Source organism: Chlorocebus sabaeus, chromosome 1 (assembly GCF_047675955.1).
Source record: "Chlorocebus sabaeus isolate Y175 chromosome 1, mChlSab1.0.hap1, whole genome shotgun sequence".
Classification (NCBI taxonomy): Eukaryota; Metazoa; Chordata; class Mammalia; order Primates; family Cercopithecidae; genus Chlorocebus; species Chlorocebus sabaeus.
The window spans coordinates 18,792,168-18,930,512 of NC_132904.1; the positions used below are offsets into that span (position 1 = coordinate 18,792,168).

The window sequence follows — 138,345 nt, forward strand, 5'->3', positions numbered from 1 at the left end:
AGCTCTGGGGACCCGACCTCCACTTCCGGGTTCAGCGCGAAGAACCCCATACCAAAAGCCCCTCAGCGCTGGCTTCTACTCGAGTTCCCTCCCCTTCTCTGCCAAGAGGCTCCTGCCTCTCTTCCACCGCCGCCCCGGCAATCGCCCTCACCACCTCCGGCCCTCGGGGGAGGGTCTTGAGTTGTTTCCCCGAGAGAAGAAACCAGACGTCTTAAGGTTAATCGAATGTTTGCGATCAGAATTTGGGGTTACAGGCCTCGGTCCTGGGCGCAGTGGGGAGCGTCCGACCCCAGCGGCCCCCTGGAAGGGCGCTCTCGGAGGAAGAAGCGCTGGAGCGGGATCAGGCGGCAGAGGCCGCTGGGCCCGGGCGCGGGGAGCTCTCCGAGGTGCTGAAGCCGCCCCAATGTCGGCCCAGCCTGGGCGAGACCCCGTGTCCTGAGGCTACCGCCCTTGCGGTTCCTAGCGACCTCTGAGATTGGCTGCCCGCTCTCCGGGGTCTTGTCCCGGGCTCCGGCCCCGGCGACCTTGGGCAACCGACTGTCCCTCACAGGCGGCGGTGAACTCACGGTCCAGGCTGCGGCTGGACTGGAAGCGCGTCCCATCCCGGGACTGGGAGAGCGGGAGCGCGCCCCTTTCCCGGCCCGGAACGCTAAGCAGGGAGCCGAGCGGGTGCCGGCGAGTGGTCCGCGGTGGGCTCTTCTATCCCTGGACGACCCCCTCCAGTCCACCCGCTCCTGCGCTTCCCCAGGCCCCGACGGCCCCCCTCCTCGCGGGCGGCCCGGCCGGCACGCAGCGGCGCGGCTGGAGCTCCCGGACCTCGGCCCCGACGGATCCCTGGCGGCGCAGCCCGCCCCACCCACCCGTAGCCTCCCGCTGGGGTCAGACTCCTGTGCCTCGCGGCCAAACCGCGAGTGGGGCCACGCAGGGCGCTGAGGTCCCGGAGAGGCGCGAAAATAGCTCAGGGTCCCGGGAGTATGGTCAGGGCGGAGGCGGGAGAGCGGCCGGACCCGGCTGCCAGCTCCCTCCCCAGCCCGCGAGGGGGCGCCGCGTCCCCATGACAACGCGGACACCCCCACCCCCCGGAGGGCAGCGCCCCCTGCTCCCCTGCGCCGCTGGCCGTGGGCGGCGCCCTCTGTGCCCGGGCGGGGAGCTGCAGGCCGGCCCCGAGAGGGTCGCGGACCGCCGGGGTCTCCGACGCCTCGGGTGGTGACCCCCGCGCGTCGCCGCCGGGTGACCGGCCCGGGGCGGGCGGCGCGGCCCCGCCACGATTGGCTGCTTCCTCGTGACATCACGCGGCTCGGGGAAAAGTGCGAGCGTGAGCGCGAGTCGGAGCCACAGCGCCGGGAGCTGCGGGCGGAGCAGGGGCCGCCCCTCGACACCCCGTCCCCGCCCCCGGCCCTCGGCCGGGCCGCCTGCCCCGCTGGCCCGCGGGGCCGCGCGTCCGTCCCGCCGTCTGTCTGGCGTGAGGGGAGCTGGGCAGAGGCGGCGGGTAAGTGGCTCCGCGGCGGCGCGGGGGCGGGGGGCTCGCCGGGAAGAGCAGGAAGCAGGTCCCCGGGACGCTCTGAGGCTCCCCAGAGGTGGGTTCGACTGGAACAGGGCGCCAGACACCCCCCGGGGGGAGCGCGGTGCCGGGAGCGGCAGTGAGCCGGGGCTGGGGGACCCAGCTAGAAGCAAGGCCGGGGGCTCTCAGAGGCTTCTCCAGGTGCGCCCGGGTGCGCCCGTGGGAAGGGGTGGGCATCCAGGATGTCGGGGGCGGAGGAGTGCCCGCCCACAGCCCCCACGGAGCCAGGGACAGCCGTCGGGGGTGGGACCCGGTACTCCAGCCCTCCCACTGGCGGCTCTGCAGGGCACCAGGCGCTGGAGCCCCAAAGAGCCCTTTTCCCGCCGTCTCCCCGCCCTCCCTCTCCCTCCACCCCTTTGCCCCCGCGCTGCCAGCCCACTCCGGCCCCTGAAGTCCTCCATCTACGACCTTGAGCCCCGACGGAAAACACCCCTGCCCTCCCCGACACCCCTCCCCCACTCCAGTACTACCCCCTGCTGCTGCCCAGCCTTCAAGCTGGGGTCCTCCAGCTACAGGCCCCCTCCTCCGGCCCCGCAACGAAAGTGTTGGGCACAATGTCGGTGCCAAATCTTCGCCTCTCCCTCCCTTGAACTCTGGAGTCTCCTCTCCCGCCCCAGGGACAGATCCAGGGACCACAGCCTTCCCAGAGCCATGGAGTGAATGCCCAAGAACTGAAGACCTACACCCCAAACCACCCCACGGGCGCCCGGAGCACCCCCTCCGGTCTCACCCGGGAAAGAGGGGTGTCGAGGACTCGGAAAAGCACAGTGCCCACGCCCAGAGGCTGCAGGAACTGCGTGCTAGGGGGTTGGAGGGAGGGCGGGGCACCCGAGAGCCAGGGCTCCTTCGACCACGGCGGAGACATGGAGGAGCCTCCAGATGGCCCAGGAAAACCCGGCCCTCGAGGCCCGCCCGACCCTAGCGTGAGAAACTGGGTGCCCACTTTGGTCAGGGGGGCTAGAAAGTGCCTCTGGGGTAGGGTGCAGGGTGAGGAGCGAAGACAAGAGTCTTGCACTCGCCTGACCCGAGCTCCGTCCAGGCCTCCGCCTTGTGGATGCACTGCCGGTGCCCTCTCGCCGCGAGACTGGGCTGCTTTTGGCAATAACTCGTCTTAGGGGCACGCAGAGCTGAGCCTGCCTGGTGTCCCTCAAGGCTGGGTTGAGCGACTCTCGCAGAGGCCCCACGACAGATGTCAGTCAGAGGTTGCGACTCTGCCACATCTTTAAGGACTTGGACACCTCTGGGCACCGGGCTAAGACGGCGTCCCAAAGTTAGGTGGCCCGTTGCACGCAGCCCCTAGTAGTCTGGCCTCCTCATCCGCACGACCCTTCACCCACAGGCCAGGTGCAATACCGACGCGGGTTCCTGGCCCGACCCTCTCCGCGCTCAGGCGGACAGCTGAGTCTCCTGGCAGGGGCGTTTGGAATGTAACCGGTCACCCATTCTCTGCCCTGCATTTGCTTGTGCATGCAAGTCCACAGGTGTAGAGGCACCCGAACCGTGTGCATCCTCCCGGCCACAGCACCCTAGGCACGCACACGCATGCACATGCACGTGTCCACACGGCGAGGCATGCTCACGCGCTCTCACGGGCGCACTGGTATCCAGGCGTGGCCGTGCGCACACACACGCACATGCAGACAGCTACTAGCGTCTACTCGCGCTCCCCCGTAGGCACACACAAACAGAACTCGCACTCGCGCTCCCACCCACACGTTCCTCGCAGGGTGCCGGGTGGAATCCGGGCTCCCTCAACTTTCCCACCCGAGAACCCCGCGCGGAGCCGAGGGCAGCTCTGGGGCGGCGTCCCACGGGGCCTGGCGAGGGGAACCCACGTCCCTTCCCCGGGAGGCTCTGCTTGAGGGCTCCTCTGGGTTCGCAGTCGTATTGGAGTTGGGGGCGGTGGCCAACGGCGGCCGCACGGTCTAGGTCCGGAGCGGGCACCAGGGACCGACATTGCCATCTAGCGGTGCGCACAGCCCTGGCGGCGGCGGCTCGCTCCCCAGATCCAGGCGCATCTGGATTCCAGGGAAAGGCGCCAGAGAGGGCTGCTGTCGGAATGTCTGCGGGTGACCCCGAGGTGTCCAAAAAGATGACAGCTGGGGCGGGGCGGAGTCGGGAGTCGGGGAGACCCTGAGCCTCGCCCTGGCAGCTCCCTCACGCGGGCCAAGAGCAGGACTTAACCACAGGCCATCCAGTGGTCCCGGCTCAGCCTGGCCACCAGGATCTGGGAGAAGACAAGACCATCGCTTGTCTTCTGGGAAAGCTAAGTCGAGAAGCCAGCAGGAATGTGAGGGGACCCTACCCAAGCCTCACCTGGACAGTCCCTCAGTTGTGTGGTTTTCGGGTAGAGGGGAGCGGAGGCAGGAGGTCAACTCTGAGCAGTAGTACCTTGGACTTAAGAAGGAGGTTTCCTGGTTCTTCTCCTGCCCACTCCCCTACTTCCTAACCTGGTGACTTTGGGCCAGTTGATTAACATTATTCTCATCTATAAGAGGATATTTACATCTGTAAAATGAGGATACTGATAATACCTGCTTTTTCAGGTTGTTGTAAGGATTAAACCAGATAATCTATATTAAAAGCTCAGAGGGGTTCCTGACGCACAGTTAACACTCAATAAACAAGAGCTATTATGTTTTCACATTCTGCACTTCTAGCCCCGTTTGTTATCATCCTGCTGGCCTGTATCCTGCCCTGGGAGGCTAAAGTGAGCTTCCTTGGGGCTGGCTGACTGATTGCTCCTGCCTGCCCTGTCCCCTCCTGCACGTGAGTGATTGCGGGAGGGCAGCCTCCTGGTGCTGGAGGGGACAGGGCAGAGAGTGACACCTGAGTTTCTATTTCAGAGGCTCTCAGAGCCAAATGGGGTTGTCAGGGACCCCGAGAGAGGGCAGTATCTTTGCCCTTGACTCATTGTGTGACCTTGGGGGTGACAATACCTGCCCTCAGCCTCTCCTCCTACGAACCAAGGATTTAGAAGAGGAGAACTTGAACTATCAGGCTAGGAGGCTGGGTCTGTATCTGCGATGGTGGAATAGAAGGGCTGGGGTCAGACTTGGGGCCGTTACCCTGACCCTTGGCCCCAGCCTGCAGTGCATTTTTGTGTTTATGTATAGAGATCAAGTTTAGGTGCTAATCCCTATAGCTGCTGGGAAGGATCTCCCAGGACCTCCAGGATCTCCCTATTCTGCGAATGAGAAAGAGGTGCAGGAAGGCGCAGTGGCTTGTCTGTGGCCACAGAGCCGGAGCCCAGGCTGCAGGCTAGTCCTCCTTCCTCCACAGCCGGCTGCCGCGCCCTCTCTTCCTCTCACACACAGACGCACAGCACTGCGTATCCGACCATGCCTGCTGGGCTGGCGTGGCTGTGATGGGCCCGCGTGCGTCTGTGGAGCGGTGTGTGTGTTGGCGGGTGTGAAGGAGGCTGGGCTGAGCGGCTGCCCTGGCACTCGGAGCTGGCGTGGGCCTCCCTCACATGGAGGGAAGAGGAAGAGGGGGAGGAGAGCTAAGAGGAGACTGGTGGGAGGGAGGGCAGGCTCAGGGAAGGGCCTGTGGTGGGGACTCCAGCTAGGGCGCCGCCAGTGTGGGGAGTGGACTGCGGAGGGAAGGGGCGGCCCTGGCAGCCCTTCTCTTCCCTCTGGGACAATCTTTTTACCTCATGGGTCCCCAATTGGGCCTCAGGGGTCTCTGATAACCCCTAGTGACCCCTGCACTGCCTCCCTCCCAGCTGCATGCCCTGTGGCTGGAGCTGAGGGCTCCTTGAAGGGGATGCGACAGTGGCAGGTACCTCCCGAGGCCCCTTCTGCAGGGACTCTCCTCCTCTCTGGGGTGCCCAGCTCCAGGCGCCATCTCTGGTCCCCTGCAAAGCCTTCTGGCTCCTCGAGCTCTTTGGCCTCCCTCAGCCAGAGCTCTTAGTTCCGGGACTGCCTTCCTCTCACCATCTAACCCCGCACTCATCCCCACCAGCAGAATAAAGCAAGAAGCTGTGAAACCTTCGTCAGGCTTTTAACAGCTCTGTGCCTCAGTTTCCCCATCTGTAAGTAGTAAAGGAAAACAATGGTATCTACCTCATAGGTTTGTGGTGAGGATGAAATGAGTTAACACTATAAAAAGTGTTACCAGGCATGGTGGCACCTGGAGTCCCAGCTACTCAGGAGGTGGGAGGATGACTTGAGCTCAAGGATTCTAGACCAGTCTGGACAACATACCAAGACCCTGTCTCTACAAATAAATAGATAAATAAATAAATAGACACTTTTTTTCAAGTGTCAGAAGTGCTTGGCACTTAGTAGACCATCAGTGTTAGGTGCCAATAGATACCCCTATTATTGCCTTTGTCCCAGTGCCTTCTACAGAGGTTGGAGAGCAGGTGTTAAGAAATGACTGAGTGGGTAAGGGGATGAACAGAACACCTCTCTCCAGAGCCCACATGCTGGTGGGCCCCTGGGACCACTCTCCTCCTCCTCTTGCTTCCCTGAGCTCCCCCGACACTGGCCTCTGTCCAGGCCTTGTGCTGCTTCCGGGCCTTTGCTGTGGCCACTGCCCCTGGCAGGGCCACTCTCCGCAGGTCCTCCTGTGGCTGGCTCCCCATCACCCTGATGACCTGATGGGTGAGGCCTTCCCTGATCACCCAGCAAGGAGTCATGCCTGTCCTGCCTTCTGACTCACTCTCCTGTCGCCCTGTCTTTTTTTCTTTTGTGGCTCACGTGTTTGCGTGTCTCTCCCCAGGAGGCAGGGAGCCATGTGTGTCTTATTCACTTCTGTAGCCACAGCACCCTGAGCAAGGCTTGGCACGTAGTAGGTGCTCAATTAATGTTGAATGAATGGGCAAATGCGGGATGGCGGGACAGAGTTCTCTCAAGACATTCTGACAGGGAGTGTCCCTGTCACCTTGATGCCAGTGTGCCTCCAGATGACTCCCCCCATCCCCTTCTGCAGTTCATGCTTTTCTCTCCCCTTCCTCCCCAGACACGGCCTACCCACCCCTGACAACCAACATGGCCAACTTCACACCTGTCAATGGCAGCTCGGGCAATCAGTCCGTGCGCCTGGTCACGTCATCAACCCACAATCGCTACGAGACGGTGGAAATGGTCTTCATTGCCACAGTGACAGGCTCCCTGAGCCTGGTGACTGTCGTGGGCAACATCCTGGTGATGCTGTCCATCAAGGTCAACAGGCAGCTGCAGACAGTCAACAACTACTTCCTCTTCAGCCTGGCATGTGCTGATCTCATCATAGGCGCCTTCTCCATGAACCTCTACACCGTGTACATCATCAAGGGCTACTGGCCCCTGGGCGCTGTGGTCTGTGACCTGTGGCTGGCCCTGGACTACGTGGTGAGCAATGCCTCCGTCATGAACCTTCTCATCATCAGCTTTGACCGCTACTTCTGCGTCACCAAGCCCCTCACCTACCCTGCGCGGCGTACCACCAAGATGGCAGGCCTCATGATTGCCGCTGCCTGGGTTCTGTCCTTCGTGCTCTGGGCGCCTGCCATTTTGTTCTGGCAGTTTGTGGTGGGCAAGAGGACAGTGCCCGACAACCAGTGCTTCATCCAGTTCCTGTCCAACCCAGCAGTGACCTTCGGCACAGCCATCGCTGCCTTCTACCTGCCTGTGGTCATCATGACGGTGCTGTACATCCACATCTCCCTGGCCAGTCGCAGCCGAGTCCACAAGCACCGGCCCGAAGGCCCGAAGGAGAAGAAAGCCAAGACGTTGGCCTTCCTCAAGAGCCCACTAATGAAGCAGAGCGTCAAGAAGCCCCCACCCGGGGAGGCCGCCCGGGAGGAGCTGCGCAACGGCAAGCTGGAGGAGGCCCCCCCGCCGGCACTGCCACCACCACCACGCCCCATGACTGACAAGGACACTTCCAATGAGTCCAGCTCAGGCAGTGCCACCCAGAACACCAAGGAACGCCCAGCCACAGAGCTGTCCACCACAGAGGCCACCACACCCGCCATGCCCGCCCCTTCCCTGCAGCCGCGGGCCCTCAACCCAGCTTCCAAATGGTCCAAGATCCAGATCGTGACAAAGCAGACAGGCAATGAGTGTGTGACAGCCATTGAGATTGTGCCTGCCACGCCTGCTGGCATGCGCCCTGCGGCCAACGTGGCCCGCAAGTTCGCCAGCATCGCTCGCAATCAGGTGCGCAAGAAGCGGCAGATGGCGGCCCGGGAGCGCAAAGTGACACGAACGATCTTTGCCATTCTGCTAGCCTTCATCCTCACCTGGACACCCTACAACGTCATGGTCCTGGTGAACACCTTCTGCCAGAGCTGCATCCCTGACACAGTGTGGTCCATTGGCTACTGGCTCTGCTACGTCAACAGCACCATCAACCCTGCCTGCTATGCTCTGTGCAACGCCACCTTTAAAAAGACCTTCCGGCACCTGCTGCTGTGCCAGTATCGGAACATTGGCACTGCCAGGTAGGCAGGCAGGAGTGCCCTAGGAGGTGCTGGTGTTGCGTGCGTCTGCTGGGGGACCACACGGCTCACCTGCTGTGGGGAAGAGTTGCAGGCACCATTCCGTGTTCATGTTTGCTGAGGAGGAAGCTCAGAAGAGGCTCTGGCTGCATTCAGAGACCAGCTCTCTGCTCAGGCTGAGGAGGCTCACCCCAGGGAATGTCTGAATTGGGGCTGCCTGGCCCACCTCTGTGGCCCTGCTTCCACGAGCTGCGGGGCACTGGCCTGGGTGGGCACCTGCCCCACTGTGGCCATCAGCAGTGCTGAGAGAATGGACATCTGGATGGGGGCCGAAGCCCAGGGCCCCTCAGGAGGAACAGAGGGACCAGTGCTTGGAAAAGGAGGCTTGGGATGGGAGTAGAAGGGTTGGAGTCCCCCATTCTGCTGTAATCGGTGCTTTCTGCCCCCCTGCACCCTGCATGTAGGCTCAGCCCCCTCTCCCCAAATCCCACTCCAGGGGCAGAACTCTCTGGCTGCAGCTACTTAGCCAGGTTCTGGGTGGGTATGGTGGAGGCCAGGTCCCCCCAACCCCAGCAGCACTGCCCTTGTCACATTACAACAGGGCAGCTGGGAGGTCAGGGGTTCTCTCTCAGGAACTGAGGTCTGGCCTCCTCCGATCCCAGGCTGAGCTGAGAGTGGTCCGCTTATTCAGAAGACAGCCCCCTGCGGCCCCAGCCTTAGAAGGCTGTCCCAGGTCGCACATCGAGTCAGGGTGAGGCTGTGGTGGGCGGCATTCCCATCCGCCCTCTTCAAACCTCTCGCCCTCTGGCTTCTGCAGGGTGGAGGCCTGGGTCACACAGGCAAGAGGAAAGGGGTCGACCTGGTGGCTCACTCGGGTTTCCATGACAGTGGGAAGGGGGAGGTGGGCAGTGAGGTAGGCACGCAACCCCCGCATCTGCTCTCCCCCAATGGGTAGAACCTTCCTGATTGGCTGTGGGTTGGATCAAAAGACCTTTGGGCGAGGCTGAGATGGGTGCGGCGGTTCCAGTGAGTCAGCCAGGTTCCCTTCCCCAGCCCTGGTCCCTGGGGGAGATGAGGACCGAGAGGCTTAGGCGACTTGATGGCAGGCACCCTTTCGGGGGCCCTAGAAGAAATTTTCGTAATTGTTCTGCTTTTTCCATGAGCTCTGGAGAGCACCCACCACCAAGCCCCCAACCCCTGAAACCCACCAGTCCCTACAGCCTGGTCCTTCTCCCCACCTTCCCACTCCCAAACACATTTCCACAGCAAACTCCTTGGGAAGGGGCTTTTATATATTAAAAAAGAAAAGCTTTTATTGGGGGGGAAAAAGTCAGTTTATTTGATGTGTTTCTTAGTAATGGAATTGTGGGGAAGAACAAAAGCGGGCTCTGGGACTCACATTGCTTTGGGGGAGGCTAAAGCTTCCCAGAATCCCTTGTCCCTCCCCACTTTGGGCACTTAGGGGTGGGGCTGGGGAGTGAGAGGGACAAGGCAGGGAATGATTGATTAAAGCTAACGAGCAGACAGAAGGCACTGGTGGGTCATATCTCGGGCCTGGAAGAGGGAGGGCGTGGGCCAGGCCCCATGTAACACCAGGGGCTCCTTGGCATCCAGGCTTGGCCTCTAGTCCTTTCCCTTCCCTTTCTTGGCTGTAAAACAAGAAAGAAATATTAATACCATATCAACAGGCCGACCCATTGCAGACCGCCGGCTCCACAAACACCCAGGCATCAGGGAAGGAGGAGAAGATTCTGCCCCCTAGTGGTTTCCAATCAGCTGACCCGGAAGCAAGGGATGGGGCCGCCATTGTGATGTGGACATCGGACACCCCCAGCTTCCTATTTCCACTTGGGATCAGAAAACCTTCAAGTTTCCAGTTCCGGTCCTGGTCACAGCAGCCCTGGACAGCGTCAGCCTCACCTGAGAAGCGGGCAGGTTCACTCGTGCCCTGTTGGCCTCGCTGAGCTGAGTCAGGAGTGAGCTGAGAGGCCCAGGGTGGGCTGTGACCTCCTCCCAACACTAGAAAGGGCAGAGCTGACCAAATGCTGCCCGTGGCTGGAGAGCTGACAAAGGCAAGCCGTTCCAGGACAACTTTCCCTGGGTCCTAAGCCAGATGCTCCAATGGAGTAGCTTGAGTTGGTCCCTATTTGGGCCAGGGAAGATTTATGTCCCCAGCATCACCTGCCGCCCCTCTTGTAGTGACCATCTCTAGACTTTTCCAGGCAGGGAAGCCAAGTGAGGCGATGTCAGGAAGCTATTGGCCAGGACTCAAAACTTAAGGTTTAACCTGGAATGGTCCCCTCACAGGCGGCGGGGGCGGGAGAGGGGGGGAGCAGACCCCTTGGGACAGCCCCACCCCCTTCTCACGCTGACCTTTGGCCTTGGCTTTGGTCTTGGGGGTGCAGGGCTTGGTGACGCGGATGGTCTCCTGGCACTGGGCATTGTAGCGCGCCTTCTTCAGCGTGCCTTGGCGGACTTTGGTGCCTGTGCCCCCATCACACGCACCCCAGTTCTCAAACTTGTACTTGCAGTCGGCTGGTGGGAGAGCGGCCCGGGTCAGCGCTGCACACCCCGCGGCCGTCCCTCCAGGGGTCTGCCCAGGCTTCGGTGAGGCTGTGCCCCCATCTCCTGCCCTCCGCCTGCGCCCCGCCTCACCTCCAAACTCCTTCTTCCAGTTGCAGGGCACCCTGCACCGGATGCGCTGGGTCTGGGCCCCGCAGGTGCCCTCGCGGAAACCCACGCCGCAATCCTTGCTGCTGGGGGTGCAGGGCCCCCAGGCCCACTCCGCACACTCGCTCCCCGGGCCGCCCTTCTTCACCTTGTCTACAACGCGCGGGGAACAGAGTTCAGGACGGGGACATGGGGAGACTCCCTCAGGGGCCGCCTTCCTGGGGTTCCAGGCTGGGAACCCAGGCGGCCCAGCCCAGAGGTGGCGGGGCCTCGCCTGCCCGTCCCCAGCCCTCCTTCGATCATCCCCCATCACCTTTCTTTTTGGCCACTGCGGAGGTCAGCGCCAGCAGGGCGAGGAGAGTGAGAAGGAGGAAGCCTCGGTGCTGCATCCTGGGGGGAGAGCGCGAGTCTGAGTCCCTGGCCCGTCCCCTTTCCCACCGGGGGCCGCGTGCAGGGCCCTCCCACCCCCGCGTGCCCCACTTTCTAGGCCCCAAGTCGGGCTGCTAGGGTGGCGGCGGTGGGAAGACTTGGGGCGGCCCCTCGCCGCTAGCCCGGACGCACCGCCGAGAGGCGACTCCCCGGGGGACGCCTCGAGCCCAGGACGCAGCTCAGACCCCCACCCCCGCCTCCAGCCCCCAGATCGGCCGCGGCCGGGAGGACCGGGGGCCGCCGCGCGCTCACTCGCTCGCTGCCCGCGCTGCTTCGCTCCCTCCCGCGCCGGGCCCGTCCCGCTCCGGCCGCCGCGGCCCCTTTTGTCTCCAGAACCGGTCTGAGCCGGTCACATGGGCCCCCGCCCCCTCTCCCCACCCCCCAGGGAAGGACCCGCCCCGCCCCCTCCCCTCAAACCCGCACCGCCCCCGACCCCGGCGTCCCCGCCCCCGCTCCCGCCCGCGCCCCTTGAGCTTCTACTCCGGCGTCCGTGCGCGCGGCCCCGCGCCCTCGCCTCTCCCCGCCGGTGTCCTCCGCGCTGCGACGGCGGCCTCTCCCGGCCCCATCTTCCGAGCAGTGGTCTCCCGGCCCCAGGCCCCTTCCCGCCCGCCCACACCGGCCCCCGGCCCACTCCCTGAGCCGCCGCCCGCTGCCCCCATCCCGGGTCATTCCCTGCCGTACGCCAGGGCCCGGGCCGCCCTCAGGCCCCGGCTTCCCTTGCCTGCCGCGGAGCCCCCGCGACTGTATAACGAGCCGGGCCCGCTCCCCTCCACGGCCGGCTCAGCCCTGGCGCCCTGCTGGCTACTGGGGAGGGGGCGCCACCTGGGGCCGTTTCCGCGGGTGGGCAGGGAGGCGCTCTCCTGTGCTGAGGGGAGTCTGGGACTCGGACCCCCAGAGAAAGTCACGGGTGCGGTCACCCAGTGCCTTTCCGGGAGCACAGGCAGGAGGGACGGCGAGTGGGGGTCCTGGGGGAGGAGCCCGCAGACCTGGATTTAGTGAAACTTGGCGCTGACACCAGCCGTCTGAGAAGTTCCAGACCTGGCCACAGCGGCGGTTCCAAGTGCCCACCCCCTCTGACCCCGGGCCTGCGGCATTGCCTCACCCGGTTCCCCCAAACCGGGAGAGCCCCCGAGGCCTGGGGGAGGGGCTTGCTCAAGGCCACAGGGCAAATAGGCCACAGAGCCCGGACTCGCCCCCGCCCCACCCCTTTCACTTTCATTGTTGTTCCCCGCGGGAAGCGGGAAGCCGGAGGGATCGGCCCCGCCCCTGGCCCCGACGTACGCGGCCGTCGGGCAGAGGTCAGGAACCGGGCAGGCCCTGGGACCCACCCCCAAACGGGAGCCGGGGACCCGAGAAGGTGCTGTCGACAGCATCCAGTTCCCCACCCCGAGGACAACCCCGCAGCCCCCGCTTTTTGTTAGACCTCCTCCGCAAAAGAAGAAAAGCAGAAAAGAAAAAAATCCACTTTACTGAGTCACACCCAGCTGTAAACATGTCACCGTGAGAGTCCCGCCCCCCACCCCCAGGCCGCACAGTCCGCGATGAAATGACGGGGGAGCGGGGAGGGTCGCCGGAGCGGGTGCCAAGCAGGGCAGGGCGGGCAAGTGCAGCAGGCGCTGAGTGTCCAGGAGGAAGCCCGGGGGAGGTGGGGTGGGGCAAGAGCGGGGGCTGAGGGCCCGGCCGAAGACCAGGGGGCCCAGGAAGCCTCTTTCCGAAGGCCTCCCTCTCTCTCCAGCCCCTCCACTCCTCGGAGGGCATCTGCTGCGGCCAGGGAGCGCCCTGACCCAGAATCCCCCCGCAAAGGCATGTCCAACCCAGCCGTGTCCTGTTCCCCTGTGAGCCTCCGGGTCCGTTGGGGGCCTCAGGGGGACAGGTGAGGCCCCCAGCTCCTGAATCCAGCCCTAGGTTTGGGCGGCTCCTTAGGGCGCGGCACGGGGTTCTTTCCCTGGGGTCTGGGTCCCCCCGTGGCCGTCCCACTGGAATGTGGCAGTGAGGTGGGCAAGGAGGGCGCTCGTCCCCTGGCCGCATTGTCCCTCCTGCTGCCCGTGGGCAGCCCGCTACACAGCCGTCTCCTGGTCCTCCCGCTGGATCATCTGGTAGTGCTGCCGGTTCTCCAGGTAGGCGGCCAGCTCGGTGTCCTGAGCCTTCTCAGCCCGCTGCCGGGGAGTGTCTCCCTGGAGGAGGGGGGAGCTGCGATCAGCAGGGGCCAGAGGCAGTCCTACCCCCTAGCAGGCTGAGAGGCAGGGGCTCTACCTCCCTGTGGCCTGGTCGGGAGGGAGGCCTCTCTGCCCACCAGCTCCTCCCCTGCTGGCTCAGGTTTCTCAGGGTCTGGACTGTGTCTTCCCAGGGACAGCCCCCAGCCCCAGCTCTCCTCTAGGACCTTGGGAAGGGTTTGGTTGGTGCCTGCATGGTCTCCCTGCCCGCCGTCTGCTCACCTGCTGGTCTGTCTTCATGAGCGAGGCCCCGGCCTCCACGATGTAGTGGCAGATGGTGCGCTGGCCCAGGGCCGCTGCCTGGTGCAAACAGGTCTCCCCGCTGGGGGAGCAGGGGCTGGCTGTGTACCCCATCCCGGCCCCTGATCCACCCATCTGTCTCCCAAGGGCCATCAGAAAAGGCACAAAGTTCGGGGCTTTGGGGCAACAGGGGTGGCCCAGGGGATGACAGATGTGGCCAGGAAGTTTACGGGCTCTGACCTGACAAAATGGGAGGGGTGGGGAAAAGGGCAGTTTCTGGGGTGACCAGGGTCCTGCACTGCCCAGATACTCACTTTTCCTCCACAGCATCGAGGATCTCTGGGGGGGCTGGAGAAGGGGAGAGGGTGGTCAGAGAGGCCTGACAGCCCCTCCTCCTCCCACCTTGGCCCCAGGCCCTGGGCTCCATCGCCCGGCTCACCGTGGTCCAGCAGGTAGCGGACCACATCCTTGCTGCCAGTGCTGACTGCATGGTGCAGGAGCGTGCGGCTCCGCTCGTCTCGGTGCATGAGGTCGCCCCCAGCTCGGTGCAGCTCCTGGAGCTGAGGGCAGGAGGCATGGCAGGGCAGGGCCTCCTGGGGCCACCCCTCCTTCCCCCAGCTCACACGCTGGCCCACAGCCGGGTACACCAGCACAGGCCTGAAATGAGTGCGCTCATACATCTTACTCCTGAGTTGCCTCTGTGGGTCTCTCTGGAGCACCAGAGGGGCCTCTCACCCCACAGCCCGTGGGCTCCCTGGCAGCATTGGTGACCAGGCCCTGGAGCAGTGCTTCCTCTGACCTGCTCCTTTCTAAGCACCAGGGACTGGTGGACTGAGCTAGGAAGCCCCTACTAGGAGCCATCTATTGTGGCCTAGACAGAGATAGGGTAAGGTGGAATGGGACGATCACTGGAGATCCCACAGAGGGCCAGAGGATGACAGGTGACAGCACCTGAGCAGGTCAGCTCTTGGCTCAACCCAGAGGCCTTGCTCCCCAGGACCTGAGGGAGCTGCTGGGGGAAGGAACTGGAGCCTGGAGCTAGTACCTTACAGAAGTCGTTCCTCTTGGCAGCCTCAATCAGCTCTTCACCTGCACGGAACACCTGCCCGTTACTCTGCAGTCGGGGACCTGGGCTTGGGTTGGTGTTTCAGTGGACAGGACTGTGCCTGCCGGGCATGTGCGCCCAGGGCTGGGTTGGTGCGTGAAGCTCGAAGGCTGTTTGTGTAAGGCTGTGTCTGGGCCCTATCCCCACCCCACTGAGTCTCCTGCCCCCAACCAGGCAGAAAGGAGGGGCCCCAGAGGGAGAGGCCTCACCTTCAGGGGGTGCGGCATCCCCTTGCAATGACCTGCAACAGAGCACGATGTGCTGTGACCAGCTACGGCACAGGCCAGCTGGTCGCCCTCCCCAGCCCCAACTGGGGGCGTCTTCATCCTTTCCACAGTTTATTGAGTGCCTGCTACACACCAAGCACTATTCCAGGTACTGGGGATACAGCAGGGAAACGAGGCAGAGGAAGCCCTTGCCCTCATGGAGCTTACATTCTAGTTCACGGATGCAAACAAGTCAAATAAATAAGGAGTTCTGAGAGCAAGGGTGCTCTGCAGAATTCAGAACAGGTGGTGTGGCATCCCTGCAGAAGGGGTCCTAGGAGTGACCTCTCCAAGGAGGAAACTGCCAAGCTGAGATTTGAGTGGGATGGGGGTGGGGGAGCTCTGGAAAGATGGGGAAAGAGTTGGAGGCAGTGATGACAGAAGTCTAGTGGTGGCAAAAACCTGAGGCCTCAAAGAACCAGGAGAAGAGAGTGGGGCAGGACCGTGGAGGTGAACGCAGGGAGGGGGCTGGGAGCCCAGTGCAATGACCGGGGGCCTGGGGAGAACCTGAGTTCAAAGGGATGCTGAGAAAGAAGCTTCTAGGTAGGGGAATGGCCTGGTATGCTCTGCATTTTTAGTTGGCCGTGGTGTGGAGACGGGGGTGGGAGGGCACGAATGGCTGCAGGGATGTAAGAACTGGGGGCCAGGGTGTGGCATGGCAGCCCTGGTGCCAGACAGGCTGGCGGCAGTGGGGATGGGGGGAGTGCTCGGGTGGTGGGGCAGGGGCCGCCAGGACTGGCTGAAGGATGAGGTCCAGGGGAGGTAGAAGTCAGGGAGCGAGCCCAGGTGGATGTGAGGCTGCTTCCCCAGGGAACTGCAGGGCTGAAGGCGTCAGGGCGGGGGTGGGGGGGGGTGGGGTGGGGGGGGCCTTTGGCCAGGTGCAGGTTGACACCATTTAGTCAACTGGTGGAGGGGCTGAAAGCAGGGATTCCGGAGTCATCGGCTTACATGTGGGACTGAAAGCCGGGGGCTGGAGGAACAGGACACCAGGACTCACCGGGGCGTGGGTGAGCAGGGTGAGGTGGGGAGAGGGGAAGTGGGGGTCGGGAGGTCAGGCCGGGCCGATGCCCCCAGCAGCTCAGGGTCCAGGATATAAATCTCATCCTGTGCGATCTCAGTCACATAGTTGAGGTGCTCCTGTGGGGGGGAGGTCAGGGCAGGAGGTCAGGGCACCTGACGGAGGGGGCCGAGGGGCAGCAAGGCTGGCAGACCTGGAGAAGCCTCTGCTGTGAGCACAAACACCGAAAAGAGGTGGCCAGGCAAGGGGCCCTGCCTGTCCCTCTCCCACTCCTTCCCATTCCTGATGCCTCCTCCGACTGCCCAGCCTTTACCAGATGAGCTGGCACCTGGCCAGAGTGCCTTTGCTTCTATGTCTCCCTAGATGGCTCTGGGCTTCTAGGCCCTCCTGCCCACTCAGCAAGCCTTTGCTAGGTACCGGCTGCCTTTCCGGCTGGCACCACGCTGTACTCTCCAGTGTGGAGGGCAGGGCCGCAACCCAGTCTGTGCACACACAAGTGTGAAAGCCCTCAGAGGCATGAGGACAGAGGTGAGCCCATCAGGGGAGCTAACAGGGAAGGCACCCCAGGAGAGGCGACCCTGGGGCCCGGAACCAGCTGTGGCTGGAGCAGGCCTGCAATCGCTCACCTGGGCTCGGTCGATCCTGTAGAAGCGGCTGGCAGTGGTGGCTGTGGGAGAGAGGGCAGCCGAAGATCAGGGAGTGCCATGTCCAGGCCCAGGTCCTCTGCTGCCCCCACCTGGGTTCCCCTAGGGAGGGGACAGGAAACAGCCTGGCACTCTGGGAGTAAACTCACCGTCCAGGAAGCACCACTTGGGGGACAGTTTCTGGCATGTCGGGGACTTGGCTCCAGCACCATCGGGCTCCTGTTGAGAGAAGCAAAGGCCAGGCTGGGACCGAGTGGGGGCCAGGGAGGGAAGGGAACTTGGAGTAGGGTCACCAGCACAGAGGAGGCTCTGCAGGGCGAGCTCGCTGCGGGAGGAAGGGGCATGTCCTCACTTCTCACCAGCCTCTTGGTGGGCACCTGGGGAAGCCCCCACCCCTTACCTGTTGCAGTCTCTCGATATGGGCGCGGCAGAGCTCTAGGTCACTGTCTCCTGGGACCACCACAGTGCCCAGCGGCACGGCTGGAGGACAGAGCACCTGTCAGCAGCTGGCTGCATCCCACGGCCCTGCCCAAGGGGGCCCCGGCTGCCTCAGCCCCTCCTGGCCACCCTGCCAGACCACCCCACTGCACTCACAGGCCTCCTTGAGCTGCTCCTTGTCGTAGTGCAAGGCCTCGTAGTCGTGCATGCTGACGCGACTCACCTGGATGCGCAGCTGCTCGGGCACCGGCTGCTGGCTGTCGGGCAGGGCCGGTAAGCGGGGGCTCAGCAAGGGCCCTGCCTGGGTGCCACCCTCGGCCCGGCACCAAACCACGTGCCGAGAGAAGGTCCAACCCCACTCCAACACCCCTGGGGCAAAGGGACAGTCAGCCCCTTTTACAGATGGCGAAACCAAGGCCCAGAGAGGGCAGGCTCTGGCCTCGGCGCCCAGGGCACGTGGCGGGGTGGGACGTACTCGCTGTGCAGGGGGGCGGCGCTCCGCCGCTTGGCTTTCTGCACCATGGTGGCCTGGTTGCGCAGGGCGATGCGGATGCGTGAGGCTGCAAGCTTGCAGGGCTCGCCGTCCACCTGCACCGGGATGGCCTTGGACGTGGTGAGCACCACCTCACGGCACTGCGTCAGCCGCTCGCCATGCCCGCCCACCTGCAGCGCGGCCTGTGGACACAGGAAGCTCGGGTCAGATGGCACCAGGGCTGGGGGTGGCGGGCCCCAGGCTCTGCTCCTTCCGAAGCAGAAGCTCTAGCCAGAGAACAAAGACCCCTGGTCAGAGGGCAGAGGGGAGGGCGAGACCCTAGGTGGGGAGGGGAGGGGGCAGAGGCAATGAGGGTGACTCCTCAGTCAGAGTGGGGAGTGAAGGTATCCCGAGGCATAGCGAGGAGAGGGGGTGGGTGCCGCTCTCGAGCCAGAGGAACGAGACAAAGAAGGAAGGTGAGGATGAACTAGGCTGCCGTGGCCCATGGAGGCGAGTGTGGATGACCCCTTCCACCTTTGGGCTGTGCTCCCAGGCACTGTGGGGCCAGCACCCACTCACCAAGGACGTCATGGTGAAGCCAATGACCTCGAGGTAGCCGTCGTCATGCCGCTGGGGCTCAAAGTCGTGGTGCTCCCCAGGGTGGCCCCAGGGCATGGTGCCTGCACAGTACCTGCATGGGCGGGCGATGACATGGGCCTCAAAACACAGTCTCTACAGGAGAGGACAGCAGGGCCCCATCCCCCCACCCCAGGAGGCCCCTCCTCACCTGGGGATGTTCAGGAAAACAACACACTGGGGTTTCAGGTCCTGGATCTTAGGAGTCAGGTCTGTTCCATCACACTAGAGGCGGGCGGGGAGGGTGTTGAGGTGCATGTGCCAGGTGGCCTCCCTCCCTTCCGGCCCGCCTACCCGCGGCAGCCTGGCCCCACTCACCACCACTCGGATGTGCTTGGCCAGGTCCTTGGAGCTGCCCATCAGGAAGTCGGAGAAGGCTGTCTGTGAGAGACAGAGAGCGTCACCATCTGCTGACGAGATCTTTCCTTACCAGCACCCGGCAAGGCTCCTGGGGCCTGGTGGACACAGGTGGGCAGGGGCACGGATGGTAGAAGAGGTGGGCACAGGCGGGGGTGCAGACCCACTCACCCCAGCGTAGAACATCTTATTCCGAAAGCGGCTGTTGAATTTCTCTGGGTTGGCCTCTGGGTGGAGATAAGCAGGGGGGCCAGTGAGTCACCCCAGCCTGCCCAGGTGGGGTTGGGGGAGGGCTGGGATGGATGCCTTCACTGGCAGGAGCAGGGTCTGACCCTCCTGGGGACACTCCTGTGCCCACCCTGCCCTGGCCTCAGTGGGAGGCTGCCAACCTCGAGACTCGTGGAACTCCAGGGTGACATGGGCGTCAAAGCCCAGGCTGAAGTAGTTGTTGAAGACATCCAGGGGCAACTGGAAAAAGGTCAAGGGACCAAAATGAGGGCTGGGCCTCACAGATGTCCCTGCTCCAGGGGCCCTGTGTGGCCGAGCCAGCTCAGCCCATCTGTTCACAGGCCTTCCCTGGTCAGCAGTGTCCGCCAGGGCTCAGCCCAGCTCACCTGCTGTCAGGCGCAGCCCTACTCTGCCTGGTGGCTCCTGGGGGATTTCCCTGCATGCCTGGCAGCATCTCTTCCCTGTCAGCTCCCCTAACACTTCTTCCTGACATGCCATGTGGAACACGACAGTGGAGCTTGGTTTTGCTCACTGCTGAGAGTAGTGCCTGGCAGGTAGCACGCGCTCAGTGCATGTTTGTGGAATAAAGCAGCATCTTCTGGCCAGGCGTGGTGGCTCATGCCTGTAATCCCAGCACTTTGGGAGGCCGAGGCAGATGGATCACCTGAGGTCAGGAGTTCAAAACCAGCCTGACCAACATGGTGAGACCCCATCTCTACTAAAAATACAAAAATTAGCCAGGTGTGGTGGCAGGTGCCTGTAGTCCCAGCTACTCAGGAGGCTGACGCAGGAGAATAGCTTGAGCCTGGGAGGTGGAGGTTGCAGTGAGCCAAGACTGCACCACTGCACTCCAGCCTGAGTGACAGTGAGACTCTGTCTCAAAAAAAAAAAGAAAAAGAAAGAAAGAAAAAAAAAATTAGCCAGGTGTGTTGGCACATGCCTGTATATCCCAGCTACTCAGGAGGCTGAGACAGGAGAACTGCTTGAACCTGGGAGGCAGAGGTTGCAGTGAGCTGAGATTGCACCACTGCACTCTAGCCTGGGAGACAGAGCAAGACTCAGCCTCAAAAAAAAAAAACAAAAAAAAAACAGCATTTTGTGAGGCAAGTACTATTATTCCCATCGTACAAGGAAGAAGTGGAAACTGGAGAAATGAAGAGACGTGCCCAAGATCCCAGAACCAGCAAGTGGGAAAGTGGGACCCAGTCCCCAGTGGCCCTCCCTGCCCCACCCCACCCTGGTCAACTTACCCGGTCGGTGGCGCCTTCATCTCGGTCCTCAGGCCCTGCCTCCGGGTTGGGCTCAGCGTGGAGGTCCCAGCGGTCCAGCTGTACCACATTCCCCTCCTCCACATGGGAGAGGATCTTGGACACAGGCTCATCTGTGTAGCCCTGGGGGAGGAGGCAGGGACTGAGCCCTCTGTGGCTGGAAAGGCCCCAGCTGCACCCCCCTCCTATGGGTGCTTACCCCACCCCAGTTGAGGGTTCGGGCCAAGTCGTTGCCAGTACCCAGGGGCAGGATGGCAACAGGGGGCGGCGGCTTCAGGCGTAGCTGGTCCAGGGTGGAGAGGATCCAGCCCACCTGGGGGAGGGAGAGCAGAGGCAGGTCAGGCCCACAGGGATCCCGGCTTCAGGCCCAGCCCTGGTGCTCGGCTGGCCCATGCAGGGAGCTCACCGTGCCGTCGCCCCCGCACGCCAGGATCCGCAGGTTGTGCACTTTGCGGTACATCTCCAGCCTGGGCTCATGGGAAGATGGCAGTGGGGTCAGGGGATGTGTGCTGTACCCCAGGAGTGAGGCCAGTTTCCCCCCACGTCCCCCACAAAACCTTGGCAAGTACTTACGCCTCCCTGGGCCCTCCCTGGCTCAGGTCGAAGACTTGTCGGGGATTGAGATACCAGAGGAAGGACTGGATGATCTTTGCACCCTGGATGGGACGGGAGCCGAGAGACAGGCAGGCAGTGGCGGGACGAAGTGGGAGAAGCACAGGGAGAGGGGCGTGACTGTGGGAACCAGGGCCAATAAGGGGTGAGGGGTGAAGAAAGGACAGGATTTTCTCAGGATCCCTGGGAAAGAGGGATTGGGGCAGAAGCCAGAACGGGCTCTGGGAATAGCTGCTGGCAGACAGGCTGGACCCCAATCCCCGCCCGAGCCCTCAGCTGAGAGGCAAGGCCACGTTTACCTGGTTGCCCCCACTCTTGGGGTTCACAAACACCAGCAGAGGCTTCATGAGGGGGGAGGGGGTGGGTCTGATGATGAAGGGTCTCCAGCGGCCCTCCTGGGAGACAAGGCGAGAGCCTGTAAGCTCCTTCCTGTCCAGGACACCCTACCATCATCCTTAGCAGGCCCCTTGGGTGACTCTGTCCCCCCTTGTGTACCCTCATGTACCACCTCTGGGCCAGATCTTACCAGGCCACAGGGCAGAAACTGGCATCTAATCCTGCCCTCCTCAGAGGCCCCAGAGCCCACGCGGACCCCTGCCAGCTGGCAGCATTAGCCGGGGGTGGAAGGTCTGTACCCTGAGCAACAGACCCCTCTCTCCGGCTCCCCTGCAGCCTCTGCCCAGCCTGGGACTGACCTCAGGCCCTTTCTTGCTGGACTTCCTCTTGAAGGATGCCCTCTTCTTCTTCTTGCTTGCTTTCAGGGTATTCTGCAAGGGAAGCAGGGGCATTGGTGACAAGGTGGGCAGGCTGGGGTGGCTGGCAGACCCCAAGTACGTGGGGGGCATCAAAGGTGCAGGAAGTACTCACCTGGGGCCTCCGTGCACGGAGGATCCAGGTGGGCGGGATGACCACGGCCGCGTGGACCCCCAGGGAGCACGGCTCCTCAATCTGCTGCAGCATGAAGCAGGAGACCTTGCTGTGGTACTGAGGAGAGTGAGGGGTAGGGCTCAGTGGGACCGTGTTCGGACTCGGGGACCCAAACCCAGCAGTGCAGGGCATGGCCCTGGGGGCGGGGGCACCACTCACTGCCTGCTTGCACCATGAGCAGCTGATGGCCACAATCTCCTTGCTGTGGAAGGTGAACTTCTGCTGGAATCCCTGAGGGTAGACAGGACAGATGGGCACCAGGGCAGGCCTGGAGCGGCAGACCCAGTCCCTCCTGCTGCCAACCTCTATCCACCCAGAGACAGGGCCTCGCTATGTTTCCGGGCTGGTCTCAAACTCCTGGGCTTAAGCAATCTGCCTCAGCCTCCCAAGTAACTGGGAACAACAGGCATGTGCCACCATGCCCAGCTCTGAACACATTTTTTGTTTTTGTTTTAAGATGGAGTTTCACTTGTTGCCCAGGCTGGAGTGCAGTGGCGTGATCTCAGCTCACTGCGACCTCCACCTTCCAGGTTCAAGCGATTCGCTTGTCCCAGCCTCCTGGGTGGCTGGGATTACAGGCGCCCACCACTATGCCCAGCTAATTTTTTGTATTTTTAGTAGAGATGGGGTTTCACCATGTTGGCGAGGCTGGTCTTGAATCTCCATCACCTCAGGTGATCCTCCTGCCTCAGCCTCCCAAAGTGCTGGGATTACAGGCATGAGCCACCATGCCCAGTCTGAACACATTAAAAAAAAAAAAAAAAAATATATATATATATATATATATATAAAATAAGCCTGAAGAGCAGGGCTGCTTAGCCAGGACCCCCTGACTCCCTGAAGTTACCTGCACAGCACCGTGTGCATACTGCAGGCTAACTCCTGCCTCACTCGGATTTTCCCTCCTTCCTACCCCCGAGGCCTGACCAGGCCCCCATGTGCTCTTAAAGAAATGTACTGCTGCTTCCGAGTACCTATCACATTCATTCCCTGTTCATCCCACAGGCTGTTATGAAAGGCCTGTAGTGGGCCAGGCGCTGAGAATCAGTGAAGTGAGCCTCTCCATCTTTGAGAGCCTGCACTTACTGAGGGAGGCGGGCAAGAAGCAAACAAGTAAGTGAACAAAACAACTGTGGACTGTGTTAGGCGGTCGCCTGGAAAGCCTGGCTTCAAGCCACACTGTCCTCAGGAGGGTGGGAAACCGCTGCCCAGCTTGGTGCTTGGCACACAAGTATCCACGGAGTCACCGAATGAGTAAGTCTATACAATTCTCCAAAGGGCCACTTGCAGCTTCAAAGCAGGCCAGGCATGCCACATCGGAAGAAAACTTTCCTCCCTGCTCTCCTGCTAAGCCCAGAGACCAAGAGCAGGCCAGGGTGTTTGGGGACTGAAGGCACTGCAGCCAGGCTGAGAGTCAGCCCTGGACTCTGCACGCCAGGGTGCGGTCAGTGATGGGCAGGCCACATTGGCCACACAGCCTGGGCTCAGGCCCACGGGTGCAGGTGGCGATTTCCTCGGGCAGGGCCTCTCACCTTCCCACAGTGCCGACACTTGCCGTCCTGGCGTCGTCTGTGTACCCAGTGGTGCCGTACAAAGGTTGGCTGGGGGAGAAGTGGAGAAATTTCACCAGGTGAGGGGTGGGCAGGGGCACAGCCCTGAGGACGGCCCACATGGCTCAATACATCGAAGGTGGGGGCTGCAGGAAGCTCTCTGCAGTCCTGCACATGAGTGGAGGAGGGGCTGAAGACTCTCTTCATGGCCCAGGGGAGGCTCAGAGTCAGAGGAGAGCCGGAGAAGGCTGGGAAGCACCAAGAGGCACAAGCTGTCCCACCCCCTCCGCAGGCAGCGCTAGTTAGGCCTCCGCATGGCAGAACTCAGACCTCAGAGAGCAGCAGCCTAGAGGGAGCCGAGCCCTCTGGTGGCACTCCGGAGGCACTGCACAGAGGCCCATACCAGAATCTTAGGGTGGCCCTGTCCCTGAGCACCCTACCCTGGACACTTACCTCGCGCACGTTCCTCGAGCCTGATTCACGGAAGGACGGCTTACAGCGGAAATTTATCTGTGAAACACAGCAGTGACCACCAAAATGTCAGAACCTCCCTTCGGGGTCAGGTATATGGTGACTTCCTTTAGGACAACCCAGAGTCATCCTCAAAAGGCGGGGATACCCCCATATCATCCCGAGAGTCCTTGAAACACGAGACACCTCCTGTGAGAAGCCCTCCTGCCTCTCTGCCTCCTCCTCACTAGCCAGAGGGATCTTTCCTTCTTCCACCCAGCACCCAGGATGAGGGGGAGGTTGGGAGCTTCGGGTTTGTCCCCCCAACTAACATGGAACCGTGGTTTGCTCATCGTTCTCTTCTTTTTTTTTTTGAGACAGTCTCACTCTGTCGCCCAGGCTGGAGTGCAGTGGTGCAATCTTGGCTCACTGCAACCAACACCTCTCGAGTAGCTGGGATTACAGGTGTACGCCACCAAGCCTGGCTACTTTTTCTAATTTTTAGTAGAGATGGGGTTTCACCATGTTGGCCAGGCTGGTCTCAAACTCCTGACCTCAGGGTGATCCACCTACCTCGGCCTCCCAAAGTGCTGGCATTACAGGCGTGAGCCACCGCGCTCGGCCGCATCCTTTTCTTCCTTGCCCTCTGGCACTCACGACCTGGGCACATGCAGCCAGCCTGGTTCTCGCATGCAGACTTGCACTGCCTGGCCCCTGGAGACCTTTAGCTAATCTGTGGAACCCTAGCTCGGTTTCCACCTTAGATGATCAGTGTACAGTGCTTGGGGCTGCATTTCTATTTCCTTTCTCATAACTGTCCCTACTTCAGCCTTATTAGAGGTATAAGGAAGTCTCACTTTACAATTCAGGGGCTGGGGAAAGCAGCCCGTGTGAGCCTGCCTGAGCCATTCCTAGTCTTACAGTCTCTCTCATATGCTGGCCTGGGTTTCTGCAGGCTGGGGAGCCCTGCCCCTCCACGCGAACCCTTCTGCGCCTGGCCTTGACCCACCTGCCCAGTGCTGCCTCCACTTCCCTCTAGAAGCACAGTGCCCAGACATGCCCCCAGATGCAAATGCACAGTGGACAATGGCCCTTGGGGAAAGGTCTCCACAGAGGCGGGGTGTAGGGGATCCCCCCAGCCACAGCTGAGTTATGAAGCTTCAATGAAGCAAATCAATGGCCTCTTCTAAGCGCTAGTTTGGACATGGGAAATGGTAAAAGGGCCACCATTCGTCAATTCATTCCATTGAGTGATATTCAACGAACCCACTAGGTGCCAGGTTTGTTCCAGGCAGTGGGGATACAGCAGCTAATCAGTGAGAAGCCAGGATTCGAACGCAGTTATTTGGCTCCAGGGTCCTTGACTCTTCACCCCCGAGGGCTGGGTCGCTCCTGGCAGGCCATGTTTGTATAATGTGTGGGTGTGTGTGCTGAAAGGGCCTCAGCACCCAAAGGGCAGGGGGGGAAAGCTGAGCTACCCACCCACCTTCTCCAGCTGCTCGATGCAGGGCGTGTGCACCACAATCTTGCAGGCTGCGCACTTTCTTCGAGACACTGACTTCTGCTGCAGGACAGGAAAGAGAGGGCCCCTGAGGCACCAGGTAAGTCTATCTCGGAGGCTGCCTGCCTCAGCACAGCTGCCCTCTGTGTGCACTGGGAAGCCCCAGTCCTGGCGTCCAGACAAAGCCCCTGCACCCCTCACCATTCTGGGGCGACCCACAGCAGGGGTGCTAGGGAGCGGGCTTGATCCCACCTTCCCGGAAAAAGGCAGTGGCTGTTGGCTCCACCAGCAGGGGGCAGCATGCCCCAGCAAGCACTCACCAGCATCCTGGCTACACAATACTGCTCCCCAACGTAGCAGAAGTCCCCGGACACGTTGGTCTCGAACCAGATGTGCTCCCCATATGTCGCTGACTCCTGGCCATGGGATGGGCTTGCTCAGCGCATGCTGGCTGCCCAGCCCTCCCTCCCATCAGCCCCTGCCCACCCGCCCTCTCCCAAGACAAACCCGCTCCAGCGCCCTGATCAACCCTGCTCTGTTCCGTCTGCCCCACTGTCCCAACCCTTCCAGGCTTGGCTCTCCCAGCTGCCTGGAGTGCCTCCACCCTCCAACTGCACCTTGGCCAAGAGCCCAGTGGGGCTGGGACCCAGGGGTGTTCAGACACTCACGCTCCAGTCCACTGTGCTCCGGATCTGCCGCTCTGACTCGCTGCACGGGGCCCCAGGGGTGGGCGGAGGCGGGGCCAGGTGCTGGAGGCCCGACTTAGTGATGGCTTTCCTACAGAGGAGAAGACAGCTGAGGAGGGGGCTGAGCACTTGCTGACCCTACTTCTTCCCACCTCCTGGGGCCTCTGCCCTCTCCATGACCTTGGCAACAGGGAGGGCGGAGGAGCCTCCCAGCAGCCCCAGAGACTAAGGCTCCCTGCAGGAGACATGGCCTTTTGGGGTATGCTGGCTTCAGAGCACTGCCCAGAGTGTTCCCAAGTGGGAACACTTGGGAAGAGCTTCAAGGCCCTTGCCCAGGCCAGACCCACAGGAGATCACACCACTCGCCCTGCTGGCCACAGCTATACCTACGCGAGCAGGGCACTCCAGGCCTGGGGTCCCGCTGCCTTGCGCCGTAGGGCTACCTGGCGCCTGCGGGACAGTGGGCGCACACGGGTGGGCAGCACGGTGCTGGCGGTGGTGCCTGAGGCTCTTCGGCCCCCAGGGCCAGGGTGCTGGCCTGAGGGCCGCCGCTGGCTGAGGCGCCGATAGTAGCCGTGTAGGCCCCAGAGAGCGTTGTCATACACGGCTTCCGCAGGGAGCAGGTGGGAGGAGGCTCGGCGCAGGTAGCGGGGCAGGGGCGACAGCAGCCTGGCGCCCTGGGGTGGGGATGGCCCTGGTGTCTTGGTGCCTGTCTGGACGGCGCTCCACGCCCCAGCTGCCACATCCTCCTGGACACCCTTCTCCTCCTCATTCATGCCCACAAGCCCGGTCAACAGCAGGGGTGCGCCAAGAAGCTGGGCCCCCACAGTGGTAGGCTGTGGAGTGGGCACCTTATCCACGATGAAGCGGGGGTTGCAGGAAGGGGGCACAGTGCTGGAGCGCCGGCGGCTGGAACCCCGGGCCCTCACCCCACAGCTCAGGAGGCAGCCCTGGAGCTGGGCGCTGGAGCGCCGCCGCTGTGCCAGTGAGGAAGAGGCCTGCCCAGCGGGGGAGCGACGCCGGGCCTTGCCCGTGGGCAGCCCCACAACGCTGGGCCGCCGCTGCCCCTCTCCAGGGCCTGGCACCTTCCACTGGAAATGTCTCCTAAAGAAAGTCTCCATGGCAGGCGGGTGGCTGTTGGGCACAGAGACCGGGGACATCAGGAGCTGGACCAGGCCATGGTCTGCCCTGCGTCTGGGAGCCCATTCACAGCCTCTGCCCCATGAGGAGGGAAGCAAGCCCCGAGGGAGGGAGGGGTCACTGCAGCCTCTGACCTCCATGTGAGGGTCCCAAGGGTGCTCAGGGGAGCCCAAGTTTAGAGCTGTTGGGGCACTGATGCTCTCCCCCGCTGCACCCTAGGGAGCCCTGGAGTCGTAGGTAGGTGGGTGCTTCAGGCTATCCCTTCTTCCCCCATCCAGGCACCAGAATCCACAGAGCCCTGGCCCTAAAGGCCTCTACCTGCCCCACCGGAAGCTGATGGAAAAGAAAACAAAAAGAAAATGGGGAGTCGGTCTGTCTGGATGGACGGTGGGGCCCAGGGCAGGGTTTCCTACTCGCTGGGTCTTTGTTTTGCCACCAACATGGGGGAGCAGGTTAGGTGTCTCCCCCGGGACATGGCACAAACCAAGCTATAACAAAACGAGGCTTTCTGCAAAAGAACTCAGTCTTGACAGGACCCCCAGAGTCTCTTGGCCCCCAGCCTTGGGGTCAGGCTGAAGGTGACTCCTGGAAATGGAGAGGGTCTAATGTGTAGCTCAGGGGAGACTAGGTCTCAGGGAACTGCAGAGTCGCTGTCTGGCTCACCCTGGGGAGGGGCTGCTCAGTCTTCCTTTACCCAGGGGACCGTGACAATAGGCTTGGGCCAAAAGCAAAGCCTTCTGGATTCTGGGTGTGTGCGTGCCTGTACGTCTGAGGCACTGATGGTAAGAACTTTCTGGTGCTCACCTGCTCTGTCTCACCTTTCTGAAGGGACAAGAATGGATACCCCAGGGTGAAGCTGGGTGATGCTGGGAAATCATTCTGACTCTGCTGCTGAGGGAGCCTGTGACTGGACATTCTTCTGCAGCCCTGATGCTGGATGCTCGGATACTCACAATTTCAAATGCTGCAGGGAGGCAGGAGCTGTGGGCATCATCCTAGCTCCCACCTGGACCTGGTCTCCCCGGATCCATCCTGAACTCATGCTCTGCTCCCTCTGCTAGCTCACCTCCGCCCTGCCTACCCTTCTTCACAGCCAGCATCGAGCTCCTGTGCCCTCACCTCTCCTAACATTAGGGGAAGGGCAGCCTGCCTGGCATGGATCAGGGTGGCAATGCCGCCAGGTACCTGAGGCTACGTGTGCCCCACAGCAGGTGATCTCCTGGGCCCTGGTCCTTGTCCTGCTCCTCGGGAGAGACTGGTGGGGGATGCATCCTAGCCCCGGGCAGCCACAGAGGTCAAGGTCACAGCCCTGGGACAGTGCTGCCTGGGGCTGACAGAAGCCTTGTGGTCCCCTGAAGGCTGGCATTAGTTAGGCATGGTGGGTGATGCCCTGGATGCACCATGGACAGGAGGGAGGATGAAGGCAGTGATGATGGGCTGGAGGAGTCAGGCCCAGGTCACACGTCTAGCACCTTCTCCTTCCATACACTGCACTCTGATTTGCTACTGCCCTGCAGGTCTTGAGCAGCTTCAGGCCAGGTGCAGGGGTGTTGAGGGAAGAGACGGACACGGTGGAGGTGCCTAGGGAAGCAGAGTTCTGCACGGCTCAGCTCTTGGTCTCTGCCTATTGGAGTCTGCAGCTGCCTCAGATGACGGGAGGTCAGGGCAGTGCTCTACGACCCCAAATGTGCCCCATTCAGAGCAGACCGCCTGGGCAGGAGGGAGCTGCAGGGGCAGGACGGCAGGCATGGGCGGACAGTGCTGGGCCTCCCCCAAAATCACCAGTGTCACGGCTGACATTTACTGAGCCCCTATGTGTCAGGCACTGTGCTAAGCCCCTGGCAAACACAGATCATTTCATCAACCGTAACCCCAATGAACAGGCACTGCATCACACTGTTGCTGATGAGGAAGTTGACGCAGAGGTGGCCTGTCTAGGGTCCCCGGCCAGTCAGTGTGGAGCCAGTGCTGCAGCCCAAGTCTACCTAATGGCAAAGCCTGCGCCCCAGAAATGGGGTGGGTTGCAGGGTCCTTCCTCTGGAACATGAGGCTGGGATGGGGTAGGACAGGGAACCAGGTAGGGAATAATAACGAACGCCTGCTATGTGACAGGCCCTGGGCTAAGTACTTTATCATCTCATGTGATCCTCACCACAGCCCTGTGAGGTAGGCAGGACCCACAGCTCCATTCTAGACACGGAGAAACTGAGGCTTCAAGAGGGCCAATAACATGCCACGGTCCCATGGCCAGTCAGCGGCAGAGTCGGGACCTGAACCCAGGTCTTCCCGACCTGGGACCTACTTTGTGTCGGGGAAGAGGAGCCTGAAGGCCCAACTGCCCCCTGCCGTCAGGGCACTGACCTACCAGCCCTCCCCAGGGTGTCAGCTTTCCCCGCCTGCCTGGTCAGGCCGCCCTGTGACAGCTGCCCAGCCTGGAGGAGATTAGTCACCCGGACACACCGCCTGATGCTAGTGTCACCCAGAAAACAAAAGGCCACAGTCAGTGGGGGGAGGTGCCGCTGCAACCGTGGGCGGCGGTGAGGGCTGGGCCCAGCTTGCGGCCCCAGACCTGCGCTGACAACAGGGACCAGGACCCCCTCGAGAGACAAGGGCAGCTGACATATGGTCCTGTGGTGCCCGGCTCCACACACTGCCAGGCAACCCAGGTCCACATCTGTCCAGGAGTCTCCTCAGTGGCCGATGGTGCCGTTCCTCCCAGCAGAGTAGGGTGGGCAGGGCCAGCAGTGCTATGTGACTGTGTGCAAGTTGGCCCCTCACGGGCCTCAGTTTCCCTGTCTGACTGGGGAGACTGTCAGAGTGGCTGAGCTATTTTGCCACAGGCTCTCCTGCTGGGCACCCATGCCTCCGTGCTCCCATGCCCCTCCCTGCAGGCCTGTGCTTCCTGTTCCTCTGGTCTCCATAGAAACCTCTGTCCCTGGTCAGCAAGAGCCTGACTCCTCACTTCCTATCTCGGCTGGGGTTTCTCCTGGGCCTTGCTGGAACCCGCCCTGGGACTGAGCCTCTCCGATAGCACAGCTCTGCGTGACAGTGTCTTCTCACCTCGTGCTCTTGGTCACCCCCAACTCACCACACAGTACGTGCAAAGGTCACCCTGAGGGCTTCAACACCAAGAGCACAGCAAAATGGCTGTCCCTTGGTCTCCGGGTGGGGAGCCTGTCACACCAACGGGGACAGGATGGGAAAGGACTCAGGGGACCCCATCAACCTCCGGCTCTGGGGCCTGACAAGGACAGGGCCTGGGAAAGGACAGAGGAAGTCATGAGGCAAGACCAGTGGTGTCTGGCCGTGCACCCTTGCTGGACAGTGGCTGCAGCTGTGGGCAGCCGAGCTGCAGTGGCTGCCATGGGGGCGGGCAGGCTGGAGAGCTTCATCGGCTACTGCTACAGCAGACAGGACACCCACCCTCCAGAGACCAGGCCATCTCACGCCTTATGCTAGTTTCAAGGGCGCTGGCATCCTGAATCTGCCATTGCCACCCTAAGGCTGATTTACTAACCTTTCTGAGCCTCAATTTTCTTATCTGCAAAATGGAGCTCACACCATCTGGTTCAGAAGATTGGCATAAAGGAGGTCTGGATGCGATGACTGAGGGAGAGTGCCTGGCGATACCTGGCAGACAGCAGGGGCCTGGCAGGGCCTACACCCACCACAGACACCAGAGCATGTGATTGTGCTACCTCCTGGCGTTTGTTTGCCCACAGTGAGGCCGGGAACCCAGAAAGGGAAGCAGGAGTGCCCAGGGTGGCCACCACCCACCGCATGAGGAACAGAGCTGGCCGCAGGTACCACCTGGGTATCTGCTCATGTCGTGAGGAACGCACTCTCTGCACCTGGTACCAGGCCTGGCCTCCTGAGTTGCTCTCACAGGATACCCCATGGGACTGACTCAGAGCGCCCACTCCACACCCTGGGCAGGGCCTCGTCCGCCTTCCGCTCCGTGAAGGCTGGGCATGGTGCATGGCGACCCCACCTCCAGCAGCCCCAGAGCAAGGGCCTGCAGCTGCCTCCCCAGAACCGCCTCGGCTCTGCTCCCACAGTCCCTGGGTCGGAGGGAAGGAGGTGGGGAAGCGGGAAGGGAGGCCGGCCCCTCCCCAGTCAGCCTAGAGGCTTGGGGTCGTCCCTTCCCACGCTGCGACTCACCACAGGGATCCTGTCAAAAACAACAAACAGAATGTACCTCGGGGAGCAGGTGGGCCAGGCTGGATGGTAAGAAGGCGACCAGGCCAGTGAGTGTTTACTCGGCAGGCTCTGCCCTGGCTCAGCAAGAGCTTGGCGGGACCCTTTTCCATCAGCTCAGGAACCGGGCAGGGCAGGCCCCTCGCCTAGGGATGGTGGGGCCTGGGGCCACCCGGATCCAACCCTGCCCACACCCACCCAGCCAGATACAGAGGGAGGAAGCAGAAGGCAAGGAGGGGCTGGGGGCCCCTTTTGACCTGATCTGGAAGGCAGGGCGCAGGCGGGAGCGGGGCAAGCAGGAGGGAGCTGGGGTCCCCAGTGCCGGGCTCTGGCTCCAGCTCCGGGCTGGCGGCCTCTGCTGAGCAAGTCCTAGTTTGGAGAGCGAGCGGCTGTGGCTGCTCCTCTGCCCCCTCCCCCTTGTCACCCTCCTCCCCACTGCCTGAGACAGCCGTTATGAAAATAACCCGATTGGTAACCGAACGCACTTCCTCTCCCAGCGGCAGCTCCAGGCCCTGCAGCAGGCGGCGGGTGGGCGGGCGGGCGCACTGCGCACGAGCATGCCTCCCAGCTCCTTTTCCCAAGGTCCCCAGAGTCAGGCTGGGTGACAGCCCAGTGGCCTGCCTTCCACCTGGCGCCCAGTACAGCCCAGCCCACGCCTCAGCTTGGGAACGAGGTCTAAGGAGGGAGAAGTGGAAGCCAGGCCCTTTTAGGGAGGGGGCCCCCCACTAATGCCCCCTATTTAGCCACCTAATGCCTTCTCACGCCCACTGGACAGGTTTTCTGAGGTCTGGGGAAGCTTATCACGCTGGCTCCAGACAAAACCACCACAAAAGTAAGTATCTGTGGCGTGTTTCACAACTTACAAAGTACTTTTTCACCAGCATTACAGACGGGAGGCTGGGTTTTTTCCCTGTGTGGACCGCATTACTGTCCCACTGAACAGACAGGGCACTCGAGGCTTGTGGAAGCCTGTGACTGCCCACGACTCAGAATTGGTTGAGCTGGGACTCCAGCTTCTCGTCTTCTGGCTCTGCCAAGCTAAAGAATGCCCAGAAGAGACCAGTCCGTGTTACATGTATCCTGACCAGAATGCCACCCTCCCAGCTCCCAGTCCTGCCATGGTGCCCTAGGGTCTGGGGAGTGGCAGCTGTCCAACTGCCTGATCCGAAGACCTCTTTAAACTCTTTTTTTTTCTCCTTTGAGATGGAGACTTGCCCTCTCACCCAGGCTGCAGTGCAATGGCGTGATCTCGGCTCACTGCAACCTCTGCCTCCCAGGTTCAGACGATTCTCCTGCCCCAGCTTCCTGAGTAGCTGGGATTACAGGCACCTGCCACCATGCCCAGCTAATTTTTGTATTTTTAGTAGAGATGGGGTTTCACCATGTTGGCCAGACAGGTCTCGAATTCCTGACTTCGTGATCTGCCCGCCTTGGCCTCCCAAAGTGCTGGAATTACAGGCGTGAGCCACCGCGCTCAGCCCTTTTTTTTTTTTTTTTAAATGAGGGAAGGGGCAAGGCGCTTCCACACCATCCACCAGGAACCTCCATGTGTTCAGCTACTTGAAAGCTCCCAGACCCCTTTACACTCTCAAAATTGGTGAAGATCCCAAAAGAGTTTTGTTTTAGGGGGTGACAGCTATTAATATGTATCATATCAGATATTAAAACCGAGAAATGCTTAAGATATTTATTAGCTTAAAAACAATAAGCCCATTACATGTTAATATAAACAACACTTTTATAAATAATTTTCTAAAAAAAAGTTAGCAAAAAGAGTGGCATCATTTTACATTTTTTGCAAATCTCTTTAATGTCTGGCCTAATAGAAGGCAGCTGGATTCTCGTGTCTATCCCTGCATTCAATCTGTTGTGACATGTTGTTTTGGTTGAAGTATGTGAAGAAAATTCTGCCTCACACAGACATGCAGTTACAAAAAGAAGGAATATCTTTAACAGCCTTTCCAGGTAATTATAGATTTTCTTTGCTACTACACCAAAATATGACAAATGATAGTTTCTCAAAGGTTAGTAGCAATGTGGACTCTAAAACCGAATCAGGCCAGGCACAGTGGTTCACGCCTGTAATCCCAGCACTTTGGGAGGCCAAGGCAGGCAGATCGACTGAGGTCAGGAGTTTGAGACCAGTCTGGCCAACATGGCTAAACCCCGTCTCTACTAAAGATACAAAAAAAGAAAAAAAAAAAAAATTAGCTGGGCATGGTGGCAGGTGCCTGTAATCCCAGCAACTTGGGAGGCTGAGGCAGGAGAATCGCTTGAACCTGGGAGGCAGAGGCTGCAGTGAGCCGAGATCACGCCATTGCACTCCAGTCTGGGCCACAGAATGAGACTCTGTCTCAAAATAAATAAATAAATAAATAAATAAACCATGTCAATGAACTTTTCACTGGACTACCTTGCATTTTGAATTTTGTGACATCAAGCACTGGTCACTGGTGCTTGACGTTACAAAATTTGATGTTACCGATTTACTGAGTTATGCAGATCTTCCAAATGGTGACACATTTTATTTTATTTTATTTTTTATTTTTATTTTTTGAGATGGAGTCTGGCTCTTGTTACCCAGGCTGGAGTGCAATGGCGCAATCTCAGCTCACTGCAACCTCAGTCTCCCAGGCTCAACTGATTCTCCTGTCTCAGCCTCCCGAGTAGCTGGGATTACAGGCATGGGCCACCACACTCGGCTAATTTTTTTATTTTTATTTTTAGTATAAACGGGGTTTCACCATATTGTCCGGGCTGACCTCGAACTCCTGACCTCGTGATCCGCCCGCCTTGGCCTCCTAAAGTGCTGGGATTACAGGCGTGAACCACCGCACCTGGCCTTATTTTATTTTATTATTATTTTTTTGAGACAGAGTCTTGCTCTGTCGCCCAGGCTGGAGTGCAGTGTTGCGATCTCAGCTCACTGCAACCTCCTCCCAGGTTCAAGCAATTCTCCTGCCTCAGTCTCCCGAATTGCTGGGATTACAGGTGTGTGCCATCACATCCAGCTAATTTTTGTATTTTTAGTAGAGATGGGGTTTCACCATGTTGGCCAGGCTGCTCTCAAATTCCTGACCTCAGGTGATCTGCCTGCCTCAGCCTCCCAAAGTGCTGGGATTACAGGTGTGAGCCTCCACCCCTGGCCCAAATGTTATTATATAATACCAAAAATCACACCAACTTTACTACTGATCTCATCAGAAAAATTTTAAGTCCAAGGAAGCTGTCAGGCTCTAGGAAGTGAATAAAAAGGTTTCTAAAATTCTCATTTTTGTTCAAAAGCTCAAATTCTATCATTGGCAACAAATATTTTATTAATTTATTTATTTTAAAAAAATAAATATAGAGATGAGGTCTCTTGTGTTGCCCAAGCTGGTCTTGAACCCCTGGGCTCAAGTGATCCTCCTGCCTCGGCCTCCCAAAGTGATAGGATTACAGATATGAGCCATGGTGGCCCATGCCTGGCAACAAATAGTGATACCGTTTTGGAAGTGACAAACTCATGTCATTCACTTTTGAGAAAATGTCTGCCAAATACCTATATCTGACTAGTTTGTCTATCAGGTGTCCAAGTACAAATGGTGTTTTTTTTTTTTTGGCGGAGTCTTGCTCTGTTGCCCAGGCTGGAGTGCAGTGGCACTATCTCGGCTCACTGCAAGTTCCGCCTCCTGGGTTCACTCCATTCTCCTGCCTCAGCCTCCCGAGTAGCTGGGACTACAGGCGCCCGCCACCACGCCCGGCTAATTTTTTGTATTTTTTTTAAGTAAAGACAGGGTTTCACCGTGTTAGCCAGGATGGTCTCGATCTCCTGACCTCGTGATCCGCCTGCCTTGGCCTCCCAAAGTGCTGTGATTACAGGCGTGAGCCACCGCGCCCAGCCCCAAATGGTGTTCTTTTTTTTTTTTTTTTTTTTGAGACAGAGTCTCGCTCTGTTGCCCAGGCTAGAGTGCAGTGGCCGGATCTCAGCTCACTGCAAGCTCCGCCTCCCCAGTTTACGCCATTCTCCTGCCTCAGCCTCCCGATTAGCTGGGACTACAGCCGCCCGCCACCTTGAGGGCCCGGCTAGTTTTTTGTTTTTTTGTTTTTTTGTTTTTTTTTTGAGACGGAGTCTTGCTCTGTTGCCCAGGCTGGAGTGCAGTGGCTGGATCTCAGCTCACTGCAAGCTCCGCCTCCCTGGTTTACGCCATTCTCCTGCCTCAGCCTCCCCAGCAGCTGGGACTACAGGCGCCCGCCACCTCGCCCGGCTAGTTTTTGTATTTTTTAGTAGAGACGGGGTTTCACCATGTTAGCCAGGATGGTCTCGATCTCCTGACCTCGTGATCTGCCCGTCTCGGCCTCCCAAAGTGCTGGGATTACAGGCTTGAGCCACCGCGCCCGGCCCAAATGGTGTTCTTAAAAGAAGCACCTAGTACAGCTTACAACTCCACCAAGTAAGAGCTTTTCCTCATCACAGTTTGGTTTGCAGCAAAGGTGCCTTATGTATATTTCATATTCCTTCATGCAAAATATCAGAAGGTATAGGTACGCAAGGATCTAGACTTTATAACATTAATGATCTTCACTACTTTTAAAGAAATGTACGTATGCAGTAAGGACTCTGATGTTGGGGCCCCTGCCTAGATATGCGCTGAGGGGCCAGCACTTTCACCCACCACTGCTTTTGTGTCATCAGCACAGCAAAGAAAAGGCAGGAACCAGAGTAGCTCTGAAAATAGTTTTGACTTTATCAAATCCCTGAAATGGGTCAGGGCACCCCCTGGACCATACTTTGAGACCACTGAATCAGAGACAATCTGCCTCCTCCACCCCAGCAGACGTGGCTCCTGTGGTGTGGCACTAACAACCTCCTGTGCTGTGACACAAAGCCTTGGTTCTAACCAAGCCAACCTATTCTCTGTGCCCCAATCTGGCTGTGCCCGGCTTACTGCTGTGCTGCCGCACCTGGCACACCTTCTGCCCCGAATTCTGGCCTCCCTCTACCTGATAAGCAGCTGCCTGCTCACAGCCGATGACACACCCCTCCTACTCACAGCTCCGCACTGCCCATTCGGCTCCCCTGCCACTAGAGCCCTGGGAGGCCTGCTTCTTTCAGCCCACAAGCCTGCTCCTCCACCAGACCGCGAGCTCCTGGGGGGCCGGGGCCAGGTCTAGCACATCTGGGCACGCCCGGCATGGTGCCTGGCAGTGAGTCCAGCGTTTACTGCTGATAAGCGCAGGAGGAAAGAGCAGGGAATTCCACGGGGGACGGGCCGGCGCCTTAAGGGAACAGAAGGGCTTCTTCTACCTTGCGTAACCACATGCAAGGGCTGACCACAGGCTCCAGCTGGCTCAGGCCACTTCTCTTTGTTGGGTACAAGGGGATGGCAACAGCCTTGGTTTGGGTGGCGACCTTCCTCTCCTCTCTAGAGGACCCCAAGAGTGACACCTAGAGGCCGCTTTCTGGGCTGGGTGCTATCACCGGCTCTGTGTCCCCCATGGCTTTCTCATGAAAACTAGATAGTAGGTTTGGTGACATGAAGTCACAAGGGGAGGGTGGTGGGCAAGGAAGGGGGAGGAGGGGCTGTCTCAGAGGCTTGGGGGCTGGGCCGGGACCCTGGGCTGGCCTGAGCTCCTTGGTGAAATACCCCCAGTCTCTTCTTTCACATCCTGAGTCCCTGACTCAGCCCCTGCTAGGCCTCAAAGAGATGCTTGTGCAAACCTGCTCATTCCTTTAGAGCCTCCCTCCAAGCCAGACCCCCGCTGCCACCAGAATTCATCCTAACGCACCCAATCACCTTTTACTGATTCTCCCGTCAGCTGAGCAAAACGCAGACCTGGGGCTGGCAGGCAACAGGCCTCTCAGCCTCCTCTCTGCTCTTTCATATTTTTAATGCTGTATTTGACACTTACATAACTCACTCCATCAGACACTACTCTAAGTGTTTTACAAATAGTAAGCTATGAATCCTCCTTAGTCGGTATTATCCCCATGAACCATATCCTCATATTACAGATGAGGAAACTGAGAGACAAGGCGGTTAAGTCACTTGCCTGAGGTTGTGCAGCTAACACGTGGCAGTGCTGGGGTTTGAACTCAGTAGTGTTTTCCACAGCACACACCCTCAACCCCTCAGGCTCCACCCTCGATGCTTCTGGCAAACAAAACACCGCAGGTCCCTTTTCCACGTGGCACCGTGTGGCATCCGGTGGTCTCCCTACCTGGAATACCACTCCCCTCTCTGCTCAGTGAATTCTCCCTCATGGTTCTCCTCTCAAACCCTGGGCCAACAGCACTAATGTGCAAGTCTGCGTCCCCAGCCAGGCTGTGAGCCCCAGGGCCTCACTTGCTTCTAATGGCATCCCCAGAGTGTAGAAGTGCCGGGTGTGGTCTGAAGAGTGAGTGGAGGGAACGGCACATGGTCCGGACTCAGCCTCATGGATCCTGCTGACAGCACAGGCTTCAGGCTGGCATAGCACCCCAGCAGCGGGCCAGCTCCTGAGAACTTCCTGCTGCACTGGGTGGACAAATCTGGTCTGGGCTGAGCTCTGGTGTCTCAGAGGCAACACTGAAACCGATCCCTGATGGGAATGCCGATATGTCTCCCTTAGTCTCCCAAAGGGGCCCCTTTGTTACAAACCCTCGCGGGCCCCCACTCTTCTATGGTGACCGTCCCCTGTCCTTGCCTTCTCCTGTGTCTGCAGAGGGCTCCCATTCTCCATCTGTTAGGAGAAGCATTTCCCCCTCCTTCCCTCATTCAATATTAACACCCTGGCCGGGCGCCGTGACTCACGCCTGTAATCCCAGCATTTTGGGAGGCTGAGGCAGGCGGATCACCTGAGGTCGGGAGCTCAAGACCAGCCTGACTAACATGGAGAAACCCTATCTCTACTAAAAATACAAAATTAGCTAGGCATGGTGGCGCATGCCTGTAATCCCAGCTACTTGGGAGGCTGAGGCAGGAGAATCGCTTGAACCTGGGAGGCGGAGGTTGTGGTGAGCCGAGATCGTGCCATTGCACTCCAGTCTGGACAACAAGAGCGAAACTCCGTCTCAAAAAAAGAAAAAAAAAAAAAAAATTAACACCTCCCCCACCCAACTTTCTGACCATGTTGCTCCCTTCCCCATTGGCCCCCAGGGCCCCAGCCCACTCTCCAGGCTTCCACACTACTCATCCAGGGGACAAAGGTCTTCACAGTGGGTTTAGCTTCAAAGGCCCAGAGGATCTGCCTCTGACCAGCTACGTGACCTCAAGCTAGGCCTTTTAACCTGCCTGAGCCTCAATGTCCTGATCTGATAAATAAGGCTAACGCCCACCCTCCTCTCTCTCAAGGGATCGTTGCAGGTTTGAAGGAGAAAGTGTTTGTTCCTGGGAAACAATTCCCTAGTTTACCAAACGTTTAAAGAAAGAAAATAACCCCAGAGGCCTAAAAATTAGGACAACTACTTTGGAGCACAACTTGGCAACATCTGTCTATCTGAAAACACACACGCCCTGTGTGCAGGCACTGGCGAAGAGAACACAGAGGGATCGTGATCGCTCGCAACAGCGAGAAACTGCAAACCACCAAGTGTCCGTCAACCATCCTGGGCAAATAGGCCGCTGTTACACAACGGAATTGGATGTGGAGGTTAAAATGGATCCATGAGAATTCATGTTTCGGATGGTTAAATCTCCAAATAATATCGAGGGGAAAAACTAAATGCAGAATATGCTTGGTATACCGTTTAAACCAGAGTAAAATCATACAAAACAGCACTGTATATTGCTAGCCATGCATACCTATGTAGGACAATTTTAAAAACAGGCACAAGAACATCACACACACCAAAATCAGAATTGTGGTTTCCTCCAGGGAGGACGACATGGGGGCCTCCATCTCTGTCTAAAGCAAATATGGCCTAATGCTAAGCTCCAACCAAGCTAGGCAGTAGGTGTCCCTTATTCTGGAAACTTTTATAATGGCAAGATATTTAATGTGTTAGGAAAAATTTCAAAATAATTTCTTAAAAAGACTCCAGAGGCTGGGCACAGTGGCTCAGGCCTGTAATCTCAGCAACTCAGGAGGCCAAGGTGGGAGGATCACTTAAGGCCAGGAGTTCAAGACCAACCTGGGCAACATAGCAGGACCTCGTCTCTACAAAAGAAAGAAAGAAAGAAAAAATGAGCCCAGTATGGTGGCCCCCACCTATAGTTCCTAGCTACTCGGGAGGCTGAGGTGGAAGGATTGCTTGAGCCTAGGGATTTGAAATTACAATGAGCTATGATTGTGCCACTGCACTCCAGCCTGGGTGACAGAGGGGGATCCTGTGTCCTACAAAAGACCCCTTGAGGGAGACCAGCCCCCTAGAGCTCCCTGGGCCTACCAGGGATGGTTTTGGCAGCCTGTCCCTCACCCCTTCAGGGCCCTCAGGGTGGAAGGAAGGTCTCCCCCAAGGGGATGCCTTCCGGAGGTAGGTGGGTGGTGACAGGCTGTGTCAATGGGGTGTCCGTGTGGGTTGGGGAGCAAGAACCAGCTTGCCCCCTTTCACAACCGCCCCCGCCTCTCTCTGTAAAATGTCAGCAAGCTGGGGAAGGGGGCGGAGAGACAGGCAAGCTGTTAACCCGCGAGATGCTGGGGCGTGGGCGGTGCGGGCCCAGGCTCCCAGACAGCTATTTTGGCATGTGCTGAGATGGGCTCATCCCTGGCAGGGGAGAGGCCTCTACGTGGGAGCTCTGAACTGGTGCTCTGCCAGGAGCAAGGGGAGGAGGTCTCAGTGTAGATGAGGAGGGTGCTGGGGCCCTGCCTCTCCTCTCTCAGACCTCTCACCATGAGGCACTGGGTGCGAGTGAAGCGATCCTCCCTCCCCGAGGCCAGCCACTGACCCCTGGGTGGTATGGGGGCTCCTCTGAGCATGTCCATTGGGCTTTAGACTCCCTACGCCCTTGAAGTAAGGAAAAAGATCAGACTTGTCCTCCACTCCAGACACAGCCAGGAAGCCAGATGACGACGGGCTCACAGCCCCAGTCTCTTTACCAAGGGTCTCTCCCAGTCCACCCTGCTCCCCCTGACTCGAGGGATCTCGGTGGCCATTCTCCCTTGGGGTCCAGGTCAGATTATCTCATGTGTCTCACACCATTGGCACAGGAAGCAAAGACCTTTCACTAAACCCCAAGGAGCACTCAAGCCTCTTCTTAGGTCTTCCCAGTTTAGGGATGGCAAATAATAGAAGAAAAGAGTACTCCTAAGCAGAGCGGCCCAGCATCATGAGAAGATCCTTGGGCTCAGCTCCAGTGCGAGCTGGGGGATCCTGGCTAGGCCCCTGACCTTTCTGAGCCTTGGTTTTCTTATCTGCAAAATGGGAATCAAACCAACTACAAAGATGTTATGAAGATCACATGAAACTGATGAGTTTACAAGCTTCTGGCAGCTGTTAATCACCAAAGACAGAGGAGCTGGAACGCCACTCCTGTCTCTTCAGCCTCTCCCTTCCCTCCCCTGCCACAGAGCCCTTGGTCTCACTCAAACCTACTCTCCCAACCTAACCACGTCTCTGGTGTTTCAGTGAGGAAAGGGGTGAAGAGGAAAGATGGCAGAATGATAGCTCTTCCAGGGCATTTGGTTACTGTTTTGGCTTACCCTCCACATCTGTGACGCAAGGGCCAGCCAAGTCCTGTGCTGAGACCCACACTGCAGGCCGGATGTGGGCTGACCCCAACACGGAACAGAGGAGAGCCAAGGAGAGCAAGGAATGAGTGCCTGGCACTGCCCAGGGGTGGCCCAGGAACTCGGGGAGCGGGAGAACCTAGTCGCAGGTGCAGCAGATCCCGCTTCCTGCACACACTGCCCCCGCAGCTGACCTAGAGGGCTGTTCAAGGAGGAGGCAGAGGGGGCAGGGAGGAGAGGTGGTCAGGCTGCTCCAGGGTCCTGTGATGAGTCCTGTGGAAACCCAGCGTGGGAGTCCCAGATGACCCAGGCTAGCTGCGAGACCTTGGCTAAGTCAAGGCCACCTGGCTGTGCCTGGGCCTCAGGGGACGGGAGAGGTGGGGCCAGGTGGCTGGAGGCACCCACCCAGCCTGCCCTGGGCCGTGCTGACTGGCTCCGCCCGGCAGCTAGAGCGGCAGGTAACCACCAGCCAGTGCCTGTGAGTCCCCATGGGCATGTGGACTGGCAGAAGGAGAAGCTCATCGCCCACCGGCCTCCCACAATGGCAGCTGTCGCCCCCTTGTGTCGCTCCAGTGGCACTGCAGGGCAGTCTCCAGGGGCTGCTTCCACACCTCCCAACTCTCTCCTGCCTTAATGTGGGTGGAAGGGCTCCGAATCCCTGCTTCTCCGAGGGGCCTGCACGGCCTGAGACTCAGGGCTAACCTACGCCCCCACTTCCTCCTCTGCCCAGGGGGCCACTGGCGAATTCTGGAGAGGCCTTCAGAGAGCCAAGGAGGGCAGGCCCGTTTCTCTCACTCTCCCCCAACCCAGATGCCTGGAGCCTCAGCTTTCTCTCACCAGGGGTCACTTAGTCCTTCCTCTATCCTTGCCTTAAGGGACACCAACTCTCGTGCTCCTGTGCCAACCGAGAATCCTGGGCAGCTCCACATCCCAGGATCTGACCTTTTTGGAGTATGGCATGGAGACAAAATGACAAGAATTGCCATTCCCTCCCCTGACAGCATTTGGCACAGAGGGAGACTGTGAGGATTCTACCCTGGGTCCCCAGCTGGGGCCAGCTCTATACTCTGGCACCTGACCTTGTGTGGGGAGCAAACATGGTGAGATGAACGCAGCTTGGCCACTGAGGCCCATTTTTCTTTCCCAAACTGGCTGGAACCCAAGGATTCTAGGTTGTCCCCGCCTCCCACAGCAACCTGGGCTGCTCCCAGCATTAGCCGGGGGGAGACAAACCACTCAGAGGTTTTCTTTCGCTCCCAGACACCCTGGCGCCATAGACAGGGTTCTCACCTCTGTGCAAGAGGCCTCCCTCAACACATCCCTCCCCATTCATTGCAGAACCAACCCAAACGGGGGCTGCTTCTGCTCAGGCACCCGCTGGGCACCCTCTGCAGCCCTGACTTCAGGGCTGTGCTCGCTGGGGCTGTGTGGCAGTGCCTCTAAATGGGACCCATTGTCTCACACTGGTTCTGCAGGTGTGCCTCCTGCCCGCTGGGAGCTTGTGACTTTGAGCACTGTGAAGGGCAGGGGATGGCAGCACAGAGGCTCAGGCTCCCAGGGCTCTGAGGCCAAGACTCCTTATGTCTACATGTGTGAGGTGCCAGGTAATTTCTGATGCCCCTGGGGTGCAAAACCAGCTAATCCACAAGCCCTGTGACCTGCCAGGATCAGGCTGCTGGGACCAGGCCAGAGGATAGGCAGGTCCTCCTTCCTGGTGGGTCCTGGAGGAGAAGACAGAGTCCACTTCTCTCCCACTCCTGGCTGCCCGATCCTTAGGGTCAACAGAAGCTTCAGTGGAAAGGTCCTGCCTGCCCTCTGCTCAGGAGAGAGGAGAAACAAATACCCTGGGATCAGAGTAGGGCCTGTACCTCCTCTCCTCCTCCTCCTCAGGGAGGAGACTCATGGTTCCGGCAAGAAGTAAGGTGGGATGGAGTTGGGGTGGGAGGAATCCACAAGCTGGGGAGAATCATGGCTCACTGAGCTAAAAAAAAAAAAAAAAAAAAAAAGAGATGGCAAGCTGCCCCCCAGATTCTGAGAGGATGATGCCAGTTGTGTGGGGCAGAGATGGACTTTAAGGAAAAGCCTCTTTCAGCCCCACAGGGGCTGCCATTCAGAGACTGTCCTACCCAGAGGGGCCAGGATGGCAAACATGTGGCCCATGTGCCATCAAGACTCCCTGCCAAGCCCACAGCAGACACTGCTAATTGTTCATGGAACTCTCCCCATGAACCAGGGTCTGCATGCAGAATTCTCCACCTGGCTTCAGCAGCCACTGCCGACCTAGTTGTTACCCTTGATCTTCCCGTCGGGTCCCTCAGCCCCAAGGGTGGATGTGTGTATGTGGGTTGGGTGGGGTGGGGAGGCGGCGGGATGGGGGACATGCAGAGGGTGGACGTCAGGGGAGAGGCAAGAGCTAGGTTAAGAGCCAGGTTAAGAGCCAGCATGGAGCTGGGATAAGATGAAGGGCTGATTTCACATGGGGCTTTGAGGACTTTTACCTGAGGCTGCAACAAACAAACAAAGGTAGCAGGACCAGCTAAGCAGCATTGGAGGGGGCAGAACCCAGAGCAGGTGTACTATTCCACACTTCCACATGTCTGCCCCCAGCCCCCACCCCTTGGCCCCATCAAGTCAAGGGGAAGGAGGCCAGCCTCAGTGAACTCCCAGGCCTGCCAGGAGAAAGCGTTTTCCCTTGCTGCTGTCTGCCTGACACTACTGGGTTCTCTGAATGTGTACATTTCTGACGGCCCTACTATCCCCAGCACAGTGCTCCCAAACAAGGGACACTCCTTACATGCTTCCAGAGGTGCTGCTGAATTTTCTTTCCTCACATCAGGCATCCTGTAGGAGCACTTACACTCCCCAGGGTGACGGACGACTGTGCTTCTCAAACTTGGTGGGACATCAGAACCACCTGGGAAGCTTTAAACAATGGCCAGGCCCCACCTCCAGACCTGATGGGTCAGACACGCCAAGGGTAAGATCTAGGAATCTGTATTTCTTAAAGCTCCCTTGGCCACTGTGATGTTCCATTTGGGATCCTGGTATAGAGAAAGGGGTGTGGATTTTGGAATCACACCAACTTGACTTCAAATCCTATCTCTACCTCTTCCTTGCTATGTGACTCTGGGCAAATCCCCTCTGACTGTGTTTCTTTCATCTATAAAAACGGACAAACAGGCCAGGTGCGGTGGCTCACACCTGTAATCCTAGCACTTTGGGAGTCCGAGGTAGGAGGACTGCTTGAGGCCAGGAATTCAAGACCAGCCTGGGCAATGCTGTGTGAGATCTCATCTCTACAAAAAATTGTTTTTTTTTTTTTTTACAAAAGGAAGAATACCACCTACCCTGCTTATTTTAAAGAATTACATAAAGGTATCTGTTGGTTCTCTGGTTTCTTGTTCTTCCTCCCGCATGTGCTCATCCCTATGCCCACAAACCTGTGCCCTTCAGAAGGGGCACAGCCACAGGTCATAAGAACCCAACACTTGATACCCTGTGGGCAGCAACAGGAAGCCTCTGGTGGCGCCCCTCCCTCCCCCTGCAGAGCCTGTGAACACTGGAGGCTACATCCTGCAGAGCTGGGTGTAAACTGCTCCATCTTGCAGGGCTGTGGGTGACAAAACAGAGCTACTGGAAGTTTCACTCCCTGCCCTGTTTTATATGACGTTGAAGCCTGCGTGGTAACACAGGAGCCCACGGAGCTCCATCTGCCAGTGTAAGAATCCAGATCTGTGCTCAGAGACAGACTGCAGGTGCAAAGAGCGGGCCCTGGCCCAGGTAAGGCAGGTGGAGGGCACAGGTCAGCATCACGAGTATGCCAGCCCACACGACAGGAGAAAACCGCCCATGTTATTGGTGGGTAAAGTCTACCCGGAGAAGGGGCAGGGCAAAGCTAGGGGCGGGGTGGAGGTGAATGCCACCAAGTCTGGGCAGCTGCAGAAAACTGAGAGGGAGGCCTTGGGCAGACTCCAAGTGGTCAGAGTTCAGTCTGAGGTGGTTCTGGGGTCCTTGGCTGATTGGCTGCAAGTTCCTTGGCCACCAGGGAAGGGCAGGGATAGGTCAGGAAGCAGCACAGGGAGCCAGGTCAGGTACTCCTGGGGCCTCACGTCCCTTACCTTACACCAGCGCTGCGAGGGCAGGAGGTGGCTCACCACCAAGAGCAGTACACTTGCCATGCACTCAGTCTTTCCACACCCTCCCCCCAGTTCCCAGCTAGAGTCCTGGTCAAAGCTCTGTCACAGGCACAAGATGGTGACATTTGGAGTGCTGCGGAAGGGGTCAAGATGAAGCTTGAACAGCCAGCACAGATTCCAGAGTCCAGCCCACCTCATCCCTTTCCTAGCATGGGCTGGAAGAAGGTGGAGGGAGACATGCTGCCTGCCTAGCAGAGGGATGGGCTGGGGTCTCTCTGCTAAATAAGAGCAAGGTAGGGCAGATGATCAGGCACCCCCAACCCCAAGGAGAGGCTTAACATGTTGAACAATTAAACCAGTGACCAGAGCTTGGGGACAAGCCATGTGTAGTGACGGTATCAACGGGGCTACATTCTGTAGATGCTACACAGTGGTGGTAGGCAACCGGGTCCCATGAAAGTCCAAAGGACGGTGTGATCTCCATCTCAGTGGTGCCAGGAGGCGCAGAGAGGCCCTGTTCTATCCGTGCCAAGAAGGTGTGGGTGACCAGTCCTGGGGGCCCTACCTCCTTGTGCCGCGAAGGCTGGGGTGATTCCATCTGCCTGCTGGAGGGCTGGGAGCCTACCCTGCCACGGTACTACACATGAGGCGCACTAGACTGCCAGCGCCAGGGAATTACCCCCCACCCGGTGGCAGTGCCAAGCCGACCGATCCCGCCCGTATCCCGGCCCTGGGGGATGACCCCCAGTGGGTGCCCACGCCAAGACGGCTCGTGCCGCCGGTGCCAGCGTCTCCCCGACTCGGTGTCAGTACCGAAGTGGCCCAGACCGCCAGTGGCCGAGTGATGTCCCCCGCTGCGGGCGCGGTAACCTGCCGGTGCCTCGGTGCCTACCCCGCCGCCGCCCCGCTCACCTGTGCCCGAAGAGCCGCAGCCCCGGGAAGCGCCGCTTGTTGAGTCGCCGCGGCGCCTTGTCCGGCTCGGGACCGGCGTCGCGCTCGGAGCCGCTGGACGAGGCGGAAGCCGACTCGGAGTCGCTGCTCCGGGCCTCGGGGCTGCCGTCCCGCGGCTCCATCCGGCCCTAGCCCCGGCCGGCGGCGGGCCCGCGGGAGACGCCCATGCCGGGCCGGCGGCCGGGGCTCAGCACGCCCGCTCCGCGCCGCCCGCCACCGCCATGGCGCGCGCTCGCTCCGCCCGCCCCGCGCCGCGCGCACCCGCGCCCCACGCCCAGGTGCCCGGGAAGCGGCTGCCGCCGCCGCTCCAGGAAGTGCCGCCAGCCGCGGCCGCAGGACCCCGCATAGCTGGCCGGGCCGCTGCCTGCCCGCCGCCGAGCACGCCCCCTCCGCCGCGCGGTGGCACCGGGCCCGCAGCGCCCTCTGCCGGACGCCCGCTGCGCCGCAGCCCGCTGGGGCGGCCCGAGGGGCGGGGCGGCGAATGGGCGGGGCAGCAGAAAGCCCTGCCCCCAGCCCGGCCCGGCCCGCCTGGATAGGACTGAATCTCCCGGCCTAGCACACTCGCGTTGCGCGCACTCAGATGCTCAGTCTTTACTCCCCCGATCTCCCCGCTACCAAAGAACTGCACGCTCACAAGTGTACACCCGCGAGGGCTGCTGCCACCACCTCCCCTCCGCTCTCGCACACCCTGTGCCTACTCATAACCACTCACAATCTCCACCCATACCCACTTGGCTCCCCCAAATCGCACTCAGGGAAACAAAAGTCACACAGGGCTCCCCACGCACGCAGAGCAAACACATCCCTTAAACAATTATGCCCACTCATTACTCAAACGAACACTTCTCACCCCAGCCTCTCACATTCAGTGACCAGTCACTTAATGACTTGCACACACACCAACAAAGAACTCACAAGTTTCTCCTACAAAGTCATCCTTCCACAGCTGTTCACAATGGTTTCCAACCTTCTCACCCATGCCCAACACATCGCATTTTCCTGCTATAGATCTCCTATGCTACGGGAACAACCTGCACAGCCCTTACACACTCACAAATACTCACACAGAAGGACAACAGGTACCACACTCCCATTCACAAGCACACAGGCCCACACAGAACACACACCTTTCTCCTACATACAGATGCCCCCAGGACAATGGTTACCGGTTGCCACATCCCTCACACATATGCGTGTGTGTATGCACACACACTCCCATCCAGAAATATACCTCACATGCACACACAAAGACACTCCCCAATGCAGCCAAGGTCGTCCCCCTCCAGAAATGACAGCAATTGGAACCCAAGCAGTCACCTGTGGGGGCACAGCCATCACACACACCTGGGCTGTTTCTGATGGCCCCCGCAGGGCTGACGAAGGGAGGCCAGGAGCTGGGAAGCATGGTCTTCCACCTCCCCAAACCCTACCACCCTGCTGCCCGCACCAGCTGCCCACTATTTCTGTGTGCACGCCTCTCTGCCAAGCCACATCCTGTGTCACCTTCACTTTCATCCTCCCCCTTGGGTTCTGGCAGCCCATTTTCCAGCCTTAGTCAGCCACAAATAGCCAATGCTTGGGGCTGTGACCTGCGGGCAAGCCTGTGATTTTGAGGAAGAACCAGCACCCTGAGGCCCAGAACCCTCTCCCAGTTTCCTGCGAGTTGGGAGAAGGTCTGATCAGGGAGGTGGGGCTCCAGCCCTCCAGCCAGCAACTGGTGACAGGGTGGCCAGGAGGAGGGCAGATCAATCCCCAAGTGTGCCTGACAACTGGCCTCTGGGGTGCATGGGTCCCTTTGGGGAAGTTTCCCAATGGCTCTTACTCCAAGCTCTGAGAGAAGAGATCAGAGGCAACTGAAGACCCCACGGAGTCTCCACAAGGCCTTGCAACTGGGTCAGAAATCTCCAGCATCCAGTGCCACACTCCTGGGGGGGCTCCTCTTCCCAGATCCCCCCACTGATAGCTTGCTCAAATCCTGGCCTCTCTTGAGCTCAGTTCCCCCCCAGTCCAAACATCAGAGCTCCCTGCACCCTGCCAACAGCTCCTTTGCCCTGCTCTGTGCCTCTGCAGAGTGCCAGATGACAGATGAGTGACCCTACTTCTGTCACCCCCCATCTCAGATAAAAGGCTCATAGAGGGACAGAGGCCCCATGCCCACCCCCAGGCTACCCCTTGTACCTACTGTGTCTGGGGTGCCTCTGGTGGGATCTGTGGCACGTCCCAGGAGCGGTAGCGCCACATCTGCCTCAGTGCCCCCGACCGCTCCCCTTCTTCCGTCCCCAGCGCCTCCACTGGGCCCAGAGCTGAGGCCTCATTGCAGCTTCCCCCGGCACTGTGGCCAGCCCCCAGTGCGCTCATCCTGCCCGGCGACTCTCTTCCTCTTTCGGCACTTCCTGACGGGGGTGGGGTCGGGGGGGCCTGCTAGAGGCCGCTGGCTGCCCAAGCTGAGGACCACAGGCTCAGGGCTCATAGGCGCCTTCCGCTGGCTGGGGCCAGCTGCCGCGAAGAGCTGCACAGGAAAGCAAGGGGCAGGTGGGGACAAGCCCAGCCCAGCAGCCAGGAGGCAGCCACGGGGCTTGCTTGGGCTGGAATCTGCACCTGGGTTCCTGTGTGGTTTTCTTCTCCTTTTAACCTGTCTGATTTTCAACTCTTGGTCCTGCTGAGGTCTCCCACTTTATGAAAACTACCAGGTACAATGGCTGGGTGTGCCCAGCCCTCAAAGAGCGCTCTCTTCCTAGCACTTCTGTGTGCAGCATACCATCTTACATGGGACTGGGCATACAGGATGGTGGTGTAGAGAAATGAGCAATGAGGATGGAGCCTGGAGACATAGGCATGTGTCCTGTTCTGCCTCTTACCAGCTCTGTGTGGCCTGAATCAGGTCATAAACCTCTCAGAGTCCTCCACACAGCTTTTGGGACAAGGTAGGCTATAAACAAATAAACTAATGAATACCTGTGTCAGGGAGCTTTTCTGAGCCTCAGTTTTTCTCATCTGTAAAGTGGAGTAATAGGCCGGGCATGATGGCTCACACCTGTAATCCCAACACTTTGGGAGGCCGAGGTGGGCATATCACCTGAGCTCAGGAGTTCGAGACCAGTCTGGCTAACATGGTGAAACCCCATCTCTACTAAGAATACAAAAATTAGCTCATGGTGGTGGCAGGCATGTGTAATCACAGCTACTTGGGAGGCTGAGGCAGGAGAATCGTTTGAACCCAGAAGGTGGAGGTTGTGATAAGCCGAGATCATGCCATTGCCCTCTAGCCTGGGCAACAAGAGTGAGACACCGTCTCAAGAAAAAAAAAAAAAAAAAAGGAGTAATAATTGAGCTCATGGTGTTATCTGAGGAATAAAGAAGAGATAGGAAGGTTTACAAATTAATTCATTCAATAAATACTTATTGAATGCCTTCTGTGCATCAGGCACCATATCAGAGAGCATAGCTCTAAAAACAAGGAAGCAGGGCTCTATCCTCACAGAGCTTAGATTCTAGTGGGGAAAACATTCAGGAAACAAACAATCTGCATACGATATAACTTCAGCTAACAAGATGTGCCATAAAGATTGGGAGGCTGAGGCGGGTGCTTTACTTGAGGTCAGGAGTTTGAGACTAGCCTGGCCAATATGGTGAAACCCCCGTCTATTAAAAGTACAAAAATTAGCTGGGCATAGTGGTGGGCACCTGTAATCCCAGCTACTCTGGAGGCTGAGACAGGAGAATCATTTGAATTTGGGAGGCCGAGTTTGCAGTGAGCTGAAATCACACCACTGCACTCTAGCCTGGGCAACAGAGTGAGACTCTGTCTCAAAAAAAAAAAAAAAAAAGAAAGAAAGATGTGCTAATGTGCTATAAAGAAAAATGAAGCCAAAAGGAACAGAGAAGAGTGATGAGAGTGACTTAGGCAGGGGGATCAGGGGATCAGGGAGGGCCTCTCTGGGGAGCTGATATTTGAGAGCAGACCGAATGAATGGGGAGTGTGAGCTATGTGACTTACCTGGGAGAAATTCTAGGTGGAAGTGGAGTCAGAGCAAAGGCATGGAACAAGGAATGTACTTGTGTCTGGAGAACCGAAAAAAGGTCAGTGTGGCCAGCGAACAGGGAGCCAGGGGGACTGCTTTAGGAGCTGGAAAGATCTCCAGAGGCCAAACTGTGCTGGAGTTCGAGGCCATTGTGAGGATTTGGTAAATACACAGTAGGGCATATATTCACTCTTTATTCTTAGGACTGGTTCTAGGAAAGAAACTGTACCTTCCTCAAGCATTCTTTAATCACCCTGCTCTATAACTAGTTCTTTAGTTGTATATGTGTTTGTTACTGTGAATTTCTCGAGGACAGAAACAGCGTCAGTTCAGTTCAATAAACATTTATGCTACAGAACCCTTCAAGATGCCATCCGACCCTTGTAAACCTCCATCTGGTGGTGTAGTCACCTTTGTGTCCCTCATGACAGGGACATAATATTTTTCAATAAATATTTGTTTAATAAATGCATGCTATGCAATTACTAATTAATACTCAGTAATCATAAAACAATGGCTAATATTTCCTGAACATTTCTGTGCCAAAAATCTTACTGAATATGTAACGTAGCTCTTTGAATCCTCTTAATGACTCTAGGAGGTAGATCTTGTTATTTTCCTCCTGTTTTTGCTTTTGTTTTGTTTTGTTTTGTTTTGAGACTGAGCCTCACTCTGTCACCCGGGCTGGAGTGTAGTGGCGTGATCTCGGCTTACTACATCCTCTGCCTCCCAGGTTCCAGCGATTCCTGTGCCTCAGCCTCCCGAGTAGCTGGGATTACAGGCGTGCACTACCACACCCAGCTAATTTTTGTAATTTTAGTAGAGATGGGGTTTCACCATGTTGACCAGGCTGATTTTGAATTCCTGACCTCAAGTGATCTGCCCACCTTGGCCTCCCAAAGTGCTGGGATTACAGGTGTCAGCCACCGAACCTGGCCTTATTTTCCTCCTTTTACAGATGGTGAAATCAAGGCACAGAGCTGCTAAGCTTACCTGTCTAAGGTCACCTAGCTGGTAAGTGGTAGAGGTGAGAATCTAGCCCCAGAATCTGTGCTCTTAAATAAAACATCCTATTGCTGCTCTAATGTAGGGGATATGGCCCTGTAATGCCCCCAAGGCTCAGTCCCCACTTTTCCACAGTTTCACCTCCAACCCATTATCTATCTCTGAATTCCTCAAGATGGGTCCTATATGCTGTGGCCTCATTGGAGACTCTGTCCACCAGGCCAAGGTCTATTCTGGAAGGAGTCTGTGCAGGGCCCTGCCTTCCTCTTGCAGGCATTTTGCAAGTAGCTCGAGCAGTTAAACAGAGGAAATGGGGCTGGGCTTGTTTTCCATCTGAGGCGTCTGGCAGCCCTGGAGAAGCAGAGAGCAGGAAATGGGGCTCCTGGAGGGGAAGCAGGCAGGCTGGAGGCTTCGAGAAGCAGGGCAGTCCTGACTGTGAGACTAGGGCCACCTTGAGCTAGCACTCCTTGGTGCTGTCAATGTCATCTCTGCTTTCCAGGTTGGGTGGGGAGGACAAGGCTGGAAGGGACAGGTGCACGGGACTAGGGGGGATGCCCTTGGCAGTTCCTAGGACAACATGTGCCAGGCCTGGGAAGCTGGGGACCCCTCAGAACCCACCCAGGTATACACAGGAAGAAGAATCTGGGTAAGAAAATTATTCTGGGCTTTGTTGAGGCCCCAGAGGATGGTGTTCTACTTTCTGTGGCCTGGATGAGCAAGTGGGAGCTGGGGAAAAGAAATGTACCAGGACACCGAACACTCAACCCACGACCTGGACACCCTCTGCTGTCAAAACCCGCCCAGCCAGCCTCCTTGGCCTCACCTTCACAGCTCCTTATGCTCTCTGGCTGCTCTTGCTTTTCTGCCTCTTTGTCCAGGCTTTCCCTGCAGAGATTTTCTCTCAGCTCATGCCATGCTGGTGCCTGACTCATAGTAGATGCTAAATGAACCTTCCCTCCTCCCCATTTTCGCATTCCCTTCACATGTGGCCCTGACCCCTGCCTTTCCCTTTGCCTACGTTGCCCTCCTAGTTTGTCTTCCCTGGGTATTTGGCCAATCACATTCTCTGTCCTTCAGACCCAGCCCAAGCAGCAAAAGTAGGAAGGTAGAAAGAGCCCCAGACACGGAGTCCATTGGTTCACACTCCAGCCCTTGCTGTGCGACTATGGGCCAGTCATTACCCTCTCTGGGTTGGACCAGATTATTTCTAAGATCTGCTCTAGATCTGACAGTTTCATTTGAATCTTCTTTCCTGATTTCACAGTTTTTGCTCATTCATTCCTTCATTCATTTGTATGACAAATATTTCATAAATATCTACCAAGTGTCAAACACTTCTCCTGAACTGGCATTCCACCCCACCCGCTGATCCCTTACCTGTGATGCACACTTTTGTTCCTAATGATATTCCTGTATCATTCAACTTTTTGTGCACTTAGTCTTGCTTCCTTACAAGATTCTTGAACCCTATGTTGCTCCTAGCTCAGTACTGGGTACAAGAGTCTGTGCTCAGTGACTTCCTATGGAAGTTGCCATGGGTTGAATACAAGTGTTCAGAGGCTGGGCAGAGGGAGGGAGACTGGTTTCTTGTTTGCATAAGTGGCCATGGTGAGACATGGAGGGTTTGGAGACAGAGCCTTGGTCTGTTGCTCTGGCTGGAGTGCAGTGGTGCGATCTCAGCTCACTGCAACCTCCGCCTCTCAGGTTCAAGCGATTCTCCTGCCTCAGCCTCCTATGTAGCTGGGATTACAAGCATGTCCCACCACACCTGGCTGATTTTTGTATTTTTAGTAGAGACAGGGTTTCGCCATGTTGCCCAGGCTGATCTCATACTCCTGGCCTCAAGTGCTCAGCCCACCTTGGCCTTCCAACGTGCTGGGATTACAGGCATGAGCCACCATGCCTGTCCTACAAGGATTTTGAAGTCTAAGTGCCTGCCTCCCCAGCAGCTATGCCTGTGATCCGGGCACCTGCTGAAGCCCTTGGGAACAGCCCAGAGCCTGGGATCACCTGCTGATCACTGGCCCCTGCCGAAGTGCTGGGCCTCTGCCCCCACAGAGGAGACAGATATATCTGAGCCGGGTTGCAGGTGCTGCTGGCTAGTGACAGATGGACATTTGATTAGGTTCCTTCTGGGCAGCTTCATGAAAGTCATGAGCAGGAGGAAACCTGGAGGAGGGGTTGGAGACCCTCTCCGGCTGAGGCAAGAGAGCTACAGACACAGCACTGGCAGCCCAGCAGCCAAAGGTGGTCCTTCAAACCACCATCTCTCTTCAAAGCTGTCCTTTGACACCTCCCAAGTTCCTGGATTGGAGGTGAGAGAAGAGCCTGCACAGCTCTCCCCTTACTCTGGGTCAGCTGCATCTGCTCAAAAGAGTTTCCATCTGTACCCAGCCCGGACTATACCAAGCCCCCAGGACACAGTCAGTGTGTCTCCTCCCTTCCAAGCCTCCCACCCCCATCTGTAGGGTCATAAGCCCTGACTGCATAGCTACCTTTCAGCCCCCTTTCTGCCTATCCTATTACTGCACCCAGGGATATGTACACTTTGTACAGAGCCACAAGCAAGATCCTTAAGGATGAAAGTCTAGGCCCTTGCAAGCCTGACAGAGTAAAACGGGCTTTGGAGAGAAACAGATCTCAGTCCGGATCCTGGCTCCACCAGTTACTGGCTCTGTGATCTTAACACATTGCTTAACTTCTGCTAACCTTAGCTCCTCATTTGTAAGCTGCGGCCCAGTGGCCCCCAAAGTACTGCAGTCTTTGATTAGCCTTCTTTTCTAGGCATCTGTAGGCCAAGAGCCTTGGTCAGTCACGCTGGAGCCCTGCAGAAGCCTAAAGTCCAGTCCCAGTTCCTTCCCCACCCTCTTTGTATGTCACTGAAGAGAGGTTTTCCCCAGTTGGTACTAACCCTTGTCTCTGGCACCCTGGCCCCTGGAGGGGCCTTTCTGAAAACTCTGAAAGGCACCAACTGAAGCAAAAATGAGACTCCACGCTAGGCTTCCCCATGCTCGGCCCACAGGCTACCATCTCAGCGGGCCACCAAATAACTTCTTCAAATGCCGTTGATCAAACTGGCCTTCCCAGGTTCCCTCCAAAATGCCCAAGTGGCTGTGCCCCTTGGTGTGGGGACTGGGGGACATGGACTGCTGGGGGCACATCCCAAGCTCCTTGTGCCAAATGGGGTCGGATAAGACCCTCTCCTGGGATCCCGATCCCTGCACGTTGGCCTTTGGAACAACGTGGCACTGCCCTCTCTGGCCTTGGACTCACGGATCAGCAAGAACTGCAGGTCCTGGAGGGGAGGGAAGGAGTTCCGGGCTGGGCCTGGGCCCCGCCCTTTTCAAAGGAAAGAAAATTGATGGACCCCAGGCTTCCTCTGGCTGTGGTCCCCTCCCGCTGCTCGGCTCAGCTCTCTGCCCCTGGTTTTGCATTGTTAATTCAGGACAGAATGTGATCTCTGGCAGCTCCTTGCTTTATCCTGTTGCTATTTAAATTACAAATCGGCCCCATCTCCCTGTCACTCTTGGGTTATTTTTAGCTTCTGGTAAATAGCCGCAGGGAGAGTTGGATCAGGTGCCCCTCCCTCGAGGAGTCGTGGACCCGCAGCAGCGTGCCCACAGCAGGGGGCATCCTCCTCTGCCAGTTGGTGCCCAGTCCCTGCCCCCAGCCCCTCTGCGGGGGTGGAGAAGGGGGAGGACCACAGGCCGGGACATGTGCGCATGCTCAGCCTTTGCTTTTAGTCTCTGTTAAACTTTATCACCCCCGGGTCCCACCACCATCTGTGGCTCGGGGCCAGGCTCCGTGTCCACACCTTACAGGGCCTCCAGAACCCACGAAGAGGTCCAGCTGCACAGGACAAAAACTCTAACTTGTTTTACCCGTGCTCTGAGTCAGGAACTTGACATCTGGTATCTTCTTGAATCTTCCCAGCCACATTCTTGACAAGGTATCATTGCTCCCATTTTCCGTGTGAGGAAACAGGGTCAGAAGTGAAAGCCTCTTACCCAACTAGGAAAGGGCAGGGCTGGAATTTGAACCCAGGTCTCTCTGACCCAGAAGCCTGTATGCACGGGCATCTTGGTGGGATGCGTGTGCCATGGAGTCCCCCCTCCCCGTTGCCATGCTCAGGTTCATTCCGATGCCTCAGTTCTGGTTTCCCATGAGTTTGTCCTGTCCCATCTACTGGATCGAGGCCACATCCAACCTGCTGCTTGTTTTTGGAGGGCCCAGGAGCCGAGAATGCTTTTTTTTTTTGAGATGGAGTCTCGCTCTATTGCCCGGGCTGGAGTGCGGTGGCGTGATCTAGGATCACTGCCACCTCCGCCTACCGGGTTCAAGCAATTCTCCTGCCTCAGCCTCCCAAGTATCTGGGATAATAGGCGCCCACCATCATGCCCGGCTAATTTTTGTATTTTTAGAAGAAGCGGGATTTAAGCCAGGCTGGTCTCGAACTCTTGAGCTAGGTGATCCATCTGCCTCGGCCTCCCAAACTGCTGAGATTACAGGCGGGAGCCACCACGCCCGGCAATAATGCTTTTTACATTTTTAAATGAGTGGGAAAAAGCAAAAGAATGGTATTGTGTTGCTGAAATTCTATGAAATGTGAAGTTCAGTGTCTATGAATAAAGTGTTAGCAGAACCCTGGCCGCTTACTCACTCACACGTCGTCTATGACTGCTTTTGCACCACAATGGCAGAGTCAAGTGCCCTGCAAAGCCTGAAGTGTCAATACTCACCCTGCATGGGGGATCATACTTTTATTATGGGAAGGGACTGTTTCCCATATTTCCATCTCAGGCAGAGCTTGGCCCACACCCAGGACACCAAGTACAGGCACTGGTTCTTCTTGGAGGCCCTTCTGTGGCCAAAACAGAGCTCAGCACAGGGAAGCCCTCCGCCAGCCACATCCCAGTGAGTCATCTCACATTGGACACCCCCTCCCTCCTTTTTTTTTTTTTTTTGTTTGTTTGTTTGTTTCCTGCCCTGGCCCTTTCTCTTTTTCCTTCGGCTTCTTCACAGGCAAAACCAGTGGTTTCCAAACCTGCTCCACTATCAAAATTACCTGGGAGAGGTTTTTAGCGTGGAGACATCCAGGCCCAACCCTATACACCTGTAGCAAGGCCTCTAGGGGGAGGGCTTAAGTATCCGTTTTAGGCCGGGCGCGGTGGCTCAAGCCTGTATTCCCAGCACTTTGGGAGGCCGAGACGGGCGGATCACGAGGTCAAGAGATCGAGACCATCCTGGCTAACACGATGAAACCCCGTCTCTACTGGGAAAAAAAAAATATATATACAAAAAACTAGCCGGGCGAGGTGGCGGGCGCCTGTAGACCCAGCTACTCGGGAGGCTGAGGCAGGAGAATGGTGTAAACCTGGGAGTTGGAGTTTACAGTGAGCTGAGATCCGGCCACTGTGCTCCAGCCTGGGCGACAGAGCGAGACTCTGTCTCAAAAAAAAAAAAAAAAAGAATCCATTTTAAGGCTGGGCGCAGTGGCTCATGCCTGTAATTCTAGCACTTTAGGAGGCTGAGGCGGATGCATCACCTGAGGTCAGGAGTTTGAGAACAGCCTGGCCAACATGGCAAAACCCCGTCTCTACTAAAAATACAAAAATTAGCCCCACGTGGTGACAGGAGCCTGTAGTCCCAGCTACTTGGCAGGCTGAGGCAGGAGAATTGTTTGAACCCGGGAGGCGGCAGTTGCAGTGAGCCAAGATCACGCCATTGCACTTCAGCCTGGGCAACAGAGCAAGACTCTGTCTCAAAAAAAAAAAAAAGAACCCATTTTAAAAGAGACCCCAGGTGATCCAGTTTGGAAACCACTGAGCTTAACTCTGGAGTTGCAAATCCTGCATCTCTGAACTGATCCTATTAGACCAAGCCCTGTATCCCTTGCCCCACTCTGGCTTTACCTAGCTGGAACCCGCTCTCCCGTGGTATCTTGAGCCCAACCCTGATCATTTAGGATAAGAGTTATTTTTCTTTCCCTCCAGATGGAGATGCAAGATGTCAGGCGCTACTGCCCTGCCCCCCGCTTTTTTTAGAGACAGGATCTCACTCTATCTCCCAGCCTCTAGTGCAGTGGCGCAATCGTGGCTCACTGCAGCCTCGAATTCTTGTGCTTAAGCAATCCTCCCACCTCAACATTCTGAGTAGCTAGGACTACAGACTCGTGCAACCACGCCCAGCTAATTTTAACAAAATCTGTAGAGGCCAGGAGCAGTGGGTCACGCTTGTGATCCCAGCACATTGGGAGGCCAAGGTGGGCGACTGCTTCAGCCCAGGAGTTTGAGACCAGCCTGGCAACATGGCGAAACCCCATCCCTACAAAAAATACCAAAAATTATCCCAGGCATGGTAGTGTGTGCCTGTAGTCCCAACTATTCAGGAGGCTGAGGTGGGAGGATCACCTGAGTCAAGGCTGCAGTGAGCCATGATCATGATAGTGCATTCCAGCCTGGGTGACAATGTGAGACCCTGTCTCTACAGGAAAAAAAAAAATTTTTTTTTCTTTTTTTTTTTTTTGAGACAGAGTCTCACTATGTCACTCAGGCTGGTCCCAAATCCCTGGGCTCAAGTGATCCTCCTGCCTTGGCCTCTGAAAGTGCTGGGATTACAGGCATGAGTCACCGTGCCTGGACCTGTCCTGCCCTTTTATGACTTATTGGAAACCAGGACCCATTTAAACCAAACAAGGGCCTACCCCATTCAAGTTCTTCTCTTGCCTACTTTCCTGCCTTCTTGCCCTTCTCCCCTGCCTTTCCAGGTGTCTGAGTTTCTGCTGGCGCACACCCGCCATCTCTCCATCCATCTAAAGAAGCTGCCAGGGTTGCTTCCAGCCCATGCTGGCACTGGGAGGCGAAGGAAACCTGTTTCTGAGAAACCCCCACACCCCTCGAAGTTTCTAGTGTCCTGCCAAAGCCCCCGTCCTCACTTACGTCAGAAGCAGCCAGGCCTTCAGCCCGCTTCCGCTTCCACCCCCCACCTTCAGATTTTTTTGCCCCCGCATTTCTGTCTAAAAGCCTTTTCGCTCTGGGAAGGGCTTTCAAGTGCTTTTCTTAGCAACTCCGCACAGCAGGGTGGGAGGGTTAGCTGCCAGCCAGAGCTGCACGGAAATGTGGCACGTGGAGGATGTAAAAAGGGCCACCATGGGCCTGAGCTCCTGCCAGCCCCCGGTCCCCCAGTCCCCCCACTAGGCGGCCACACGCCACCCAGGACAGCAGCCACAAGAGAGGGCTTAGCCGGAGAGCACGGTTTGTTCCCCTGGGGTCCCCTGGGCCTGGAAGAGCTGCTGGCTCTTTCCCAGCTTGTCTGTCTGTCCTTTACCCAGGGGCTCTCCTTGCCTCGATGCCTTGTCCAGCTCTGAGACCGAGCATGGGTTCCTAGACTAACCCTGGGGAGTGAGCAGATGCCCTATCCCTCTCATCTGTCCAAGGGTGACAGTGGAGTCCACCCTGGTGGTGTTTTCTGCTGCCCTCACACAGGTAACCTGGAGGCAGGGGTTGGGGGGACCTCAGTGGGATTACCTGGCATCCTTGGTGATTACAGGCCCCAAGTTGTTTGGGCTGTGGCAGGGCCTCCATTCTGGGGCCACCCCGGGGGATCCCAGCCCTTGCCACTGTGTGCATGTGTGTGTGTTTGTGCACGTGTGCAACATTTTCTATGTCAGCCCTTTAATTATTCAATTATTCTTTGCTCCCTGCCCTCTAAGTCTCTACTCCACTCTGGCCTGCATTTGTGACTTTTTTTTTTTTTTTTTTTTGAGACAGAGTCTTGCTCTGTTCAGGTCGGAGTGTAGTGGCACAATCTTGGCTCACTGCAACCTCTGCCTCCCGGGTTCAAGCAATTCTTCTGCCTCAGCCTCCTGAGTAGCTGGGATTACAGGCACGCGCCACCACGCCCGGCTAATTTTTTTGTGTGTTTTTAGTAGAGGCGGGGTTTCTCCATATTGGTCAGGCTGGTCTCAAACTGCTGACCTCAGGTGATTCGCCCTCCTTGGCCTCCCAAAGTGCTGGGATTACAGGCATGAGCCACTGCGCCCCGCCTTTTTTTTTTTTTTTTTTTGATGGAGTCACCCTCTGTCACCAGGCTAGAGTGCAGTGGCACGATCTCGGCTCGCTGCAACCTCTGCCTCCCAGGTTCAAGCGATTCTCCTTCTTTAGGCTCCCGAGTAGCTGGGATTACAGGCGCCTGCCACCACGCCTGGTTAATTTTTATATATTTAGTAGAGAAGGGGTTTCACCATGTTGGCCAGGCTGGTCTTGAACTCATGACCTCAAGTGATCCTCCTGCCTCGGCCTCCCAAAGTGCTGGGATTACAGGTGTGAGCCACTGCGTCTAGCCTCCATTTGTGATTTGTCTCTGACCCACAGCTAAGGCAAACCTCGGGGTCATCCCCTTATGTTAAAAGTAAAGAACTGACACCCAGAGAGAAATATTGTCCAGCTCAAGGACACACAAGTCTCTGGCAGAATCAAGAGTAGAAACCAGGTCTTCTGACTCCCAGGCTGACATTTATCCCAGAAGTCTTCATTCTTTGCTGCATCCCCTGTGAGGCCCTCTGCACTTCCTCCTGCCCCAGGGGGACATTCATATCTACAGCCAGAGGCATGGGATGGATGATGCACTCCCTGGGCGTGGAGTTCTGGAAGAACTTGGTAATGGAGCCCCATGTACCCACGATTTCTAGTACACCCTGAAAGGTGGAGGTAGGGCCCATGGGACCCTAGCCTGCTTCCCGTTTGCTCTGAGCATCTCACTTCTTGGAAAGTCCCCTCCCCTACTGTCCCTTCCTCCCCCAAGTGATGGAGCCCTGATGGACCCAGAGCCATTAGGAATACTGGGACCTTTCAAGCTCCCAGGGCTGGGCGAGTTTTATGAAACATCTTCCCAGAAGCCACTGGGAGAACCAGGGCAGCCTCAGACATATCCCAAACGCCCCATGGTTGTAAGCGGACAGGGAACTTGTCCTCTCCAACCAGGCAGATGGCTCTAAGGACTGCAGCTGCTCCAGTGGCCCTGCTAGACTCTTCAGGGGCGATCACTCTGGGCCAAAGGCTTGAGAGGGGCAGCAAGTCCAAGTTGAGGTTGTGGTTTGGGAGAGAAAGAGGAAGGTAAGGTGTGTACTGGGCTGTCCCAGCTCCACCCTCTGTGTACCTTTCCCACCCTTGCTCTGAGGGGCAGTCCTCCCTCATTAACGTCCTACCCCAGGTCATCAAAATGACCTCTGGGGCCCCCTCCGGCTGGCTCCTCCAGGACCCTCTGGGCAGAGGCGGCAGGCCAAGAGACTCTGACACTGGCAGAAGACAGTTGAATTAAGATGTTGGGTGGGGGTGGGGAGGTTCCCTCTGCTCCTAGAGGTTGCCAACCAGGGCCTGCTGGGGCACGGGGGTTCAGGAGGGAATTCTGTTCCCCATCTCTGGGCAGCAGGGTCTCCGCCGTGGTGTCAGGGAGCCTCTCAGTCACTTCCACAAGCCTGTGCCTAGCACAGACTTAGCCCACGGGAAAGCTCAGGGTAGACCTGTTGAATGAAGAGGGGGTTCCTCTTTCCCACAGAAGGGTCAGGGGGCATCTCCTGGTTCTCCCCAGCAGATAGAGGTTTGTTAAGAACAATGTCTTGGCTATTTCCTCTCCTCAGCGCCTGGTACACAGTTCCCTCAGCCACTGCATAGTGGATGAATAGGGCTTTCACGGTTCAGGCAGAGAAGGAGTCTCAGAAGCTGCCTCCTTCCCACTGTACACGAAAGACAGAGATCCCTCGGCAGTCATCTCTAAACTCCCAGCGCCAGGCAGGCGGCGGGCGCACAATAAACGCTTGTGCAATGACGCCTGCAAGAGGGGTGGTCCCAAGCGCCGCGCTCCCCTCTGCCCGCGTCCTCCTTACCTGTAAGACACCTGCTTTCGTAGGTGCAACTGTCGGAACCGCTCCTCCACCGGGGGCCCAGCGGCCGTGGCCCGGGGACCCTCGGGCCAGGGCTGCGCGACCTGGGCCTCCTCCCCGCGCCGGCATCGCCGCCGCACCACCTCCTCCTCGGCTGCCCGGCCGCCGCCAGCCCAATCCCCGCGCTGCCCTCCGCCGCCCGGCCCCTCGGCCATCGTGCGGCCGCCTTCCGCCTGCGGCTCCCGCGGCCTTTCGGGGCACCCCGCTCAAGTTCGAGTCTCTGGTCCTCTCAGGCCGGGGGCGCGAGTTGGGGAGGGAGGGGAGCGCCGGGTTCCGCAGGTCCCTAGCGACGCCGACGCTTAGACGACAGGACCCGCGAGATGCTGGGCGCTGCGCCTGGGAGAGGCCGGCCGGGGTCTTCTTGCGCCCCCGGGGGGCGGGGGTTCCCGGCTGGAGTCGGGGTCCTGCGCTCTGCGCACGGCGGCGTCCCCCGGACGGCTGGAGCGGAGCCGGAGCCCGGGCGGAGAGCGAGCTCCTGCAGCCGCCGCTGCTGCCGCGCACCCGAGTGTCACCTTAGAGACACTCGCCAGCCGTTGGGGTCCGGGGGGGAGGGCGCCGCCCCGCCCAGCCCGCCCGCTCAGGGCACGGAGGGAGCGAGCCCGGCCCAGCCCACTGCGGGCACGAACCTAGCTCAGGGCGCAAGACCCTGAGTATGGGGGCCTCCTGGGGCCACCTCTGCGCCCCCGCCCCCGTCCCAGTCCAGGCCGCTCGGCAGCTGCCAATCATCACCCCGCTGCCTGTCACTCAGCTGCTGCGATGTGTCCCCTCCACCCCCACGGCTGCCTGGTCCCTCGCTTTCGGCTTCGGCATTCGCCGCTGCAGCTGGCAGGTTTGGAGCGGGGGCGTGCAGAGGCGGTGACAGGAGCCAACATTAACCCCGTCGGCGCCACCGGAATTTAGACCCAGCTGGGTTTAGGGAAGGGGCACAGGAGAGGGAACATATCCAGGGATACCTTGAATTTGGGAATGGACCCAATGGTGGGTAACACTACCTTCAGACCTAGAGCTCTTCTGGACCGTGCCTGGAGAGGGCCCCAGATGGGGGTGGTGTCTCCTCAAGGCAGGGAGGCCTGCTAGGACCTGAATTACTGAGGCTTCAGGGCCAGGGTCTCCCTGATTTAATCAACCTGCTGGTCAGGAGAGGCTGATGAGATAGGGGAGAAGCCAACTCCAAAAGGAAAGACTGGAGTTCTCCCTGGGGTCCATCTTGGACTCCCCATCTTCTTTCCCTCCAAATCCTATGGTTCCTGCTTGCCTCACCTCCTCTTGTCCTTGCAGTGTTGGTCAGGTGAACCCTCCATCTGGATTACAGTGAGGCCCTGGTGAACTTCTCTGATGGAACACCTCCTCTTCATGGCCCCAGACTCATCTTTCTGGCCATAGCATCTACTCTTCTCCCGTGGTATTTCATAGCTTCCTCATGCCTATACTTTAGCCTGGCCCTCAAGGCCTGCCTTGATCTTCCCCCATCCTGCAGCCCAGTCTTGTCCATTTTCTCCCACTCATTTATGCTCCTTGTTCTGGGAACTTGCATCAGGCCTGTACAGTATCATTTAGGTTGTCCCCTCTGTCTGAAATCTCCTATTGATGTACTTCAAATTCTGAGGCTTTGCTTAAAAGCCTCCTCTTCCAGGAAGTCTCCTTGGATAGCTCCAGCTGAACGACATTCTTTCCTCCCAGACCCCATCGCCCTCTGCATCAGATGTCTAATCTAGTCTGTATCTTTCTTTTCACTGAAGCTGTGACTGTGAGTGTGGGAAGGTGGGAGGGATCAGACTCACAGAGGTAGAGAATGGGCTACAAAGGGAGATAGCTGTGTCATAGCTGCCCTGCCCTTTGCTCAGACTGTCCCCATTGCCTGGAGTATGTCCCCTCCCTGTCCTGCCTATGGAAGACCTGTTAAGTGCCCTTCAAGGCCCATGTCAAGGGCCATCTCCCCCATGAGCCCCTCCCCAATACTCCAGTACAGATACCATCTCCCTCCTTCAGCCCTATAAGGATTTCCTGGGCCTCCCCTTTACCCTTGAACAATAACTAACATCTCATTTGATCCTCGCCACAACCCTGGGCGGCAGATATCATCACTTCCTCCGTCTTATGGAGGAGGACACGGAGATATCATTCAAGTGATTTATTTGCTCAAGATGGCTCAGGCAGTGAGTGGTGGGGCCAGGATTTAAATTCAGGGCTTCTGGCCCCAGGACTCACGTGCTTTTCCACTTCATCATGCTGCCAGCCACACAGTAGCAGCCTCCCGCAGTTTGCCCTCTTCCCTCTAATCTGGAAGCTTCTCAAAGGGCAGGGAATAGCTTGCTTCAGTTCCACCTCCCATCTCTGTCTCCGTCTAGTACTTCCCTGTTGGATGAGTGGAATTGCATTCAACTTCTTGGTCACAAGGGAGCTTCCTCCCTAGAGCCAAGTTCTAAAGAAATCTTGCTGCTGGAGTGGATAGGGTGGGGCACGTCTTCTACCCCCTACAAGGAGGGCAGCTGCCCTGGGGTTTGCCCTTCCAGGAGTCTTGGCTCCTATTTCCAAGCGGCCTGGGCCAGGGGAACCTCCTACACTGTGCATTATGGTAGTTCTTGCTGGGTTTGACATTCCCTCGCCAGCTGCCTAGCTGCTGGGTTTCCACGTTGGTTTTTGTTGAGCTCTTTCCTGCCGCGTTCTCCCCACTCAATCCTTTTTAAAGTGAGGCTTCTTTCCTCTGTCCTCACAGCTCCCCTCCCCATTAGAGACAGCTGCTGACTGCATTATCGTTTAGTTGTGGTCTGTGCTCTTCGCAAGAAGAAGGAGAAAATGAGACTCCTTCCGCAGACCAGCCCGACCACCTTCTGCAGCCTCTCCCAGCTGCAGCTCGCTCCTCTGAACATCTCCGTCTCCAGCCCATTCAATATCTCTGTGCTCAGAAAATAACTGCTAATGTCTTCTGAGAATTTACTGCATAACTGACCAGTGTGCTAAGAGCTTTTTGTACAAGCTTTCATTTACCCCTCCTAACATCTTTAAGAGGGTAAGCACCATTGAACAGATAAGGATACTGTGGCTTTGAGAGATGAAGTGATTTGCCAAGATCACACTTAGTGTAGCACGGATATCAGAGCCCACAAAGCATCTCATGCTTTGAAGCTGAGTTTCCAGCTTGCCTCCTTCACTCCCTGGAAAGACCCCAGGGGTATCTGTTACTGACATCAGATATATGCCCAGTTTGGCCAAATGGCTCCTGAGGTTATCCAACCCCTCTGAGATTGGAACTTTGCCTGAGATTGGGACCTTGCCTCCGCCCATACCAGCTCCAGGCATCACCCACAGCTACTCTCCCTTTTCCCAGAGCTTTGGTTTAGGTATAACAAAGGGTTTGTTGTGGCAGTTTGAGCAGGATGACTGCCACTGCAAAAGCCATCATATGTGTGTGGCAAAGCAGGCTGCCAAGGGCTGACAATAGAGCATGGGGACTGCAGCTTCATTGCTGGGGATACACTGGGGATGGGCCCCCTTGACATGGCACTGAGGAGGTGGCATGTTAACAGGTGGCTTATGCATGAGGACTAACCTTGCGTCGCTTCTCAACACAGGCCGGGAAGACAGCTTTGGATGAATGGGCAGAGGGTAGTGACCACAGATGACCACGCTTTGACCAGCTCACCAACCCTGGGGTGTCTGGCTTAGTTGCTTCAGGAAGCTCCAATGTTCTTAGATCTTGTGCTGTAGTATGAAGCTGGAAGAGGCAGGGAAGCCTAGAGGACATGGGAAGGGAGATTGGGGAGAGGGGTTGAGGGGCAGCATGAACTCTGAAGCCAAAAAACCTGTGTTCAGATGCCAGCCTTGACATTTTCCAGCTGCATGAGCTTGGCCAAGTCAGTCACCTCTCTGAACCTCACTTTCTTTGTCTGTAAAAATACCCACCCCTGAAGATCACTTAAATTCCTAATTGAGATATTCAGATCCTCAGTCCAATGCCTGGTACAGGGTAACTAGTCAAAAATGGGAGATGCAGGCCTGGCTCAGTGGCTCACACCTGTAATCCCAGCACATGGTGAAATTGTCTCTACTAAAAATACAAAGAAAAAAAAAATATATCTGGTATGGTGGCAGGCACCTGTAACCCCAGCAACTTGGGAGGCCGAGGCAGGAGAATCGCTTGAACCTGGAAGATGGAGATCGCGGTGAGCCGAGCCAAGATCGTGCTACTTCACTCCAGCCTGGGTGACAGAGCAAGACTCCGTCCCCGCCACCGCAAAAAAAAAAAAAAAGAAAAAGGGAGATGGGAGATTTTCCCTCCCTCCCTCCCTCCCTCCCTCCCTCCCTCCCTCCCTTCCTTCCTTCCTTCCTTCCTTCCTTCCTTCCTTCCTTCCTTCCTTCCTTCTTTCCTTCCTTCCTTCCTTCCTTCTTTTCTTTCTTCTTTCTCTTTTTTTTTTCTTTTTTGAGATGGAGTTTCGCTCTTGTTGCCCAGGCTGAACTGCAGTGGTGTGATCTTGGCTCACGGCAACCTCTACCTCCCAGGTTCAAGCAGTTCTCCTGCCTCAGCCTCCCAAGTGGCTGGGATTACAGGTGCCCGCCACCATGCCCAGCTAATTTTTATGTTTTTAGTAGAGATGGGGTTTCACCATGTTTGCCAGGCTGGTCTCAAACTCCTGACCTCAGGTGATCTACCTGCCTCAGCCTCCCAAAGTTCTGGGATTACAGGCGTGAGCTACTGCACCGGGCTGTCAGTTCTTTTTTTTTTTTTTTTTTCCTTTTCTTTTCCTTTTTTTAATTCTTTTTTTTTTTTTTTTTTTTGAGATGAAGTCTCCCTATGTCTCCCAGGGTGGAGTGCAGTGGTGCGATCTTGGCTCGCTGCAACCTCCATCTCCCGGGTTCAAGTGATTCTAGTGCCTCAGCCTCCCAAGTAGCTGGCATTACAGGCATGTGCCACCACTCCCGGCTAATTTTTGTATTTTGTTTTTGAGACAGAGTCTCGCTTTGTCACTAGGCTGGAGTACAGTGGTGCGATCTTGGCTCACTGCAACCTCTGCCTCCTGGGTTCAAGCGATTCTCCTGCTTCAGCCTCCTGAGTAGCTGGGACTACAGGCGCGCACCACCACACCCAGCTAATTTTTGTATTTTTAGTAGAAACGGGGTTTCACCATGTTGGCCAGGATGGTCTCAATCTCTTGACCTCATGATCCGCCCGCCTTAGCCCCCAAAGTGCTGGGATTACAGGCGTGAGCCACCACACCCAGCCAATTTTTGTATTTTTAGTAGAGATGGGGTTTCGCCATGTTGGCCAGCTGGCCTCGAACTCCTGACCTCAGGTGATCTGCCTGCCTCAACCTCCTGAAGTGCTGGGATTATAGACGTGAACCACTGCGCCTGGCCTAGATTTCCAGCCCTTTGCTTTTAGGAGCTGTGTTTTGTTTGAGTTCCATTCTTGGCATGGTGCCCTGCCCATAAGGGACATCCAGAGAATATATGCTAAATGAATAAATGAACGACGAGAGGTCACCTAAATGTCAGCTTTGTCTTTCCTTCTTCTGAGTGACTATTTCAAACTGTCCCTTTCTCCGCCTTCCATGCCCATGCCAACCCTCCACACCGCCCCTCTCCCACACCTCAGTTATTGGAGTACTCCCTCGGTTTCCTGTCTCCTCACATTCTGCACCCACAGAATGCTCTCTCTTTTTGGCTAGTCCTCTCTGTCCAAAGGTGGACCTCTCCACCTACCCCTGGATCCCATTCCCACACCCCGTATCGACCAACCCCTCTGTGGCCCTCTCGGCTTTCCCTCTTTTGGCCCTGTGTTCTAGAAATAACCATGGTCAATGATCTCCCATCCGAAAAACTGCTCCAAACTACATTTTTAATTTGATTTAATTTTATTTTTTGAGACAGAGTCTCGCTCTGTCTTCCAGGATGGAGTGCAGTGATGTGATCTTGGCTCACTGCAACCTCCGCCTCCTGGGTTCAAGCGATTCTCCTGCCTCAGCTTCCTGAGTAGCTGGGATGACAGGCGCGCGTCACCATGCCTAGCTAATTTTTATTTTTATTTTTGTTTTTTTGGTAGAGACAGGGTTTCACCATGTTGGTCAGGCTGGTCTCGAACTCCTGACCCCGTGATCCGTCCACCTCAGCCTCCCAAAGTGCTGGGATTGCAGGCTTGAGCCACCACATCCGGCCCAAACCACATTTTTAAAAAAGTTCTTTTTTAGAGACCGGGTCTTGCTCTATTGCCCAGCCTGGAGTGCAGTGGTGCAATCACAGCTTGCCGCAGCCTCGGCCTCCTGGGCTCACGTGAGCTTCCCGCTTCAGCCTCCACTCCAATAGCAGGGACACCCCTGACTGTCCCTCCAGGAAGTGCTCTCCTGGTCAGTTTCTGGGCACTCCTCTCTCCTGGTTTTCTTCCCTCTCCGACCATCCCTTCTCTGCCCTCTGATTCACTCCTCTTCCCTCCACTGTTAATGTCTTCTTCCCTGGAGTCCCGCCCTTGTCTCACATCCCTTTATGCAGACCCAAGGCTTTCACCTGCTACCTGGGCGCTGACAATTTTCTCCCAAGCCCTATACTTACATGTTAATGTGAATGTTCCACAGGCAACTCGAATGCCAGATGTGCTAAAATGAGTTCTAATCGTTCTCTCCTAAACCTGCTCTTCCTCCTGAATCCCTGCCGTGGTGAACAGCCTCATCACCCACTCGGGACCTCCAAGTGGGTCATTTCAGGCCCCACCCTTGCTCCTGGACCTCACAGCCAATTTGATGTCAGAGCTTGCTGATGATTCCTTCTAATTCTGTCTGGAATCATCTCATCTTCTCCATTCTGCAGAGCCTCAGGGCAGGGACATCTGATTCTTTCACTCTCTGGCTTGAAAGGATGCAGCGGCTCCCATCCCTTCAGGATAAGGTGTTCTTTCTTTAGATCTCTGGAAGGACCATGGTTTTCCTCAGGGCCATGATGAGGGTAAGACAAGCTGGCACATAGGGTATGACGTTTAAGGAGGTTTCCTTCCTTCCTTCCTTCCTTCCTTCCTTCCTTCCTTCCTTCCTTCCTTCCTTCCTTCCTTCCTTTCTTCCTTCTTTCCTTCCTTCCCTCCCTCCCTCCCTCCCTTCTTTCCTTCCTTCCCTCCCTCCCTCCCTCCCTCCTTCCTTCCTTCCTTTCCTCCCTCCCTCCCTCCCTTCCTCTCCCCCTCCCCTCCCCTCCCCTCCCCTCCCCTCCCCTCCCCTCCCCTCCCCTCCCCTCCCCTCCCCTCCCCTCCCCTCCCCTCCCCTCCCCTCCCCTCCCCTCCCCTCCCCTCCCCTCCCCTCCCCTCTCCTCTCCTCTCCTCTCCTCTCCTCTCCTCTCCTCTCCTCTCCTCTCCTCTCCTCTCCTCTCCTCTCCTCTCCTCTCCTCTTCTCTTCTCTTCTCTTCTCTTTCTTGACTGAGTCTCTCTCTATCACCCAGGCTGGAGTGCAGTGGTCCGCTCTCGGCTCACTGCAACCTCCACCTCCTGGGTTCAAGTGATTCTCCTGCCTCAGCCTCCTGAATAGCTGGAATTACAGGTACACACCACCACGCCTGGCTAATTTTTTGTATTTTTAGTAGACACGGGGATTCACCATGTTGGCCAGGCTGGTCTCGAACTCCTGACCTCAAGTAATCCACCTGCCTTGGCCTACCAAAGTGCTGGGATTACAGGTGCGAACTACTGCACCTGGCCTCATTGTTATTATTATTAATGATAACTTTTTTTTTTTTTTGAGACAGGGTCTCACTCTGTCACCCAGGCTGGAGTGCTGTAGCACGATTACGGTTCATTCCAACCTCCACTTCCCAGTCCCAAGCCATCCTCCCACCTTAGCTTCCTGAGTAGCTTCCTGGGACTGCAGGCATGTACCATCATTATCTCAAAGGCCCCAGGCCGGTGGTAAAAGTTGGGGAGCAAACCAGCTATGGGGATATTGTGATGGAGGGGTGTACAGGATATTAAGGGACACAAAGTATCATGTAATTCAGATGGGGGGGTGGGTGAGGGAAGGCATCCGGGAGAAGGTGACCCTTGAACCGAGGCTTCAAGGATGGGAGGAGTTGGTAAGACAGAGAAGGGGTAAGAGCATTTGGAGTGGAGAGAATGGCAAATGCAAAGGCAAGCAGCCATGAAAAGCAAGACCAGGGTGATGTAAGTGGGCTTTGCTACCCACCTGTGATGGCTTCTGCAGCACCAGTCGTCCTGCTCAGATTGCCACAACAAACCCTTTGTTATATCTGGAAACCAGGGAGCAGAATATAAGGAGGCACCTGGACAGACCTGAGAAAGGGCACTGTCACTGGAGGTGGTCAAGCTGAAGCTTCGAGGGGAAGGGGCGTGGAGGCCAGTTCTGAGTTTTCATGATTCTGCCTGGCCTCGTCCCACTTTTCTCCTGGTGGGTGGCTGGCAGTGGTGTAGACACCATCCCACCACTGTGCTCTTGCTTCTGTGTGTGAAAGCACCATGCCTGCGTGATAAGTCCAAATGCCTTAGCAAGGCATTCGTGACCCCTCTGGATCTGGCCCTGGCTTATCAGCCAGGCTCAATTCTTAGTGTCTCTGGCCTCTACCTTCTGGCTATTGTAAATTGCTTGACTTTTCTTTCAATATGGACAGGGTCTTGCTATGTTGCCCAGGCTGGACTCCAACTCCTGGGCTCAAGTGATGCTCCCACCTTGGCCTCCCAAAGTCCTGGGATTACAGGCGCAAGCCATCTTGCCTGGCCTGTTTGACATTTCCGAAATGTTTCCTGTTCTCTTTCACCTCGAAGTCTTTTGCCCAGCCTGCTGCTTTTTCCCGACATGCCCCTTTTCCTCTTTTCTGCTTTTATTAGTATTTTTAGAATAGGGCGTCTTGCTCTGTCATGCAGGCTGAAGTGCAGTAGCATGATCATAGCTCACTGCAGCCTCAAACTCCTGGGTTCAAGCAATCCTCCTGAGTAGCTAGGACAACAGGCATGTGTCTTATTACCATGATTAAAAAAAAAAATTGTGGCTGGGCGTGGTGGTTCACGCTTGTAATCCCAGCACTTTGGGAGGCCGAAGTGGGGGGTTCACAAAGTCAAGAGATCGAGATCATTCTGGCCAACACGGTGAAACCCCGTTTCTACCAAAAATACAAAAATTAGCTGGGCATGGTGGCATGTGCCTGTAGTCTCAGCTACTCGGGAGGCTGAGGCAGGAGAATCGCTTGAACCTGGAAGGTGGAGGTTGCCGTGAGCCGAGATCGAGCCACTGCACTCCATCCTGGGTGATAGAGCAAGACTCCATCTCAAAAAATAATAATATCAATTTGCATAGAGACCAGGGTCTCACTATGTTGTCCAGGCTGGCCTTGAACTCCTGGGCTCAAGCAGTCCTCTCGCCTTGGCCTCCCAAAGCGCTGGGATTACAGGCATGAGCCACCGTGTCTGGCCATTTCCTGCCAATGTCTAACAATCTTTCCTGTCCCCTCCTCCAGAAAGCCTTGCTGCTCAGGTCTGGGTGAGGTACTGTCCTCTGTGCCTTCCTAGCCCCCCTTGTGTGGCCCTCTGTAGCACATGGTATCAATAACTGCCTCTTTTCTTTTCTTCTTTTTTTTCAGACAGAGTCTTGCTCTGTTGCCCAGGCCAGAGTGCAGTGGCACAATCTTGGCTCACTGCAACCTCCACCTCCCGGGTTCAAGCAAATTTCCCTGCCTCAGGAGTAGCTTACAGGCATCCACCTGGATCCTTACAGGCATCCACCACCACGCCCGGCTAATTTTTGTATTTCAGTGGAGACGGGGTTTTGCCATGTTGGCCAGGCTAGAACTCACGACCTCAGGTGATCCACCCACCTCGGTCTCCCAGGGTGCTTGGGATTACAGGCGTGAGCCACCGCACCTGACCCCGACATTGCCTCTTAATGCACAGCTGGTGCTTCTCGGAGCTCACTAGTTCTAGGCCCTGTTCTGAGCACTGTGGATGACTTACCTCCTTGAGTCCCCAATGCAGGCTTGTTTTACAAATGGAGAAATGGGGGCGCAGAGAGATTCCAGTTACAGAGCGTCTTACTTATGTCCTGTGTTGCATAGTGAATCACGACCACCTGGCAGCTTCAGACAACACACATTGCCTATCTCTGTATCCGTGGCTCAATGTCCGGGTATGGCTTAACAGGGTCCTTCCCTCTGGGTGTCACCATGCTGCAGCCAGGTATTGTCTAGGCTGTGTTTGCATCTGGAGCTTGGGGTCATCTTCCAAGCATGTTCAGGTTGTTGGCAGAATTTGGGTCCTTGCTGCTATAGAACTAGGGCCCTTGGCTCCTAGAAACTGCCCCTCCCCTCACAGCATGGCTTTCTGCCCCATGGCCAGCAGGAGGTGCTCTCTGTATTCAGGAAGGCCCAGTCCCGGCCTTCATGGCTTTCACCTGATTAAGCCAGGCCCACCCAGGATCATCTACCTTTTTATTATTATTATTTTTTGAGACAGAGTTTTGGTCTGTCACCCAGGTTGGAGTGCAGTGGCGTGATCTCGGCTCACTGCAACCTCTACCTCCCAGGTTCAAGCAAGTGTCCTACCTCAGCCTCTCGAATAGCTGGGATTATAGGTGTGTACTACCATGCCCGCCTAATTTTTGTATTTCTACAAAGAGACGGGGTTTCACCATGTTGGCCAGGCTGGTCTGGAACTCCTGACCTCAAGTGATCTGCCCACCTTGGCCTCCCAAAATTCTGGGATTACAGGCATGAACCACTGTGTGCCCGGCCTCATCTCCCTTTTTAATGAACTCACAATCATCTGATTTGGGACTTAATTACATCTACAAAATCTCTTAACTTTTTCCATAAAGGGTCATCTAATTATAAGCGTGATGTCCTCTCATCTTCACAGATCCCCTCCATGTTCTAGGGGAAGGATTCAACAGGGCGTGTACACCAGTGGATGGGAATCTTGGAGGCTATATTAGAATTCTACCTGCCACACACAGCTAGCAAGTGGCAGCTCCAATACTCAAATGCAGCTCTTCTGACTTAGAAGTCTGTGGCTTCAATCCAGCTGAGGCAAAGGCTACATGAACTAAGAAACTGGCAGGTCTTAGGAGGACCAAACTGAGTATAGTATGTGAAGTGTCTAGCACAGTGCCTGGCCCACAGTGGGGCTCCATTCTTGCAGTGGCCATTCCCAAAGGCCAGGATGGTGGCTTCGATACTCTGTCTTGATCCTTGCAGCAGCCTTGGGGTGAGTGAATTGCAGCAGATTCTTTGGATGTTTGGTTTGAATTCTGCACTTGGCTAGAAGAGAAAGCCCAACAGAAATGCCTTCTTGGCCAGGTGCAGTGGCTGATGCCTGTAATCCCAGCACTCTGGGAGGCTGAGGTGGACAGATTGCTTAAGCCCAGGATTTTGAAAACACAGTGAGTTATGACTGCACCACTGGACTCCAACTTGGGCAACAGAGTGAGACCTTGTCATTCATTCATGTACACATATGTACATACATACATGGGGTTCTCCTTAAATAGGCAGATAAAAAACATTTATGTCAGCTATCTTCCTAATCCTCAATTAAAAGCGTACACATATAAAAACTATAAATAAAGCCCAGAGACAGAAGAGGAAATAACAAATCAGTCAACAGGCCGGGCGCAGTTGCTCATGCCTGTAATCCCAGTACTTTGGGAGGCCAAGGCGGGTGAATCACGAGTCAGGAGATCGAGACCATCCTGGCTAACATGGTGAAACCCTGTCTCTACTAAAAATACAAAAATTTAGCTGGGCGCGGTGGCGGGCACCTGTAGTCCCAGCTACTCCAGCTACTCAGGAGACTGAGGCAGGAGAATGGGGTGAACCCGGGAGGTGGAGCTTGCAGTGAGCCAAAATAGCGCCACAGCACTCCAGCCTGGGCGACAGAGCGAGACTCCGTCTCACCAAAAAAAAAAAAAAAAAAAAAAAAAATTCAGTCAACAAGGTATTGGAAAATAAAAAGTGAACAGGCTGGGCATGGTGGCTCACCCCTGTAATCCCAGCACTTTGGGAGGCCATGGTGGGCAGACTGAACTCAGGAGTTTGAGACCAGCCTGGGCAACATAGTGAGACCCTACCTCTAAAAAAAAAAAAAAAAAAAAAAAAAACCTTTCTCACGTTCCTATACTCCCACACGCCCTGCCAGAATATAAAATCAACTTACCTTTCTTACTCCCCTGCCCTTTGGTTCTACTTTCCCTCCCCTCCATTGAAGAAAGGCACAAAGTCAGGAGTTGATGCTGCATCTTTTTTTTTTTTTTTTAGTTTTGCTTTCTTAAAGCATGTGCTGAGCTGATGAAGAGAGCAGTTTGGCAATTAAAAAGGCCCAGCAGCTTGGGCAGCAGCAGGGGGGTGCCAGGTGAGGGTCGGGGAGTCCCTCTTTCCTGGGCCAGGGAGCAGCAAAGCCCGCACTAACTTCATAAAATATAAAACAAGGGAGGGGTGAAGGGAAGAGGGAGATTTGTAAAATACAATATCTTAGGGGATTGGCAATAATAAAAAATAAGGTTCATTATTTACAAACAATTTCTGTTCTTGGTCTCTGTACAGTGGGGGTGGGGTGAGGGGTATCAGTGAGTGGGGTGAGTTGATGTGTCTGTTTGGGTGCAGGTGTGGGGACAGGGAGGCAGTGGTCGTGTTGGGCATATGAGAGAGGAGGCGGGGTACCCAGTGAGTGGTTTGTCTAAGAAGGACGGATGGATGGCGGTGGGAAGGAGAATGAGAACAGAGTGGTTGGCCCAAGGGAAGAGTCCAGATGTCAGGGACAAGGAAAGGCTGGGAAGTGGAGCCTTTTCTCCTGGAATGGGAAGCTCCAGGAGGCAGGGGCACGAGGCGGATCCGGGTTAGTGAGCAAGAACTCCTCTTCTGGGTGCCGGGGGTGCGTCCTGTGTCCTGGGTCTTGGCATGGCCTAAGAGAGTTTGATGGTGGTGTTGGGACCCAGATCCCTGGAGAGAGAAGAGAGACCAGGGATGACTCTGTCCAGCCTCTTACCCTCTGCAAGCTGGATCTAGACCCAGCAGGGATGGGGCCTTGGGAGGGTGTGGCCAATGTGGGGACCAAGGGTGGGCAGGAGGCAGGTGGACCCTGCCTCAGGAGGGAAAGGGGCCACCCACCCACCTGTCGTGGAACCACTCCTTGGAGTGGGAGAAGTCGGGGCTGGTGCCGTTTCCACCGTCTTTAGGCCAGGCCTCACTCAGGTACTTGGTGGTCTCGTGGGTGTTGTCCAGGTGGTCATGCTGCAGGTGGTCCTGGGGCCGCTGCTCTGCTGGCCCCCCGGGGTTGATTTCCCAGCCATCTGGGGGCTCCATGGGCAGCAGGGCACTGCGGCCATCTTCCCATGAGCCTGCCCCGTCATCGTAGAATAGGAGGCTTCGGGAGGGCACTGGAGAGGGAGTGTAGGATAAGCGGCGTACCCAAGACTCCCTCACATCCTGGCCACATTTATGGCCTAGTGGTTAAGGACACAGGCCCTGGATCTGAGTCCCAGCTCTGACACTTTCCGGATGTGCGACCTCAGGTAAGTCACACGCTTTGCTTTAACCTTTCTGAGCCTCAGTGTGCTCATCTGTAAAATAGGGATACTAGGACCAACCTCATGTAAATGAGAGGTTTAAATGAGGTAATAGAGGGGAAGTGATTGAAACTGTGTTCAGGAAATACTCAGAAAAGTCAGTTCTTCCTAAGCAGAGGGTACTGAGTTTGGGCATCTGGGAGCTGTGTTCTAACCTCCACCACTTACTTGCTCTACCTCTTTTTTTTTTTTGAGACAGAGTCTTGCTCTGTCGCTCAGGCTGGAGTGCAGTGGCAGGATCTCGACTCTCTGCAACCTCTGCCTCCCGAGCTCAAGCGACTCTCCTGCCTCAGCCTCCCGAGTAGCTGAGACTACAGGTGTGTGCCACCATATCTGGCTACTTTTTGTATTTTTAGTAGAGACGGGGTTTCACCATGTTGGCCAGGCTGGTCTTGAATTCCTGGCCTCAAGTGATCCTCCCACCTTGGCCTCCCAAAGTGCTGGGATTATCGGAATGAGCTACCGCATCTGGCCAGTCCACCACTTACTTTCTGTGAGACCTTGAATAAGTCTCTTCCCTATTCTAGATCCTAGTTTGCCCTTCAGAGAAGGAAAACAAACATCTGTTGGACGCCCACCATTTGCTAGGCATTATCCAAGGCCCATAGACCTAAGTAGAGTGGTTAAAATCTGAGAGAAACTCTAGGGAATGAGGTTTCTTTCCTTTTCCTTTTTTTTTTTTTTTTGAGACAGAGTCTCCTCTGTTGCCCAGGCTGGAGTGAGTGCAGTGGCGCGATCTCCGCTCACTACACGCTCCACCTCCCGGGTTCATGCCATTCTCCTGCCTCAGCCTCCCTTGTATCTGGGACTACAGGCGCCCGCCACCACGCCTGGCTAATTTTTTTGTATTTTTAGTAGAGACAGGGTTTCACAGTGTTAGCCAGGATGGTCTTGATCTCCAAACCTCGTGATCCGCCCGCCTTGGCCTCCCAAAGTGCTGGGATTACAGGCATGAGCCATCGTGCCCGGCCAGGAATGAAGTTTCTTTAGCCCGCTTTCCAGAGGAGGCAACTGAAGTTCTAGGCACTCAGGGAAATTGTCCTCCCTGAAAGGAGGATGCGAACCCAGGTCTGCCTGGCCCTGGGATCTGCCGCCCCTCTGGCTCTGCAGCCATGACCTCATAGTATGTGTGAACAGCGGTCCCTGGAACTGTGCAATGCGCCAGCTCTGCAAACCAGCCTGCTCCAAAGCCATCTGCCTGCTGGGATGTGTCCTCCTCCTCTCCACCCAGCCCAGGTCCTGGGCCTAAAACCCACACTGCCTTCTCTCCAAGGGGTTCATTCATTCCCTCCTCTCACTGTGGCTTTGTCCATCAACCCCAGCTCTCTTTCCACTCCTTTCCCTCCAGTGGCTTTTGTGGCCTTGGAAAAGCAGACACATGGCTCTCCAGACCTTGCATTGCTGCTGCCCACCCACCTTTAGTGACCACCCTGTTCTCTCCTCCTCAGCCTGCACGTGTCCGGGGAGGAGCTTTCACTCTCTCTGTCTCTGCTTCCTCTTTCCCTAACCCTCCCCACACCAGCTTCCTCCCCTCAAGGCCCTCAATGTCTAGCTCATCCTCCCTGCTATATCCCTCCTTCTTGAAACTCACTCCTTAATCTTCCCTCCTCTGACCTCCCATCTGTTTCCTCTTCCTCCTCCTGTCCTGTCAGACACGTGGTAATTGGTAAGTGATTGACTGGTAAGTGATGAGGGATAGCCAGGAAGTTCCTCTGGGGGTCCACCTGAAGGATTCTCTCCCTCTGAAATCCACACTCTTCTTTGCTGGGCCCTCCCCTGGTTCTCCTTTTGCCAGCTACTGTGATGTAGCTATTCTCTCCTCCATGAGCTCAAAGAGACTGAGTGTGCTCATTTCATAAGCACAGACACTGCTGTTTCATGCCCTGTCTCACAGCCATGGCTCGGTAAGTGCAACATTGCCACTCCCATTTTCTAGATGAAGAAATGAAAGCTTAGGACAATTTCTTCATTTCTAGATGAAGAAATGAATTAAGACACATGCCTCAGGTTACACAGCAAGTGGCAGTGCCAGTTACGACGGACTTAACATCCACATGCTCCTAACCACTGTACTTTACTATCCCCCTTGGAAACGGTAGATATCTGAACCCACACCGCCACTACCCTTCCTCTGTCCACGGTAGACATTATCAATGGACCATGACACTCCTTCCTGTCAATTCTGAATGGTGCCTCAGAGTCCTTCTTTTTTTTGAGACAAGTCTCACTCTGTCACCCAGGCTAGAGTGCAGCGGCGTGATCTTGGTTCACTGCAACTTCTGCCTCCCAGGTTCAAGCGATTCTCCTGTCTCACCCTTCTCAAGTAGCCGAGGCTACAGGCACATGCCACCATGCACAGATAATTTTTGTATTTTTAGTAGAGACGCGGTTTCACCATGTTGGCCAGGTTGGCCTCGAACTCCTGATCTCAGGTGATCCACCTGCCTCGGCCTCCCAAAGTGCTGGGATTACAGGCGTGAGCCACCATGCCCAGCCCAGGGTCCTTCTTAACACAGTGTTTCAGGCAGCTACCACCACCTTATTGGAAATGGCCTTTGAACTGAAACTCACTTGCTGTCCCTATCATGAGGTACTGATGGTGCCTAGCAGACGCCGCATAAGCACTAGCACCATAATGCATGGGGCACAGGGCTGGAACATTCCTGTTATCCCCTAAACCCACCTCCTGCAAGCCACTCCTGAAGCTCTCTGGGAGTTAGGCTGGGCATTGGGAGCTCTGTATTTTAGTCCCAATTCTACCACAAACACTGAGCAAAGCATAGACTCTCTTTGGGCCTCAGTTTCCCCATCTGGAAAATGAGGCAGAATGAGATAATGCCAACCCCACACTTGGCTTCTCTCTTATGTCTGGCTTCTGCCTGGACACTGGGGCTGGGGCAGGGCAGCCCCAGACCAGGGAACTGGCATGACAGGTGGGCACTCACTCTGGCTGGCCGTGTAGATGCTGTCTGCGGCCATGGGGTCTTCCTTCACAGTCTGGGAGCCGGAGGAGAACTCGGGAAGGCAGGGCACGAGGGAGCCCAGCACCAGAACAAAGCACAAGGCTGCCACCTGGTAGCAAAGAGACAGTGGCATCAGATCTGGGGCAAGGAGGGGCTGCGGCCCTGACCACCCCACTCCTCCTCTTCCAAACCAACAGGCACAAAAGTCTCAGCGTTTTCCCAAAGAAGCAGCTCCTCCAGGTGACCACTTCCTCCCACACGTGGGGTCTCCCATCCTCTCTGGGGAAAGCAGGGGCCGCTCAGGCCATCCCAGCCCATTGTAGGGGGGTCGCCACAGGCAGTGCTAGAAGTAAGAGGGAAGTGGCCAATGTGGAGTCACCCTATGGGGTAGAGGAATCAGGAAAGGAAGGAATAGGTGCAGGTAGGGCTTGGGGCCGGGACGAGGGAGGGGGACACATCAGCACGTCATGTTCTCAGCAGGCTTCTGGGGAGTCTGGCTAGCGGGAGGTGCTGAGAGCCAGGGAGCCCACACTAGCCCTGCCCATAGCCTGGATCTGCCACCTGACAGCTCGAGGGTCTTGGAGGGCCGGGGCCTGCTGAGCTAGGCAGCAAGAGGCTGGCCATTTCCAGAAGAAGATGGAAGAGCGACTGGAAGAGGTCTGAAGCACACCCTTGGAGCCTTCCAGGTTTCCAGGGGTTTCCTCAGCCTTTTCACTGCCATCCGTTCCAGAAAGAACCATGTCCGTACTTCCCTGAGTCTCCCCAAGCCCTTCCCTGCACAAGGCCTGTGGAAGCCACCTCCTCAAGGAACCTGCCCAGTTATCCCCTAGCTGGGGCCACGGGAGTCACCTACACATCTACACTGTGTTAACCAGTCGGGGACCGGTGTGAGGCAGAAGGCACCACGGGCTCGGAGAAGGAGGCTGGGGTCAGCTAGAGCCGGCCCACCAGGCGCCAGGATGGTGTACCCTGGTGATACTGCCCATGATGTTACCGATCCTCAAAGCTCTGCCCAACCCTGGAAAAAGCCAGCCTTGGAAAGAACTCTCCTCCTGTGGGCCTGTGGTGGAGGGAGCCACACCTACCATGAGGCAGGTCCCAGTCTGGGTGGCGGCCATCTTGTAAGGTCTGGAGATCTTGTTGGTGACCAGAGTCTGGAGTTTCTGCAGCTGCTGAAGCAGGGTCCTGAGGAGGGCACAGCAGTCAGCTGGCAGGCTTTGACCCCGCAGGCATCTCTGCCTCCTGGAGCTCTCCTAGGGGGCTGGCTCCAGACATGGCCTCCACGCCAGGTGCCCGTTTCAGTCAAGATAGGAAAGGTCACCTCCTGAGTGGCTCCTCTGCAGAGTGGCCTGGCACCTGGGGCCTGCCTCATGGTGACTGGCTGGGTCACCCTGTGGAAGCTCAGGCCTGCCCTGTGATGCTCCTGGCCAAGGGGGTTGGAGGAGGGAAGGTCTGCCCCCAGCTGCGCGGAGGCCAGCCGCCTTTTGCTTAACCGACACCTGTCACAGGTTCATTGACCTTCCCTCCCTGGCACCCCCAGCATCTTGAGCTGATAAGAAAGAGCTGTTTGGCACAGTGCGTGGTATGTAGTGAGTGTCTAGTAAATGGTAGCTATTGTTTTTGTTAGGTTTTTTGTTTTGTTTTGTTTTGAGACAGAGTCTCGCTCTGTCGCCCAGGCTGGAGTGCAGTGATGTGATTGTGACTCACTGCAACCTCTGCCTCCCGGGTTCAAGTGATTCTCCTGCCTTAGCCTTCTGACTAGCTGGGACTACAGGCGTGCGCCACCACGCCCAGCTAATTTTTGTAGTTTTAGTAGAGACAGGGTTTCGCCAGGCTGGTCTGGAACTCCTGACCTCAGTGATCCATCCGCTTCGGCCTCCCAAAGTGTTGGGATTACAGGTACGGGCCACCGTGCCCAGCCATTTTTGTTTTATTGCTGAGTTTTTGTTTTATTATCAAGGCACTTCGTTTATTTATAGATTTCCACGTCAGTCTCCTTTACTAACTGTGGCCTCCCTGAGGGTGAGGACTAGGTCCCACTCAGTGTGGAATCTTCTGGGTGCACACAGAATGCGTTCGGCACAGGCTTGGTGGGAAAATGTTTTCTCTCTCCACCCAACTGGGCACATAGGGGTTGCAGTTCCCACAATGTACAGCAGGTGGCGAAATAGCTCCAAGGGCCTGGACCTACTTTGGGCCAGAAAGGAATCCCAGCCAGAGACAGAGGGGTGGGGTGGGGGGGTCAGGTGGGATTCTCCAGGCCAGTCAGGGAACAGAGGAGTGGCTGGATCCCGCTGGAGAAGCTGAGGGAGAAGGAAGGAAAGAAGGAAAAAGTCTTGTGTTGAGCACCTGCTGCATACCAAGGCTGTTGTCTAGGTTATTGTAATTAATCCCAGCAAATAATTATTAAAGACCTACCACAGGCTCATGGCTGGGTACTATCAGGAATTTGGAATGAAAATAATGGCGGGGTGTGGTGGCTCACGCCTGTAATTTCAGCACTTTGGGAGGCCGAGGCAGGACGATTACATGAGGTTAAGAGTTCAAGACCAGCCTGGCCAACATAGGGAAACCCTGTCTCTACTAAAAATACAAAAATTAACCGCACGTGGTGGTACACGTCTGTAATCCCAGCTATTTGGGAGGCTGAGGCACGAGAATTGCCTGAACCCAAGAGGTGGAGGTTGCAGTGAGCCGAGATTGTGCCACTGCACTCCAACCTGGGCAACAGAGCAAGCCTCTGTCTCAAAAAAAAAAAAAAAAAAAAAGAAAGAAAGAAATAAAAATAAAAAAATAAAAATAATGGAAGAAGACCAGGTGTGGTGGATCACGCCTATAATCCCAGCACTTTGGGAGCCAAAGCAGGAGGTATGCTTGAGCCCAGGAGCTGGAGACCAGCCTGGGCAACATAGCAAGACCCCGTCTCTACAAAATACTTAAAATTAGCCAGGGGTGGTGGTGTGTGCCTGTGGCTGTAGCTACTTAGGAGGCTGAGGGGGTGGGAAGAATCAGGAGTTTGAGGCCGCATTGAGCTATGATCATCCCACTATGCTCCAGTGTGGGCAACAGAGTGATACCCTATCTCAAGAAAATAAATAAATAAAAATAATGAAAGAAGAATAAAAGCTAACATGAATTGCACATTCCTAAATGCCAAGCATCAGGCTGGGTCCTTTATTCGCAGGATCTCATTAATACCCTCACATCAATCCTATGAAATAATGTTTCTTTTCTTTTTTTTTTTTTGAGATGAAGTCTCACTCTGACACCCAGGCTGGAATGCAGTGGTGTGATCTCAGCTCACTGTAACCTCTGCCTCCTGGGTTCCAGCGATTCTCCTCCCTCAACCTCCTGAGTAGCTGGGATTACAGGCATGCACCACCACACCTGGCTAATTTTTGTATTTTTAGTAGAGATGGGGTTTCACCATGTTGGCCAGGCTGGTCTTGAACTCCTGGCCTCAAGTGATCTGCCCGCCTTGGCCTCCCAAAGTGCTGGGATTACAGGCATGAGCCACTGTGCCCGACCCTATGAGATAATGTTTCTATCATCCCCATTTAGACGAAGAAACAGGGGCCTGGAGATATTTAACGATTTCTCCAGAGTCACAAAAATGGCAGAGCAGTATAAGAACCCAGAGCTGTGACTTTACGTGGCTGCTACCTGCCAGGCACTGCGCTGCTGTCTCTGCACTCCTGTTTCTCAAACTTTATAGTGCATGTGAATCACCCAAGACCTTGGGAACGTGCAGTTTTTAGCTTAGTAAAGTCTGGAGAGAGTTCTGATACTCTGCATTTTGTTTTTTTTGAGACGGAGTCTCGCTCTGTCGCCCAGGCTGGAGTGCAGTGGCTGGATCTCAGCTCACTGTAAGCTCCGCCTCCTGGAGTTCACGCCATTCTCCTGCCTCAGCCTCCCGAGTAGCTGGGACTACAGGCGTCTGCCACCACGCTCGGCTAGTGTTTTGTATTTTTTTTAGTAGAGACGGGGTTTCACCATGTTAGCCAGGATGGTCTCGATCTCCTGACCTTGTGATCCGCCCGTCTCAGCCTCCCAAAGTGCTGGGATTACAGGCGTGAGCCACTGTGCCCGGCCTGCATTTCTAACAAGCTCCCAGGCGATGCTGATGTTGCCTGTCCGGGGCAACTGGCTTTGAGTAACAAGGATTTACATCAGTGGTTCTCAAACTTGAGGGTGCAAACTAATTACCTGGAGGGCTTATTAAAACGCAGGGTGCTGGGCCCTTCCCCCAGAGCTTCTGATTCAGTAGACCTGGCATGGGGCCAGAGAATAAGCATGTCTAATAATTCCCAGGGGTGGTTGTTGGTCTGAGGACCACAGTTTGAAAACACCTGCTCACTTGAGCAACTCCCCCGCCCTGCCAGGTGTCTAGTAGGTGAGGAAAAATGGGAACGCAGGGAGTGGCAGGATGTAAGTGGCCCAAGGCTACAGCGTGTGTTTCTGGGGTCCCTGTTATCCTAAACTTAGTTCTCTCTCCTCTCCCCTGTCTCCCAGAGCTGTGCAAAGCCAGGCACGGGTCGCAGAGGGGCAGAGGGCCAGGTTGGATGCAGGAGGCACCACCCACCTGTTGGCATTCTCCAGGGTCTCTACCTTCTTCCACAGTTCATTGTTCTCAGATGTAAATGTTTCCACCCTGTAGGGGCCAAGCAGGCACAGGCTTAGGGGCAGCTCCCTCGGCCCTGCCCACCACCATCATACTCCCTGTGCCCCCGGCCTCTGCTGCCCCATGAGGGAGGGCCTGGGGAGGGCAGGTCAGGGGAGGGAGTGGCGCATGGATTCCCCACCCCTCCCAAGCCGCTTACTTCTTTTCTAGACACTCCACATACTCCTTCTTCTTACGACGGCTCTCCTGGGCCGAGATCTAGAAGGGGAGGCCCGAAAACAAGGGTTAGCACTGCCACATATTCACTTCCTGGGCCCCCCAATTTCAGAGCTGGTATGCCAGGGGAGCCCACCCACCAAGGAAGCCCTCTGAAGCCCCAGGGTGGCAGGCTTTACCTTGTTCTTGATTTTCCTCCGGACTCTCTTTAAGGCCTTCTCCTCGGCTTTGGTGAGGGGGAGTTTTGTGGGGATGGGGTAGCCTTCAGCAATCAGGGTCCGCTTCTCCTCCTCTGTCAGGAGCAGTGGCCCTGATGTCCCCTGTAATTTCTGTAGGAAGTATGACGTGGCAGTTAGGAGCCAGGCAGCCCTGGGTTCAAATTCAAGCTCTGCCATGTGCTATCTATATGACCTGGGCAAGGCACACAATACTCTGAGCCTCAGTTTCCTCATCTGAAAAGGGGGTGGATCTGGGTGAAATTGAGTAACACGTGTCAGCTGCCAGGCGGTGCTGAGAGCTCAGGTGTTAGGCTCTTAGTGCATTGTTCGGGAGGGCTTCCTGCATCCCATCCCTGAGACCACACCCTCAAAGCTTACTTGTCCAGGATGCCCCAAAGAGCATCTCCATCAGACCCTACAATCTTGGCTTGGGAGACTCCACACCCATCCCAGGGCTCAGGGCCTAGCTCCATATTTCCTGGGGATTGCGGACCATCTGGGCACTGCCCCTCACACAGCACTCCTTGGAGGCAGCCTGGGTCATCCCCTGGAGGTCAGGAATGTCAAGTTCTAGTCCTGGCTCTGCAACAGTCTCCTTTCACCACGAGGCAGGGCGAAAGGATTTGAATTCCTGGCTGGGTGCAGTGGCTCACGCCTGTAATCCCAGCACTTTGGGAGGCTGAGGCGGGCAGATCACGAGGTCAAGAGATCGAGACCAGCTTGGCCAATGTGGTGAAACCCTGTCTCTACTAAAAGTACAATAATTAGCTGGGCATGGTGGTGTGCACCTGTAGTACCAGCTACTCAGGAGGCTGAGGCAGGAGAATCACTTGAACCCAGGAGGTGGAGGTTGCACTCCAGCCTGGTGAGAGAGTGAGACTCCATCTAAAAAAAAAAAAAAAAAAAAAAATTAGCCGGATGCGGTAGCAAGTACCTGTAATACCAGCTACTTGGGAGGCTGAGACAGGAGAATTGCTTGAACCTGGGAGGCAGATGTTGCAGTGAGCCAAGACTGAGTCACTGCACTCCAGCCTGGGCGACAGAGCGAGACTCAAAAAAAAAAAAAAAAAAAAAAAGATTCAAGCTCCCATCTGCCAGGCAGGCATCCCTCTGAATTCTGATGAGGGTGGGGATCAGTCTCAGGGCTCCCCAAACCCTCCCCACTGGCCGTGCGCTCAGGTGGATGTATTCAATTCCTCACTTCCGGGATCAGCCCATCCCCAGCTCCTTACGTGAGGGGCAGTGAGGAGTGGGGAGGTGGAGATGGCCGTGGAGGAGCGTGCCATGGGCCTGACAGGGCTGGAGGGGGGCAGAGAGCGGGGACTCTGGGAGCCGTCGCTGTCACTGCCGTGGCTGCTGGGAGGCGTCGGAGGCATCTGCACCAGGTCCTCTGGGAAGAGCAGGGAAAACCGGGTTAGCAACGTTGCACACCAGCTCCACTTAGACATCATGAGTTCAGCTGAGCATGGACTTGCACCAGCCCTGACATTGTGGGACACGGACTGCCAGGCCCTTGGCCTCAGCTGTGACATCAGAAGCCCCTCTGCAGTGTCAGAAAGACAGTTGACATCCAGGTAGCCAATTCCTGGGTGCTGCCTCATCTGACACCACAGAGGCCCAGCTCCTTTACGGCTCACCTTTGGTGTAGACACCATAGGAGCTGAATTATTGGGAGGTCCTCCCCGACCCCTGACTTCACAGGGTTGAGGGTCTTAACCTCAGCAACTCCAGAAGGTCACTAAGCTCCAGCTCAGCAACCCTAGAAGGTGACTGGGGCCTTTCTCTCATAGGGTCAGGCTGGGCAAGCAGGAGCGATGGCAGCAGTAGATTGGGCAAGAAGAGGACTGGACAAAGGCCGGGTGCAGTGGCTCACGCCTGTAATCCCAGCACTCCGGGAGGCTGAGGCAGGTGGATCACCTGAGGTCAAGAGTTCGAGACTAGCCTGACCAATATGGCAAAAATCCTGTCTCTACTAAAAAATACAAAAATTAGCCAGGCGTGGAGGTGGGCACCTGTAATCCCAGGTACTCAGGAGGCTGAGACAGGAGAATTGTTTGAACCTGGGATGGGGAGATTGCAGTGAGCTGACATCCCGCCACTGCACTCCAGCCTGGGTGACAGAGTGAGACTCCATCTCAAAAAAAAAAAAAAAAAAAAGAAGAGGACTGGACGAAGAGCGGGCATGGATGGAGGGAGGGTGGGTAGGGCAGGGCGGAGAGGATATTCTGGAGGCGGGGTTATCAAGAGACAGGAGTGGGCTGAACCAAGGAAGTAGGGATGCTATCTGCCCACGACTGGAGGGGAAGAGCCCTTCCCTTGGACACCTACCCGGTGTCACTTTGAGGAACTGGTTCACCTCCGGAGGCTCTGCTTTGATCACTGGCAGCTGAGTCATCTCTCCTGGGGCCTGAGGAACAGACAAGCCCAGCTCCATTAGCTGCCCCTGGGTCTGTCCCCACCATGCCATCTACCCATCTCCTCCCTAAGGCTGGTGGCCTGCCCTGCACAGTTGGGGAAGTGGCTGGGCTTGGAGTTCTGGGCACAGCTGCAAGGGAACAGAGGCAAGTTCTTGAGCTTAGAGAAGCCAAGTCACAGCTAAGAGAAAGGACTGGTGGCCAAGTAGTGTAGCTTGACCTTAAGCTCAGAGAAGGTGAGCCTCTGAGGGTGGGGCCACCTTCCACGCCAACTGTGAAGGCCACACAGGCTTTGGTATGCGGGTTGCCATGAGGACAAGAACAAGAGGTAATGTCTGGAATAGTGGAGCTGTTCAGTGGCTGGTAGCAATAGTACAGAAGAAGGAGGCATTAATTGGCTGGGGGCTCCGAGGACGCTCCCTGAGAAGTCAAAGTCTGAAATGAATCCCGGGGTATAAATAGAAGTAGAATCCAGACAAAGAAGTTGGAGGCAATGAGAGCTCCTAATGGATTTGAAGCAAGGGCCTGATAGAATCAGATGGACATTTTTAACAAACATGCATTTCTCTTTATTTCTATTCTGACTTGTGGTTCCAGAAAGGACTTCAAGAACATGCATGGCTTTGTACACGTGACTACCGACATGCATGTAAGTGGTGCTCTCTCTGAGGAAGGCATGGTGTTGGGGGCTGGATTTCAGGCCCTGGGGTGCAGCCCCAGAGAGAAGATCATGATATTGTGGCTGGGATGCAGAATCCAGAATGCAGGCTGATGAGTAAAAATCCCAGAAAGTTCACGTTGGCAGGGACCTTGGAGATTCCTTGGTCTGCATCCCAGCTGATCCCTCGAGTGAGAGGGGACTGTGGTGCAGAGAGCTCACTGTTGACAATGCCAGCTCCTGTGCCTTCTACTAGGGGTCATGACCTCACCTGTGTGGGCTTCAGGGTCTGGCAGGCCGAATTTGGAAGGCAGGTCAGTTGCTTCTAACTGCATGATTTTGGGCAAATTGCTTAACCCCTTGAGCCTCAGTTTCCCTTTCTGAAGCCTCCTCGCCTCTGGCTACTGCTGCTGTCACTCCTTTGGCAAGGCCTGAGGAGTCTCGGAACCAGTCTTGGAGACGGTCTCAAAAGATCCTGCATATTTGCCACCAACCCTTGATCCCGTGGGTCTGTGGTGGGGCAGAGAGGGGCTGACCTTTCTTGCCTTCGGCCACCTACAGTTTGAGCAAGTGAGCCATGTGGCCAGCAGGGGGCAGGGCCAGTTCCCATCTAGGGATTTTAAGATGCTGCTCATCCTGTGGAATCCTAGGGCTAGAGACACCTTAGGGGGTTCATGAGCCCATTTTACAGAGAAGGAGGACACGAAATGTGCCCAGAACACAAAGGAGGCACTGAGTTGGGACTCAGGCAGGGCCTCGGCTAGGAGCCAGGGGTCTGGGGTTCACATTCCCAGAGGGGTCTTGGGTTTATAGCTGAATGCTGTCATCTACACATTCGTGGAGGTGGGAGCTCAGCCTGAGAGTGTGGGTTGAAAATACTAATCTCATAAATGTAAACAATTGGAATATAGCACCTTTTTTTTTTTTTTTTTTTTTTTTGGTAATTTCCATTTTGGTCTTTCTTTTTTAAAAATCCTGAAGCTTTGAGAAAAGTCATCTGCCTGGGCTGTCTCTACCTCTGAGACCCTGGACTGGGCTCCTGATGCCAGCCCTGCCTGGAGCCCTGCAAGTTGTCTTTTTCTGCACAGGCGAGAGCCTTTGTTACTCCGAGGGGGCTGTGGCTTGTGCCCGTTGCAGGATGGTGAAGGGGCAGCCAGTGGAGCAGGAGGAGGCCTGGGCTGGCCTGAGGCTTCCCACCCTCAGCCCTGAGGCTCCTGTCTTCCTGTTCACAGAGCCCCGGGGCACAGGGCTTTGGGCAACTCTTCCCGCAGACCCACCAGCCCTCCTCCCTCCCTCAGCCCCTACAAACCGTCCCCAGGCTCACCTGGTGGGGGATGGGCAGCCTGGATAAGGGGCTGAGGCCCAGCAGCGGGGTGGTGGCCATGGCGGCTGCGGCAGCCATGGCCGAGGGGGCAGCCAGAGGGTCCACGGGCAGCTCCGGGCTCTGCTCCTGCTTCACCATGATGGAGCACAGTTTGTGTCCCAGCGCCCACGCTCCATGCTCCACGTCTAGGGGAAGGGGAAAGGCTCAGGGGACTCCAGGGCAGAGGTCTCAGCCCCCTGCCTGCCCCCTGGGAGCTGCTCTAGGCTGAACTGAAGAGAGCTGTTAGGATATACCAGGGGCAGGCGGGAAAGAGGGTGTTGTGAGGTGAGGGGGAGTTGTCTGGGACCAGAAGAGGTGAGGACATCAGCAGCTCACAGAATGAGCTTGGGCACCAGATTCACACTCCTCTTGATTGGCTGTGTGACCTTAGGCTAGTTGCTTAACCTCTCTGAGCCTGAGCTGCTTCATCTGTAAAATGGGGAAAGAACCTAATAGAGAATTCTGAGGCTTAAGTAGTATAATGTACATAAGACACTTAACACTGTGAGTGTTAATACTTAACACTGGTGAGAAGTAAATGTTCAGGCTGGGCGCTATGGCTCACTCCTGTAATCCTAGCACTTTGGGAAGTCAAGACAGGCAGATTGCTTGAGCCCAGGAATTCGTAACCAGCCTGGGAACCATGGCAAAATCCCGTCTCTACCAAAAATACACACACACAAAATTAGCTGGGTGTGGTGGTATGTGCCCATAATCCCAGCTACTCAGGAGGCTGAGGTGGGAGAATCACTTGAGCGGCCAGGTGCAGTGGCCCACACCTGTACTCCAGTTCTTTGAGAGGCCAAGGCAGGCGGATCGCTTGAGTCCAGGAGATCGAGATCAGCCCGGACAACATGGTGAAAGCCCGTCTCTACTAAAAATACAAAAATCAGCCGGTTGTGGCGGCACGTGCCTGTAGTCCCAGCTACTGGGGAGGCTGAGGCAGGAGAATCGCTTGAACCCAGGAGGCAGAGGTTGCAGTGAGCTGAGATCGTGCAACTGTACTCCAGCCTGGGCACAGAGTGAGATTCTGTCTCAAAAAAAAAAAAAAAAAAAAAAAAAAGAGAGAGAGAGAATTGCTTGGGAGGCGGAGGTTGCAGTGAGCCGAGATTGCGCTACTGCACTCCAGCCTAGACAGAGTGAGACTCTGTCTCAGAAAAAAAAAAGAAAAAAAAGGAATAAGTGTTCAATAAACACAAGCCAGTGTTAAAATACAGCTATTGTTATTTAGTAAACATTTGCTGAGCACTGTGCTAGGTGCTGGGGATATAGGAAGAGTCACAAGCAGTTTAGCAAAGTTGGAATGCAAAGGGGAGTGGAAGATGGGGTCAGAGAGGCTACTGCGGGTGACTTGGCCTTGGAGGCTGGGTTAGTTCAGATATATGACTTTATCCTAAAGCAAATGGGGAGCCACTGAAGAGTTTTGCATGTGCTCAAATTTATAATTTTTTTTAAGGTTTTTTTTTTTTTTTACTGAGACAGGATCTCACTCATTCGCCCAGGCTGGAGTGCAGTGGTGCCATCATGAGTCACTGCAGTCTTGACTTTCCTGGCTCAATTGATTCTCCCTCCTCAGCCTCCTAAGTAACTGGGACTACAGGCACATGCCACCATGCCTAACTAATTTTTGTATTTCTTTGTAGAGATGAGGTCTCCTGATGTTGCCCAGGCTGGTCTCGAACTCCAGAGCTCAAGTGATCCACCCACCTCAGCCTCCTGAAGTACTGGGATTACAGGCGTGAGCCATTGTACCTGGCCCAAATTTGAAATTTTAAGAAAGATTATGGCTGGGTGCGGTAGCTCACGCCTGTAATCCCAGCTTTGGGAGGCTGAGGCAGGAGGATCGCTTGAGCCCAAGAGTTCAAGGTTGCAATGAACTATGATCAGACCACTGCACTCCAGCTGGGTGACAGAGCGAGACCCTGTCTCTAAAATTAAATCAATTAAAAAAATATGGCCGGGCATGGTGGCTCAGGCCTGTAATCCCAGCACTTTGGGAGGTGGAGACGGGTGGATCATGAGGTCAGGAGATCGAGACCATCCTGGCTAACAAGATGAAACTCCGTCTCTACTAAAAACACAAAAAATTAGCCGGGTGTGGTGGCGGGCGCCTGTGGTTCCAGCTACTCGGGAGGCTGAGCAGGAGAATGGCGTGAATCTGGAAGGCGGAGCTTACAGTGAGCTGAGATCACGCCACTGCACTCCAGCCTGGGTGACAGAGCGAGACTCCGTCTCAAAAAAAAAAAAGAAAAAAAAATATGTGTGTGTGTGTGTGTGTGTGTGTGTGTATATATATATATATATATATATATATATATATATATATATAAAATCACTCTGCCCTCCTGTGGGGACTGGACTGACTGCAGGCAAGATGGAGGCAGGGAGAACTGCAGAAGGTGTTGAAATCGGCCAGGAGAGAGAAGGGGAGGCCTGAGCAAAGGCAGTGACAGTTGTGATGGAGAGGAGGGAACAGATTTAGAAGGAAGCGTCCACAGGACCTGGTGACTGGGGGTATGTGGTGGGTGGAGGGAGCGGCAGTGGGGAGGAGTGAGAGGTGAGGCTTAGATTTCCTGAGGGAAGAACCCACCTCCCGCCCACCTAGTGGGCCTCCTGGTTTCACCTGAGCAATAGGGTTGGCAGGTATCACCCCTTTTCCTGATGGATGCCCACATTCTTCCACCCTAAGTCAGCCCTGTTCACAGTGGCCCCACTGCCTGTCAGCCATTGAAGCATCGGGTAAGACAGGGAAAAGGGGAGGGGAGCCAACATTTGAGGTGGGGCTGGAGGGGACTCTGGACTTTGGGGCCTGCTGTGGCGGGGGAGAGGGGGTAGTGGCTGATTGGCCACCTTAGAGGCCAGGCCCCACCCTGCTGGGAGCCTGAGTGCCCCAGCTCTGGGCCACAGGCTGCCCGTGGGCTCCAGGAATACCCACAGTCTTCCCAAATTACAGGGCCAGGCCACCGGCCTCCGGGAAGCTGCCCCCTGCAAAGGGCCCACAGACATATTGCTTTAAAAATAGACTTGGGAGCTGGGTGTGGTGGCTCACTCCTGTAATCTCAGCAATTTGGGAGGCTGGGGCGGGAGGATCACTTGAGGCCAGGAGGTTGAGACTGTGGTGAGCCAAGATCGCAACACTGTACTCTAGCCTGGGTGACAGAATAAGACCCTGTCACCCTGCCCCCCAAAAAAATTAATAATAAAAAAAAGACTTGGGGTGGCTGAGGAGTTGCGGGGCTGACCTAAGAGGGATGGATGTCCCTGCCCTCATAGGGTCTGGGGGGAGGTACAAAGGTTTGTCTTTGCCCCTGGGGGATCTCAAAGACCATCACGCAGCTCACACTTCTTGTGCTGAGCACAGCAATAAGCCCTTGACACAATGAACTTCTATTTTTTTTTTCTTTGAGATGGAGTTTTGCTCTTGTTGCCCAGGCTAGAGTGCAATGGCGCGATCTCAGCTCACTGCAACCTCTGCCTCCCGAGTTCACTGATTCTACTGCCTCAGCCTCCCGAGTAGCTGGGATTACAGTCATGAGCCACCACTCCCGGCTGATTTTGTACTTTTAGTAGAGACAGGTTTCTCCATGTTGGTTAGGCTGGCCTTGAACTCTTGACCTCAGGTGATCTCCCCTCCTTGGCCTCCCAAAGTGCTGGGATTACAGATGTGAACCACACGCTCGGGCAGGCACATGAGCTTCTTTACTCCTCCCACCAACTCTCTGGGGGCAGGCACCATTGTTCTCCCCATTTAACAGGTGAGAAAATTAAGACACTCACTCAAGACCGGGTTTGTTAGAGGGAAAAGAGGAATAAGATAAGAACATTGTTCATTGTTACAAGCACCCATAGTGTTTTCTTTTTGTTGTTGTTGTTGTTTTTCTTTTTGAGACAGGGTCTTGCTCTGTCGCCCAGCCTAGAGTGCAGTGGTGCCATCATAGCTCACTGCAGCATCGACCTCTGGGGTTTAAGATATCCTCCTGCCTCAGGCTCTCAGGCAGCTGGGACTACAGGCATGTGCCACTATGCCTTGCTAATTTTTTAATTTTTAATTTTGTAGAGAAGGTGTTTTGCTATGTTGCCCAGGTTGGTCTCAAACTCCTGAGCTCAAGCAATCCTCCCACCTCGGCCTCCCAAAGTGCTGAGATTGTAGGTGTGACTCAGCATGCCTGGTCCCCCCACATAGTATTCATAGGACTTCTATGTGCACAATGAAAATAGTCACTAATTATTATTATTATTAATTTTTGAGACAGAGTCTCACTCCGTCATCCAGGTTGGAGTACAGTATCATGATTTCGGCTCACTGCAACCTCCGCCCCCTGCGTTCAGGTGATTCTCCTGCCTCAGCCTCCTGAGTAACTGGGATTACAGGCGCACACCTCCGCTCCCAGCTAATTTTTGTATTTTTAGTAGAGACAGGATTTCACCTGTTGGCCAGGTTGGTCTTGAGCTCTTGGACTCTAGCAATCCTCCTGCCTCGGCTTCCCAAAGTGCTGGGATTACAGGCATGAGCCACTGCAGTTGGCTGCTGCTAATTATTGGTATATATATTATGTGCTGGGCACTTAGCAGGGTACTTTGTGTATATATTCTTTTAAGCCTGACCAGAACTCTCAAGGTATATATTGTTTTCATTTTATCATTGAGGAAACAGAGGCCCAGAGAGATTAGGTAACTTGCCCAAGATCACCCAGCGGCTGGTGGAGACACAGGGATGCACACCAATGCCCTTGTGGGTCCCAACCCAATAGCCCTGGCTGCCCGTCATGACTGGCAAACGTGGTGGTGGCAAGGGTTTGCGATTGAGAATCAGGGTGTGCTCTTATGTTTCTGTTCTGTGTTTTACTGTGGGTGTGACCTAGACAACTGAGCTTTGTGAAGTCTCAGTTTTCATTTTTGTCTTTTTTTTTTTTTGAGACAGAATCTCGCTTTGTCACCCTGTCTGGAGTGCTGTGGCACAATCTCAGCTCCCTGCAACTTCTGCTTCCCGGGTTCAAGCAGTTCTCCTGCCTCAGCCTCCTGAATAATTGGAATTACAGGCTCACGCCACCATGCCTGGTGAATTTTTGTATTTTTAGTAGAGATGGGGTTTCACCATGTTATCCAGGATGGTCTCAATCTCCTGACCTCGTGATCCACCCGCCTCAGCCTCCCAAAGTGCTGGGATTACGGGCATGAGCCATTGCACCTGGCTAAGTCTCAGTTTTCTTATCGGTCACATGGGGATTATGATGAACGTGATTACAACCTCACCTGTCAGTCATGAGAAATAAATGTGATAATTAACATGAAGGCAATCTGTAGACTGGATAGTGCTATAGAAATGTTTATTGTTATTTGCATTTGTAGATATAGATACTGAGGATTGCAGAGGTTAAGCGGCATGTCTGTGATCACCCAGCCAAAAGCGACAGAGCCAGGATTTGAAACCACCTGTATTTGAGGAAATGCCCAAAGGGACCATTTCTAAGTGGGGCACAATGTGGGTCTTGAATGCTGATTACCTGAGTGGAAGAACTCAGGGTGCTCTTTGCCTTAAAGGATGGAGTTAGCGGGAGAAGGGAGCTTTAGAGAATGCTACCTTCAGGAATAAAAGAGGGTACAGGAATCTCTCCCAAATAGCGTCTCAGAGGACATCAAGTATGAGGAGGCGGTGAAGCTCTAGAGTCTTGTCTACAGCTTATTATTATTATTGTTGTTGTTATTTTGAGACAAAGTCTCGCTCTGTCGCCCAGGCTGGAGTGCAGTGGTGCGATCTCAGCTCACGGCAGGCTCCACCTCCCGGGTTCATACCATTCTCCTGCCTCAGCCTCCTGAGTAGCTGGGATTACAGGCACCTGCCACCATGCCTGGTTAATTTTTTTTTTCTTTTTTTGTATTTTCAGTAGAGACAGGGTTTCACTGTGTTAGTCAGGATGGTATCGTTATTATTATTGAGACACAGTCTCACTCTGTCACCCAGGCTGGAGTACAGTGGCTTGATCGCGACTCACTGCAACCTCCGCCTCCTGCGTTCAAGTGATTCTCCTGTCTCATCCTCCGGAGTAGCTGGGATTACAGGCGCCCACCACCACGCCCAGCTAATTTTTGTATTTTTAGTAGAGACGGGGTTTCACCATGTTGACCAGGCTGGTCTGGAACTCCTGACCTCAAATGATCCGCCCACCTCAGCCTCCTAAAGTGCTGGGATTACAGGCATGAGCCACCACACCCAGTCTTTTTTTTTTTTTTTTTGAGACGGAGTCTCACTCTGTTGCCTGGGCTGGAGTGCAATGGTGCAATCTTAGCTCACTGCAACCTCTGCCTCCTGGGTTCAAGTAATTCTCCTGCCTCAGCCTTCCAAGTAGCTGGGATTACAGGTAGCATGTAATAGAGTCACCATGTGATGGAGGGCATCATGCTGGGGTAAATTTTGTATTTTTGTAGAGACGGGGTTTTACCATGTTCGCCAGGCTGGTCTTGAACTCCTCACCTCAGGTGATCCACCCACCTCGGCCTCCCAGAATGCTGGGATTACAGGCGTGAGCCACCGCACCCAGCCAGTTATTATTATTATTGTTATTATGTTTTGAGAAGGAGTCCCACTCTATTGCCCAGGCTGGAATGCAGTGGTGCGATCTCGGCTCACTGCACCTCCTCCACCCGGGTTCAAGCAGTTCTCGTGCCTCAGTCTCTTAAGTAGCCGGGATTACAGGAGCGCACCACCACACCTAGATACTTTTTCTTTTTCTTTTTCTTTTTCTTTTTTTTTTTTTTGAGATGGGGTTTCGCTCTTGTCACCCAGGCTAGAGTGCAACGGTGCGATCTTGGCTGGCTCATGGCAACCTCCACCTCCTGGGTTCAAGCAATTCTCCTGCCTTAGCCTCCCAAGTAGCTGGGATTACAGGCACCCACCCCCGTGCCCAGCTAGTTTTTGTATTTTCTTAGTAGAGACGGGGTTTCACCATGTGTTGGCCAGGCTGGTCTTGAACTCCTGACCTCAGGTGATCCACCTGCCTTGGCCTCCCAATGTGCTGGGATTACAAGTGTGAGCTACCACGCCCGGCCCCACAGTTATTGTTGAATTACCCCTGTCTCCTCTACGTCAGCAGTTTGCAAACCTGAGCGTGCATCAGAATCACCTGGAAGGCGGGGCCCTACCCACAGGGTTGTGATTCAGCAGGTTTGGTGGAACCCGAGAATCTGCATTTCTAACAGATTCCCAGGTGATGCTGCTGGTCTGGGAACCACACTTTGTGAACCACTGACTTAAGTCAACAAAAAAAACCCTTTTGAGAAGTGCTGCTCTGGCTTTGAATTGAGGGAGAACAGAAAGGCAGGGAGCAGCACCTCCTGAGGGGTTTGTCGTGGCTCCTCTTGGAGCCTCTGGGAGTCTCAGGCTGCAGGCACACTCTCTTGTTACCCCAGAGCTTCCTCCCTCCTGGGCCTTGGGTCTGTGCTGTCCCCAGGTTCTTCCACCTCTTACCTTGGGTGGTGTCCTCCATCTTGATGGGCACAAGGGGGCTCTGGGGCGCTGAGTCGCCGCTCAGGGAGTAGCTGTGCTCCGCCTGAATGCCTGGCGTAGGGGAGTCCAGTTCCATGTCCAATAGAGGGCTCTTCTCATCCAGCACAGGGTCATCAAAGAAACTGCTGAACAGGTCGTTGGAGAAGTCCTCCATGTTCTCCGTGAAGTGGTCCAGGTGCTCAGGAAAGTGCTAGGGAAGGAGAAGGTGAGGGGAAGAGGGAATTCAGCTTTGCTTGGGGAGGGGGTGCAGGTGCTACTGTGGTGGTGCGGCACCCACCACGGCCACCGCTGTCACTGCGACCTCCCATTACTGTCCCCATTCCCATTAATACCAGCAACATCACCAACCTCCCCACTACCAACTTCACAACACCAACTCTCATCATTTCCATCACGACCATTACCACTGTCATCCCATTCTCTCTACCACCAGCTCCACCCTCACCATCATTATCTGCAAGGGTGAGCTGCGGATGGGGTCAAAAAGTCCCTGGACCCGGCAACAGGACACTGGGCTCCGTGACCTTGGTCAAATGACTTAAACTGCGTGAGTCAGTTTCTCAGTCCTTCTTTCTTCCTTCATAGGCTGATGTGAGGACAAAGCAAGAGAACGACCGTGTGTCTACGCCAACAAGTTTCTTTTCCAAAGGCAATATTAGTGAATTTTGTGTGATCTTTTGCTGGAATGTGGGAAGAGAGTGATCCAGGGTGGTGGGATTCTTGAAGCCTCCAGTCCCCTCAGCAGCACAGTCCCCACCTGTCCTCAAGACTTCAGGGTCTCTGTCCTTTCCCAAGCCATCCTTTACACAGAGAGGTTAGGCTCTGGAGCCCTACTACTGAGGTTCGAATGGTGGCCTCCATCCTTCCAGCTATGACTCAATGCTGTTTAAACTGTGGGTGGTGACTCATTAATGGGTTGTGAAATCAATTTAGTGGGTCACGACCAGAATTTTAAGTAAAAATAAAACAGAAAAAAAAAAGGGGTAGAAAATATCAGAGTGCACAGCACACAGTGAAGTTAAATACCTGGCAATTTAAAAACAAATCAGTTATGTGTGTGTGCGTCCTCGCACATGTGTGTCCTTGGTAATGATGTAACATATATTTCTTAGAAACAAAAAAGTCAGGCCAGGCGCAGTGGCTCACACCTGTAATCCCAGCACTTTGGGAGGCCGAGTGGGGGTGGATCACCTGAGGTCGGGAGTTCGAGACCAGCCTGGCCAACATGGAGAAACCCTATCTCTACTAAAAATACAAAATTAGCTGGGCCTGGTGGCACATGCCTGTAATCCCAGCTACTAAGGAGGCTGAGGCAGGAGAATTGCTTGAACCTGGGAGGCGGAGGTTGCGGTGAGCCAAGATTGTGCCATTGCACTCCAGCCTGGGCAACAAGAGTGAAACTCTGCCTCAAAAAAAAAGTCTGAAAAATCTCGGTCTCCACAATCTTGGGAAGGTCAATTAACCTCTCTGTTTCATTTTATCCTCTGCACAGCTGGTAATATTAATAGTTCCTACCTGCCGAGATTGTCGTGAGGATTAAACAAGTTAATCCACGTACAGCCCTTAGAACAGTCCCTGGCACATAGTAATTACTCAGTAAACATTGCCTCTTATTGTTAATAAAGCACCCCAGTGGCTGACATATAGTAGGTTCTTATAAGTTATTTTTCTCTCTCTAAAGAGTTATAAATGTGTAAACAAATGTTTCTTTCTCTCTCTTTCTGTCTTGCTTGCGAGAGTCTCACTCTGTCACCCAGGCTGGATTACACTGGCATGATTTTGGCTCACTGCAACCTCCATCTCCCAGGTTCAAGCGATTTGCATGCCTCAGTCTCCCAAGCAGCTGGGACTACAGGTGCATACCACCACGCCACGCCGAGCTAAATTTTTGTATTTTCAGTATAGACGGGGTTTCACCATGTTGGCTAAGCTGGTCTCAAACTTCTGGCCTCAAGTGATCTGTCCACCTCGGCCTTCCGAAGTGCTGGGATTACAGGCGTAAGTCACTGTACCTGTCCAATAAATGTTTCTATTGTTTGTTCCTTATTTATTGAATGAATGAATTTGCTGGTGAGTCAGAAGAGATGGGGGATGGGGGGCTGCCTTAGGTCCTGGAGCCCCACCTGCTGAGTGGTTAAAGGCTTGTGCCAGGGGATTCCTTCAAGGTCTAGAGTTGTTGGCCCTTTCTGGCCTGGAATACTGGGAATCTGTCCCAATCTGGAAGGTAATGAGCAGAGAAGCCTTCTGTATGAGCATAAGGTTCGGGGCCACATGAGTCTGTCTGTATGGAGTAGGAGATGATCATGAGCTCTGGAGTCACATAGACGTGCTTTTGACTCCTAGCTCCACCACTTGCTGAGTTGCTTAACTTCTCTGTGCCTCAGTTTCCTTATCCGTAAGGGGAAAATAATAGTTCATACCTAATAGTGTTGCCATGAGGATCTAAAATTTTGTTAGATTAGTACTCACCTCATAGGAGTATGAGAGTAAAATGAGTAAATACTGTACATACAAAACACAGAACAGTGCCTACTATGGAGTGAGTACTCAATCATCGTTAGTTATCGTCATCCTGAAAACTGCAGCCCCTAAACTCTGTCCCTGAGCTGAGCTTGGGACCAATGGTGGGAGTTGCGGGGGGAATGTTTGGCCTTCCCCTCCAAACAAAGCCTGATGAGATAATCCAGGACCAAATGAGCTTAGAAGCCCCATTGGCAGGGGTACTCTCCCACTTCCCAGTTTGCCAGCAATCAATCATCATCCTACATTTCTGTTGTGCTTTTAACCCAAAGTGCTTTCCTATGCATCATTTCATTTAATCTTCACAATTATCCAATGAGACAAGATAAATGCATATTGGCATTTGACAGAGAGAGAAACTGAGGCCCAGGGAGCTAATACAGCTAATACAGCAGGGAGGCGCCCAACATCTCTCACTGCCCCTTCTACAACTGCAGCAGACCCTCCCCGGTCTGGTTATTGCCCTGAGGCAGAGTTTGCACCCTGTTCACCTGCTGGCTTCCAGCACCTGGCTCATGATACTGGTGGAGGGACAGGGCCTTGTAACCCAGATGGCAATGCCATCAGCATGTCAATTGTTCAATACCTGGAGTGAGGCAGTACCAGGAGGTCAGAGCTGAATGAGTTTCTAAGAATCACTGTGATCCCAGACAGAGGCCATTTACAGGGTATAACCACCCCCTAATCACCCAGCCAGCCACAGCCAGGGCTGCGCTAGCCACACCCTCCGCAAAGCCCGGGCCTGCCGGCTGGGGGCGCTTCCCTCAATTCTCTCCCTTAGGGTCTCTCAAAGGCCTGGTGTTGGGCCCAGCGGGAGGGGGCTGTGAACAGAGGGAGCCGGTGAGTCAGCCGCTAGGGTATTTCTCCAGCAGCTGTTTCTCAGGCGATAAGGGTTTGCCAAGCCCCTTCCTGGGGCCTGGGAGAGGAGAGATGCTTCCTCGGATCTGGGCTGGATTCCCTGAAGGCCTTGACTCAGACAGATGACCCAGGTTCTTCCCAGAGACCCTTTTAGGGTGCCCGCAGGAAACTGCTTAGAGAGCTCAGCTGGCCCCATTGTGTGAGCAGCCCCCACCCCACCTGCTAGAAACAGCAGCCAAAACCCAGCAGGATGGAGCTTCCAGAGCAGCGGGAGCCAAGTGGAAGGGGAGGGCGGCCAAGGGGCAGGCGGGGTGGGGGTGGAGGACACTCCGACGCCCAGGTCCTCTTTGCGCAGGGCTTCTTCAGGTGCTGGGTGGACAGTGGGCGCGTCCCATCACCCCTAGGCCCACCTCGCCCTCCTGGGAGCACTGCCATCAGGGACTCCCGTAGAGAGCTCTGCGGCCCTAGTTCCGTCTGATGCCTGGCCTCTCCTGGCGGCTCAGTTAGGGTTGGTTTCTATCATCAAGTTAGAGGCAGAAGGGACCGGAGAAAGCTCCTCCACGGTCCCCGTCCCCTGCTCCCCGCCTCGCTCCATCCCTTCTATTTCTCAGCAGAGAAAACTCCAGTCCAGAAAGGGAAACGCAGCTACCCAGGACGCACAGTGTGTGAGCTGGTGATGTCCGGGGCTGCAAAGTGAGCTGGTGAAGTCCACGGCTGCCCTGGCGCGTGCGGGACCTTCTGGTCCTCTCACTCTTTCCACCGCATCCACTTGGCCTCATCCCTGGAAAGCCCATTCTGGAGACCTCAGACCTCCTCCGCTCCAGCACGCCCCCAATCCCCTCTACCCCCAACCACACCCAGCCCTCCCTCCACTTTACACACAAAAGTTCAGGTTTAGATTGTCCCATGGAAATTGGGGAGCAAGAGGAAGAGGTCGGTGGCCGGGAGTCCACGAACGTCAGGGGAGCCATGTGTCAACGCTTTGAGGGCGACAGGGTTCTGCAGGGGGTGAGCGTCCTATAAGGGTGCCTTTCCAGGCAACGGGGGTGGGAGGCCGGCGAAGGAAATATTATGATTTGTTTCCCTCCTCGTTAAAGACTTTTTCCTATAGTCGTGCCAATATAAGCTCCTTTTCGGCTGCCACGCGCAGCCGGCGCCGGCTTCCCTCTCTTGGAGGAGAGGTTCCCGAGCTCTCCGGCTTGCAGACCCGCGTACCCCTCCTCTCAGCTGCACCCCCTCTTGGAGCCCGGCCTCAGCCGCCCGCCGTTTACATTTTAGAGAAGGATCAGGGTGCCGCGGTCCTGGAGCGACCCACAAAGGGTTAACCCGGGAACACCCGCGGCCGCCCCTCGGCGGAATCCGTCCTGCTCATTGGTGGGAGCCGCAGAGCTCCTGGCCAATGGCGGTAGGCTGCGAGCAGCCGCCCGTGGCGGCGTGGAGGGCACCGGAGGAGTGCAGGGCTCGCGCGGAGGAGGGTCCCAGCCTGCGCCGACGGCCCGCGGCTGTGGGAGCGCAGGGTGCCTTGGCTCGGGCCTGCATAGGACCCCTTCTGCGTCTGGGGCCGAGGCAGAAATGGCCTGGCCGTCTCACGGTGTCCTAAATCCCTCATCAGTAGCATGGCCCCGCCCCCATCCCCGCGGGGAGAAGTGGAGACCGAGGGTCTCCCCGACCTCCCCGAGTCAAAGGGCGGGCCGGGCCTTAAATCCCTTTGCAGCTCCATCTCGAATTGTCCTACCGTGGGGCGCTTTGGTGGTTCTCTGTCTCTGGTGGCGGCAGAGGGGACTCTCCTGGGGCAGTAATTGTACCGGCTCTAGCCTTGTTTTCCCCTCTCCCTAAATTCCTTCCCTAAGGTCAGTGCAGAGACAGGGTAAGGCTCTAGGGGCGCACCTGCCTGCTGGGGTTGGTGTAGAAGAAGGGTCTCCCTAACCAGAAGCAGCCTCAGCGCGCCCCCTTCCCTCAGGCCCCTGGCACCTTGGCGCTTGCACCCCCATTCCTAACTTCTGCCCCTCCCCCGGCCCAGGCTGGTTCAGTCTGTGCTTGGGGAAAGGAGGGAGGAGACCGGAGCGGGTCCAGGCTGAGCTGTGGGATAAGGGGTGGGGGGGAATCCTGAGCCCGGACATTCCTTCCGAGAGAGTGAGAGCTAGGGAGAGATGGGAGGAGAGGCCTCTCACATTTCCCCCTTTCTTTCCCCCCGCAGGCTGGGGCCCACAGACCTCCCCCCACACACCCCAACACACACTGACCCATACATTCCCGGACGGTTACTTGCCTCGTGGTCACTAGAAAATTGTCCCTATTTCAAGCTGAAGGGCCTTCAGTCTGAGTCACTGCTGTGCCTGGGGGGCCGGGGGGCAGTGAGAACAGAGAGAGGAGGTGGGCCCTTTGGGTCCCCAGTTGTCAGCAGACCCATCCTGTCCTTAAGCATTGCCATCCAGTATTTGGGGGTCCTAAGAGACCCAGGCCTTGCCCTCCCAGAGCTAAAGCCACCCTGTGAAGGAGAAAATGCACTGAACTGAAACTCTGGAGACCCTAATTCAAGACCCAGGTCTGCTGTGAGACCTGGGCAGTGGCAGGTGTCTTCAATCCTGGCCTCGGTTTCCTCATCTGTTACAGTCTGTGTCTCTATGGAAGCGTGGTTGGGAGGGGTCTAGAAAAGTGAATTAGTCTTCAGAATGTGGGTCTTTTTCCTCTGCCCTGGCCTTTTGGGGGACTGGATGGTGAGAAAACAGTTCTTCTGGTCCCTGGAGCCAGTCCCTCCCAGAGTCTTCCTGGCAGAGTATGGGGGTTAAGGGAGCACGTTGTTCCAACCTCCAACCTCACTCTCAGCCCCCAGTCCCCACAGGCCTAAGGAAGGCGGCTGCTGAAGTTTCATATTTTCCCCTTCCGAACTGTTCACCACAGAGCACAAGTCCAAATAAGCAGAAATACTTCTCTGTGTGTGTGTGTGTGTGAATGCATGCATGTGCACATGCTACACAGATGTGGGCTGAGGGGTTCCTTCGTACACAGGGAAACACCACATCTCCGACACCACATAGTGAAAAGTACACCCATCGACACATTCAGACAGTTCCATGTGCAGCCTTGTACAGGAGCTATCACACATACAGACACCCTCACAGAGTCACATAGGCTGACACTGTCAGGTGTGAATGCAAACTCAACAAGACACACTCATCAGATGTGATCAGACAGTGATTCACGCCCCTACACTCACGCACATGCGAAGTCACCCCAGACACAGGATCACACAGACATGGTCACGCATACTCGCTCTCACACACACACCATCTCACATGACCACAGAACTAAATGTTGGTGTCGCCAAGCCAGCATCTCAGTGCCTGAGATGACTGAGTCATGTGAACACCAGTGAGGGAGATTTGGGAGCCCCAGGCTTGCATGGGGCTGGGACAGTGAGGGCTGGGACTGAAGAAAGCACCAACATGGGGACTGAGCTTTCCGTTGCCAGTGTGTGCTGGGGAAAGGAAGGAAAGAGGAATTAGCAGGCTGGTGCCAGCCACAGGCTACTTCAAGGCAGAGCAGAGTCCTGGGGAGGGTGTGTATTCTCTGCAGTCCCCTAGCCCTGTTAGTCTGGCCCTTCCATTGCCCCTCCTGACACTGGTAACCTTGCTGTGGTCAGGCCATAGCTTCCTCAGTTTCCCAGCCAGCCCCTGGCATCTTCTCACCAGGTGGCCCATGCGCTGTGGCCCAACCCTGGGGCGGGCACCAGGCACTGTCTGGGCAGGAGGAAGCGATGGCAGCGAGTGCCGCCGCCCAGGGCTGGGATTAGCTCTGTCTGGCACCTCCAAGGGCACAGCAGCCTACGGTCTGGCTGCTGGAGACGCTGGTCTATAGGCAGGGGAACCCTGCAGGACAGCTTAGGACACTGGAAACCGAGTGCCAGGGTTGGCGCCAGGGGCCTCTGGAGAATAAGGGCATCTAGTCACATTCATTTATTCATCATTCATGCATTCATTCAGTATTTATTCAGCACCTACTGGGTGCCCAGCTCTGTGGATACAGAGATGAACAAGATCCAATTCCTGCTCTTAAAAGGCTTTCTGACCAATGGTGTGACGATGAAGGTAAGTCCAAGCCTCGAACTCTGATCCCTCTCCAGAGCATCCTCCACATTACATCAAGAGAGATCTTCTAGGACAGTCAAGGGGGCTTACACTTGTAATCCTACCACTTTGGAAGGCCAAGGTGGGAAGATTGCTTGAGGCCAGGAGTTTGAGGCCAGCCTGGGCAATATAGTGAGATCCCATCTCCACACACAAAAAAATTAAAAAATATTAGCCAGGTGTGGTGGGTAATCCCAGTCACTCAGGGAGCTGAGGTAGGAAGATTACTTGAGCCCAGAAGTTTGAGGCTGCAGTGAGCTATGATTACACTGCTACAGTCCAGCCAGGGCAATAGAGCAAGACCTTGTCTCTAAAAAAAGGATCTTCTAAAACTTAGAAGTCACTATGTCATTTCTCTGCTCCATCGTTGAGGAACTTGTACTCTATCCCAAGGGTACCCTATCCTAAGGGCAGTAGGGAGCCATCAATGAATATGGCTTCCTTCTACCCTTAGGATAGAGTGCAAGTTCCTTGGTATAGCTTCAAATGATCCAGCCGTATTGCCTATATGTCTTGCTGTGTCCAATTCTTGTCCAAATCTGCAAAGCCTAGCATTGGTCCCCGCACACAGTGGGTGCTCAGGCATTTGCTGAGTGACTGACCGACTGGATGAGTGTGTGAATGAAGGAGTGTGTCAGACAGCTTATGGACTCAGGCCCTGTTTTCTGTAGCAGAGAGCCTCCAGGAATGACCATCCCGAATCTTGCTCTGATGCCAGCTTGCTTCTGCTCCAGGCAGAGTTTCCATGTGTTTGGACTCCTTCCCTCGGCTCCTCCCTAGTGGGGCCGCTGTACCCATTCTCCGGGTTGTTCTTCCTTCCCCAAGCCTTTCTATTCTTAAGCCCCAGCCAGACCGGGTACCTGGGAAGCACAGACTCCACTCAGTGCTGGAATCGCTGTCCCCCCTAGACCCAGTCAGGCCTAAGGGTATAAACAGAACACAGTGGCCAACCTGTCAGGGCTGCTCTCCCGGCCTCTGGCCAGCTGGAAGGCCCTCCTCGCCTGGAGCCTACCGCCTCGCTCTGGCTGGAATTCCCTTGGCCCCCCCTCTCCTCAGTACTCAGCATTCGGCCTCTGACATCCTCAGCGGTCCTGGCCTGTCTGAGTTGTCCTCAGGTTTTATTTTTGGAAGGAGTGGTATTCTCTCTCCTTATTTACTCTCTTCTTTCAGGGAAGGTGTGGGACCCCCGGGCTCAGCTGGGGATTCGGCTAATGACTCCAGTCCCTGGGGTCTGGAGCTCTCTGGGCCTCCATGGGAGGAGACCACCAAAGACTCTTGACCCACCCGATGCTTCAAAGCCAGCTGTCTCTGCCTTCCTTCCCCCACCCAGTAGGTGACTAATGCCTGCCCTTGCCCTTCTTGAAGAGCCCCGCAATGGCCAAAAGAAATCATTACAATTTTCGAGCAGAAAGGAATTTTGGCATCAGTAAGTCCACCCCCTCTTATGTGCAGAGGCAAAGCAGTTCAATGGTTATGAGCAAGGGAGTCAGACAGACCTGGTTCTAATCCTGGGTCTCCTACACACTGCGCAGGCTTTGGACAAGTTACTTAACCTCTCTAAGCCTCAGTCCTGAGTATAAAATGGGAACATTCGTACCCACCCCACCAGGTTGCTGTGAGGATTAAATGAGATAACAATTGTGAAGTGCTTTATATAATGCAGGACATATAGGAGGAAGGCTCTCATTAAATGTAGCTGTTACTATTACAGATGAGGAAAACCGAGAGCTGGGGATGGAGTACACTTGCCCAGGGTCACACAGCCCAAGGTAAGCAGCCATTTCCAGAGTCATTCATTTGTCTCTATCTCCCTTCCAAGGAGGAGAGAAGGACTGACACCAGCCCAAAGGCACACTTTTCCTTGAGTCGGATGGGCAAACCACTGGGTCTTCAGTGCCTCCCTCCTACACCCAGGTCCAGACCCACCTCTGTGGCAGGCATTTCCTCCATTGCCCCAGGGGCCTCTTTCTTGCTCACTGAGGGTCAGGGGTCTGGGGAAGAGACCCCAGTACTCAGCCCCAAATGGCCCCCAGGCCAGTGGGACTCTGAGGGGAGTGGGGAGTGCTGGGTCCTGACATCACAGAGTAGGGAAGCTAGAGCCACAGTCATGCAGGCCAGCTGGGGCCCTTCCAGTGCGTCCAGATGTCTCAGGAATGTGCTGAGCTGGGAACTACCACCTTCCTTCCCTCCCCACCCCCAACCCATGGTCCCCTTGCTTGCTCTAGCTTTGCCTCCGCCCACCCCTTCGGCTCCTCCTCTTTCATCTCCCTGGGAGGCCTCCTGTCCACTGTCCCTCTGGCACGGTGCCACAGTCAGGCTCCCTCTCAGTCCTCTGAAGGGATTGTCCGAGGCAGGAGCCCTTCCCCTCCCGCAGACCCCAGGGGCTGAACTTGTGGGGTGGAGGGAGATGGGAGCTAACTGGGAGGAGAGAGTTCCGAGCAGATAGTGCATGCCAGATCCCAAATGTGGAACTGATTTGCAGCCCTGGAGAGAAAGGGGTGAAGGCCTTGGGGCGGCAGAGGGCAGGGCTGGAAGGATGGTGAGTGGGGCTCTGGGCATCTTGTCCCAGCCAATGGGTGGGAGGGTCAAGGAGCTAGTGTGCCAGGCTGGGCTGGGCTCAGGAGGGTTCAGACCCTTCTAGGCCCCTGGGGTTCATAGGGACGTGCTTTGTCTGATCGTGGAGGGTCCTGGAGTATTGGACGGGATGGGGGAACCTTGTTAGGGTCCTGGTGTTGGGCCAGGAGCCAGGACATGGTTTAGGCTGGAGCTCTCAGCCCCGAAGAGGAACAGCCTGTCCCTCTGCAAGGGCGGAGTTGCCTTGGGCCTCCCCAGGCCAGCCTGGCTCTCAGTGCTGGGGATGAAGGAGCCAGAAGGGAACTGGTACTCCTGGCCCAGTGCGAGAGTCACATCAGGGCACAGGGTAGAAGTCAGAGGAGAGAAGAGACCTGGAGTCAGCTGCTGCCCTCAGCTGCCCTGGGCTCAGGGAGGACCCACAATTCTGTTCCCCCTGGGAGAGAGTCCCTGATCACCCAGACACGGCAACAGCTGAGATTCCCCTGATGGACTGCAGGGCCCCAAGCATTGAGACCATTCAGAGGAGCTGGTGACCATCACCTGATACAACCCAAAACTATCATTGGCTCCCTCCTGCCTGCTGAAAAACTCCCAGCTCTCCAGCGTGATACTCAAGGACTGTCAGAAACTGATCCCAGCTTACCACTAGAGCTGGAGCCCCCTCATTTTCTCTTCTCTCCAACCTGGTTGGATGGACCACTCCCATCTCCTTAAACCTGCTGTGGTCCCCATGGCTGTAGGGTACTTTGCTTATACCTTTCCTGGTGCCTGCAGTGTTTTGTTCTTTATCTCCTCATTCTAACTCTTCCTATCCTTTAAGGGGCCAACTCAAATGCTGCTTCCTTCAAGAAGCCTTCCCTGATCACCAAGCTCGAAGAGTCATCTCCCTCTCTGTTCTACCATAGCACTTACAGACTGTTCCGTCATTGGTTGATATCATGCCCTGAACTCTAATTACACACAATGGGATCCAGCTATCCTTCTAAACGTTACCCTTCTTTAGGGTAGGATCAAGGACAGGTTTCTTTTTTTTTGTTTTTTGGAGACGGGGTCTCACTCTGTTGCCCAGGCTGGAGTACAGTGGTACGATCTTGGCTCATTGCAACCTCTGCCTCCTGGGTTCAAGTAATTCTCCTGCCTCAGCCTCTCAAGTAGCTGGGATTACAGGAACAGACCACCATGTCCGGCTAATTTTTGTATTTTTTGGTAGAGATGGGATTTCACTGTGTTGTCCAGGTTGGTCTCGAACCCCTGACCTCAAGTGATCCACCTGCCTCAGCTTCCTAAAGTGCTGGGATTACAGGCGTGAGCCACCGCGCCCGGCCAGATTTCATCCTTGAACCCTCTGCAGAGTCTCAAATAGGGCCCCATTTATACTCTGCCTAAGAGTAATGATCATAATATAACAACAGTGAATATTTATGTACCAGGCACTGCTCTAACTCCCTGCATGTAGTGGCTCATTTAAGTTTCAAAGGATAAAGTGGGTCTTCTTAGTACCCTCACTTTATGGATGAGACACTGAGGCTCAGAGTAGTTAAGTAGCTTGCCCAAGTTCATTCAGTTAGCAAGTGGTCAAGCGGGGATTTGAACCCAAGCTCTGATCGCAGAGCCCGTGTTCTAAAGCACCCACAACAACACTGGTTGCTGAAGGAATGATCCTGCTGCCCCATTGCAGCACCTAGTTCAGGGCCAGATACAAAATGTGGGCCCCCACTCCACACACTGGGTTCATCCTGGGGATCTGGTTTTGCTCCTTTCCTGGCCATCCCTCTCCTGCTGCCCAGAAAGAGCCCTGAAAAGGGTCCTGGGGCTTTTTGGCTTTACCCAAAGAGCCTCCCATCTTCAGAGAATTGAGACAGATAGAAAAATAAAATCCCTGTGATCAGGGCTCTGCAGGGCTGGACAAGGTGGGATATTCCTGCACGGGCTGTCAAATGCTATGGGCCTTCCTTTTAGGCAATGACAGCAACAATCAGAATAAAAACAGCAAGGGGGACCATAGTCAATTATAATTAAATTTTAAAATAACTAAGAGGGCCGGGTGCAGTGGCTCACACCTGTAATCCCAGCATTTTGGGAGGCTGAGGCGGGCGGATCACTTGAGGCCAGAAGTTTGAGACCAGCCTGGCCAACATAACAAAACCCCGTCTCTGCTAAAAACACAAAAATTAGCCAAGTGTCATAGCGCATGCCTGTAATCCCAGCTACTCGGGAGACCAAGGCAGAGAATCGCTTGAACCTGGGAGGCAGAGGCTGCCATGAGTGGAGGTCATGCCACTGCACTCCAGCCTGGGCAACAGAGTGAGACTCCATCTCAAAAATAAATGAATAAATAAATAAATAAAATAAAAAAACGAAGAGTATAATTGGATTGTTTGTAACACAAACAAGGCTGGGTGCGGTGGCTCAAGCCTGTAATCCCAGCACTTTGGGAGGCCGAGACGGGTGGATCACAAGGTCAGGAGATCGAGACCATCCTGGCTAACACGGTGAAACCCCGTCTCTACTAAAAAATACAAAAAAACTAGCCAGGCGAGGTGGCGGGCGCCTGTAGTCCCAGCTACTCGGGAGGCTGAGGCAGGAGAATGGCGTAAACCCGGGAGGCGGAGCTTGCAGTGAGCCGAGATCTGGTCACTGCACTCCAGCCTGGGCGACAGAGTGAGACTCCGTCTCAAAAAAGAAGAAAAGAAAAGAGACTCAGTTCTGAATATCTTGGTCTCTCAAAGCTGCATGAGTTTGGGACAGAGGTGAGCTGTAGATTCTGAATCCACCCCACTCCGGGGAGATTTTAAACAGGAAAGTCCCAAGACCAGGTGCATACTCCCAGGCTCAACCTGTGCAGACAGCAGGTCTGCAGGTCAGACGGCAGACGATGGGGCAAGTGCTGGGGAGGTGACCCTTGCTTGAGGTGGGACATCTGCACCGCTGCTTAGACCTGGGGGCTCCCTCTTGTCATCTGTGTGAGCTTGGGCAGGTGCTTTAACCTCTCTAGGCTTATTTCCCTCATCCAAAAGTAGGGTTCATGGTAAAACATAGGGTTCTTAAGAGAATTCCATCAGAAATTCTTGTAGAGGGCCTGGTACACCATAAACCCTCTATAAACAATAGTTGCCACTGCTGTTTTTATTCTTTTGGTTTAAAAAATTTTTTTTTTGAGACAGAGTCATGTTCTATTGCCCAGACTGGAGTGCAGTGGTGCAATCTTGGCTCACTGCAACCTCTGCCTCCTGGGTTCAAGCAGTTCTCCTGCCTCAGCCTCCTGAGTAGCTGGGATTATAGGCTCCCACCACCACGCCTGGCTAATTTTTGTATGTTTATTTTTGTATTTTCTTTTTTTTCTTTTTTATTTTTGAGACTGAGTTTCACTCTTGTTGCCCAGGCTGGAGTGCAATGGAGCAATCTCCGCTCACCACAACCTTCCCCTCCCAGGTTCAAGCGATTCTCCTGCCTCAGACTCCCTAGTAGCTGGGATTACAGGCATGTGCCATCACGCCCAGCTAATTTTGTATTCTTAGTAGAGACAGGGTTTCTCCATGTTGGTCAGGTTAGTCTCGAACTTCCGACCTCAGGTGATCTGCCTGCCTCGGCCTCCCAAAGTGCTGGGATTGCAGGCATGAGCCACCGCACCCGGCCAATTTTTGTATTTTTAGTAGAGATGGGGTTTTGCCATGTTGGCCAGGCTGGTCTCAAACTCCTGACCCGCCTCAGCCTCCCAAAGTGCTGGGATTACATGCATCAGTCACCATGCCTGGCCCTGAGTCTGATTCTTAAGCTGGGTAAGTTTTCATGTATTCATTTTATTATACTTTATAACTGATAGATATACATTCTGTATATTCTTCCATTGCACAATATATCATAATAGAAAAGGCCATGATGATAAAGTGAAAGGGAGAGATGGCATTTATGCTAAGATTCACGATTTGAGTAATCGAATGAATGAATCAATTAATCAATCTACTTTAAAAAAAGAGGACCATCAAAGCTGGAAATGTAGAAGTATCCTTTCTTTTACTATCTATTCACCCACCTATTCATTCCTCTATCGTCCCCACCCTACTCCATCCTGCCTTCCTTCCATCCATCCAGTAAATAAACATTTCCTGAGCACTCAGTCATTACAGCTGTACCCAGAGAATAGCCAAAAATAATTGACTGACACACCCTGCTCTCAGGGAACCCTCAGTTTGGTTCAGAAATGAGGAGGGCAAGGCCCAGAAAGGGAAAGTGATTTACCTAAGGTCACACAGCAAGTGAGGGAAATGAGGTGAAGAGGGGTGAGGGTATTCCAGGTGGAAAGAACCCATGGGCAAAGGCTCAGACCTGTCTGCCTCCAAGCGAGCCCCCCTCAATCACTGCCTGAAACCCGCCTCCTGGCTCTCCATGAAGGCCTGAAGAGCCTGCCTCACTCCATCGTTACTTTCATTTTTGTTATTCTTTTGGAAGGGGAGGAGGGACCAGTGGCTGCTGCTGTCCAGCTGTTATGTCGGACCACATATCCCAGCCCAGATGTATCAGCCTCTCTCTGATGGGTGAAGTGGCTTCCGGGCCATGAGCCAAGGGCCAAGGAAGCGGCAGGGAAGGCTCTGTCCCAGAGGAATTGGGGGAGGAGGCACACTGAACCCGGCAGTGGGGAAGCCCATGGTTGCTCCAGCTATCAAACTGGCCTTGTAGACAATATGGTGTGTCCAGGAGGTGGGGATCAAGATCTTTGACATTCCAAGGAAATCAATACCTTTGACATATTTCCTCTGAGGGTCAGAGTCCTGGGGCATTTCCTGCCTCTCCCAGCTTCTCCTGAACCAGACAATCCCACCCCTACACATTCCCCAATCCTGGTCCAGGGTCCTGCCATTCAGTCTGGCTTCCCCAGGGCTGCTCAAGAGGGTTACACAGAGTTCCAGCCAGAGCAATGCTCATGGTCTTGACTTAACTCCACCCAAATCTTCCTTCTCTATCCTGCCCCGAGGAGTGCTGAGACTTCCAGAGGAACAGCCTGTTCTACAGCATCTGGAGCTGGTTTCTTGAGGGAGGTTCAAGGGCAAGCCAGGTCCCAGAGAGAGATGCTCCAGGAGGGCCTTGGTACCAGGACTCGCATGAGGCACATGGTACAGGGAGAAGACACAAAACAGGGATGTCCTTTATGCTCCCCTCTCCTGGTGCAGCAGCCAGGCCAGGCCAGGGCAGACAGAAACAGAGTCTCCTGAGAAATCCTGGGAGTTGCAGAGAGCAAAGGTCCAAGTCCCCAGAAGGGCTGGGGAACAGCATCCTGGGGTGAATCTGAGGATAGGGTGTGAAATGGGATGTGGGAGCTTGTCCAGGGGATCTGGCTTTGCCCATAAAGCTCTAGGCATCCAAGGTGCCCTAAGGATGGGAGTGGGTGAGGATGAAGGCAGGGACCCTCTGATATCAAAGATCCTGAATCTTCCTTGCTCTAGAGGGCAAAGCTCAAACCAGAACAACAAGAGAACTTGCTTGTAGCTTCTTCTCGCTCCCCTCTTTGACTCTCTCTGTAGGATTCCTGCCCTTGAGTGGAGTTAATATATTCTCCTCTCTTAGTTTTCTTATCTGCACAATGGATAATAATGCCTATATGTGTTCAGTAAAAGGAACACGGCCCCAGTCCCTGTGGAAATGACTTTTTTTTTTTTTTTTCTGAGACAATGTTTTGCCCTTGTTGCCTAAGCTGGAGTGCAATGGTGCGATCTTGGCTCACTGCAATCTCTGCCTCCTGGGTTCAAGCTATTCTCCTGCCTCAGCCTCCCAAGTAGCTGGGATTACAGGCACCTGCCACCATGCCCTGCTAATTTTTTTTTGTATTTTTAGTAGAGACGGGGTTTCACCATGTTAGTCAGGCTGGTCTCAAACTCCTGAACTCAGGTGATCCACCTGCCTCGACCTCCCAAAGTGTTGGGATTACAGGCGTGAGCCACCATGCCTGGCCAGAAATGCCTTCTAATAAGTCCTTTGCCACTAAGGATGAGGGAAATTAGGGCAGCATGTGCAGAGATCACCTTCTGAGAAAGCTTTCATGACCTGTAGCCTGGCTCAGCCTCCTGCCATGCTCTGCTCCATCATGGCATCCACCATGGTATTGATACTGCCTATTTCGCTCTCTTTCTCATTCGTCTGTGATTGACTGGAGGGTCAAGTGTGTTTTCTTCATCCAGGTTACCCTGGCACCAGCATAGATGTTCCTTCAGTGCCCAGTTGCTGAAGGAATGGACATGTGTATTAATGAATGAGCAAATGAATTCCCAGCTGGTCCAGGGAAGCCGGAGGGACCTCACAACCTGTCGGGGGGCAGACAGCACTTCTGTGGGACCCTGCATCCCCACCACCCTAAGGGCTGGCCATTCCAGGATCCTGAAAACCCCAGGACTCCTTCAGGAAACATAAGTACACCTCTTGAACACTTAGATCTGATTTTTTGGGTCTTGCTTTGTTGCCCAGGCTGGAGTGCAGTGGCGTGATAATAGCTCACTGCAGCCTTGAACTCCTGGGCTCAAGTGATCCTCCCACGTCAGTCTCCCAAGCAGCCAGGACTTCAGGTATGTGCCACCATGCCTGGATAATTATTTATTTTTTATTTTTTGTAGAGTTGAAGTCTTTCTGTGTTGCCCAGGCTGGTCTCAAACTCTTGGCCTCAAGTGATCCCCCTGCCTCCACCTCCCAAAGTGCTAGAATTACAGGTGTGAGCCACCACATCCAGCCTGGGATTTTTTAAAAACAATGTTTCCCTTCCCTTACAAGGATTGCCCTAGCCTAAAGTAATTTTCTCTACAAATATAGTAAGTCTTTGAAATAGAGCAAAGTGCGCTACAATGTGACCCAAACTTGACTTCTGTTCTATGCTCAGGCCCCTTCTCAAGTAAAAGTGAGCAAAACTCCATTCTTTGTGGGGTTGGTAAAAAAAAAAAAAAAAGTGATGCCTCATTCTCCTGTGGGACTCTCTCTCTTTGGTCTGCTTTGTGCAGTAAGGTGTCACAATTTTTACTTTCCTGCTTTTTGTGATAGTACAGACCATCTGAAAAATACTGTTTTTCGTTAATTCTACAAAAATATAACTCCACATTTTATGTAATTGGAAAATTTATTTTTAAATTTGTATTATTATTATTACTTTTAGAGACAGGGTCTGGCTCTGTTGCCCAGGCTGGAGTGCAGTGATGCCATCATGGCTCACTGCAGTCCCAACCTCCCTAGCCCATGTGATCCTCCCTCCTCAGCCTCCCGAGCAGCTGGGACCATAGGCATATGCCACCATGCCTGGCTAATTTTTAAAAATTTTTTGTAGAGATGAGGTCTCCCTATGTTGCCCAGACTGGTCTTGAACTCCTGGGCTCAAGCAATCCTCCTGCCTTGGCCTCCCAAAGCATTGAGATTACAGGCATGAGCCACTGCAAATGAACATAACTGGAAATTTTTGACTGGGCATATTTATTGCATTATTATAGAGTTTTACTATATTGAGCATCTATTTTGTCCCATGTGACTGTGCTAGGTTTATGTCAATGCACAAAACTGATATGGACTCTCCTCTTATGGAACTTACTTTCTCATGGAGGAAATACACAATAAGCCATTAAAATAATTGCAAACTGGGTTAAGGGCTAGAAGAAATCAAAAGACTAAAACAGAAAAGAATGGGGGGGGGTCCCACTTTAGGTGTTCAGGGAGCCTTCCTGAAGGAGGTGACATTTGAGCTGGGATCAGAAGGCTGAGATGGAGAGACTGGGGGAAAAGCAGTCCAGATGGCAGGAACAGCATGTGCAAGGGCCCTGAGGCAGGGCTGGAAAAGGCTTAGTCTTAAATTGGGTGAGTATGGATCCAGGAGTCCTAGAGCAATCTGAAGAAGAAACTGGGGAAGACAGAAGCACTAGAGCTGGTGCTCAAGGGTGAGACCTGAGCCACAAGTTCAAATCCCCTGTGGGTAGCCAATTGTAGACTATTCTAGACCAGGGGCTTCAGAGGCCTGTGCTACAGTATGGGGATGGCTCAAGGCAATGAGAATACATTGAAAACCATAGAGAGCCCTTCCTGGACCCCAGAGACAGTGCGGGCTCTGAAGGACCTAGATGGCTGCAAATAGATGGGCTTAAGGACACTTTTCCCTCTTCTCTAAGAATGTGGGGTCTGGCTTGGGCCCCTTTTTCTCCATCCATCCATCCATCCATCCATCCATCCATCCATCCGTCCGTCCGTCCATCCATCCTTCCATCCATCCATCCATCCTTCCATCCATCCATCCATACATTTATTCATTCAGCAACAGTTGGTTGCTAGGCACTGGGATATAGCAGTGAACAAGACAGACCAAGCCCCTGACTCAAGGAACTGTTCCCTCAACACTGGGGGAAGCAAAACCCAAAGCAAACCTCTGCTCAAGACGAACTTCATGTTTTGATGGAGGAGTAGGTATCAGAGGTCTCCTTTTTGAATAGGCAACCTGAGATTTGGGCTCCTGCAGTAGGTTTTTCATTAGATCTTTTCTAGCAGATTCCACTCTTGAGACCAGAGTGCCTTAGCACTTCTGTCCTCTTTCCTGTTGGTGAGAACTTAAACAGAAACACACATACATCTCCCCTTTTAAGGACCGTTAAAGGGCCACCCACAGACGTAGGAACACCCAAACACACATACTTCTCTAATCTCCCTAAATCTCCCAAAGGCTGGGGGTGGGGATGCCTCTCTGCTTCCCAGTTAGCTCAGGAGAAGCCAGGCCAGGGGTCTGGGGAGTAGCGATCAGCCTTAGCCCCCACCGCCTCCCTCCATGCTGGGCTGGTCCCCGGGTCCCCGTCAGTCACTCCCACACCTGGCCTCCCCAGCTGCAGGGAGTGAACGGGTGTGCTGGGCAAACATCCTTGCAGCTTCCTGCTGCTCCCCTCTGAGAAAACAGACCTCTTCTTCCTCCTCCTTCTCCTCCCCACACCCTCCCAGCTGGGGCTTCTCTGGGATCCCAAGCCAGTTCCCTCTAGAGAAGCCAGACATCCCTTCCTCTTAGCCAGAGGAAGGAGGGGACAGCACACAGACCTAGTGTTTCCATCTGGAGAAACGACCTGCTCTCCCTTTAGTCCTTTATCCCAGTTCTTGGAGCCCAGACCCTCTCTCTCGTATGGGCCAAGGGGCTGAAGGACCACAGAGTACAGTGGCTTGAGGGTGGCCACATCAGAAACCGTGGGAGAGTGGGAGGGGCAGGGAGGAGATGCCCCCACATGGGACAGGAAGGGCAGCCCCCTTCTGAGGATCTCTGAGAATCGCATAAACAGAATTGCAGCAACATGAAGGTATCCTCATAGAAAGAAAAATAAAGCAGCCCAGCCACCTCCAAACACACTTGTCTTGACTTTGTGTACTCCCTCTCCTGTCTGTCCAAGTGCATGCGTATTTCTTGCATAGTTGTTTTCAGGGTGAGCATACATTTTGCATTTTGCACAGAGCAACAGAGCACACACAATTTCCGCATGATTTATGGCCTGTATCTGGATTTTTAAGGAGGATAGTGAATATTCTGCTCTCTATTTTCCAGACGGAGAGGCACACAGACACCATCCCTACCCATCCTTAACCCTGGAAATATTTTCCTATCCTCATCCAGAATGAAGAAGTTGGGGGAAGGGTTGGTATGGCATCTCAGCTGGAAGGGACCTCGGATATGGAGATGGAGGCCCCAGAAAAGGAAAATGACTTGCTGTGTTCACAGAGCAACTCCTAGCTGAGCAATTCTCACTATCACCCCTATCCAGTCTCTATGGATCAAACCAGCGATGAACGTTTCATGCCAGGCATTGTGCTACATTAACCTTCACTTTAATTTTCTCTCAAAATGCCTACAGTAATGCTATGGTTCTAATATTCCCATTTTTCAGATGAGGAAGCCAACCCCCAGAAGAAGAAGTCACTTTTGGCCGGGCGCGGTGGCTCAAGCCTGTAATCCCAGCACTTTGGGAGTCCGAGGTGGGTGGATCATGAGGTCAGGAGATCGAGACCATCCTGGCTAACAAGGTGAAACCCCGTCTTTACTAAAAACACAAAAAAAATTAGCCGGGCGTGGTGGCGGGCGCCTGTAGTCCCAGCTACTTGAGAGGCTGAGGCAGGAGAATGGCGTGAACCCGGGAGGCGGAGTTTGCAGTGAGCCAAGATCTCGCCACTGCACTCTAGCCTGGGTGACAGAGCAAGACTCCATCTCAAAAAATAAATAAATAAATAAATAAAGTCACTTTTCTGAATTCTCCTGCTGGCTGGTGGTAGAAACACAGACAGAATTAAATCCCTTGATTCCCAGCCCAAGAGTCCTTTCTCTCTTTCTTTAGGCACCCCATCTTCTCCCGCTGCCTCTCCTGGCCCTGCCCAGGTGCAAGATCAGGAGCCTCCCCAGCAGGGCTTTTCCTCCCCAGTGTCCCGGTGCTGGATCCCACTGTCTGGTTGTGCCTCCTTTCCTGTGCTGGACCAAGGCCCAGATGAGCAGCTGGGGACGCAGGGCTGAATGGAGCAGCAGGAAGAGGCTGCGGGCGGCTGAGTTCATTCAGAAGAAAGCCCAACTCAGAGCTTCCAAGGGCCAAGGGAAGCTTACCGCAGGGCTCTACTGCCCCCCTTGACTTCAAGGGTCTGAGCTCTGACAAACCTCTTTCCCTCTGACTAGTGTCTTTTACCAACCTCAAGAGAAGGTGTGGATCCCCTGATCCCTGCTGCTTTATTCCTGGGATCTGTGCCAGAACCATCTGTAGGAAGACCTGATCCAACATCTCCCCCATTTTACAGACAAAGAAACTGAGGCCCAGGGAGGAGATCCAGTGGTATGGGCCAAGCTCACAGGGGAAGCAGAGCTAGGACTAGAAACCAAGTCTCTCTGCTGTCAATGCAAGCCCTCTCCCCTTGTACCCTTGTTCTGTCTGATGAATTATGCTCTCTCTGCCTGGGACCAGGGGCCTTCCTCAGAGCGCACGGTAACCAGGATGTGCTGCTTAATGGAGAACAGGGAGACCTCAGTCCCCATGCCTCCTTGACTCTGGCTCCTGTCCCTTGGCCTGGCTCCTCACCATCAATCTAGTGGCCTGGGACAGTTTAGGTGGAAGTCCAAGATGCTCAAGTCCTCTAAGGACTTGACTCTTGCCTGGCCAAGTTTATCTTGGTCCTGGGAGGTAGAGATCAGCAGGTAAAGAGTCTCAAGTGCTTGATCACAGGGTGTGTGTATGTGTGTGTGTGTGGTGTGTACAGGCATGCACATGCAACTGGTGGTTCACTGAAGAGGGGGCTCCCACTAGATTCCCCAACAATCCACATTTCATCTAGGCAGGCCCTTCTGAACCTAAATATTTTCTCCCATTCTAAGCTCATGCCCCTCCCCCATCAAGGCCTTAGGGCTGAGCCTGAGAGAGGGAGGGAGGGAAGAAGAGAGAGAAGCCACGTTTCCTTAGGGAGGGAGGGGAAGAGTGAGAAAGAGGAGAAAGACAAGCTCACAGTCGGACCTAGTCAAGAAGACATAGGGAGAGGGAGAGAGAAAGTCAGCCAGACTCCGGGAACAGAGGGACAGAGCAGAGATCTAGAGGCAGATGGAGAGAAAGGGCTCCCATCCTCCTGAGCCATCACCCTGTGTTGCCCTGACTGCCTCCCCCCAGCCCCCAGCCTCAGGTCCCTCCCTGGGGGGGTCTCTGGGCCTGATTCCCTGGGGCTGCCATGGTAGCACCCTGAAGTTTCTGGGCCTGGCTGAGAACCCGGGTCTGGCTCTGATCCCCGAGGGGCGTCGGGTCTCAGACCCTCAGAACGCTCCCGGGTGCGCCTCCCAGCGGAGATCCAGCCTAAGAGGCACCGAAGCCCCAAGGGAGGCGCAGGAAAGGGCGCTGCCACTTTGCGCCCAGTCTGGTCCTGGAACCTGGGGTGGGTTGGGGACGGCTAGAAGACGTGGGTGGAGGGCGGGATTGGCGTCTCTTGAGCTTAGATCCAAGGATCGGACGGCCCCGATACCTCGATGGCCCCTTCCCCTAGAAGGTGGAGGCCAATGTGTTCAAGGATTGCGCCCCCAGGAGGGGCGCGCACTGGCACCAGCTCCGAGGCTTAGGTCAGGCGGGGGTCCAAGGGAGGTGTCGAGGGACCTACTCGTCAAATCTCGGAGCGCCAAACACATGTCGCTCCGAGAGACCCTGCGCTGAACCCTTTCCCCGCTCCTGCCCAGTGATGTGTAGTCGGGTCCTTCTAGGGGCCCAGGCGCGCCGCGAAGAAGGGTGCCGAGGGGTGGAACGGGAACGGAGACCCTTCATCTTACCGCATTGTTGAGGAAGTCCGACTCGTTCAGATCCCCCAAGTCCAGGAAGCTGGATCCGGGGAACAGCCTGTCGGCCGGGAATGGTTCCAAGACGGCGTCCATCGCGGCCGGCTCCCGGGACCCCCTTCGACTGGGCTTCCCTCACTCCAGGGCGGCGGCGCGCCCAGTCCAGAGCTCCTGCCTGAGCGCTGGCAAGCGGGCGGGGGGCAGGTCCGGGGCGAAGCCCCGGGGGAGGGGCAGACGGAGGCGGCGCGGCCCCGGGTGGGGGGCGCGGGGGGCGCGGGGGCCTTAGGGCAGCGGCTAGGAACGGGATGGGCTCAGGGGCCCCGGGCGCACTGTGGGCATTCAGCCGACTCCACCTCCTCCTGCTCCTCCTGGGGCACAGCTGGCTTCCATGGGGAGCCCGGGGGTGGGGCTGAGGGCTTGAGGAGCCCCCCGGACAGGGTGGGAGCCGGGGCGGGGGAGCTAAGCGCTCCCCCGAGACTGGGTGGCTGCCGGCCTCTCCGCTGTCTCTGCTTCTCCCTCCGCACCGCTTCTGTCACTTTCCTCTCTGTGAAACCGGGAACCCCTGGCTGGCTAGCCCAGCTGGCCAAGGCGCCACGCCCCCACATCAATATTCACAATAATTTAATATTAATGAGAAGAGGGCGTGGCTCGAGGAATCCTCTCTCATTTTTTAAAGAGACATCTGCAACTTCGTCTTCCTTAGTCATCTGTCTTCTCTGAATGCTCAAGGTGGGGGCTTAAAGCAACAATAGTCCTGGAACCGATAACAGTGTTCCTGGAACATTGGCATTTTGTTAAGGTTTCACCAATCACTGTCCCATAAATTGATGAGGGAGCTATTTCCATCCTTCCAGCCTTATGCTAAAACCTGCACCAGACCCAGTCAGGGAATTCCATTTCACAGTCGCCTCAACAGATCTCACCTCAACGCGGGAGGTCTTCAGCTTTTTTTAAATTTTATTTATTTATTTATTTATTATTATTTTTTGATATGGAGTTTCGCTCTTTTTGCCCAGGCTGGAGTGCAATGATGTGATCTTGGCTCACTGCAACTTCTGCCTCCCATGTTCAAGCGATTCTTCTGCCTCAGTTTCCCGAGTACCTGAAATTACAGGCACGCCCCACCACACCCAGCTAATTTTTGTATTTTTAGTAGGGACAGGGTTTTACCATGTTGGCCAGGCTGGTCTCGAACTCCTGACCTCAGGTGATCTGCCCAACTTGGCCGCCCAAAGTGCTGGGATCCCAGGTGTGAGCCACCACATCTGGCCGATTTTCAGCTTGTAACTCTCATTTCTCATCTCACACGTGTCTTCCTCCAGGAAGCCTTCTCTGAATCCCCAGGCTGAGGCAGTTACCAACGGTATACACCCACAGGGCATCATGTGCTCACCTCTGCTGTTTCCAGTCTAATGTGGTATTGTCTTTGTTTGCTCACGTTGTTTGTGTCTGTGACCCCACTAAGCTGTGAGACTGCTCAGGGCAAGGACTGTCCCCAGCTTCCCTGTGTGTGAAAGGGCTAGGTGAACAGCCAGAGATAGGAGAGTACCCCTCTTCTCCTTGATAGTCAAGTCCCTCCCCATCCCTCAATGGTTCTGAAGAGGAGGAAGTTGGAAAACAGTGGTTCTGGAATCTGAATGAGCCAAGGTACTGGCTGGCTGCACACTCCACAGTCACCAGACACTCCCGGGGCCCCAGGATCCATTACCTAAGTGACTTGCTCCTACGTACAAACTTAATCTCTCAAAAGGGCTGATAACAATCGCCAAGCACCTGAACAAATGGAGGTGGTTCAGAAAGGCACTCCCTCAGAGGGCTGGGCACACTGTTTCCTGACCAGAAGTCATTAATAGGATTAAGTGTGTCCTCCCTGTCTGGGACATTTCATTAGCTCAGGAACCAAAAGGCCTTTAAGAAGTAGAGATGTCATTGCAGCTAAGCCATGGATGTCACCAAAATTGCTCTCAGTGCCAGGTGGGAGAAGGGCTCATACCAAGGCTGACACAGCAGTTGTTTGCTTGCCTGGCAGGCGGGCAGGCACGTGGCTTTCCCCCACCTTATGGTCTAGTTGACATAGTTCTGGAGAGTGAAGTTCTGACCTTCCAGGCTGTCACGTGACTATTAGCTCCCAGGCCTCCTGGATAATTTGTTCTTGAGAAGTAGGATTATAACCCATGCTCTGGGGACCAGTTCACCAGCCATGCACCTCCGAGAAGTAAGGCTGGGCCAAAAAGAAATCAATTCACTTTCACAACAGTGGCAGGTAGAATTAAGGTGCTGGGACCATGGTGTCTTCCCCAAATGTGTCATATCTGGCCAAATGGGGACCATTCAAACACTGGGATGTGGCTGATACTTCTCAGGGGGAGGGGAGGGGTCTCCGGCTGGGTGAACAGGCCAGGCTGTCGTGAGTGAGCTCCAGCAGCAGGTGTCTGGAGTCCTGGCTACTGAGCTGGAGTCCCTGCAGGCCCCCAGGAGGAGCAAAAGTGGCCCCCTGCCTGAGGTTGGCTGGAAATTGTGCCTGTGTTCCTCCCAGCCTGCTCTGTAATTAGAGACACAGGTACCATTTAAGTGATTGGGGAAGATTATATAGTTTTAGATAAGTAGGATTAGAGTGTCCTCTCTTTCCTTATTCTTATCCAGGTGAACACCCCAGGAAACCATTGAAAATAATCCTGGGGAGACATTCTGGTTCCGGCAGCTTCTGCGGAGTCTGAGAGGCAGAATCTCCCAAGAGAAATCCTGGGGAAACGGGTGGCAGGGGGAGGAGGGAGACCAGGCATTGTAGAGCCGGGCACACAGAGGAGTGTGATCATTTTCTTTCCAGAATGAAGAGGATGGCAAAGTCCAGCAGAGATGAGGATGACTGCAGATTTATTCACACATTCTATAAGCATTATTGAGTACCTACTGTGAATGGTTCCCAGACCAGGCACTGGAGACACAGCAGTGATTAAGAACCTAGATCCCAGAGTAAATGTAGTTGCACAGAGGTGGGTGGGTGGGTGGAGGAAAGTATGGCTAAAAAGAATGTTAAGAAGATGATTTCAGAGCATGGTAAGGACTATGAAAAAATAAAATAGTGTGATGTGACCCTGTGGGTAAGGAAGGCCTCTCTGAACAGGCCACATGTGAACTGAGAACTGAATCAAGAACTGGGGTCATTTATGGGGCAAAATGCAGGGAAAAGCATTCTAGGCAGAGGGAACAGCAAGTAAAAGAGAAAGAGGAGGAAGACTGGACTGGGAAGAACAGGCAGTGGCACAGGAGTGAGATGATGAGGGTGAAAACCCAATGCCTTACACAAACCCGGTACTTATGGCCACACTGAAGCCCAGGCTCTATTCTGTGCCAGGACTGGAAAGAACTGTGCCCACCTGAAGTCTTCTGTAGGGTGTGGTCGGCGGCGCATCCCTTCTCTCTTGTCTATTAAAGATTTTCCAGGAGACAAAATGAGATGTCTCCCTGGGTCTTAAGTCTGCCTTCTGACCCAGCAAGGAGGGTTTGCTCCCTCTCTCCCAGTTTTTGGGCCTGGTCCCACAACCCAACCCCCTACCCAGGCCCCTCCTCTACATCTGAAGGAGTTAGGGGATGGAGGCCAATGTTGGCTCTGCAAACACCACCTCCACAGGCCCAAATACTGCGGGTCACGAGAGGCACTGATGGCAGCCCCTTCTCTGATGGGCTCAGGAACACCTGGCTACTGCTCTCCAGGAGCTGTTCCAACTGCGAAGCAAAAGCTTCATGTGTAAAGACATCCCAACGCAGTCAATGACGCACAGGAGAAAGAGGACAGAGATAAGCTTCCTGCCTGTTCCAGACACTGAAGATCAGGCAGAGAGAGAGGCTCCTGCCAGGCTGAGCTGTGAGTAGAATGGTGTGTGTGTGTGTGTGTGTGTGTGTGTGTGTGTGTGTGTGTGAGCCACTGGCCTTCGCTGAGTCTCAGTTTCCATAGCTATAAAATGGGCGAGATGTTGATGCCCTCTAGGGTTTCATCCTCTCCAAGGATCTTCCAATGTTCCCTTTCCAGGACAGGGCCTGGGGAGCAGGCGTAGGGGTCGGGGAAGTGTGAAGGGCCTCCCTGCTCAGGAGGCCTGGCACTTTGATTTTCCAGGCTTCTGCCCAGAGCCTCCAGGAGGGTGCAAAGCTGGTGTTTACACTCGGTAGGCAGGCCCTGGGTGGTGGTAATAAGGTCACCCAAAGTAAACCTGTCTTGTTTGCCTGGGTTGTAAAGGGAAAAATGCTTTGGCACACTCTAACAGGAACTTCTGAGAAATGAAAACATATTCATCCTGGAGATTAAACTGACTTCCGGGGTGCAGACGGGGCCCTTTGTTCTCTTGCAGCTCCCTAAAATGGGCTGCATGGCTGCTTTCCCTGTACCCCCCCACTGGAGCTGGACATGGAGCCTGAGGTGGCACCTTGCCAGGAACAGGGTGGGTTTCAGAACCCCAACTCTCACTCAGTTTAGGTCTCTCCTTTCCACCCCTTTGGCCTGTGATCCCTTCCACCCAACCCTGAACCATAAAAATACCGGACGTTTATTAGTACTTGCTCTGTGCCAGGCACTAAATACTTTATGTTATCTTGTTTAATTCTTGGAACAAGCTTGTGAGATAAGTACCGTCTTTCACTGATTCTCAGATGCACATTTCTTCGCCTGTTTTAACATCTCTGAAGTCAGAATGTGTCCTATAATCGATGGTATGTCATAGTTTAATGGATGGTGTTTCTTTCCTTCCTGAAGTACATAAAATAATGGTGTATCATGTAATTGGTGACACCTTAGAATCGGCATATTATTATTATCATCCCCAATCTGCAGATGAGAAAACCAAGGCTCAGAGAGTTTGTATGACTTGCCACTTCTTTGTTTTATGGAAAACCAAGGCCTGGGGCCGTCAGAGGCTTGCCTTAGGTCACCCAGCCTCATGAGGCAGAGATAGGACTGAAACCAGGGCCTCCCTGCTCCGCACCCGGAGCCCTTTCCACTCACCCCAGATGAACTGAATTTGCTCACTGGGGAGAGGCAGGAGCTGAGGGGAGGGCCTTCCTCCAGGGCCTTCCATAGCAGCGGGTGAATCACCAACCACCCTGCCTTGGAGAAAGGCCTTAAGATAGATTTTTTTTCCTCTTTAAATTCTCTGAAGACTGAAGTTCCTTAAGGACTAAGAAAACACTTGCCTCCCTTCCAGCTCCTTTTCCTGGTAATTATTTTTGCTTCTTTTCCCTGAATTTCTGCTCTGCCGTCCCATCTTTGGACTGGAAGCGGGCCCGCCCCTTGGCCCTCTGTCTGCCTGCCATCTGGGAAACAGCTCCACCCGCTTCCTGCTTTGCTCTCCTCCTGTTCTCAAGTCACCCTTCTCCCCTCCAGCCTGAATCACCTGCTCCAACTCCGCTTCTAGACATCTCTAGAACGCAGCCACCTGGCTCCCTCTCCAGAAGACACACACTCAGGCATCCCACCGCCCTCCATCTCCCTTGCTCTTAAAGTCTCCAGTAATGGGAGAGAAACCAACAAAGCCACTTGTTTCCTCCTGCCTTGAGTCCTCATATTGTTGGGGGACACTCCCCTACAAATCCTGCCCCACCTAGGGCTGGCAGAGCTGGAACTATGGGGCTAACAGGAAGGGCAGGGGCACGGAAAGTTGGACGCCTGACTCTGCGTACGACCTCCTGCTCTTGTAAAGCCCTTGTCCCCCCAACCCGCCGTGAGCCTCAGATTCCCCAACCTCCAAGGCTGGTGAGACTGAAGTAGCTTGTCTCCCGGAAGGTGGGAGGCAGCATCAGGCATTTAAATCAAAGCCTTTGCTAAAATGCATCCAGTCACCATGTGGTTCACTGGGGACTGATAACAGTCAATTTTAAGCCAGGGTCTCAGATTCTTCCCTGGAAAATGAGGGTCTTAGCTTGGTCTCTGAAATTCCATCCTCCCAGCTCTGAAATGCTATGATTCTGTCTCCCTCTGCCCAGAAAGCAAATATGGCCTTTGTGTGTGAGAAGTCTGAGTGTCCCCTGGCAGCGATTGGCTGGGAGCTAGGTGTGCATACAGCCCCTCCCTCCCCGAGGGTGTCTGGAGGTGTGAATCTAAGTGTGGGGCTTCCACATTTGCACATGTATCTGCGCCAGCTCACACCTAGGGGCAGGCCGCCTCTCTGTGTGCATCCATGCCAGCGCGTGCGGCTGCAAATCTGGTTTCCATCTTCTCCCAGTAGGCAGCAGGGCTGGGGGAGACTGAGTGGAATATTAATTGTGCTCTTGCACGTGGCCCGGCTCCATGAATGTGGTGGTCGAAGGGAGCAGCCTGGAGCTATTCGGGGAATGAGGGAGAAGCCACAGGAGCAGGATTCCCTGGGGCTTAAAGCCATGCTGGGGAGGAGGCAGAGGCTGAGACCCAGAAGGGTGGGTGGCAGTGGGATGGGGAGAGCTTCTGAGGCCAAGGATCTGGGGACAGCAGGGAAGACACCAGCTAGGTTGAGGGCGATTCCCACGTTTGCCTAACCCAGGTGTCTGATAAATGTCTGCTGAATGATTGAAGAGCTGAATCCTCACATGCTTGTGAGATCAACGGATATCCCTTTCCTGGGAGCAGACAGAGTAGGAGGAAGGATGGAAATGGGTACATATTAAGCACCTACTGTATGCCAGTCACTCTAGGTGGCACTGTCAAACATTTCATTTTATTTCAGACTCACAAAGACCCTGGGAGATAGTATCATCCCCATGTGGGGAGGGGCCCACTACACACATATCCTCCACCTCCACCGGCCATCTCGCCCCCTTAGGAAGGTCTGGGGAAGCATCTTTTCTTTTACTTCAGGGTCCATCAAAGCTGGCTGCCTCTGAGAGGCAGGCCTATCTTTAACTTAATGGACACTCTAGGTTTTGTAGTTCATTGCATTGCCTTCTTTACTTGGCCATGAGGAAGCTCAGAGATGAATTTGCTGAGGTCCACCTCTTGCAACAGAGTCTTATGGAGGTTCATTTCACACACTAACTGCAGCCTACCTTCATCTTATGTTTGTTCCCCCTTCCTCCATATCCTTTTTTCTCTATTAACAACCATCGAATTCCACTGTCTATAGAATTTCTCAAATGCCTTTAGAAGGGGGACAGAAACACACATATATTTTTGCCTTTATAGGTGAAGCGAGTGAGGCTCAGAGAGGTTATGTTATTTGTCTAAGGTTACACAGTCATTAAGCGGGAGTATTGGAAATTTGATCTGGTCTCCGACTTCATCTTTCTGCTGCGTCAGACTCTGGGATTGGATCAATTGCATAGTAACCGGGGGGAGCGGAGGTTTCCGGAGCGTTGGGAGGAGGCTGAGGCCTTTGCAGACTCAGACTTTACCTCCCACTGGCCCTCACCCAGGCTCCTCTTTTTGAGGAGCAGGTCCAGGTGGGGGCTTCCATCCTTTGTCATGCACAGAGGGGGCCCCTGTGGGCCATCCTCAGGGACCAGCCCCAGCCTCTGTGGCTGAGCAGAACAAACAGAAACCCAGCAGGCTCGGCCTTGGCAGTCACTGGTAAAGCAAATATCTATTCCAGGTGCTCTGAGGAACATTTCAGGAGCCTCCAGAACTGAAGGGTGGACCAACTCTGGAGAAAAATGAATGGATGGAGGCCCAGAGGAGCTAAATTTTTTCCTTGACTTTATGGGAAGCAAGCACCAAGTGTCCACGGATCAGGGTGAGGGGCCCCAGGGCTGTGTATTCTGCAACCCAGTCCCTCGATGTGTCCCTTCAGACCAGCCCGCCAGGATTCTCTCTCTTCTGGAATGAAGACTTAGGCTTTCCTGAGGAGGCTTTACGTGTACTCATTTGAGAATTTTTTCTGAGATGGAATCTCACTCTGTTGCCCATGCTGGAGTGCAGTGGTGAGATCTTGGCTCACTGCAACCTCCACCTCCTGGGTTCAAGTGATTCTTCTGCCTCAGCCTCCCGAGTAGGTGGGATTACAGGTGTGCACCACCATGCTCAGCTAATTTTCGTGTTTTTAGTAGAGACAGGGTTTCACTATGTTGGCCAGGCTGGTCTTGAACTCCTGGCCTCAAGTGATCTGCCTGCCTTGGCCTCCCAAAGTGCTGGGATTATAGCACTTTCTTGTAGGAGCTGGTATTACACACGTACCCCACAAACCTGGGGACCTCCAGGGAAGACACAGAGAATGAGTCTCATCTAGAGCAGAAGGCAAGGTGGTTGTTCTGAGGGCTGCAGCTGGAAGTGCCTCAGAGAATGACAATCTCTGATGACCCAGGGGAGACTGGTTAAGAGACACAGAGCCAGTGACAAAAGACTTTGCTCCTTGCGGGCTGTCCAGATGAGCCCCAGGGTCTTAAATGTGGGACCCCTTCAAACACCAGCATGCATGGCTTGGAGGAGAAATAATCATAGAAATATACAGTGATTTTCACAAATTGCCATTTATTGGGTCTTGTTGCTTTTCAGTGCTCTGGCAGTTTGCAATGCATATCTCAATCTTTTGAATCAATAGAGCTCCTATAAATCAATAACACAAAAACCAACAATCCAATAAAAATATTGGCAAAAATATGAACACTGAATCTTATATATTTGTACAATATAGCATTGATCAAGTCCCAGGATCTATGCTAAACATATCCTATGAATTTTTTTTTTTTGAATTTTTATTGGTGCCAAGATGAGTTTCCTCATTTACACCTTACCATAACCCTTGGAGGCAGGTACTATGATTACTCTGTTTTATTGAGGCCCAGAGAGATAAAGTAACTTGCCCAAGGTCACACAATTACTTGGTCTGACTTCATAGTTCATGATCTGGAGGCACGAGTTGAGATGGCAGGACCGTTTACTGGAATCCAGGGACTCAGGAAAACCTGGTGGGAAAGAGGGAGGGGAAACGACAGAGGGACAGTTGGCTGAGGTAGAAGCACATTTACCCAGGAACGTGCGAATAATCCAAGAATCCCCAGTCCTAGTAGAAGTTTGTGTGTGTGTGTCTTTTTCAATTTCTTGAATAGATAATGCACTCAGATGGTTTAAAAAAATAAAAAAAGAATACAACAAAAAGCAATCCTCCCATCTCTGCATCCTATATCCTAACCACTAAGTTCCCACCCTTTAACTAACATATAATCAATTTTATTACTTTCTTGGGCATCCTTCTATATGGGGTGTGTGTGTGTGTGTGTGTGTGTGTGTGTGTGTGTGTAGATATTTCTCTCTCTCCTTTTTTTTTTTTTTTTTTTGAGATGGAGTCTTGCTCTGTCACCCAGGCTGGAGTGCAGTGGTGCAATCTCATCTCACTGCAAGCTCCGCCTCCTGGCTTCATGCCATTCTCCTGCCTCAACCTCCCCAGCAGCTGGGACAACAGGTGCATGCCGCCACATCCAGCTAAATTTTTTTGGTATTTTTAGTAGAGACAGGGTTTCACCATGTTAGCCAGGATGGTCTCGATCTCCTAACCTTGTGATCCGCCTGCCTTGGCCTCCCAAAGTGCTGGTATTATAGGCATAAGCCACCACACTTGGCTTTTTTTTTTTTTTAGAGACAAGGTCTTTCTCTGTCACCCAGGCTAGAGTGCAGGGTGCAGTCACACCTCACAGCAGCCTCAGGGACTCAATCAATCCTTCTGCCTCAGTCCCCCGAGTAGCTGAGCACTACAGGTGTGCCCAGATAACTTTTAAATTTTTTGTAGAGACAGGGTCTCACTATGTTGCCCAGACTGGTCTTGAACCCCTGGCCCCAGCTGATTATCCTGCCTTGCCTCCCAAAGTGCTGGGACTATCAGGCATGCGCCACAATACCAGGACTCTCTCTCTCTCTTTTTAAATCGAAAAGTATTATACACACTGTTCTGCATCTTTTTCCCCCACTTAATCTATTTTCAAGATCTTCCTGTATTAGCACACAGAGAACTTCCTCATCCTTTGTATGATTGTATGAATGTACCATCATTTATTTACCTGTCCCCAATTAATGGACAATTGGATTGTTTCTAGTTTTTTTACTATAACAAACAGTGCTGCAAAGATAGGCTTGTTCAAGCACTGCAGGCAGGATAAATTCTCAGAAGTAGGATTCCTGGGTCAAAGAGAACATGCATTTGTAACATTGGTAGGTATTCTCAAATATCTTGTACCAATTTACACTCCCATCAGCAATAGTGCTGGCTGTTCTACAGTCTCTCAAAGAGAGGATATCATCAAACTTTTGGAATTTTCTTTTCTTTTCTTTTCTTTTTTCTTGAGACGGAGTCTCGCTTTGTAGCCCAGGCTGGAGTGCAGTGGCGAGGTCTTGGCTCACTGTAAGCTCTGCCCCCCAGGTTCACGTCATTCTCCTGCCTCAGCCTCCAGAATAGCTGGGACCACAGTTAATTAGCCCGGCTAAGTAACTGTATTTTTAGTAGAGACGGAGTTTCACCGTGTTAGCCAGGATGGTCTCGATCTCCTGACCTCGTGATAAACCCGCCTCAGCCTCCCAAAGTGCAGGGATTACAGGTGTGAGCCACCGTGCCCAGCCTGGAATTTTCTAAACTGATAAATAAGAAATGGTTTCCAGTGTATTTTATTTATTTTTTTTTTTGGAGACAAGATCTTGCTCTGTTGCCCAGGATGGAGTGCAGCAGTACAGTCATGGCTCACTGTAGCCTTGACCTCCTGGGCTCAAGCAATCCTCCCACCTCAGCTATATGAGTAGCTGGGACTACAGGCATGCACCACCATGCCTAGATAATTTATTATTATTATTTGTAGAGATGAGGTCTCACTATGTTGTCCAGGCTGGTCTCAACTTCTGGCCTTAAGTGATCCTCCTGCCTCAGCCTCCGAAAGCATTGGGATTACATTCATTTATACCTTACCATATTTAGCAGAGATGGGGTTTTTACCATATTGGTCAGGCTGGTCTGGAACTCTTAATCTCAGGTGAGCCACCTGCCTCGGCCTCCCAAAAGTGCTAGGATTACAGGCGTGAGCCACGGCGCCCAGCCATAGCCTCCAGTATATTTTAAATTTGCATTTATTTTGAGTAGGATTGAGCATCATTTTAGATGTGTTAGGACAATTTATGTTTCCTTTTCTGTAGACTCTATTCACATTCTTCGACCTTTAAAAATTGGTGGTTTGTCTTATTGATTTCTAGAAGCTAAACTTTATATGTTAGAGATACTGTGATGTGATTTGCAAGGGAAGTGGGGCCAGAATTTGCATCCTCCCTGGGAAAGTCTGTAGAGGTGGATTCTTCCTTACTTCTCTCATCATCTCATGCAAGCCCAACCATCTATTTAAAGAGCATTTATTGGCTGGGCGCAGCGGTTCACGCCTGTAATCCCCAGCACTTTGGGAGGCCAAGGCAGGTGGATCACCTGAGGTTAGGAGTTCCAGACAAGCCTGACCAGTATGGTAAAACCTCATCTCTACTAAAAATACAAAAATTAGCCGTGTGTGGTGGCATGCACCTGTAATCCCAGCTACTCGGGAGGCTGAGATAGGAGAATCACTTCAATCCGGGAGGCAGAGGTTGCAGTGAGCCAAGATCGCGTCACTGCACTCCAGCTTGGGCAACAGAGTAAGATTCCGTCCTCCCACCCAAAAATAAAAAGTATTAAAAAAAAAAAACCAAAGAGCATTTATTGAATACTTCTTGTGTGCCAGGCTCAGTGCTGAGGCTCATGAGACCAGAGGTGAATAGACACAGCCCTCCGGCTGCTTGCAATCTAGTGGAGGAGCCAGATCTGCAGTCAGACAGGCTGTAGTACAGCGTGAGATAAACTGTAGTTCAGGGATTCAGAATGGGTGCTCCAGGAGCATGGGGGAGGAGGCAGTAGCCTCTGCCTGTCGCAATAGCTCTGACATCCATCTCTACCTGGGGCTGGCTTTGCCCGCCTTCCTTGTCTCTGTGGGTTCAGCCCTCAGGCCCTGATTGCAGAAAAGCTCTGCTTCCAGGAAGATATCTCCCTTGGAACATATTTACAGGGTGCTTACCACACGCCAATCCTTCCTGCACCCATCGTGTGTACTCTGCCTCCACCCAGCTTCCTTCCCTGCCCTGCACTGGTCCTCAGCAGGTGCCACTTTCCCTTCCATTGCCTGCCACCTGTTTCGAGTGTGCATTCCCCTGCTGCTTAGAGGGATCGTCAGCTCCTTGCTGACAGGAAGGGAGATTTTCCCTTGGGTCCCCTCCCCTGGGTGCTTGGCATCTGGTGGCATTCGTCAAAGGCTTGTTGGGTGACTGATTGGCTGGTGTTGAGGAAGTCTGAAACCGTGGCTCACCTGAACTGGGATGTATGTGGAGGTGAGAATGGCGCACGTCAGGCACAGGAATGGATGCTGTGCCAAGCTGAAACCCTGGCATCCGGGCCCAACCAGGAAAGGGTTACGTTTGTTGGAGTTTTGTGTATGAAATGGCACCAGAAAAAAAAAAAATGCAGACTAGCAATTGAGCCCTGTCTCATCCTGGTTCAAATGACATTGTCTGTGCTTCCTCAGCCTCGCCTCCTGCACTAATTACAGACCTTCCCTGGGGAGGAAGACTGGGGCCAGGAGGTCCTCATTACAGGCTCCCTTGCTGGAAAGAGCAAACCCCAATGACCAAACCCAATGACCAAACCAAGTCTCTTGAAGAGAGGCACAGGGCTTCCTATCTTGAGCTCCTTGCTGCCGCCTAGCTGGGAAAGGGTTAAGAAGCTGGCATGGAATGGAGAGATGCGTCCAGATTTAATCATAAAGAGCACCCCCTATGCTAAGGTGTCCTCCTGGCTCCCCTTGCCGAGGACTGGGCCCCCTTCTCTCCTCTTGCCCCCCAAGATGGCCACTGCCAGGGCTGTGTCAGGGCCTCCCCGCTGTGGTCGCCTGCTGGCTGCCTCTCCCTGTGGCCTTGTGGAGACTGAGCCTTCTTTAATTTTCCATTTATGCTGAGGCCTCACCCCTCCGAGATTGGCTTTGATGTGGGGCCTGCTCTTGGGGAAATCACGGGTTTCTGAGGCCTGGGCTGGGCTCTGCCCACTGCCCCCAGCCCAGGAAGGCCCCAGAGAGAGGTCTCCCACCATCAGGGCCAGACCCAGAGCGTGACCTTGGCAGTCCAGATAAAAGTTTCAGACCCTGCTGTTCAGGCAGATGGAGGGGCTGCTGCCCACACCCCAAAGTGGAGCAGAGGGCTCAGGAATAAGAGCTTTATGATCACAAATTTATTAGTTCCACACCTGTCTCCCCCATGAGATGGCGAGCACCAAAACAACAACAGCACGAACAATGACAATAAAACAGCGACCATTATTGCGTGTCAACTAAGCTCCCCTGCACCAGGCAAAGCATCTTCCACTTATGACATCATTTAATTCTTTTTTTTAAATAAGGTTTTTGTTTTGTGTGTGTGTGTGTGTGTGTGTGTGTGTGTGTGTATTTATTTATTTATTTATTTTTGAGACGGAGTCTCTCTCTGTCACCCAGGCTAGAGTGCAGTGGAGTGATCTTGACGCATTGCAACCTCCACCTCCTAGGTTCAAGCGATTCTCCTGCCTCAGCCTCCCAAGTAGCTGGGATTACAGGTGCCCACCACCACATCCGGCTAATTTTTGTATTTTTAGTAGAGCAGGGTTTCGCCATGTTGGCCAGGCTGGTCTCGAACTCCTAACCTCAAGTGATCTGCCCGCCTCAGACTCCCAAAGTGCTGTGATTACAGGTGTGAGTCACCCTGCCCAGCCAACATAATTTAATTCTTATAACTATGTGGCTGTATGTATCATTTTAAAGGGGAGGAAAGTGAGGGTCATTGATTTATTTGTGTAACAAAAATTTGTTGAGCTCCTACTATGTGCCAGACAGTGTTCTAGGCACAGAGGAGTAAAGAAAATGGGTGTATCCCTTAGGTACTAGTGGGAGGGACAGGTCATTAACAAATGGTCGAATACAGGTAGTGTCAGGTTGTGTAACATAGAGACGGTGCTTTGAAGAAGAGTACAGTTGATAGTGACAGGGCCACTGTTTTGGATGCCATGGTCAGGGATTGGCTTTTTTTTCTTTCTTGAGACAGGGTCTCACTCTGTTGCCCAGGCTGGAGTGTAGTGACACAATCACAGCTCACCGCAGCTTCAACCTCCTGGGCTCAAGCAATTCTCACACCGCAGCCTCCTGAATAGCTGGGACTATAGGCATATGCCACCATAACTGGCTAATTTTTTTGTTTGGTTTTTTTTTTGGAGAGGGAATCTCGCTCTGTTGCCTAGGCTGCAGTGTAGTGGCGTGATCTCAGCTCACTGCAACCTCTGCCTTCTGGTTTTAAGCGATTCTCGTGCCTTAGCCTTCTGAGTAGCTGGGACTACAGGCACAGGCCACCATGCCCAGCTAATTTTTGCATTTTTTAGTAGAGATAGGGTTTTGCCATGTTGGCCAGGCTAGTCTCAAACTCCTGACCTCAAGTGATCCACCCACCTTGGCCCCCCAAAGTGCTGAGATTACAGGTGTGAGCCACCATCCCTGGCCCATGCCTGGCTAATTTTTGTATTTTTTGTAGAGACGGGGTTTCACCATATTGCCCAGGCTGGTCTTGAACTCCTGGGCTCAAGCCATCTGCCCGCCTCAGTTTCCCAAAGTGCTGGGACTACAGGCATGAGCCACTGCATCTGGCCAGGGATGGCCTTTCTGAGAAGCTGGAGACCTGAGTGGCAGGAGGGAGTAAGCCATGTGTCCATCTGGAGAAAGTGCATCCAGGAGAGGGAAGAGAAGGGCAAAGGTCAAAGGTTGGAGGTGCTTGTCTTGCTTTAGGTGTAGCGAGGAGCCAGGGCATCCGAGAGTGGGAAGAGAGGTGAACAGAAATAGGAAATGAGCTGGATACGGGAGCAGTGACGGGGTCACATGCGGATTTTACTCTGAGCTGATGCCTTTGGAGGGTTTGAGCACGAGGCTGGTTTGATCTAGGTTATGTTTTGAATCTGAGACTCAAAATGTGAGATGTGGAGGTTAGGAACCAGTTTAGGCTCACAAGGCTAGTCAGTGGGGAAGTTGAGATTCAAACACAGGTTCTGTCTGACTTGAGAAACTGTGCTTTTGCCATTATGCAGTTGGCTACCTTGAGGGGCAGGGACTGTGTTCCATTTGTCTCAGTATCCCCTGTGCCCAGCAGCAAGCCTGGCAGAAGCTACATGCCCAATGCTTGGGAAGTGATGTGTTCAGTTCTGGCACTTCCACAGTCCTGGGAAGTCATTTAAATCTCTCTGAGTCTCAATTTGTTCATCTGAAAGTGGGGGAGAAAGCAACACCTGTCTTGTTTGTAGGGTCCTGCCTGGTGAGGATCAGATGAGCCCTAGTGTGTAGCAGGGCTTGTGTGGTGTGAAGTGTTAGAAAATGCTCTGCTCTCTGATTTCATCTGTCCTTACTCCCATGCAGGGCTCTTACAGACCTGGCTGCTTAGAGCCTCAAATATGTTCTTTCTCTCTTCCTTCCTCCCGCCCTCCTTCCCTCCCTCCCTCCCTCCCTTCCTTCTTTTCTTTTTTTATTTTTTTGCAGATGGAGTTTTGCTCTTGTCACCCAGACTGGAGTGCAATGGCACGATCTTGGCTCACTGCAAACTCTGCCTCCTGGGTTCAAGTGATTCTCCTGCCTCGGCCTCCTGAGTAGCTGGGATTATAGGCATGCATCACTATGCCTGGCTAAATTTTGTATTATTAGTAGAGACGGGGGTTCACCATGTTGGTCAGGCTGGTCTCAAACTCCTGACCTCAGGTGATCCACCCGCCTCGGCCTCCCAAAGTGTTGGGATTATAGGCGTGAGTCACTGTGTCCAGCCTAGACATGTTCTTATGGCCCCCTGCTCTGCCTTATGGGGCAAGACATGCTCATGCCACCTGTCTTGTGTATGTGTGTGCATATGCCTGTTCACTTGTGTTGGTAGCACCTAGACCACAGCTGTGTTGGCCTGGTAGCCTTTGAGAACTTGACCTCTAGGGATTGGGGAGAGGGAATGGAGACAGAGAAACAGTTGGGTTTTTTTTGGGGGGGCTGCTAGAACAAGCTACCACGGACTGGGTGGTTGACAAACAACAGAAACTTATTTCTCATCATTCTGGAGGCTGAAAACCCAAGGTCAAAGTGCCAGCACATTTAGTGTCTGGTGAGGGTTTGCTCTCTGGTTTACAGATGGACCCAGTCTTTTCGCTGTGTCCTCACACGGTGGGAGGGGGAAGGGGTCTCTCTCAGGCCTTTTTAATAAATGCATGAATCCCATTCGTGAGGGCTCCACCCCCACGACCTCATCACCTCCCAAAGGCCTCACCTCCTAATACTATCACCTTGGGAGTGAGAATCTCAACATATGATTTGGGAGTATGGGAGACAAACATTCAGATGATAGCAAGTGTCTTGCCCCATCCCCACCCAAACTGGAGGTCGCAGCTGGGCGCAGTGGCTCATGCCTGTAATCCTAGCACTTTGGGAGGCTGAGGCAGGCAGATCACTTGAGCTCAGGAGTTCGAAACCAGCCTGGCCAACGTGGTGAAACCCCATCTGTACTAAAAATAATAATAAAAAAAAAATTAGCCAGGTGTGGTGGTGGACACCTGTAATCCCAGCTACTTGGGAGGCTGAGGCAGGAGAATCGCTTAAACCTGGGAGGTGGAGGTTGCAGTGAGCCGAGATCACGTCACTGCACTCCAGCCTGGGCGACAGAGCTAGACTCCGTCTCAAAAACAAACAAAACAAACAAAAAAACACCAACAAAAAACAGAAACAAACCAAATTAGAGGTCCCTGAAATGTCCATAGCACCCGCTCTGTTCCACCTCATAGTGAAAGGTGTGGGGATTGTCTATATACCTGTCATTCTATCCCAGCTGCTGGGAGGCTGAAAGCCAGGGCTTCTCCTGGTTCTTTCTACCCCAGGGCACAAAAAGTGTCTGGTGTATGAATGGTGCTTAGGAATGATGTGATTGATGGATGAATGAATGGTCCATAGTGCCTGCAGCCAGAGTGGCTGGAGTTACAGGGCTTCTGGACTCTTATTTTAGCCAACTCACTGCTCCTATCTGGGCCTCAGTTTTCTGTTCTATAAATGGTTATAAATGGGGTTTTTGTTTTCATTCATTCATTCACTGAGTCACAGTCATCTCTTGTGAATATGATGGTACCATGGTATGTTCCGGGGGTACAGAAATTTGAATCAATGCTACCCTCAAAAAGCTGAAAGGGTCACAGGCATGGACAGGAATTTTTTTTTTTAGAGACAGGGTCTTGCTCTGTCACCCAGGCCAGAGTGCAGTGGTGCAATCATGGGTCACTTGAACTCCTGGGCTCAGGTGATCCTCCCACCTCAGCCTCCTGAGCAGCTGGGACTACAGGCATATACCACCATGCCTGGCTAATTTTTAAAATTTTTCGTATTAACAGAAACAGGGTATTGCTATGTAGTCCAGGCTTATCTTGAACTCCTGGCCTCAGGCAATTCTCCAGTCTCCCAAAGTGTTGAGATTACAGGTGTGAGCCACTGCACCCGGCCATAAATATCTTTATAGAAAGTACCAAGTGGCTCAGAGGGGAAAATGATCTACTCTGCTTTTGAGGGGAGGACAGGAAAGTTTCACAGTATAGAGGGATCTTGATGTGATCTTGAAGGATGAACAGGTGTTTTCTAGCTGGACAAAAAGAGAAAGGGCATCCTGGGTAAAGGGAAGAACATGGCAAAAATTCTGGAGGTATGGCAGAGCTTGGCACCTTGGAGATGCTGCTAACGGTTGGGTGTGGTTGAAACTTATCAAGGATGGAAGGGTGTAGTAAGATACAGGGCTGGAGAGGGTAGCCAAGGGCTAGATGGTGAGGGCCTTTAGGCACTTTAAGAAATTCTATGAGTTATCCCGAGGCAAATGGGAGCCACTGTTGAATTTTTTTTCTTTTTGAGACAGAGTCTCATTCTGTTGCCCAGGCTGGAGTGCAGTGGCATGATCTCAGCTCACTGCAAACTCCGCCTCCCAGGTTCATTCCATTTTCCTGCTTCAGCCTCCCGAGTATCTGGGCTTACAGGTGCGCACCACCACGCCTGGCTAATTTTTGTATTTTTAGTAGAGACGGGGTTTCATTATGTTGACCAGGCTGGTCTTGAACTCCTGGCCTCAAGTGATTCACCTGCCTTGGCCTCCCAAAGTGCTGGGATTACAGGTGTGAGCCACTGTGCCTGGCCCCACTGTTCAATTTTTAAGGAGGCTAATGACATGATCAGATGCATTTTAGATCAACCACTCTGCTGTGGTGTGGACAGCAGATTGGAGGTGAGCAAGACCAGCTTGTGGAGTTATGAGGCTGTTGCTATTCTCCAGGCGGGATACGATGAGGCCTGAACTAAAGTTAACAATGGTAAATAGTTACCTGGCACCAACTATGTGCCAGCCAGGCTTTGCACTAAGCACATAAGATATTATCACATTTCATCCTCAGTTCTACCCTGTGAGTGGTGCTGTCATTATTATCACGCCTGTATTACAGACAGGGGAATGGAGGCTCAGCCACATAGCAGGTAAGTGGCAGAAGGAGGACTTAAATCCATCCACACTGACTTCAGCACCCACTGGCCTACCCCCTATAATATTCTGCCAAATAATGAAGGTAGTGGGTGGAGACAAGTGCTTGGAGTCCAGTGCTGGTTAATAATTGGGTCCACCAGGATATTGGCATGAGGGAGAAGAAATCAGAGGCTTCTGTTCAGTCAGTGGGATCAACAGTGAACCCAGACAAACCAGTAGGTTTTACCTTTACCTATAAGTCTAGGATTCAGGGACAGTGTGCAAGCCACAGAAGAGGATTCCAGTGTGTCATTGTTACTATAGGCCTCCCCATGGGGGGATGACACAGGCCAGGATCCATCAGAAGTCTCTACCCACTCCCCAGCAGGAGATATGGAAAAAAGGGTGCCACCCATAAGTCTAGGCCATGTGAGAGCATTTTTGTGGCCTCTGTTGTCTTTCCAGGACCCTCTTGCTCTCAAAGGGCCGACTGGTTTCCCCCAGGACACTGGGAAGGGCACTCCTATTGTGTCACAGTGATGGGTGGTTAGCTCTGCATGGACCATCTCAGGGCCAAGCCTTGACCTTCACTTGCTGAGGTTGGGCTGGGGGTGCCCCGTTTCCTTGGACCCTGAGGACTGTCAGAGAGGCAGAGTCCTCTGAGTCTGGCCTTTGAGTCAAAGCTGAGAAAATGGAACCTGCTTCCTATTAAGTGGTTTCCACCCAGCAGTGTGGATTCTGTTTGTGTTTTCCCTTCTGGGCCACGGTTTGTGATGCTGGCCTCCCCACCTGCCCCTGTGGGTTTTTCCAGGCTCTGTGGTGGGCTGGGCCAGCTGACGTCAGGAGGCTCAGCGGCTGTGTGCCTCGCTGCCGACGCACCTGCTGATTCATGCTGTGGCCTCCACCTGCAGCTTCACTTTGCCCTCCACAGGTCGGGGCATTGGTTTTCTTTTTTAATAAAAAAAGCTGAACCTGATTCTCAACTCAAGAGAGGCCGCAGCTTGTTTGGAGCCATCAGCATTACCATGGCAACCACGCCATCTATGAGCACTTGAAAATATCATTATCAACAGTGACCCTGCATCCTCCCTCTTGCCTCACAGCAGCCTCAGGCCTCCATAGCTCCCTGGCCCTTGTAGTTTGGCCCAGGTATAGGCTCTCCCAAAAGCAGGGAGTTGGAAGTATAAACCTGAGGTTCCCACTCATCCTCATCTTACCCGCCTGCCACCTGCACATCCTTCTGAAAGGAGCTGAGAAAATCCCTTTCATTTTGGGGCAGGCACTAGGAATAGACATTAAGCTGACATTTTGGAGCCCCATTTTTTTTTGAGCTGGATCTCACTCTGTTTCCCAGGCTGGAGTGCAGTGGCGTGATCTCGGTTCACTGCAACCTCTGCCTCCTGGTTCAAGTGGTTCTCCTGCTTCAATCTCCCGAGTAACTGGGAGTACAGGCAAGCATCACCACACCCGGCTAATTTTTGTATTTTTAGTAGAGATGAGGGGGGTCTCACCGTGTTGCCCAGGCTGGTCTCAAACTCCTGACTTCAAGTGATCTGCCTGCCTTGGCCTCCAAAAGTGCTGGGATCCACACATGTGAGCCACGGTGCCTGGCCAGGGCCCCCAAATTAACAATTTATCTATCTATCTATCTATCTATCTATCTATCTATCTATCTATCTATCTAGAGACAGGGTCTTGCTCTGTTGCCAAGGCTGGAGTGCAGTGGCACGATTACAACTCACTGCAGCCTCGACCTCCTGGGCTCAAGCCATCCTCCTACCTCAGCCTCCTGAGTAGCTGGGACTATGGATGCATGCCACCACGCTCAGCTAATTTTTAAATTATTTTTTTGTAGAGACCGGATTTCACCATGTTGCCTAGGCTGGTCACAAACTCCTGGGCTCAAGTGATCCTCCCACTTCAGCCTCCTGAAGTGGTGGGATTTCAGGCGTAAAACACCGCACCCGGCCATAATTTCTTTCCTTTTTCTTTTTTCTTTTCTTTTCTTTTCTTTTTTTTTTGAGACAGAGTCTAGCACTGTTGCTCAGGCTGGAGTGCAGTGGCCCCATCACAGCTCACTGCAACCTTTGCCACCCGGATTCAAGCGATTCTCCTGCCCAGCCTCCCGAGTAGCTGGAACTACAGGTGTGAGCCACCGTGCCCGACTCATTTTTGTATTTTTAATAGAGACGAGGTTTTTCCATTTGGTCAGGCTGGTCTCGAACTCCTGACCTCAAGCGATTCGCCCACCGCTCCCTTCGAAAGTGCTGGGATTACAGGCATGAGCCACAGTGCCCAGCCATGATTTCTATGGGGAGGATAAAATTGTGTGTTAGATACAGATGCAGAGATAATAAGGCCTAGATTTAAAATGTATGTGAGAGTGTTCATAATAATAATAAGCATTTATCAAATACCCATCACCATGAGTCAGGAAGTGTACAAGATGTGTTACATACCTTGTTTCCAGTCCTCTGCTGTAATTACTCACCTAGAGGCAATTTAAATTAACAAATCAATTTCAATTAATTTAATAATACTATCTGGCATTTATTGAGTGCCAGACACTCTGCTATGCTCTTTAACATTTAATTTCACATGTGAAACACTATGATTATCTTTTACAGATGAGGAGACTGAGGTTTACAGGGGAGAACTAATGTGCCTGAGGTCATTCAGTTACCGAAGGATGAAGCTGCGATTTTGGTTTAGGTCTGCCTGACAGGTGTCTCCATTATACTGTAATAGCCTAAGGCTTAAATGAGGTTCAAGCTATCTACTGAGCAAATGGAGACTCCAGGTTTGCCTGGCTTAGGAGGTTTCTTCCAAGGGCTTTGAGTGATATTTCTCCCCTAGAATGGTCCGTCCCTGATCACCCTCATCAGGGTCACCTGGGGAGAGTTGAAGTCTAGGCCCACCAACACCTATTGTACCAGATTTTTGAATGTGGGCCCCAGGATTCTGTATTTGAGGTAACTCACCAGGTTGAACTCTAATGTTTGAGAATTTAGAGTTAGCCGCCCTCCTGAAGAGCACGGACCACGTCTCCTCTGAGACTTCCCCAGGGCCAGGCACATAGGCCACAGGCATTTGTTGATTTGTTGAACCCGAATAAAGAATAAATGGGCTCCGCTGAGTCCCCTGAGCCTTTCCAGGGCCAGGGCCTCCCTTGGTCCCGAGAGTTTGTAGTTTCCTCTTACTCACTCCCCAACTCCCCACTACTCCCTGAGGTCCCTCCACTCCCCAACCTATGGTGGAACTGCCCACCAGGCCCTGCCCACTCCTGTGACTTCCCCTGCGACAGGAGTAGCAGCGTATACCAGT

The 138,345-nt window shown here is 54.5% G+C and overlaps 4 protein-coding genes across 24 annotated transcripts; 1 reads left to right on the forward strand and 3 right to left on the reverse strand.

The window, feature by feature from the left end:
• The first annotated feature begins 1,331 nt into the window (after window positions 1-1,331).
• CHRM4 (cholinergic receptor muscarinic 4) lies at window positions 1,332-9,466 on the forward strand. 2 transcript variants are annotated; one of them, XM_008000215.3, is made up of 2 exons: window positions 1,332-1,577; window positions 6,527-9,466. In XM_008000215.3, the coding sequence occupies exon 2, from the start codon at window positions 6,556-6,558 to the stop codon at window positions 7,993-7,995; it is 1,440 nt and encodes a 479-aa protein (XP_007998406.1). In that variant the 5' UTR covers window positions 1,332-1,577; window positions 6,527-6,555; the 3' UTR covers window positions 7,996-9,466. The 2 variants fall into 2 exon arrangements, with proteins under 2 accessions (XP_007998406.1, XP_007998413.1); XM_008000222.3 differs by having other exon boundaries at window positions 1,332-1,489.
• On the reverse strand, window positions 9,260-12,198 carry MDK (midkine). Of its 4 annotated transcripts, none has more exons than XM_008000178.3 (5): window positions 12,074-12,198; window positions 10,972-11,048; window positions 10,644-10,811; window positions 10,362-10,523; window positions 9,260-9,637 (listed from the first exon to the last, which is right to left on the reverse strand). In XM_008000178.3, the coding sequence occupies exons 2-5, from the start codon at window positions 11,045-11,047 to the stop codon at window positions 9,612-9,614; spliced, it is 432 nt and encodes a 143-aa protein (XP_007998369.2). In that variant the 5' UTR covers window position 11,048; window positions 12,074-12,198; the 3' UTR covers window positions 9,260-9,611. The 4 variants fall into 4 exon arrangements, with proteins under 4 accessions (XP_007998369.2, XP_007998385.1, XP_007998378.1 ...); XM_008000194.3 differs by lacking the exon at window positions 12,074-12,198 and adding an exon at window positions 11,910-12,006; XM_008000187.3 differs by lacking the exon at window positions 12,074-12,198 and adding an exon at window positions 11,340-11,445.
• Window positions 12,199-12,536: 338 nt separating this feature from the next.
• DGKZ (diacylglycerol kinase zeta) lies at window positions 12,537-61,224 on the reverse strand. 16 transcript variants are annotated; one of them, XM_073016864.1, is made up of 33 exons: window positions 31,293-31,438; window positions 30,356-30,496; window positions 26,089-26,832; window positions 25,681-25,789; window positions 25,333-25,428; window positions 24,998-25,075; window positions 23,515-23,571; window positions 23,044-23,112; window positions 21,671-21,742; window positions 21,452-21,568; window positions 21,280-21,351; window positions 20,884-20,979; window positions 20,546-20,628; window positions 20,379-20,439; window positions 20,172-20,285; window positions 19,955-20,095; window positions 18,866-18,944; window positions 18,648-18,703; window positions 18,438-18,500; window positions 18,271-18,344; window positions 18,063-18,174; window positions 17,487-17,686; window positions 17,168-17,268; window positions 16,974-17,053; window positions 16,723-16,792; window positions 16,556-16,596; window positions 15,909-16,048; window positions 14,855-14,886; window positions 14,586-14,629; window positions 13,980-14,197; window positions 13,855-13,888; window positions 13,523-13,622; window positions 12,537-13,261 (listed from the first exon to the last, which is right to left on the reverse strand). In XM_073016864.1, the coding sequence occupies exons 3-33, from the start codon at window positions 26,817-26,819 to the stop codon at window positions 13,236-13,238; spliced, it is 3,366 nt and encodes a 1,121-aa protein (XP_072872965.1). In that variant the 5' UTR covers window positions 26,820-26,832; window positions 30,356-30,496; window positions 31,293-31,438; the 3' UTR covers window positions 12,537-13,235. The 16 variants fall into 16 exon arrangements, with proteins under 16 accessions (XP_072872965.1, XP_072872962.1, XP_037855366.1 ...); XM_073016861.1 differs by lacking the exon at window positions 30,356-30,496; XM_037999438.2 differs by lacking the exon at window positions 30,356-30,496 and having other exon boundaries at window positions 13,980-14,100; window positions 24,998-25,072; window positions 31,293-31,436.
• An 11,686-nt stretch (window positions 61,225-72,910) lies between these two features.
• Window positions 72,911-117,111, reverse strand: CREB3L1 (cAMP responsive element binding protein 3 like 1). 2 transcript variants are annotated; one of them, XM_073016898.1, is made up of 12 exons: window positions 116,550-117,111; window positions 94,167-94,395; window positions 86,663-86,847; window positions 84,595-84,673; window positions 83,499-83,656; window positions 82,228-82,377; window positions 82,032-82,090; window positions 81,794-81,862; window positions 78,297-78,396; window positions 77,194-77,320; window positions 73,795-74,059; window positions 72,911-73,585 (listed from the first exon to the last, which is right to left on the reverse strand). In XM_073016898.1, the coding sequence occupies exons 1-12, from the start codon at window positions 116,649-116,651 to the stop codon at window positions 73,435-73,437; spliced, it is 1,674 nt and encodes a 557-aa protein (XP_072872999.1). In that variant the 5' UTR covers window positions 116,652-117,111; the 3' UTR covers window positions 72,911-73,434. The 2 variants fall into 2 exon arrangements, with proteins under 2 accessions (XP_072872999.1, XP_007998527.1); XM_008000336.3 differs by having other exon boundaries at window positions 72,911-73,622; window positions 116,550-117,110.
• Window positions 117,112-138,345: the final 21,234 nt, after the last annotated feature.

Coding starts and splice junctions, on each gene's coding strand:
- CHRM4 (XM_008000215.3), top strand. CDS start 6,556: ATGGCCAACTTCACACCTGTCAATGGCAGCTCGGGCAATCAGTCCGTG.
- MDK (XM_008000178.3), bottom strand. CDS start 11,047: ATGCAGCACCGAGGCTTCCTCCTTCTCACTCTCCTCGCCCTGCTGGCG. Junction 10,812..10,971: donor CGCAGTGGCCAAAAAGAAAG/GTGATGGGGGAT, acceptor CGCGCGTTGTAG/ACAAGGTGAAGAAGGGCGGC. Junction 9,638..10,361: donor GACCAAAGCCAAGGCCAAAG/GTCAGCGTGAGA, acceptor CTTGTTTTACAG/CCAAGAAAGGGAAGGGAAAG.
- DGKZ (XM_037999434.2), bottom strand. CDS start 26,978: ATGGAGGTCAGAGGCTGCAGTGACCCCTCCCTCCCTCGGGGCTTGCTT. Junction 21,743..23,043: donor AGTGTCGGCACTGTGGGAAG/GTGAGAGGCCCT, acceptor GTCTACCCTCAG/GGATTCCAGCAGAAGTTCAC. Junction 18,501..18,647: donor ATAAGATGTTCTACGCTGGG/GTGAGTGGGTCT, acceptor TGTCTCTCACAG/ACAGCCTTCTCCGACTTCCT.
- CREB3L1 (XM_073016898.1), bottom strand. CDS start 116,651: ATGGACGCCGTCTTGGAACCATTCCCGGCCGACAGGCTGTTCCCCGGA. Junction 83,657..84,594: donor GTTCCTCAAAGTGACACCGG/GTAGGTGTCCAA, acceptor TGCTCTTCCCAG/AGGACCTGGTGCAGATGCCT. Junction 82,378..83,498: donor CACTCCTCACTGCCCCTCAC/GTAAGGAGCTGG, acceptor TACTTCCTACAG/AAATTACAGGGGACATCAGG.